The sequence below is a fragment of the Thamnophis elegans genome, chromosome 1 (genome assembly GCF_009769535.1).
Source record: "Thamnophis elegans isolate rThaEle1 chromosome 1, rThaEle1.pri, whole genome shotgun sequence".
Classification (NCBI taxonomy): Eukaryota; Metazoa; Chordata; class Lepidosauria; order Squamata; family Colubridae; genus Thamnophis; species Thamnophis elegans.
Genome location: NC_045541.1, coordinates 14976846 through 15121024, shown reverse-complemented (window position 1 = coordinate 15121024; position 144179 = coordinate 14976846). Strand labels below are relative to the sequence as shown.

Here is a 144179-nt window from a genome sequence, read left to right as displayed (position 1 = left end):
GATAAAAGTGTAATGAAAACCTATATTGGAAGCTAACACATATTTTTACAATGTTGGAGAAATATTTTTTCATTGTCTATTCTTAATAGATTGCTTTATACTGATCAGTTGATTCTTCTTTACTGTTGCATTTTTTTCATTTGTGCACTTGACCTACAAATTGTAGTGAATTACAAAAAAACCTGCAAGTTTTTTTTTAAATGCATGCATTTACTGTCCCTAATATATATGTCCTTCATTATAGCAATAGCAGTTAGACTTATATACCGCTTCATAGGGCTTTCAGCCCTCTCTAAGCGGTTTACAGAGTCAGCATATTGCCCCCAACAATCCGGGTCCTCATTTTACCCACCTCGGAAGGATGGAAGGCTGAGTCAACCCTGAACCGGTGAGATTTGAACAGCCGAACTGCAGAACTGCAGTCAGCTGAAGTAGCCTGCAGTGCTGCATTTAACCACTGCGCCACCTCGGCAGTGGCGCCTCGGCATAATTCACCTTATGAATTATAAACTCATTAATTCTCCAAGTAGTCATATAAAAGGCTTTTTTAAAGAAAAATTTAATAAATAGGGACGCTGTGGCTCAGTGGCTAAGACGTTGAGCTTGTCGATCAGAAAGGCCAGCAGTTCGAATCCCTAGCACTGCATAATGGAATGAGCTCCCATTACTCATCCCAGCTTCTGCTAACAGTTTGAAAGCATGTAAAATGTAAGTAGAAAAAATAGGAATCACCTTTGGTGGGAAAATAACAGCGTTCTGTGCGCCTTCAGTGTTGAGTCATGCTGGCCACATGACCATGGAGACGTCTTTGGACAGCGCTGGTTCTTTGGAGATAAGCACTTCCCCCTAGAGTCAGGAATGGCTAGCACATATGTGCGAGGGGAATCTTTGCCTTTTACCTAACTTAATAAAATACACTTGGGATCATAACTGTGATTTTTATTCATTTTCCAAGCAAATTGACTTTTTGAGGTAATGTTCCAGAACTCCTTTCACTTGAAAATTAAATTATTGGATTTATTTTAATCCAATGTACTTTAAAAATGCAAGTACATATTTAGATATATTCAGTATTATTTTCTTTCTTTGTTGTTATAGCAATAACTATTTTGCCAAAGAAGCAGTTCTCTTCATTTGATGAAAATACTGAAAACTGAGGTTTCTAGAAGTTATCTGAAAAGTGTAATTCCTTTAAAAAAAAAAAAATCAGTAACACAGATTGATCAATAATGACAATCATCATTCTAAATCAAACTCTTGCTTTTCCTTTTTTTTAATAGATGACAAAGTTAAAACCGAACGTGAATTACCCCCATTTTTGCTTGGAACAGATTTCAAATGCCAACATTTTTTGTATGCCCAGGATCAGTATTTCCATCTCCACGGTGGCATTGAATTTGATGTTGGGACGCCTTCAATTGAAGATGTTTCCAAAGAGGTTAAGGTACCAAGCTGTTTTTTTTTTTAAGAATAAAAACTAATGCTAGTTATTCTATCCCAGAGATGGATGAGTGGATGGATGAGAAGAGGGAGAAGGAGAGGGAGAGGAGAGAGAGGGAGGGAGGGGGAAAGGGAGAAGAAGAGAGAATTTCTATCTCAATATTGGGCAGAGGCTAATTTGAGTTCAATTGTAAGGTTAAGTAGTATTTAATCTGAAGGCTCTGCTTCATAAATTGAGAGTTCTGGAAATCAGTTTCATTGGGTATTAATATAAAATCAGCAGCACAGAATACGTTCTGATAATTGACACACTCAGATCCAGATTTCTGTAATGGCTTTCAGCTCTGTAATGAAAACTTAATCAACCAAAATTATCATACATACAATAATTTTTTTGTTAACTGTCTCCTGTTGTTCATTATAATTTCTCTATATATCAGCCTGCCAATTATAATACTATGTGGGATGTTCCTCTGTAGAACAGAGGAAAATATGGGAATGGGTTGCAAAGAAATAGAGGTAAAATATTTACAATAACAGAAAATCTATGGTAAATTTACAAATTTACATTGTAAATCTGCAAATTTACATTGTAAATCCGCAAATTTACATTGTAAATCTGCAAATTTACATTGTAAATTTGTAAATGTCACCAGATATATTTATCATGTTCTTGTTATAGGCTGCCTATGATGAAATGCACACATGTGCAATGCATCATCTTACTCAACTGCTGGATCCAGATGCACCCTACAGAGAACATTATCCTATCCCAGTAATGGATTTTGATGGCAAAAGGTAAAGAGCATGCAGAAATATTCCCATTCATTTAGAAAGTTCACTAGATTAAGTTCAAAGTAGCTGAAACATTTTGAGTCCTTTAGTAATAGCAATAGCACTTAGACTTATATACCGCTTCACAGTGCTTTGCAGCCCTCTCTACGCAGTTTACAGAGTCAGCAGATTGCCCCCAACAATCTGGGTCCTGGTTTTGAAGTTCTAATGGCTGCCCTTCCCTTGGAGGTCATGTGATCACATTTTGGGAGCTCGCAGTCCACATTTACAGTGATTTGCAGCATTCTGCCATCATGAGACTACATTTTACAATGGATCTAGCAAAACCCAGTATTTACTTCTTGTTTTCAGTAAAGGCAGCCCATAGCAAACCATTGGTTTGCTTAACTACTGCAGGGTTCATGTAATAACCATGGTGCTTGCTTAACAACCACCACAAACAAGGTTATAAAATCATGTTGGTCATGTGAGTGATTCAATTTACGACTTATAACCACGATGGTCAGGCTCCATTATGGTTGTAATTTGAAGATGCCGGCAAATAAAAATGCAGAAATTTATTACAAATGCTGACAATCAATCAGAAATGTTAAATGGGAAATAGATTTTCCCATTTCATTCATTCATTCATTCATTCATTCATTCATTCATTCATTCAAACATATATACACACACCAAGCCCCATAGAACAGAGTTCCTCAATCTTTCCGGCATTGTGGACCAGTGCGGGGGGGGGGGGAGAAAGAATGGTTTCATGCAAGTGGCGGGCAAACATGTGTGCCCACGCAACTCCATTTTGCTCACCCACTGTTCACACAAGATGTGATCCCATGTACTCACCCAACACTTTGGGAGGCCTGGTTTTTAACAGCTCATGGCCTGGTAATGTCCTGTGGCCTGAGGGTTGGGGACCACTCCCATAGAATCTCTCTGCAAAGCCATGCTGGTATGGAGTTTGACTAGGAGGTCCAGGTTAAAATTTCTCACAAGCCATAAGATTTACTGATTGACTTTGAATTCTTCTCTCTGAAATTAGTAACAAGAGTTATAATTTATCAAGTTAAAATATATGGGAACCATATATTCTGTCAAGAAAGGGAAGGTGAGATAAATTAAAATATACCGTGTTTCCCCAGAAATAAGACAGGGTCTTATTTTCTTTTGACCCCTGAAATGGTCTTATTTTCAGGGAGATCTTATTATTTTTGAGGTGCAGGAGGCGGCGAACGTGGTCACCTCATGGCTGTGGCTGTGTTGCAATATTTTCCGGGAGGGCTTATTTTCAGGGGAGGGCTTATTTTAGCGTATGTGCTCAAAAGCCCGATTGAGCTTATTATCCGGGGAGGTTATATTTTCAAGGAAACTGGGTAATTGTATTCTAGTATATTTATGTCACCTCTCCCTCACTGGAAGCACTGTATATGAATCAGTTTTCCCTAATTAGCTGCCTTCCAAATAGCTTGGCTTAATTAAAACTCACATCTACAAAGTGAATGCTACAAAGCTGTGATCTAAGAAATCTGCAGGCCACTGGGTTTGGCCAGGTTGATTGGGTTGAATTAATTAAACTGCCATCCAAGTATTGGAGACTGTTAGATTCCCCCCCCCCCCAAGGCCAATTTGCCTGTCAGAGATGAAGTAGAAATAGCTTTATTTAGGACTGATGAATATAGATTATGCTTGATTGAAAGATCACTAGTCATGCATCCTTCCAGAAGCACTGTTAAATACATAGACACAATATGATGCGTAAAAAGATTTGCTTATTAAAGTAATGTGGCTTCTTTTTCAAAACAGATATTACGTAATTGGCATTGAGCTTGAAGCTTTTTATATGCTTTTTAAAAGTCAGTGGTGGGGAGCTATCAATGAAGTGATAAGCACCCTTAAACCAAAAAGGCTTCCATTAAGTGACACGCAAGCAATGGAACAATTCAAGAAAAGATTTGGCTATAGGAAAGCTATTAAATGTAAGGTATGTTTTAAGGATCTGAATATCCTAGAGAACAAGTCTGTGAAAACTTGCATTTATATTCTTATTACTGTGACAATTACCTTAAAACAAATGTATTAATCACCAAAACAAACTCATCTTTATTACTGTTCTTCAAACCCAGTTTCTGTCCCCTTTCTGCTAAAGTTTTTCTTTTCTGTTCCTTGACTTTGTATTTAACCCCCATAATAGAACAGGGCTTCTACACTTCATCAGCTGTGTAATAGCAACAATAATAATCAAAGGGTTGATAATTTTGGTGCATAATTTTCAAAAGCCCAATGCAATTTTGTAAATGACCTTCTGATTGTTGGGTTATTCGTGCTACTTCATTTATATGTTGCAATTTTCAAATGATGAGTGGGCATCCTGGTTTCTTATTGTTTCATTTTCCAGCAGTGTATGCACTGGAGGGCAAACTAAATTAAATTAAATTAATGTGGTCTTGGAAATTAAACTCCCATTTAAAAAAAAGCCCTAATTAGCTTCATTTGGGAATGGAGGCAGATAATTAATAGATGTGCACATATGCTGGAGAAGTATTCAAATCTGCCTTTCTGTGGTGTAATGGCATCTTCCAGTAAAGATAGTTGAAAAGAAAACTACCAGTGGCCAGTTTCATATTCAGAAAATATTTTTTTTCTTGACGACTGGAGGGAGCAGTGTGTGAGATCTGTAGGAAAATTTCTTTCTACATTTATCACAATTCCCTTCCTTATCACTCCCTCCAGCTGCTGTATCACTTTTAGAATGTAAATAATTTCATCAGTTGATAACACATTCCATGAATCCAATTTCAGATCTTGTAAATTTGTTTCCAGCTAGCTACACTGAACTTTTTTTTTTTTTTTGCTGAGACCCTGGCTCAACATTTTTTAAATAAAGATCAAAATTTATATTTTTAGTACAATTCAGCATCACAATTAGATGTTTTTTTTTACTTTATATTGCTTTTAAAAATAATAACAGAAAAGAAAAAGGGAAGAAACAAAATACAGGCACAATTATACTACAAACACATTCTCTATAGTAACATATAAAATGCACTTTAAAAGTGAAAAAAAAACCACAACAGGAAAAAAAAAGAAACAAAGCATATTACTTTATAATGGTTGAATTGAATTGAATTGAATTTATTACATTTGTATGCCGCCCTTTTCCCCAAAGGGGACTCAGGGCGGCTCACAACCCAAGTCAAAGGGGGGGGGGGTACAAATAAGGAATAAAAAGACAAACAAAAACAATACCATAGTTTAAAAGCACACAACAACCATACCATTCGAGGAAGGGACAAGACTCATTAGCCCCAGGCCTGTCGGAAGAGCCAGGTTTTAAGGGCTTTGCGGAAGGCCTGGAGGGTGGTGAGGGTTCGAATCTCCACGGGGAGCTCGTTCCAAAGGGCCGGAGCTGCTTGATTGAGTTGGTTGAATGAGTTGGTTGAATAGTCAGCTAGATGTTTAGAGTGGGTACGTTTTTTAAAATCCATCTAGTTCTTCTCAAGGACCTGAAATAGGCAACTGGTGTTAAAGGTATCATGGCATGAATAGGTAAGCTACTCCAAGTAAAGTTGCCTTTTGCAATTGACAGATGGTGATTTTGTCCATTCCAGTACTGTTCAAGTGGTGTTCCAGTTGTTTTAGGATTGCATCCAAGGCACCTATTAATGTTGATGCTACCTTTCTTTCCTTTTGCCACAGTCATTCGACTTCTATTTGCAGATCTTTGTATTTTGTTATTTTCTCCAGTTTTTCCCCCCCCCCCTCTTCTGCTGTCTTAACATACTTATTATCACAATTATCTTAAAATTACTATTCCCCCACCCCAAGGCTATAGCATCATATGCAACTACTTGAAACCAAGAAGGAATCATAACTGGAAAGGTAATAATATGAGTGACCTTCACTGTTTCCCTTTCTGTGGTTTTAGAGCCTGTCTTTTGGCATGAAATCTGCTGCTGATAGAGGACTGGCTGCCATCTTCCTTACCTTCTGCCGTAGGACCTCCATCAACAGTCTTGCTATTACAGATGATTATGGTTATGCATACATCCATCATGCCGCTATTTACAACCGTGTGGCAATTATAGCTCAGGTGGTTAAATTACATCTAACTATTAATCAAAGGCGTTCTATTCCAGTGAGCCAAGGTAAGAAAGATAAGATAGTGCCAACAAGTTGTGAGTATCAGATTTCTACTCCTTCCCATTTATATGAAACACTAAAAGTCTGAATTTGGAAACCATATAAAACAAACTAGAAATGAATGGAGTGGAATGGAATGGAATGGAATGGAATAGAATAGAATAGAATAGAATAGAATAGAATAGAATAGAATAGAATAGAATAGAATAGAATAGAATAGAATAGAATAGAATAGAATAGAATAGAATAGAATAGAATAGTTGGAAGGGACCTTGGAGGCCTTCTAGTGCAATCTCCTGCTCAGGAAGGAATCCCTATACCATTTCAGACAAATCGTTGTCCAGTCTCTTCTTAAAAACTTCCAGTGTTGGAGCATTTACAACTTCTGAAGGCAAGTTGTTCCACTAATTAATTTTTCTGGCTGTCAGGAAATTTCTTCTTAGTTCTAGGTTGCTTTTCTCCTTTATTAATTTCCATTCTGCAAAGTATTCATTCCTCAGGATGTCATTTGTTTTATTTTCCAAAATGTATGAGATCCTGTTTTGCTCCTTCCATAGGTTTCATAACTTATCAATGTGGGATTCAAGCTCAATATCTGCTCTCAGCATTTGTACTTAACATTCTGTTATCTAATGTTGTTTTTCAATTTTTATCCTAATTAAGCACCCCAAGGTTTGTCAGGATTTGATGAACATAGTTTGTTGAGTAAACTCATTTAAGTTAAGGACTACCGGTAAACCAAAGTCAAAGCACTATGGCCTAGCTGAATATATGAACTGAGCCTTTGTAAACTTTTCTTTAAAAAAAGAAATTAAATTAAAACTGCAAGGCATACACAATAGTCATTTAATCCTCACCTATTAAATCACCCTAAGATTGTCACTCCACAATCTTTAGCTAGTAATGAGTAGGCAATGTTTAGAGTTTATCTTTGTATCTGTGCCAAATCTGTTATTAATTCATTATTTATTAATTGTCATATTGTAAGAGTTTTAACACAAATGATCATATAAAAATGAAGTAGCAATAAGCATATCAACATAATTTGGATTGGTTTTTTTCCAGGAAAACGTTTCCAAAAACCCGATATAAAAAGTGGTATGTTATAAATCTATTATCCTCTTTTTATATTCTATAATCAATACTATTTAGCAGTAGTCAGACAAAGATCTTCCAATAGGTGGAAGCATTGTGGGAAAACATTCATAAATGCAAATTTGATGTTATGTGAAAAATCATTTCAAAAATCAATTTTGCTCAATAACCAGCTGGAGGGGCAAACTAATTTAAAGTGAAACTTGCAGCATTTTGTGAAAGCTCTGAAAACTCTGAATAATTGAGATTATTTTCTTTGTATGTAATATTAAATCAAAATGACATTGTAGCTAAGTGTGATATGTCAATGTAGCTTTTATCATATTACAGCTACAGTAGTAGATAGATAGATAGATAGATAGATAGATAGATAGATAGATAGATAGATGATAGATAGATAGATAGATAGATAGATAGATAGATAGATAGATAGACAGACAGACAGACAGACAGACAGACGATAGACAGACAGACAGACAGACCTTGACTTATGACCGCAGTTGAGCCCCAAATGTCTGTTGCTAAGCAAGACAGTTGCTAAATTGCTCCATTTTACGACCTTCCTTGTCACAGTTGTTAAGTGAATCACTGCTGTTGTTAAGTTAGTAACGTGGTTGTTGAATGAATCAGGCTTCCACGTTGATTTTGCTTGTCAGAAGGTCGCAAAAGGTGATCACACAACTCCAGGACACTGCAGCTGTCTTATGAGCCAGCTACCAATTTTGATTACATGAATTTTGATTACATGAACATGGGGATGGTGCAATATGTGAAAATTGGTCATGTCACTTTGTTCAGGGCCATTATAAATTTGAATGGTCACTAAAAGAGTAAGTCAAGGACTACCTGTACAAATTATAACAGTGACCTGAAAATGAATCTTTTTTATTTTCAGGTCCACCTGCCTTCATAGAAAAGGATATCATGATTGGAGAAAAAAGTTGTAAGTTGTAAATAAGTGCAAGATTAACATTGTACCTATTAAGGATATTTGCAGACACATTTTTCTTACAATTTCCTTATTCAAATACTGACTTTTTTTTTTTACAGAAGATACTGGTAATCATTTCCCATTTGCAATTTTCCTTTGTACTCTTGCAGTTTCTTCCATTGTGTGGAAGTGTATTGTAAGAGGAGAATTGTGGAATAGCAGGATAATGCTTTTTCTTAAATAGCAGTACAGAATGTACCATTGGATATGACATATTGGTAATGATTCCCACGCTTCTGTCCTGTATACACACTGTTAGGTAAGCTCCCCGTTGGGAGAGCGAGTACGTTCAGCAAAGCGTTGTGAGAGTTGTGTTGGAGAACACACAAACCAGCATACAGAGTCACTGCAGTTTAAATAGGCTTTTACTTTCGTGGAAATAGAGGTATCAGAGCCCAAGTCATACACGGATAAGTCAGTCAGTCATCAATGTCTTTCAGTTAAGGGATAATCAAAATAACATAGTCCAGTATCATATAATCAGTTCGGTACACAAATTTTGCTAAAAGTTGCAAAACTTACAATAGCTCACGGCACTCAGATCAGTTCAGCCCAGCATCTAACAAAACAGAGAGCTAACCATCATTCTGGCTCCCTCTTATGGCCGATAGAGGAAAACAGCAACCAATCACTTTACAGTATGATTTAAAGAAACAGGAATAGCATTGTTACATGATTTATATGTTGCCAACCCAACCGTTAGAATTATATTCCTAACACACACTGAGTGTTGTCTTCTCCAGGTCCATAATCTCCTTTTTTGAGATCCAACTTAAAATGAGATATGACTTCTAAGTTTAAAAAATAATAATCATACAATTAGAATATGATAATGAAGTAACTTAAGAGTTTTTTAATTGCATTAAAAATTATCTTAACTGGCACTCTGTGAAAGCTAAGTTAGTTGCACTACATCTGGCTTGGTATCAAATGCAAACAGCTATTTCTCTTGCTTTCACATTTAACTGCCCTTTTTATTCTATTTCAAGAAATCCTAAGTACAATCCTGTTCTGTCCCCCCGCTTCACGGCTCTTTAACAAACGCAGGCAGGCAACTTAAAAGGAAGTCTTTCTTTATCAGTTCTCAGTTCAAACTGGCTTCGAGCCCAGAAATAACATAAATACAAGTCTCCGACAAGAATTCAAAACAAAAACTCTTACAAGCACTGCACGTCTTCCACCGTCTCCACGAATCAGGTTTACATGAAACGCCAATGCACTTATCCAAGTGTAACAAGCATAAATCACGATTAATAATCAAGCAATGTTATACCAAACAAGGAACACACGAAGGAACGTTGACTCCAGCGACTAGGGCGTGGCAGCATCCGTCCTTTTATCTCCAAACTTGCCTCCCACAAGCCCCAGCTGCATACTGAATCTTGATCCCGAAAAACTCACAGCAGACATCTGCTGAGTCACAACAAATCCATTCAAATGAAGCATGTTGATCCTAATCTATTTATTTCAAAGAAAAGAATTTAATAACGTTATGTATTCTCAGCTGTCCCTTTGAAATTATATATAATTAAACATCCTTGACATTGATATTTTGCTTGAGCATATTAAGGTGCTAATCATCCATGCATTTTAACTATAAGATATCAAGCCCTGAGATATGTATGTTGTATGTATCAATAAGATAAAATGGGAAAGGGAAGCCGTAGTACCAGAGCTGCAACCGCTTCTAGTGTCGCTTGAGAACTTCTATTTATACAATACCCAAATGAAAATCATTAAATACGTTTCATGAATTCAAATTCACTCTTTTTAATTAAAATAGGCAGATGGAGGGACCAGAAAGGAATCAACATGGAATGGGGAAAGGTTGAAAACAAATAAATACCACAAGTCTTCTCACTTTGAAATCAAAATTTGTTTTCAACCTCCAGAGGTGGTATTCATTTACCTGCCCTACCGGTTTGCAAATGTGAGGCAAGCGCACGCTCTCTCTCTCGCTTCACTTGTATGTTCCACCATGTCTGCACATCAGCTCCGCCTTCCTCACATGCGCTTTGCCTAAGAAAGTGTCCTAAACGGGATGCCATAGAGCCGGGGCAATTTCCGCTACCAGTTCGGGCGAACCGGTCAGAACCGGCAGAATACCACCTCTGTCTGTCTCCATTCCAAGTTGACTCCATTTTTCTTCTGGTCCCACCCTCTGCCTATTTTTTGGTGTGTCATCCCTAATTTGCCAGTGGAACCCTCAGCTAGAAAAGTCTGCCATAAAGTATTCTTACACTTTTAATCAGACTGTAAAAACACATCCGTTCTAGATTTTCAAATATATATCATTTATATTTGGCCCGCCGTTTGCAGAAAGTTTATTTTTGGTTCTGTTTTGAGTTATTAAATGCTGGAATGCAGTTCGTTTTAGGCTTATCTGTCTGTGTTGGTTTTCTGACATCCAGAGCTGCAGCAATGAACAGCGCACAGATACATAGCTAGCATGTAACCATTTTACTCGATAGAGCTTTTGCTTTCCTTCCTCAAGGCCAGTGGTCACTCTTGCCTCTTGTTGTCTATCAGGTTGGGGACCCACAGCTTTACATCTAGCAGCCCAATGCGGTTCCCTTGAAGCGCTTCATTTCCTTCTGGCCTTAAGAGCAGATTACCAAATACCCGATGACCGAGGATGGTTGCCAATCCATTTTGCTGCCTATTATGACAACGTGTCCTGTATCACAGTCCTTTACCGAAAAGACGCACAGCTGATAGAGGCAGAAACTCAATCTCTGTGAGTAAGCAGAGAGGGGGGGTCCAGGAAGAACGTTGGAAGTGGGGAGACTAGACCAGAGACAGGTTGCTTGGTGGGTTTAGGAAGCTGGTAGAGTTGAGAATGAGGGAGGTGGTTGAGTTTAAGTTTGAGTTTGAGTTTTAATAGATTTGTATGCCGCCCAATCCCGCAGGACTCCGGGCGGCTTACATAAAAACAGTTCAAAAACAAAATACTAAGAAAGTTAAAATACAAAACAACGGATTAAAAAAAGGACACAACATACACTCTATGTTAATGGGGCTGAAGCTCAGTCAGAGATCAGCAGCCCCTGGCCTGCAGGAACAGCCAGGTCTTAACAGACTTTTGGAAGGCCGAGACAGTAGGGAGGGTCCGGATCTCAGGGGGTAGATCGTTCCAAAGGGCTGGGGCAGCTACACAGAAGGCTCTCCCCCGAGGAGCCGCCAAACAACATTGTGTAGTCGACGGCACCCAGAGAAGGCCCACCCTGTGCGATCTTATTGGGCACTGGGAGGTATGTTGCAGGAAGCGGTCACGGAGATATCCAGGTCCTAGGCCATGTAGGGCTTTAAAGGTGATAGCCAGCACCTTGAAGCGTGTTCGGAGACCAATAGGGAGCCAGCGCAGCTCACGGAGGATAGGTGTAACATGGGTGTATCTAGGTACACCCAGTATCACTCGCGCGGCTGTATTCTGGACCAATTGTAGTCTCCGAACACTTTTCAAGGGCAGCCCCATGTAGAGCGTGTTACAGTAGTCGAGTCTTGAGGTGACGAGGGCATGAGTGAGCATTTGGAGTGCCTCCCGGTCGAGATAGGGCCGCAACTGGTACACCAGGCGAACCTGGGCAAAAGCCCCCCTGGCCACAGTTGGAATGATTGGGTTGGTTTTGAACTGCTGTGACCAGAGTGAGAAGACCTGGGGTATTTACTTATTTGGTTGTTTGTTTATTCAATTTCTATAGATATCCAACTCAATGAAGTGACTCTGGGCTGCTACTATATACATTAATTGGATGTGGTTGTCAGCTGTTAGCTGCATTAGGGGTGGGTCCGGCTTTTGCTACTGCCGGTTCGCCCAGGGACGCACTTCGGGCACGCACAGGAGTTTAAAAAATGCTTCTGCGCATGCTCAGAAGCAAAAAACATGATGGCGGCGCCTATGAGCTGCCAGTAGAACCAGTTCGGGGGCGTGGCAGGCTGAGTTACTGCCTACTTGGCCGAACCAATCCAAACCAGTAGGAACCCACCTCTCCCTGCATTGCATTGGCTCTGGAGTAGAGCTTCAGTGGAAAGGCAGCCTGAACAGAGGCTTGGGGAGAGGGTGGAAGCAAGAATTTTGGCAATTGATCCTCAAACATGGAACAACAATTGAAGGCATGATACTAAGGAATCTGGGCAGATAGAGTGAGGCCAGCCAATGAATACATACGCTTATAAAAGTAGTGCTTGATTTCCAGCAGTTAATTTAGTCATCATTCGAAGTTACAAAGGCACTGACTTATGACCGTTTTCACACTTATGACAGTTACAACATCCCCATGGCCACATGATCAAAATTCAGGCGCTGGGCAACTGGTTCATAATTATGAGAGTTGCAATGTCCCACTGAATGTGATCACCTTTTGCGACCTTTCGACAAACAAAGTCAAAGGGGAAGCAAAATTCACTTAACAACTGTGTTACTAACTTAACAATTGTAGTGATTCACTTAATAACAGTGGCGAGAAAGGTTGTAAAGTGGGGCAAAATCCACTTAACTACTGTCTCACTTAACAACAGAAATTTTGGGCTCAATTGCGGTCATAAATCAAGGATTATCTGTATAGGCACAGATCTTCAAATAAGTCAAATAAGGTCGCTCCTGAGTCAAAATTCCCATGCCTTCTTGTGTGCAAATTTTATCTAGCTCGACACCTTGCTGTAATAATAAATTGTAGGAAGATCAGCTGAGGGGAATGTAATGTTATTAGAACAGAAATAGAAATAGAACTTTAAAAAAAAAAAAAAAAAAGGACATGAAATTCTGCTAGCCTCCTTACAGAAATTTTTCTAAGGAGGGTAAAAACCGTAACTCTTGACAAAGATCAGGGGTGTCAAACTCAATATCATTGAGGGCCACATCAGGGTTGTATTTGACCAAGGGAGGGCTGGGTTAGGTGTGGCCAGGGCTGATGTGGACAGCTTGACATTACTCAGGTTGGGGTAACTGTGGTGGCCTGAGCGCTCTGCTGCGATGGCCTCCTGCAATTCTCTGCAAGTAAAACGGAGCTCGGGAGCTCCGTTTCTGCTGGCAGAAGCACTGCGGGCTGGTCCTTTGCTTTTTCCAGGGTGGGCTGGCAGGCCAGATCTAAGTACTCCATTGGACAGATCCAGCCAGCGGGCCTTGAGTTTGACACCTCTGACTAGGATGATACTTGCCTTTGAGTCTTGGTATAGTTCACCTGAAAAGTGAGTCTCATCTGATAGTCTCAGTGTCCTTATTTAGCTCGTAATTATCAATATACTAATGTGCCATGTAAATTTACTTTGTTTACTTGGACTTCCTTTGAGGGTTTTTTAGATAGGTGAAGTACAAGTAGTTCCCCGCTTAATGACTGTAATGGAGCTTGCCTGTGACAGTCCTAAGTCATGATGGTCATGATGGCCGCGCGAGCGATCGTGGGTGCACCTCGGTTCACCCACGTAACACCTATCCTCCGCGAGCTGCACTGGCTGCCTATTGGTCTCCGGATACGCTTCAAGGCGCTAGTCGTCACTTATAAAGCCCTTCATGGTATTGGATCTAGGTACTTGAGAGACCTCCTGCTGCCAATTACCTCCTCTAGACCGATTAGATCCCACAGATTAGGTCTCCTCCGAATTCCATCCGCCGGCCAGTGTCGACTGGCGACTACCCGGAGGAGAGCCTTCTCTGTGGCCGCTCCGACCCTCTGGAACAAACTCCCCATGGAGATTCGAACCCTCACCACCCTCCAGACCTTCCACAAAGCCCTTAAAACCTGGCTATTCCAACAGGCCTGGGGCTAAAAAAGCTTCTACCCCCATCTCGAATGGTATGACTGTTGTGTGTTTTAAATTATGTATTGCTGCGTGTCGTTTTAATTTTTGTCTGTATCCCCCTCCCTTGGTTGAGTTGTGAGCCGCCCTGAGTCCCCTTCGGGGGAAAAGGGCGGCATATAAATAAAATAAACATTCAAACATTCAACAAACATAAAAGCGAGTGACCACATGACCAGACCTGTTTTTACAACCTTTTTTTTGCTGTGGTTGTAAAGTGACTATGGTTGTGAAGCGGAGCCCTTGTTCACTAGGGAACATATTTGTAAACAATCGTTTTCAAACAAAAATGTGGTAGAATGCAGTCACATGACTGGATGACACTGCAAATGGTTGTAAATGCAGGCCAGTTTCCTTCTGCCCAACAAGTGGTCTCGTGACCAGGGGTGGCAGCCATTGGAGCTTTGGAACTGGACCATAAATACCTTTGGGGGGGAGCCCGTCGTAACTTTGAATGATTGCTAAGCGACTCGTCCTATGTCAAGAAATACCTGTACCTGAAATAAAATCCAGTGTATTCCTTTTGATTTGGGTCAAGGCTTTTTTTTTCATATCACAGTATTTTGTTCTTTTTTCTATATATAGATATCATTCCACGCCACTTTTGCTTGCAGCTGTATCTGGAGCACTAGATAGTATCAAGTATTTGTTTTCTCTTAAAGCCGACTGGCTAAAAAAAGACGGTGAAGGAAATAACATAATACATTTGGCTGCACTGAACTTCCACACAGAAGTTTTGAAGCATCTAATTGAGTTAAATAACCCTGCTCTCCCAGTTTGGAAAACTCTTGTTGGTAAGTACCCTATATAGTAATTCTGATTAAATCACTGAAAAGTTTCAGGGTGAGATTAAAAAGATAAAGATTTTCCATGACCCGTTGTGTTGCACTCTAGAAGATGGTGCTCATCTGTGTTTCTTAGCCAAGGCAGCCAGCATTGTCTGAAGACACTTCCATGATTATATGCCCAGCATGACTATAAGACGAGATGCACGAAACACTGTTACTGTCAGCGTTCCAAGTATCATGTAGAATTAAATCAGAATCAAAGGCAAAACGATCCTTAAAGTTCCAATTTAATAAAGCAGACATCTTAGCACATCTGTATTAATCCCAATACTGGAAATGACATCAGAATTCAGATTTGTTTATAATCCAGCCCAGAGTTAGAAAATCTCTGCAATAAGAGAACCGCAGGCCTTGTATTCACCATTAACTTTCCTATTAGACTATAAAGAAAAACACTGTTGTAATCCAGAATTAAGGCAAATGCATGGGGGTTGACCATGTTTTAGTGCAACTGTTAAATGTTAACAAATTATTGTTAAAAATCTTAACAGGCATGCTGAATTGTGAAGCCTATATTAGGAAACTAATGGCAATACAGTGTTTAGAAGTACTTTGTCTTGCCAAAGATCATTACTGGGACTGTATATTGCAGGCAGGTAAGACATCATGTGCATCATTTGTTACTTTTTCTGTTCAAAGTTATTTTAATAATAATGAACATAGTGAAAGAGATCAAGCCTGCTTCTCAACAGTTCCCAACCTCTGGGCCATGGTCAAACACTGGTTCCTCGGCCCACCAGGCACCAGGCTGTGCAAGCAAGCAAAGGCCGATCTGTGCAGCACGTGAAACCATGCCCCTCTGGCCTGCAGAAAAACGGCCCTCTGCATTGAACCAGTTCCTGGCGCCCCAAAGGTTGGGCGTTGTTCTGGTACACTATTTATCTGTAGCCTAACAGTTTGGCTTCCTGAGATGGCTGGCATGACATTGGGTTACCTAAAATTTGTGTCCTAAGGCATGTTAATGTCCATGCTCAAATTCCCTACTAGGAAATGGTTCAGGATTTAATTTTCTCCATTATGACCAAGGATTCATAATCATACACAAAACAGGGCCTATTAGATTGGGTGTTTTCTTTGAATACTAGCAGTGATGTAGAAGAGTGACCCTTTTATCATCTTCCTAGAAAAATTTAATTCCTAGCAGTGGTGGGTTCCGGATCCCGTTGCAACCGGTATGGTTGCAATGGAGCCTGGCGTCCTCCACATAAATGCATGCAGCGCGCGTGCAGCACGAAGCATGCGCATGTGTCTTACCATTCAGCGACACCTCTGCGATGCTCCGTGATGCTCTAGCTGCTTGGCGGAGCATCGCGCAGGCGCTGTACGTGCCGTGCGCAGAAGCACAAAAGAGTTTAAAGATGGGTAAGGAGTGTGGGCAGGTGGGTCCTCAAGAGCACCGTACCGGAACGGTACCCGGTGCTCCAGGCAGGCTCCGGTACACTTGTAACGGGGTGTACTGCCTGCAACCAACCACTGATTCTAGCCTTGGCAGGGATGGACCGGGGGGGAGGGGGGCAAATGTCATTTAAAGTGACCCAGCTAAATTGCCTAAAAGACGTGTTTCTCAAAGCTTTCTGAAAAGATATTCTTCCTTTACCTGGGAAGTCACTTCAGTTGATAGTCTAGCCTCAAGCGTTTCATTTCTGAAGAAAAAAAGGGAAAGGTAATAATTTCACAGCAGCAAACACATCTGCGTAATATTGATTATCTGGATCCATTTCAACTGGGCTCTTTATCTGAGACAGAGGCACTTAGATGAATTTATATTAGGGAAAAGTTTATACAAATATTAACAATATTTCTGGAAATAACTTACCAAAGGGCCTAACTGAAACAATTATCTGAAAAATTGTATATTTGCAAATTTTCAAAACAAAAATAGGCATTTCAAGAAATTGATATCAGTATATACAAATATTAATTTCATTGAAATGGGGGGCTTGGATAAATAAAAAGAAAAGGGGAGAACAGAGAAAATATTGCTTATTGCTTTATTGTGTGCTTTCCCATGGCAAAAGCATAAAAGGCTTTTTATCTTCTTGGTTCAGCGGCAAGGAAGAAAATAGAAAGCAAAGTTTAAGGATTTGCATATTCTATGAGGCTTACCTATCTGCATAAGTTTATATAATGGCTGTCCAAGCCATTTCACGGTCTCACGCAGAACCAAATAGCATCCCACTAAAGTCAGGATTCCTAAAAAAAAAAAAGTGCTGTAACATTCAGGCACCCAGTTTTGAAGCCCATTGTCCATATATATATATTCATTCTGTAGGGGCAATCATTCCTCCTTCAGATTTCACTGTTTGTTTTATTAGTTTTGTATGCCGCCCACTCCCGAAGGACTCCGGGCGGCTTACAATAAAACAGGGAAGGGGATAAATAAGATGATACAACAATTTAAAATACAGCAACATTCACAATTGAAGTTTCCCCCACTGCTTTTCTCAGTTGTTCGGTTCTTAACCAAAGGAATTCACCTTCCTTCTCTGCTACAGTCCCCTAAAGAAGTCAGAACCTTGGAGAGATTCAAGGCATGTTTCATTGCTGTAACTGGTGTGTTGTTTTTGTTCTTGGTGGCAGGTACCATACCCTCATTAATCAGATTGTTGAAGAGCGAAGACATCAAATTGGAGTGCCTCACTCTGGGAGTGTTGAGTAACATCTCCACCCATGAGTCAATTGTCAGAGCCTTTGTAGAAGCTGGAGGCATTCCTGTGTTAATTAAGCTCTTGTCTGTGGAACAACCCGAATTGCTGTCTCGTTGTGCAGTGTTTTTATATGATATTGCCCAGCTGGATAATAATCAAGTCATCATCGCTGAACTGGTAAATCTAATGGGGGGGAGGGAATGTTCACTTTTGCAGTTACCCTTCTTTAAAAAATTAATTAGAATAATAATAAGATGGGTGTGTTTTTCCATGATAAGGAACACGCCTTTTATTATTTAGGACATTATTCCTATTTGTTTGATGTTTAGAAGTATTATAAAGTAGAGGTCTGTCTGAGTGCATTTGGCCGTTTCTAAGTTCTGCTTTGACATTGCAGCCAATGCTTTGACAACTATGACTTCTGTTGTTGTTGACTTCATTTGACAAATCAGGAATATGCCTGTTGACTGTAACCTTTTCTTTCTATACTAGCCTCTGAACCAATGTTGAAATTCAATTTTTTTTATTAATGGTTCTGTGGGTGTGGCTTGGTGGGCATGGCAGGGGAAGGATACTGCAAAATCCCCATTTCCTCCCCACTCCATTCCAGGGGAAGGATACTACAAAATCCCCTCCCCACTCCTGGGGAAAGGATACTGCAAAATCCCCATTCCCTTCCCACTCCTGGGGGAAGGATACTGCAAAATCCCCATTCTCTCCCCACTCCTGGGGGAAAGATATTGTAAAATCTCCATTCCCTCCCCACTCTGGGACCAGCCAGAGGTGGTATTTGCCGGTTCTCCAAATTGCTCAAAATTTCCGCTACGGGTTCTCCTGAACCTGCTGAATTTCACCCCTGCTCTGAACTGAATTTCTGCCCCAATGTTAATTATTGCTGAGATACAATTTGAACTAATTTTAATTGAAGTTAAGGTTACTCTTGATCATTGAGATTCTGCTTGACTTAGGATATGAAATTTTAAAATCAATTTTGGACAACAAAAACACACTTCGTTTTTAAAAATGGGCATGTGCTGAAAAGTGGCCATATGATGAGCTGAAGGAGGAAAGGAGAAGGATCCTCAGAGTTGAAAGTTTGCAATCTTGAAGGTGGATTCTGTTTTGTGAAATACAGTGTATTTAACATGACAGATTGACATGAATCCACAGGTGTTTATTTTTATTATGCTACAGTTCTGATAGAATATTTTGATTGGTAGAGAAAGGAGAGTGGTACTCACTGAATTTTTCCCTTCCTTTCATCCCACCGACCCATCAAGACTAAGGAAGATACCACAAACCGCACTCCTCCCATCCCATATTCCAGGAGATCTCAAGAACTATGGAGAGAATGATAGGAACAATTGCCTTTCCACCCTGTGAAAGATTGAGATTTTTGTTAGATTCAGCCCATTGTATTGTTTAGTTCTTATTCATTCTACTTTTGCCTATGTCCCTTATAATTTTTTTAAATGTAGCATGGAATTCCTGCTCTCATCAATCTGTTGGACAATGACTTACAAGATCTGCTTGTGAATGTCATGAGCTGTATCCGAGTATTATGCAAGAATAATAAACAGAATCAGCTGAAAGTGAAAGAAATGAATGGTATTGAACCACTTGTCCAGTTCTTACGTTCAGATTCAGGTAAAAACAAAAATAGTAAAATTGGCTAATCGGTTTTAAGGGAATGACATAGCTTACTGATCACTTAACTTTCTAGTTCTTTTTACTTCTGGGGTGATGGGACTTCCAGGAGAAGACATCTGTTTCACCAGCAGTATCTATTTTCTAAAAAACAGTAGTTAGACTCAACAATAAAATGCAGTCTTTGAAGTCTCAGTGCAAAGGGGAATAGATACATTTATTAGGAAATTTTTACCTTCTTATTCCTGGTTCTGTCCTTCATTTGTATTACCCATTAAGGAATATCTTGCAGATGTAAAGAAAGATGTTGTACTTGTTTCAAATTAAAATTAAAAATTTTTTTAATAAAAAAAAGGAATATCTTGCTTTACAAGGTCTAGAAAACTGACTTTAATATTTTGAAGGGGGGAACTGTAACATCATTATCTAAGTGCAGCAACAAATCTTTGTCAAGCATTTTAGTGTAAATTTTAGTCAGGAAATAGATATAATAAAGAATAAAATAAGAGGATACACCCTAATATTTTAAAAAATCTAACATCTATAGTTTATGCTTCTTATTTATGTATATTATGGTATTCCATAATTTTTCTATGAACATTGAAAACATATACTCCTGGCACATCAATACCAATATAAAGAGGATAACCTGCTATAGCTTCTTGTTTTAAAATGGGAAGATAACGTGAAGGGTATACAGAAAATGGTTATTTCAAAATCATAGGTATAATAGTGATTACCATTTGGGGATTCATTGATGAATTTGAGGTGATTTATCATTGGTCAGAAAAGTAAAAAAAATCATTCAAAAGGAAGTATTCAATCTGTAAATTGTCGTTACTACTATAAGTAATGAGAGTCCTTAAAAGGTTAAAGCAGATTAAGTCAGACATATCTGGCTTTTATTCCTGTATTTTTTTTCTGCTTAAAGATGTCCTGGTGGCAGTGGCCTCAGCAGTAATTGCAGAAATTTGTCGTGGGAATATGAAAATGCAGAATGCTATTGTGGCGGCAAATGTTATTGATCCTCTAATTCAACTTCTCAGAGGAAGGAAAATCAGTGTCCAGGTTAAAGGAGCAATGGCAATTGAGGCACTCTGTGAAGGGAACGTTATTATCCAGATGAGATTTCTAGCCAAATCTGTGACCACATTCCTCCTGAAGCTCCTCAAGGCAAGTGTTTTGATTTTTTTAGTGGACCCAAGTCATTGTATAAGAGATGATGATGACAGCATACCATCAAGTACTGTCAATTCTTAAAGACTACATAGCTAGACTTTCCCATGGCTAAGGTAAAATTAAAGATTCCCCAACACATGCGTGCTAGTCATTCCTGACTCTAGGGGCGATGCTCATCTCCGTTTCTAAGCTGAAGAGCCAACAACGTCTGAAGGTGTCTCTGTGGTCATGTAACCGGCATGACTAAATGCAAAGCCACATAGAACGTTGTTACCTTCCCACCAAAGGTGGTTCCTATTTTTCTACTTGCTTTTTTTATGTGCTTTCAAACTGCTAGGTTGGCAGAAGCTGGGACAAGTAACAGGAGCTCGCTCTGTTACGCGGTGCTAGGGATTTGAACCACTGAACTGTCGACCTTCTGATTGACAAGCTCAGTGTCTTAGCCACTCAGTCATCACATCCCTCTTCCCATGATTATCTATCCCCTAACCTGGTCCTTCAGGTCTCCCAACAATAACTGAGTTCACCCACCTGGCTGCTGTGGTCCTTTCCTTTCATTTTCCCCATATTAGATACTTCTCCAGAAAGCTGGGCCTTCACATAAATGTTTTAAAGTAGGATCATTTCAGCCTAGTGATTTGTGCCCAAGTGAGATCTGGATTGGTTTATTTGATCGTTCATTGGCTAGTTTTCTTGGCTATCCATGGTACTATCAGGAGTCTTCTTCAACAGCAGAGTTCAAAAGCATCTTTCTATAGAGTAGATATGGTTATGCTCATAAGCTTTCACATATAACTTTCTCATTTTGGGTCAACTTCCAGGCCTTTCACTTGAAGGTGAAAGAACAAGGGGCTGTAACCCTCTGGGCCCTAGCCGGACAAACCCTGAAGCAGCAGAAATTCATGGCAGAACAGATTGGATATAATTTAATTATAGACATGCTTCTATCACCATCTGATAAAATGCAGTGTGTTGGTAAGTCGCTGTTGTTCTGCAATACAGGCACAAACTCATATAGGAGTTCAAAAGTTCTTAAATGTATTTGTTACTTTTGTTGTTTTGGAAGGAGGAGAAGCTGTCATAGCCCTTAGCAAGGACAGTGAAATTCACCAGAACCAAATATGCGAAGGGAATGGAATCGCCCCTTTGGTCCGGCTGTTAAGAAGTGGAAGGATAGCAGAAGGCACCCTCCTTAGTGTGATCAAAGCCTTAGGCACAATGTGTATCGGTCTGTAGTTCCTTTTCTCTTACTCCCCAAAACAATATTAAAGCTTTTGAGTAAGAACCATGAAAGGGCCTAGGAAACAGTAGTCTTAATATTATACAATATTGGACAGGTTTGAGAGCTATTTCCCCCTACATGGCAACCCCCTTCACAAAACAGATGCGTTATCAAAATGGCTGCAATCCTACATCTACATATTTTGTAACTCACAAAGCCAACTATAGCCCAGTTGGGATTTAGTTCATTCTTTTTCTGAATTTCCTGGTATAAGCTTTTGAGGCTATAGTTGGCTTGGTAAGATTTTCTTTTTTTAAAAAAAGTAAGTCTAAAGAAATCATCAGAACAGATGGTATGAAATTATTGCTAGCAACCTATACCGTGTTCCCCTGAAATAAGCGCTTGGCCTTATTTTCAGGGAGGTCTTATTATTTTTGAGGTGCAGGAGACGGCAAGCGTGGTCACCTCATGGCTGCGGCCTTGTTGCAATATTTTCGGGGGAGGGCATATTTTAGCGCATGCGCACAAAAGGGCTTATTATCCGGGAGGTCTTATTTTCAGGGAAACAAAGTATTTAGTCCCAGTTTTTCTAGAAGACTTTATACAAGAATAGACCTTAATACAATCATTTCCAGTGATATCTTTGGAATATACAGGATTGCTTTAAATCAGATTAGTCAGTCCATATATCCTTCTAACTCAGTACAGAATACAGTATTCTGACACTACTGTACTGTAGAGATATCAGCTGCAGACATGTCTTTAATCTGCTACCTGACCCTATTTTTAAACCAGGATATTACTAGGGTCTAATAAGAAAGCTAAAGTGAAACTAGCTTTCTGAGGTAAAATCAATGCAACTGATGGTAATGACATATTAAAACCAGTAGTAAAATAATGGTAAGTTCTAAACATCCTAAAATATTTTTTCATGTCTGGGAATTTAAAAATCTCTTCATCTAGTATTTTAAAACTTTAAAAGTAATCCTAGTTCTATTTCTCACAAGATTATGTTTCCTAATTTGGGGAGTTGTTAGATTTTATTTATTTATCTTCGGGCCAGTTTTGATTCATAACAACTACCTGGGCAAATCCTGCCAATATTTTTGGCATTTTTTTTAGAAGTGGTTTGCCTTTGAACACTTCCTAGGGCTGAGAGGGAGTGACTGCCCCAAAGTAACCCTGCTGGCTTGGTACCTAAAGTGGGGCTAGAACTCCCAGTTTTCCGCTTTCTAGTGCTTTAGCCACTACACCAAATTGGCTCTCATATATTGTTTATACTTGGACAGAAAAACATGCCTCATTTCTGGACTCAAAGGGCTTCACTAAGTTGCTTCATGAGGACTTTCCATTGATTTGAGCTACAGCATTTAGCATATGCTTGCTTAAAAGTAAAGAACAGTTAAGGGGTCATATGTTGCTTTTGCTAACTTTCCTTTCTCTCCCCCCCCCCCCTTCTTTCATTTGTATGGATCTTTTTGCCTGACATCAAACATCTAGGTGAAGCTCATATAAGCAATCCAGTTAGTCAAGAGAATGTAGTGGATGAAGGAGCATTGCCTATACTTGTTCATTTACTTAAAACTCATCCATCCCTTCAGATAAAGGTGGGTTTTAAATGTTTATCATACAGCTCTAAACTAGAGAGTCTTCACTTAGCAACTGCCTCAGATGATGACTGTTCAGTTACAATGGTGATGAAAAAAAATAACTACTTCTCATAAGAACCAAATTGCCGGTTCCAATTGTGGTCACTAAAGTAGGACTAGCTATAGTTCTTGAATAGCTTTAATAGTTTTGCTTCATTGAATAATATAAAAGAAAATACATTTGCAGAATGTTGAAAACTCTAGCTCAGGGGGGTCAAACCTGCGTTGTCACAGCATCGCCATGTGACATATTGTGACTCCCCCCCCCCTTTGCTAAACCGGGCATGGGCGTGACCCGAGCCCGCGAGTTTGACAGCCTTAGCTGCTCTGGCTGCTGATAAAAAGCCTATCACATTAGATAATAGAACTTCAGTCTTAAGACCTTGTATTTGATTTTGCCATAATATCAGTATTAATTAAAATATGGATAATATATTAATATTATTTCAGCGTGCAGGAATGAAGTTAGAGGATGAAATATATATAGCTACCAAAAAAACCCCACCCTAAAATCAAGTGGGCAGTGTCTTAACAACCAGTAGCTGATTTCCTGGGAATAGAAGTGGATAGTCATATCCTAATGACACAATTATCTTGAGAGAGTGTTTCATATAATTAGCTAGCTTTGAAAGCCTAGGATAGATCATGACTATGATCAATCCTGGCCTAGTGGGCCCTCTATTTCACTTCAGCACTAGAATCATAAATCATACTGGCACATATATATACATGCATAAAGAGAAGGAATATTAAAGATTATTAGATCCTGCAGTTTTCCCTATGAACATTAGAATATTCAGTGACATGTATTTGTTATTTGCACAGATAAGGAAGATTTCTACAATATTTATGCCTGGGTATTTTTATTCTATGCATGTACACTTTGTTACAGTACTTAGAACTGTTTGCATGACATTTAGGATAAACAGAACAGGAGAAAAACCGCATAGATTTGGGGATTTGAAAAGAAGAAAACACTTTAAACTCATAAAGATTTTTGCTTTTAATTTTACGTTTTATGATATGCTTCATGCTTATATAGTGTAATTCCTTTTGTTTTTTTCTTCTAAAATGTAATGATATAAAAGGTTGAGAAAAAATGTAGACGTCAGATTCTGATAAGGTTACAGCACCAGACAACTTCTAGATAACCATTACATAGCAGCAAAGATATATAAACTATTTTACTTTTTTTTTTTTTTTTGCTGAGAAAGAGGCTCTTTTCTTTCCTGAAGAAAATATTCTTAGGCACCAAAGGTAGATTTTCTGAAGCCGTAACAATTCTTTTCCACACTTCATAAGTTATTATAATTCAAGTTTTAATTTTTCCAATTCTAATTAATCTTTAGGTTGAAGTTGCATTTTCCTTGGCTTGCATTGTTCTAAAGAATAGCAGTCTGCAGACTGTATTACAAGACAAAGAAGGCTTTAGTTATCGGGATGTCCTTAAGCTTTTTCATGCCCCAGATAAGGTAATGACTTCATTAAAATATTTGGTATACAAATTTTAAAATCAAACAATAAATTAAGTATCTTCAACTCCTAAGGCTGTGGATACATTTGGGATTCTGAGGATGTACAAAAATGGTTGGAGAAAGCTCAGACCACAAAACATGCACTTCTTCTTTTGACAAGGGGCAGAATTGGCCCTTATTGACACTAGTAGATGACATTTTGTGGAAAAGAAACAAAGGAAGTAACACTCTTCTGAGGTTTGTGGATGTCTCAATTATCCTTTTGAATAATTTCCATGAGATCCAGTTTGAAGATACTGTCCTTCTGTGATGCTAGTCGTAGTTGCAAGGGAATTTTCAGAGAGTAATTTTTTTTTATAAATTTTTATTTTTATTACACAGACAACACATACATAAAAAGAACAAAGCAAAACAAAACGACAACAACAAAAGCCTCATGACATACAGCATGTCATTTGGTTATAGGTGTTTTAACATCCATATTCTCGAATAACATTTACCATCACAGATTTTTCATCTAGTATAACTAAATACCTCATTTTCATTGTACAGTATATGTTCAATTACGATTAGTATTATTATTTTTTCCAATAAATCATAGTTCCCTTACATTCTTGATTATCTATTTGATAACAGTATACCCTTATATAATCCCCATGTGAAAGAAAAGATTTTTTTTTACCAACCATTTATATTTATATATCACTATTTTCCATTATACATAATTCCACCAATCAACTATCAGGTATGCTTATGTTCATTGTTATCCTTGTACCTCATACCTTCAAACAGAAATCTTATTCCTTCATTTTTCAGAGAGTAATTTTGAATGACGGTCTTTGGCACCCTGGCAGTTTTACTGCAGGATGCCAAAAGGTACTTACTTATCCCACTTTAATATCTATACAATGCTGCTGTAGTTGGCATCAGGAGCTTGGACATGCAATACTATTAGTATGCTGATAGCACCAAGCTCTACTTATTCAAAACATCTAACAAATGACTGAAAGGAATGATGAGTTCCAAAACAATGTGGTCCAAATCAATGAGGCTGAATTTTCACAAGCTCTCACTCCACAAACTAGTGCTTTCTTACATTTGAATGTGGACTGGGACATACTGGTATCAACAATGAGTATTTCTGGAGATTTCGGTTGTCTTTACACTCTAGTACTGATGATGCTGTGGTATGCCTGTGAGATTTACATCTGGTGGGAAAGGAGTGGCACAAGTCCTGCTGTGTTCTTCCTGTGTGAATGAGGAGGATTTAGTTTTTGCCCCCTCTAGCAATAGATGATAACATGGCTGGATAGCCTCCTTCTCAGTACAGGTAAGATAAGATAAGATACTTTATTTGTATGCCGCCCCTTTCTCTGGGGGGACTCAGGGCGGCTCACAGTTCAGGGGGAGGGGAGGACAAACCAAGTTACATATAAGACAATACATCATTAAAAGCACAACATTCATACTATTCGGGCAGGGTTAAGGTCTAGTAGATGTACCGTCTACTAGATATTAAAATAGGTAATGGCTTGGGCTGACAGCAGTATATAACCTGTTCAGTGAAGTGCGGTGAGTTTTATGGCTGGTGAGGCAGCTTTTTAGACTTGTGGACTTCAACTCCCAGAATTCCACAGCCAGGCATGCTTAGTTCCGATTTAAAGCGACAGCATTTTCCCCCCTTGCAAAATAAGTTTTCCCATTCTTTTTCTTCTCCCTCCCCCTCCTTCCTCCCTCTCTCCCTCCCTCCCCCCTCTCTCAAACAGACACACACACAGAGAGAACTTGGATCCCTCTCTCACTCACTCACTCTCAAACAAACACAAACACAAACACAGAAGTTGGATTGTATATATTTTCCAAAGGCTTGAAAGCAGCTCCTCTGCCATACCCCCCTCCCACTGCTGCCTTCCGATCGGAGCCTTTGATTGCAGGTGAATCATGTTGCCTTTTCAGCGAAGCTGGGCTTATATACTTTTATCCAGCTGTGTGTGTGTGTGTGTGTGTTTGAAAAGGCAACATGGGTTCTGCATGCAATCAAACTTTTTGAATTCCTCCCCCATCCCCACACATGCACTTTTTACAGCTGTTTCAGAGAGGATTTCAACTCTGCCCTCATGAAAGGCCAGAGCTCTGAGTCAGACTGAGCTAGTTGCTCCCAGAGAACTCTAAAAAGTCTCTCAAAATGCCCTCTACAGGAGGCGAGAGAACACGTGCCTCATTTGCATAAGGAATTCTTTGCTTTTTAACCCTTGGTTAACTCTTAAAAGGCGAAAAATTCCTTATGCAAAAGAGGCCTCTAGTTCTCTGGCCTCCTCCTATAGCTAACACTAAGCACTGTTCCAAGTCACCATGACTTAGAATCTGGTAGCAACTACCTTGGCTTTAATTATTTTTAAAAAATTCTTTAAAATTCTTTCCTTTTCCTCATGACTGGTGAGGCCACGCTTCCCCTGCCTCTAGTGACTGCACGTCCCTGAACCTGTTCTAGGGAAATGTTGCACCCTCTGGCATCTTTCCTGAAGGGATACCTGCTTTGTTTTATGTCTTATATATTGATTTATATCTAAATCTCTAACTGAAATATTGTTGTTTGTGTACCTTTGAAATGCGGAGGAGTGGGGTGGGTAAAACTATTCAGAACTTGAATGAGAGAGGCTCCAGTGAGGGCTTTATCTCAGTGGATTAGTTACTAGTTGTAAATGTTTACAGGAAGTAATAGTTTGCTTGGGCCTTGCAGTCAATTAGCAATTGAAAAATGCATTTGATGAATAAAGGCTCCTTGAATATAAAATCTGGGATGCAAATCTCCAAGCAACCATTAGATGGGAATAAAGTGTAAAATTTTCTCTCTCTTCTGAACCTAACAGAACTGATCTCTAGTTTTATAGCACAAGACTTGTAGCCCTGCTATTTTGAAGTAACAATTTATTAGGCAAAATAGAGCAATTAATTGAGATGTGATATTTAGATGACATAATTGATGTGGGAGAATAAATTTAATCCTAGAAAAACCTGTAAATATTGTATACTAGACCCAGAATGAACTTACTGGGTCAATGTTATAACGTCCATATGTCCCACTTTCATGTGAACAAAGAATCTTTGTCACTTAATAATGACATTTGTATGCAGTCTATTAAGTGGTGACAATTAAATATACACATGTAGTGGAAGTAACTATGCACATTTTATATACATGGATCTTCTCTTGCCATTTTAATAACAGATAGCGTTCATTCTGACAGCATCACTTTTTCTTTTTATTAAAGGTTTTTTATTATCTTTTCTTTTTCTCTTCCATCATTTTCTGTGCTATCCTGAGTGTCTTCCCAGATAAAGAACAGAATAACAAAACTTTAAATTAATAGTGTAAAAAAGAAATTAAATCCTTTTAACTCTCCTGGAATTCAAAGTAGATATGGTGGCTTGGTTTGTTTGAAAAAATCCCAATATCTAAATGTGAGCAATGTTTACATGTTACTATTTTCTTGTTGTTTTAAGGATATCCGTTTACGAGCAGGATATGCTATTGCAATTTTTGCTTACAATAATCCTACTCAGCAGGTACTGATTTTAGAGGCTGGACCAATATCAATGCATGTATTTCAACCTCTTCTGGACTCAGGTGTAGAGACAGATAGAGCAATGGCTGCATTTCAGGTACAAAACTAGGTATTGCATTTATAGTTCAGAATTATCTTTGCACAATTATCAATAAGCATGTTGGAAGAATGGAGATGCCACATAGAACTTGAACTTCACTGTTGGGAAGATTCTGTTGCAATCCAAAAAAAGGTAGACTTCCACAATACCTGAATCTGGAAAGATTATGACCAGATTTCCTAAATGCTGTTCTCTGAAAATTTCAAGTGCTTAATTCCCCTCAGTTCCCATAAATCTGGTTAATTACGGGATTGCAACAGAAAGCCTTTCCAAAATAACTTCTTCTAATGGAAGGCTTTCCACAGATTGAGGCAGGCTAAATTGATAGGATGCGTGATGCATTGATCTAGGATGGCTCCTTCTTTTTCAATGGTCTGCTGCAGTATTGGTATTCTATTATCTTCACTACCAGTTCGGTAGTAGGAGCACGCATGCACGCATGCATGCACACATCTGGGCATACACAGAACCTTCTGCGCATGTGCAGAAGGTCCATGATCATGATCCAACAAATGCGCACACAACAAAAGCGCAAGAAAACCGCGATGTCATAAACACGCCCACAACAACGCACCGACAAAACTGCGCTCACAAAAGCACGATTTAAGTTAAGGTAAGGGTTAGGGTTAGGTTCAGGGTTAGGTTCAGGGTTAGGGTTAGGGCTATTAGGTTGTTAGTTGTTTATTGAAGGTGCGCTTTTGTCGGCACGCTGTTGTTGGCGCGCTTCTGCGTGCATTTGTCGGTGCGATTTTGACCTTGCGGTTTTCTCACCGTAGTTTCGTCGGCGCACTTTTGTCGAGCGTGCATATGTCGGTGAACCGTCCATGATGACGTCTGGGTGGGTGGGCAGAGCCTCAAACTGCTGCTACTACCAGTTCTCCCAAACCGGTGCGAATCAGGAGCATACTACCTCTCGTCTGCTGTAGAAAACGAGTAGATATGATGAAAAGCAAGGGCTTTTATATCATTGTACAAATGTTTTGAAAAACAGTCTATAGGGAACCTTTTCTTATGAGTCTCGTTTCTATTTTTTGTTGGTCTGTTAAAATCTTAATTTTTCAGGAAATCTTTGAGGAGTTTGATGGCTGATTCAAACCACTTCAGATATTTCTAGGAGATTAATTAATATTTTGAGAACATTTTCCCTGCTTTGTTCCTCATTCCTGGTTCTTAGGCATTATTGGACACTGAGCCCTTTTACTCAAATTGTAGGCTTTTATCTTGTTATGTGGCAATCTTCTGCAAATCTATATAGAATTAAAATTGACTAAATTATGTGAAATTTAGTGAAAGGTAAATATGTTTAAATTTGAAGCATAATGAATATGGCGATTTTCTAATAAAGTAAAATGAGGTAGTGATGATGATAATATAAAATGCTTTACCCCCAATCTTAATTAATCCAGATTTTTTTTCTCCTACTACTAAGATTTTGCAATTATAAAATTCCCACTAATGTGATTATTTAATATTGTCACTAAAATGATTAGACTATTATACCGTGAAAAATAAGAAATGGAAAAAAAAATGCAAAATTACAGGAAACCAGTTTTATCTGTTGTGTCAAAAAGTATCTTCTATTTCAGATTGTAGTACTAGCAAAAATTATAATTGATGTGGATCAAGTTACTTTGTCTGCAAGAGGAATTTCTACCTTGGTTGACCTACTATGTTCAGAAAAATCATCCACTTTAGTGTTAACAGGTAACTAATGTTGTAAAAGGGGAAATGTATATAAAATACTAAAATACTGTGCAGTATCATTGTTGTGACAAAATATTATTATCTATAATGCGGGGCCTAAGAGTGAAGATTTAATGAAGGAAACAGGGCTAATCTCTGGTGGTGAAATAGTTAGAATGCAATATTGCAGGCTAACTCGGCCAACTGCCAGCAGTTCAATCCTGACCAGTTCAAGGTTGACTGAGCCTTCCATCATTCCAAGGTCGATAAAATGAGGAGCCAGATTGCTGGGGGTAATATGCTGATTCTCTAAACCTCTCAGAGAGGGCTATAAAGCGCTATGAAGTGATATATACAGTACATCTAAGTGCTGCTGCTATTGCTAAAGTGGTATCCTTGAACTGTCTCAGAAGGCTTTATGTGATTGGGTTCATATATACAGAAAAAGGCATCACTCCACACTGACTCTGAAAGAAGTATGAAAGGAAGAAGAAATTAGATCACCATCTAGACCAGTGTTTCTTAAAGTAAGGTTCTGGGAGCCTTGGAGGTTTCCAACATCCTGTCAGGATCCTCAGATCAAAATTATTTGCTAGCCTATATTAAAAAAAATAATAACATATTAAAATCCTTCAAAAATCACGAGAAGCAGTAGCAGCAATGAAGACATCCATTTTAATTTTTAATACAGTATGAGATGAAAAAATTAAGAAACACTCATCTAGTTCATACTAGATGGACTTACTTGGACTTAATCTTCGTAAATGTCAACGTCCACAAGGCAGTGACCGTTGCATTGTGAAGGCCAAAGGCAAAACGTCACGGATTACAGAGTTGTTTATCCGTGTGTTGTCCTGCCATTGGGTTCTCAGCTTGTTTCACGGTTCCGTCGCCACGGGAACCAACACTCCCCATTTATCCGGGCTTGTGACTGGCTATGGTTTCCCATAGGCTGGGTTGTTCATACTAGATAGGTTGTAAATCATGGTATTTTAATGGTCAAGTTATTTTTCTTTTTAAATAATAACCAAAATAGTATCTAACTCTCTCCCTTCTTTTTTTCCCCCCTTTCCCTTTTCAGCCAAAGGATACGATTTGCCATCTTTGGGGTCAAACAGCAATTTCAGGGAAGGGGAGAATTCCTAGGAGTAAAGGGATGGTAGTGGAAGAGATAGATTTATAATATTTCAGGCAGTTAATAAAAAATAGTTAATTGGAATATATTAACAGAATTATAAAAACAAGAAAAATATATTAAAAATAGACAGCCAGTGTTAAAATGCCCGCCTAGAAAACAGGACAGTTAAGTTTTAGTCCTGCCTTAGGCATGAATGCCAACTAGATGAATGATTTTGGGCCAGTCACTCTTTCTCAGTCCAGCCCACCTCATGAGGTGGTTGTTATGGGAAAATAAGATTATGTAAGTTCATTGTCTTGAGTTATTTATAAAAATAATAAAGGGAAGATAAAAAATATAATAAACACAAATTTTGATGTAACAACAATGGTCTGATTAATATTTGCTTCTATTATTTTGAAACAAAGCCTACACATAAATATATGCCCATTTGCTTTGCTGGTGCCTACGTTATGTATATCACTGAAGTAATTATATGGCTGATAATCCACTGAAACATACCTCACAATTTTCTGGCAAATATCCCTGAAATAAGCAAATATCTCAGTCAAGATTTTAGCCAATTTCAATACAATAGCAGAGTTGGAAGGGACCTTGAAGGTCTTCTAGTCCAACCACCTGCCTAGGCAGGAAACCCTATACCATTCCAGACAAATGGCTATTCAATATCTTAAAGACTTCCAGTGTTGGGGCATTCACAACTTCTGGATGCAAGCTGTTCCACTGATTCTAACTGTCAGGAAATTTCTCCTCAGCTCTTAAGTTGCTTCTCTCCTTGATTAGTTTCCACCCATTGTTTCTTGTTTTACCCTCAGGTGCCTTGGGGAATAGTTTGACTCCCTTTTCTTTGTGGCAGCCCCTGAGATATTGGAACACTGCTATCATGTCTCCCCTAGTCCTTCTTTTCATTAAACTAGACATACCCAGTTCCTGCAACTGTTCTTCATATGTTTTAGTCTCCAGTCCCCTAATCATCTTTGTTGCTCTTCTCTGCACTCTTTCTAGAGTCTCCACATCTTTTCTACATCGTGGTGACCAAAACTGAATGCAGTATTATAAGTGTGGCCTTATCAAGACTTTATAAAGTGGTATTAACACTTCACGTGATCTTGATTCTATCCCTCGGTTTATGTAGCCTAGAACTGTGTTGGCTTTTAGGGCAGCTGCTGCACACTGCTGGCTCATATTTAAATGGTTGTCCACTAGGACTCCAAGATCCCTTTCACAGTTACTACTATTGAGGAAGGTACCACCTATACTGTACCTGTGCTTTTCATTTTTCTTGCCTAAATGTAGAACCTTACTGTTTTCACCATTGAATTTCATTTTATTAGATAGTGCCCAATGTTCGTTTGTCAAGGTCCTTCTGTATCTTAAGCCTATCTTCTGGAGTGTTGGCTATTCCTGCCAGCTTGGTGTCATCTGCAAATTTGATGAGTTCCCCATTTATTCCGTCATCCAAATCATTGATGAAGATGTTGAAGAGTATTGGGCCTAAAACAGAGCCTTGGGGTACTCCAGTGCATACTTCCCTTGATGTAGATGCAGTTCCATTGAGGACTACACATTAAGTGCAGTTGGTCAGCCAGTTACGAATCCATCTGCTGGTGATGCTGTCCAACCCACATTCTTCTACTTTATCTAGTAGTAAGTTATGGTCTACCTTATCAAATGCCTTACTGAAGTCCAAATAAACTATATTGACAGCATTCCTCTGGTCCACTAATTTTGTCACTTTGTCAAAGAGTGCAATAAGATTAGTCTGGACAAACCCATGTTGGCTTTTGGCTATTACTTTATTTACTTCTAGGTGTTCGTTGATTCATTGCTTATCTTTCAAAGAATTTTTCCTGGTATTGAGGTCAGGCTGATAGGTCTAAAGTTTCTTGGATCTATTTTTTTTCTTTTTTTGAAGATGGGAACCACATCAGCTCTTTTCCAATCCTCTGGCAGTTCCCCAGTGCTCCAGGATCTCTGAAAGATATAGTTCAGTGGTTCTGAGATCTCATCTGCCAGTTCCTTCAGAACCCTGGGGTGTAATCTGTCCGGTCCTGGTGACTTGAACTCGCCTAAGGTAGACAGGTGCTCACTTACTATTTTCTTCCCTATTTCAATTTGTGTTCCTAATCTGATTTTTTGTGATGCTGTTTTTGATTGGTTGGACTGTTTTATCCCTTTGTGTAAAGACAGATCCAAAAAACGAGTTAAATAGTTCTGCTTTCTCCCTGTTGCTTGTCACCTTCTTCCCACTTTCTCCCAGCAATGGAGCAATTGTTTCCTTAATCCTTTTCTTGTTCTTAACATGTTGGAAGAAGCTTTTTTGTTATTTTTTACTTTTGTGGCAAGCCTTTCTTCATTGTGAGCCTTAGCTTTCCTTACTTCATCTTTACAGGCTCGGGCTATTTGCTGATATTCTACCTTAGTTATGTCCCCCCCTTTCCATTTTTTATACTTAACTTTTTTGTCTTTCAATTTGTCAGAGAGTTCTTTATGCAGCCATGCTGGTTTCTTTTGGGAGCTGTTATTTTTCTTCTTCATTGGTATTGTGCTAGATTGAGCTTTTATAATCTCATTTTTCAAAATTTCCCAAGCTTCTTTAGTTGTTTTCCCCTTGAGGATTCTTATCCATGGAATTCTTCCCAAGCTCTCTCTAAGTTTATTGAAATTAGCTCTCTTAAAATCCAAGACTCTAGTTTGACTTTGTTCTACTACTTGTGTTTGCGTAATGTTGATTCCTTCCTTAATTTCAGTTACGAAGTTTGATTCCTTCATAGACACTGTACACATCTCCCCCTTTAGAAGTGGTTAACTGAATTAAAACATACCTAACTTTTCATCTGACTAAGCATGCCAAAAGAAGAGAAACAAAATTAATGAAAATTGAGCTATAGTATATTAAAAGTCTTGTTTCATTAAAATATTTAAGAAATCACAATTGATTGATACAGAATTTTTCAGATTTTGCAATTCTGGAACTCCATAAAATGATAAATGAATGTGTATAATTTCCATCAGTACTGAGATTAAAGTGGAACAGGAATTAAAAATGCTACTTTTAATCATTTAATGTTAATCTATATCTCACAAGTTCCACAACTGCCCACTAGGGTAATGCAGGCAAAGACAGAAGCAAAACCCAGATCGTATTTTCAGTCTTCCGTTCTATCTGCACTAGGCAAGGTTTTCAAAAAATGAAAATCAAATCCATTTCAAGTGGGCTGTTACCCAATAAATCATCCTGGATCACAGTTTGAGAAACTCTGGCCTGATGCTTTGGAAGTTCTAGTTCAGGGGTTGGCAACTTTAAACACTCAAAGAGCCGCAAAGGTCCTAAACTGAAGCCTCCCGTTCAATTCTGGAGCCGACCGGAAGTCTGGTTCCCTCACTAGTGTCTCCTTCTAGCGCAGCATCCTTTTTCCTCTACCTGTCTTAACCGAAAGCCCTATCAATTGTGGAGTTGATTGGCAACAGGGAGCCGCAGCAGAGGGATGAAAGAGCCACATGCAGCTCCATAGCCGTGGGTTGCTGACTCCCGTTCTAGTTGTACTGAATTGTGTTGGATATAATTTACTTGCACAATTTACAAATATTTATGCTTTCATTCCATTTCCCCTCCTCTAGGAAAATTATTAGCTAGCTTGGCCCACACAAGGGCAGGCATTCCAGAAGCAATCACAAGCTTGGGAACTGTCCAACGTCTTTGCTATCATTTATATGCAAAGGAAGAGGAGGTAGGAATTTAAAATTCTGATAAGTTTTCTCACTGTTCAGTAGAGACCAGAATCTCTCCCTCACACTTGATGTGGAACACCACATCATGTAGTACTGTTGTCTTGTACTGTTGTGTTCATTTCACTCTGAGCTCTTTGCTTTCTTGGACCCGTTAATGGCTCTAGTATCTTTAGACTGTGATTTTCAGATATCAAACTCATCCCGGTCCATCAAAACTGTAATATAGTGCTCACAAACTAGTGGTGGGATTCAAATAATTTAACAACTGGTTCTCTGTCCTAATGACCAGGTGGGAAGGCAGGGCTTAGTGGTCATGTGACCGTGTAGACGTGGCCAACTCAACATCACTCAGGTCGATGAGCACTTTGCCTTAGTTGTTACAATGTAATAAGGGTTAACCGGAGAGGTAGTTTCTGTAAGCAGGGCAATAAAGATTAGGCTAGAAACAACACCAGAATTTTTCCTCCCTGCCTTCGTTACAGGATTAGCCCTGTAAAGCGGAAAAACACCAAAAGAAGATTTCTTCCAACAACCGGTTCTCTGAACCTCTTAGAAAGTTAAGAACCGGTTCTCCCGAATAGGTGCGAACTGGTTGAATCCCACCACTGTCACAAACTCACATACAAAATTGGGCAACAGAGAAAGATATATCCAAATAATGGACAGAAGTGACATATACAGAGTCTGTTGTTTTCTGCAATCCAGGACTTTTATTTTAGTTTTCCTAGTTCCCTTGCTTTGTGCCTTCTGTAAAATAATCTGATTCACTGATCCTTAACAAAATTAATCAATTGCATTTCTACAATGTGGATATCTTTTCTAGGTTCGTTCATCTGTGGCATGTGCTCTTGGCTATCTAACATTTAACCGAACTGCATATCGCCATCTATTGGTACAATGTAGGAATAAGCCCAAGTTATTCAAGAGGCTAATAGTAAATCTAAGCAAAGATGCAAAAATAAATTTGGATTTTGTAAAGGAATTTAGGAGACAGAAAAAAGTTGGGCTCCCATCTCTCAGGTATGAACCGTATTTAAAATTTTAGTGAAATTTCAGAATACTGTGCACATCATTTTATATATAAATATATTAGATATACCGATAGATAGATAGATAGATAGATAGATAGATAGATAGATAGATAGATAGATATAATTTAATCCCCTACCAGCAGTTATAAGGAACAAACAGCCAAGATCCCACACTACTCCTGGAAACACCAAACCTGAAGTAGTCAGCAGCAGCCTGAAGATGACGAATGTGACTTCGTTGAAACGTCGCCATATGAACTTGGTGAAAGACGATTTCTGGCTGGAAGTAGGACTTTATTCCAAAACAAAACCACTTGGATTTCTTGCAAGCATGCTTACCTGAGAGAAGACCATGCTGAATTTTCTGGATTCCACAACATATTTTCCTTTTCTATTTGTTGTGTAGTCCTTTGGGGTTTTATAGCATTTACAGCAATGGATTTTATAGCATTTGATAGCATTTTAAAAATGCTATTTTCATAATTGTCTTAAGTTTATTAGGAAATTGTGGTATTTTTAATTAATTTTAATTAAATGTTATTGAAGTTCAGTTTAATTCACAGTTTAATATACATACCTTACTAAGCACAGAACACTAGAAAGCTTGAGATCTTACATCAGGACTGATGTTAAATATTTCTATAAATACTATGAATGTTTAACATTCATCAACCATGGATTCATAAACTTGCTATCATGTAAATCATTGTCAAATTTAAGAAGAAGAATAGTAAACTAATAAAGCAGACAAGGGTCCTAAAGCCCGCATTTTTATTGAAGCATCACTAGCAGCTGAATTAATTTATAGATAATGGAGAGGTTCGATGAAAGTAAACATATACCAGTTTAGAAACATAGAATGGTTATATTAGGTTTAATTGTTAAACAGGAGGAAAAAATGGTTAATAGAATTCTCAAACTGCATTATTTAAGAATGGTTGCAGATCTTTAGTGTAAGTACTTTACCGAGAGTAAATTATCTGCATCCTAACTTAAAAGTTTTTATTTTCAGCCTGGAGTTAAATGGAGGACCACCTGCTGTCCCTGTACACATAAGAGGTAATTTATGCCTATCTAATAGATATAATGCAGTACACAAATCAAGAAATCAAATTAAATCAAACCTTTATTGTCAATGCACAACATGTTTACAATGAAAGCATTTGATAACCACACATATATGAAAGATTAAATATGCAGCCTAATCCAGATAGATTTGTGCGGAATGGGCTAGGCATATGTAAAACAAAATACATTATCTAATAAAACTTGTGATGTCCGTAGACCCTTCTAAAGTTGCTTTCCATCAAAAATTTCTTATAATTCAAACTGTTGTTCTTGAAGACTCATGAGCTTGGTGGCTGATTTAAACCAGCTTTAAAATGCATACTTGGAAGCCATGGCATGCTGGCTGGGGAATTGGGCTGTGTGTTGCAGCCCAAACATCTTTTAAGTTGCCAAGTCTGATCTAAAAGGATCAGGAGCCGTCCACTCCTATATCCAGGTTCCTTCTATAAAAGTGACCAATACTGTTTCTATTCCATATCTGGGTCTGACAATCTGCTTCCCCAACCACCTTCTCCAGACTTCCCCTCCCCAAAAAGGGAAGTTTGGAAGCCAGGCAGTAATTGTGTAGCGTGACTGGATAAGAGGTGGCCTGACCAGGGCACACATCACCATCATTTTCAAGGTGGCAGAAACCATTCTCCAATGCAGCTACTTATTCCACTTCTAGCTGTTCAAATGAACCAGATGGAGTAAGGATCCAGCCCACAAGTACTCCTACTCCTACTTGCAACATCATTTGGCTGAACAGTCTGAAATATTCTGCAGATAATACTGATAGTAGTAAAAGTGGTGTTTTTGTTTTCTAGAAAAATTTCGAGGTACTGGTGTTAAAGTATACAAAGCGAAGTTTCGTCCGAGGGATTCTCTCTCTTTAATTCCCCAAAATACACATGTAATGGGAAGATTAAAAACTCTAGAGAAACCGCGCACACCAGCATCTGGACACTATCAATTTCCACAAACAACCACCTCTGACCTCATACAAGTTTCAAGACCAAGAATTGTTAATGCTGAGACACTCAAATATGCTTTGTCTGAAGAGAAAATTTGAATGTAAGGTCTATATTGTAGTAGCAGAAAAGATGTTGTTACCGTGCAGTTTCATGCAAATAAAAATATGATTGCATCTATAATGGATTTAATGGATTTATTCCAAATTGGGAAGAAAACAACTGCAAAAAAAATTGATATAGAAGTAAGAAATAAAAACACTGGCAATAAGATATGACTTCATGTGTGAACAGCAACTAATATGAAGAACCAGGGTAAATTAAAAGATATCTTTGTTTCAAATATAGCACCGCAGCAAACAGAGGGGGACATGAATTTTTAATACTGTACATTCACTGATACGCTCTTGAAAACAAGCACTCTGCATGAGGCAAATGGCTGTAAAAGTACAGCTGCAAATCTTGGATAACTTCAAAGATTGGGTGCTGTTTACCTATGAATGTTTTTTTAAAAAAACTTACATAATTGTTTCCTTTGCTCTCCTGTTATTTCTGCTACAGGTAGTCCTCAACTTATGATCACAGTTGAGCCCAAAATGTATGTTGCTAAGCAAGGCAATTATTGAGTTTTGCCCCATTTTACAACACTCCTTGCCACAGTTTATTAAGTGAATCACTGCATTGTTCAGTTAGTAACAGTCGTTAAGTGAATCTGGCTTCCGCATTAACTTTGTTTGTCAAAAGGTCACAAAAGATGATCCTATGAGTCAGTGGTGGGTTTCAAATAATTTAACAACCGGTTCTCTGCCCTAATGACCAGCAGGGTAGGTGGGGCTTGGTGGTCATGTTACAAGGTGGGCATGGCCAACTCAACATCACTCACGTTGATGGGCGCTTCACCTTAGCTGTTACAATGTAATAAGGGTTAACTAGAGAGGCAGCTTCTGTAAGCAGGGCAATAAAGATGAGGCTAGAAACAACACCAGAATGTTTCCTTCCTGCCTTCCTTACAGGATTAGCCCTGCAAAGTGGGGAAAAAACAGAAGATTTCTTCCAACAACTGGTTCTCCGAACTGCTTAGAAAGTTACCAACCGGTTCTCCCGAATAGGTGTGAACTGGTTGAATCCCACCACTGATATGAGTCCAAGGCACTACAAGTGCCATAAATACATGCCAGTTGCCAAGCATCTGAGTTTTGATCATATGACCACAGGGATGCTGCCCCATCATAGGTGTGAAAAATGGCCATAAGTCACTTTTGTCACTGCTGTTGTAACTTTGGTCACTAAACAAAAATGGCTGTAAGTCAAGGATTACCTGTACTCACATCTCCATCTACAGTATTTTCACTCTTCTCACCATTGTAGTTATTCCTTCTTTTTATTCTATTTCATTCCTTTCTCTCCCCCCCCCCACCGCCCCTTACCTTTTAGCTGTTTTTGTTGGAAGAAGAAATACATTGTTTCCCTGAAAATAAGACCTCCCTGGATAATAAGCCCAATCGGGCTTTAGAGCGCATGTGCTAAAATAAGCCCTCCCCACAAAATAAGCCCTTCCTGAAAATACTGCAACAGAGGAGCAGCCATGAGATGACCACGCTTGCTGCCTCCTGCACCTCAAAAATAATAAGACCTCCCCAAAAATAAGGACAAGCGCTTATTTCGGGGGTCAAAAGAAAATAAGACTCTGTCTTATTTGTGCATACATTTGTCAATTTCTGTGTGTTGGAATCATTTTCATCCAAGAGAAACAATATTTATATTGATAGAGATCAATCCATTTGATAAAGAGAGAACCTTATTTTACAAGCAACTAATTATTAGTTACTAATTGAACCAAAGTGACTTTTTTTGTCATGCCTATACACCACAGGTGTCAAACTTGTGTTGACACCGTGATGTGTCACGGTGTTGCCGTGATGTGACATTTTTCCCTTTGCGGAGTGGGGTAGGCATGGCCTATGCGTGACGTATCTGACCAGTTTGATACCCCTGCTCTATACTTTCTGGAAAGTAGCTTATAGCAGTTATATCCACTTTAATACATATATAAACAGATGTAAAGACTGACGTGCTCATTTATATTGGGTGAAAGAGTGAGATATTGAAGATTTATTTCAGCTGAAATTTGCAAAACAAGATTACTTAAGTAAATTACTTACTTACTCCTCCGTCCCCTTCTTTTTTGAGGGTATTATTTTCAATTCGGACCAAATATGCATAACATCCATTCCTTTTATTTCTGCAAATAGTTACCATTAAACCACTGGAGTCCCCATTAAAAACTTTTTGAAAATGACATTCACTTTGTTCCAAATAATTTAAAAATGCCAAACATCATACTGCTAGATTTATTGCTGGCACTTTGATGAAAGCGTCTTTTACTTGTTCTGAGATATCAGTTCCAAGTGGAGCTCTAAATGATAACATAAAACACTATAATTAAACACATAACACAAATTCAAGAATGTAGAGTTAATTATATATTAAAATATTTGCATATATGGCTTCTCTAAAACCCTCCCACATATAATGAAAACTACTATAAAAACAGTAATTTATACAATTGAATAAACCACATTGAAACAATACATACACCTTTCTCTATTTTACAATTTACAGACTCAGTTTACAATTTATGCAAATACCTTTTTGTCATTCAACATACCAACTGGTGCTAGCACTATTTTACCACTGAACACCATTACAACTTTTGATAAAAACATTTCTTTCTCAAATAATAATTATATTATTTTTACCAGTTTCATAAAAGAAATACTTTACAATTTTGAACATTATGTAGGGAAAATAATGTGATTTATTTGTTAGTTTATTAAATCTATCGACCACCCATCTTACCAGAGGGTAAGTCTTTAAAAATCTATCTGATAAGGGAAGAACGTATTCTGTGCCAAATAATTATTAATTATGTATAATAATTGTGCAAAAATAAACTTGGCATTTTTTCCTAATATTACAAGCTTTTTAGATAACATTCAAATGCTCTAGATCAAATATGGAACATTCTATCTAAAGGAAAACCAGAACCTAGACTAAGGAAAGGGATAGCAATTTATGTGTAATCCTGAACAGGCCTTCTCTGTTGGGAAAATAAATTATCTTAGCCTTCCCCAGTCTCATGCTTTGTAGATGTGCAATGGCTAAAGAAATTCTGGAAGTTGAGTTCCAACATAGCTTGGAGATTCCAAGGGGGAATGGTTTGGAGGTACATTTTTAAAGAATGCAATATATACCACCTTTTTAAATCCCATTTTTTTCTAATTTTGAGCAACATATAGACAATAAAGCAGACCAAGAAAAGTTCAATGAAATAATTTACTACTTACTTTGGTTCATATCTGAAATGTTCTACATTATGAAAGATATCTAATCCTGCAGAAAGCTTTTCAATTCCATTCCTATAAACGAAATATTTATGCAAGTACCATAAGTAAAACTATTTCATTTCTCTGTTATCTTACAATGAATACAAAGATTTATCACACTGGCCACAAAAAAAGTATTGGCAGTCTTTAACCATACTGTCTTATTTTCCATTAGATATTATTATTGTTACTGTATTTTTCGGAGTATAAGACAAACCTTTTTTCCTCAAAAAAGAGACTGAAAATCTGGGTGCATCTTATTCATCGAATACAGCATTTTTTGCCTCCTGAAGCCCCACCCCTTCACTAGAATGGCTGTGCATAGCCTTATGGAGGCTTTCAGAGAGTTCCTGGGGCTGGGGAAGGCAGAAATAAGCAAAAAACTGGCCATCCTCCCCCCCCTCCGCCCCCAGCAGCACTCTATAAGCTCCATAAGGCTATGTATGCAATTTTTTTGACAAAAAACAGGTTAATTTTCATGAAAAACGGGCCATGTTTTGCTCGTCTTTTCCCCTCCACCACCCCAGGAGCACTCTGCAAGCCCCCCCCCAGGGCTATTCATGCTTTTTATTGAAAAAAAACGGGGCCATTTTCGTGAAAAACGGGGCATTTTTGGGAGGTTTGCAGAGTGCAAAAACTTTTTTTTTCCCCTTCTGGAAAGCTCTTTAACTGATTGATGAGAATTACATTGATCAAGTTCTGTGCCAGCAGAAACAAACTCTTAGGTGCTGCAGATTGTCAGCGATTTCCTTCTCCAGCACATGGATAAATACACCTGGAAACATCTACCTACTTACCTACCTACTCTCTCACACTCCCTCCCTACCTACTGTATTTCTCCCTCTCTCTCTATTTCTCTCTCTCTCCCTTTATCTACCTACCTACTCTCTCCCCCTATCTACTGTACTTCTCTCTCTATTTCATCTATCTATCCCTCTACCTACCTACACACTCTCTCTCCCTCCCTCCCTACTGTATTTCTCTATCTATCTCTATTTTTCTCTCTCTCTATCCCTTTATCTACCTACCTCCCTACCTACTCTCTCTCCCTACCTTCCTACTGTATTTCTCTCTCTCTATCCCTCTATCTACCTACCTACTCGCTCTCTCCTTATCTACTGTATTTCTCTCTCTTTCTATTTCTCTCTCTCTACCTACCTACCTACCTACACACTCTCTCTCCCTACCTACCTACTGTATTTCTCTATCTATCTCTATTTCTCTCTCTCTATCCCTTTATCTACCTACCTACCTACTCTCTCCCTACCTACGTACTGTATTTCTCTCTCTATTTCTCTCTATCCCTCTACCTACCTACCACCTACCTACCTACCTACCTACCCCCTCTCTCTCTCCCTACCTACCTACTGTATTTCTCTCATTTTCTATCCCTCTCTATCCCTCTATCTATCTACCTACCTTTTTTAAAAATTTGCCTCTTCAAAGCCTTGGTGCGTCTTATACTCCAATGTGTCTTATACTCCGAAAAATACGGTAATCTAATTATTTTGACTATAAGAAGGAACCTGAGGCATCTTTATTGCAATATAAACCTCTGATTTCTTCTCATTTTTTATCACAAAAGGCAAAGACAGCACTCATTTTCTGGAAAACTATGATGCTGGAGAGGCCTTGGTGCATAATGATTTATAGGTATTTACCAATTCCATATAGGAAATGCATCTCAAATATTTAGTTTCAACAGCCTAGCAGTCATTTGCCCTTAAAACCCACCCCAGGGATGCTTCAGGACATGTCTCTCCCTCATTCCAGAATTCCACAATCCCATCATGCACCACACTTACCTTCTGAGGCTCTTTGGATATCATTTTATGGAAGGAGGGCTGGCCATGTGTCCTTAGCCTGCACAGTGGCAATCCAAATGTGGCTGCCATTTTGCCTTGCCCTCTTGTGGCAAAATGGCAGCTGCCAGACAAAATGCTTTACAGGACTTCACAGTGCTGCAGAAGATTTTGACTGCTGCAGAAGCTTTCTGCAGCACTGTTCAGAGCTTGCTAAGGCAGCAAAATGAAGCAGTTTTGTGGGCGGGAAAAGATGGCGGCCACTTTCAGAATCTTACCATGCGGCTGCACAAAGAAGCAAGTTATTCCAGCACTCTGGAAGGCCTTGGAACTCTTCAAAAGGTAATTGAAAGGTGAGTGAGAAGAATGTTTAGTCTGGTATGGTTAGAATTAGGCCTAAGATGGTGGAGGGTGAGAGTGGGAAAACTCCTGTCAGGACCCAAAGAGGGAGAAGTGAAGCATGGACATCTCAAGGGTGTAGGAAGCCTTCGGAGGGCCAGGGCAGGAGGGCCTGGGCCTGTGCTAGGCTTACAACTGTCTCCTCAACCAGAGGGTACCGCACACTCCACTTAACAACCCACATGTTAGTTTAATGATTCATTGAAGAGAGCAGGGATGGGGGGGTTGTTTGGTGAAACATTTCATTACAAGACTGTTATGACATGTGATCATAACGGGCATGTTCCATTACAGTTGTATCTCAAGGACTATCTGTTCCCCAAAGACAGACAGACAGACAGACAGACAGACATACATACATACATACATACATACATACATACATATATTTTTAGAGTCACAACCCCTGGTAAGCCCCAATTATGGGAGGAAGCTAACTGCTTCCATCATCTGACAATCAGCTCATCACAAGAGTCCATCACGACAGAAACCCAACAGCACAGGCTCGATTCCCAGTAAGGGTATGGCTAGCTGATGAGAGCTAAATAGCTTGAAATAGATCTATACTAGTCTCCCTTTATTTATTTATCAGCACAAATAAAACACACACACACACACACACACACACATATATGTAGGTAGGTCTCTAGTTATTCGGGTTTTCTCCCGCGTAAAATGGAGATGTCTTGGCGAGAACACACCTCCACCCAATCAGGACACACCTCCATCCAATCAGGACACAGCCAAGCTCCCACCCAATCAGTTCAAACCCCCACTGGCAGTTAAAAGGAAGAAACAGCCGAGATCTCACATTGCTCCTGGAAGCACCGAGCCTGAAGATGACGAATGAGACTTCGTCGAAACGTCGCCAAGACATCTCCAATTTTATGCGGGAGAAAACCCGAATAACTAGAGACCTACATACTAACACCTGCGAAAACCTCAGAAAACATATGTGTGTGTGTGTGTGTGTGTTTGTATGCGCACGTGTGTGTGTGTGTATGTGTGTGTGTATGTACACGTACACACACACACACACACACACACACAAAAAAGTATATGATGTTGCCCATATAAAAATTGTTATGACTTACAGATATGCTTTGGAAATAAATCATAACATTTTGCAATAATGCATCTCCTTCAAAAGTGAAAAAAAAATTTCCTTACCATGCAATCATAACACCATTGTCAGTGCAAAGCTTTGGAGGTGGACAAACCAATGTGAAATTAGTAGCATCTGCTAGAAGTTGCAGAGATCTACGGACATATTGGTTACTTGCAACACCTCCTGAAACTACCTGAAAACAAAGTTGAAAGAGAAACCCCATAATAGTAAATAGTCTATTAGTGCATGTCTTTCAGAATTATTTATGATAGAGAAAAAAGATAAACTTTTATGCTGTAATGTAAATCCTCATTACCACACGGTTGGTAACTCAGTTGCCACAATACTTATGAAACTCAACAGATATACATTTAAATTGCTGAAATCATATTTTGAAGAATTCAGTGCTGTCACATGAGATTACTCAAGTTCTTGGAGAGACAAGCCTGCTGAACTGCTATGAGATTTGGCAATTATGAAAAAAATCCAGCCATTTATTTATTTACTTAGAAGCATGGATTTTCTGGAGATCTATTCTCCTTTACTCACATTTGGATTACACTACTATTTCTAATCCAGTCCTGTTAAAAGTCCTATAAAATTTCCTTGGAGATCAAGACATTAATATTCTTTTTCTAATTAAAAATTCTTTATTTCGTTTCAAATATGCAGACGTGTCTGAAATTTTTTCTTAAATGAAGAACAATTCTATTGTCAACATACATGATTCCACAGAAGGTAGTTGTTGTGTTTTATTGAGGAGGAATCCAAATGCTCTTCACTTTATGTATTTTAATAATTGTAGTATGGAGCTAAATAATGACAAATGTACTAATTCATCAAACTCCAGGATGGAAATAGCCAAAGCTTCACAAATCAATAATGCTTGGTTCATTGATGATCTCTTCAAATAGCTATAAATCACAATTACATTAGCCTCTTGGAGCAGATAAAAAATTGATGAGCTTTTGCTTTAAACTATCATCTCCCCTGAAAGTCTCAATACAACAACATGGATGATTCTCCATGCTTTCCTTGATACTCTAGCCAGGGCTGGACTGTTTAAAATTCTTTGGATATTAGGATAGGACAGCACAGGACAAGACAGGATAGGATGAGCCACAGTGATGCAGTGGTTAGAGTGCAGTACTACAAGCTACTTCTGCTGCCTGCCGGCTGCCTACAACTTAGCAGTTCATCTCACCAGGCTCAAGGTTGACTCAGCTTTCCACCCTTCCAAGGTGGGTACAATGAGGACCCAGATTATTGGCTGCAATATGCCGCTTAGAGAGGGCTATAAAATACTATAAAGGGGTATATAAGTGCTATTGATGTTTCTATTGCTTTGGGAAGGGTAGGGTAGAATAGGATAGGACAGGACAATCTTTATTGTTGCTTTTTTCTGTGATCACACTGGCACACATTAAAAATGAAATTCTGATGTCTTATTAGGATTTATTGCTTAAATTAAACAATTTTTCCCCAAAAGAGAAATGAAGCCTCTGAAATAAGAACTTTCTAACAGATAATCGGAATTAAGCTCATTTTGTTTTAACACATGGAAAAGAAGTTATTTCTTAAACAAAATCTCTGGAAGATTTTGTTTTTAATATCATAACCAATCTGGTACTTTCTATATTAGGAGGGTTGTTTTTTTTAAAGATACTTGATACCAAAATGAACCTAAAATAGGAATGAAAATTCTCAATCAATATTCCTGTGCAGGCAATAAATGCTGGTGAACAAGGGATGCAGAGCAGTGAGAGCAAGGCTATAATGCCCAGGATGCAATTAAGGAATATCTGCAGCCAAACAGATAGGCAGAGTCTCTCTTCAAACTAATTTCTCCCAACTGTAAGCAGAGTTCAGTCCTGGAATATTTTACCTCCTTCATGATAGCAAATCCTGATCTTACTTGGAGTCTGTTCCTTGGCCAGGAACTATTTTCCACGATCAAGAAGCAGTCAGTCTTACAATCTGAGATAACAAAAGGTGTAACCTTCACACAGAACTTACCAAAGTTTCTTTCCCTGGGGGTATGATTCCTTTCTCTTTGCAGAAGAGAATAGCCCGATGGGTTCGCTCAACAATGTGAACAGTCATGGTATACAGGGCTGCCGCGGCAATGTCCGGAAGACAGGAGAGATGTTGCCCTTCCTGAAGGCCTGCAGGAATTACCATCAGATAAGATCAGTGGCTAAGACGCTGAGCTTATCAATCAGAAGGTCAGCAGTTCAAATCCCTAGCGCTACATAACGGCGTGAGCTCCCGTTACTTGTCCCAGTTTCTGCCAACCTAGCAGTTTGAAAGCATGTAAAAATGCAAGTAGAAAAAATAAGGACCACCTTTGGTGGGAAGGTAACAGTGTTCCGTGCACCTTTGGTGTTTAGTCATGCCGGCCACATGACCATGGAGACATCTTCAGACAGTGCTGCCTCTTTGGCTTTGAAACGAAGATAAGCACTGCCCACTTAGAGTCGGGAACAACCAGCAAATATGTGCGACGGGAACTTTTACCTTTAAGATTTTTTTCAAAGCAGAAGACATGCAGCAAAACACACCAGTGGTGGGTTACGACCAGTACTCCCCAGTACCGGCGTACCACTGCCTGTCGGGAGCACCAGGTACCATTCTGGTACGGTGCTTTGGAGGGCCCCCTGTCCCCCCCGCGTTCTTTACCGGTATTTGAGGTTTTCGGGGCTTCCGCACACGGAGTGTACAGTGCCTGCGCAATGCTCCGTCGAGCAGCTGGAGCGTCGCAGAAGCGTCACCGAGTGTCACAGGTGGTAAGTATGCACGCACACACTGCATGCATTCATGTGGTGGACGCCTGGCTCCGTTGCACTGTACTGGTTGCTGCAACGGGATCCAGAACCCACCACTGAAACCCATACAGTTTGTGCTTCTTTGGGCAAATACCTTCTGCCTTTTCTTCTTTTGAAATCTTTCTAGTGATTTGGCTTCGCAGACCACCAAAAGAGAAGGTGCAATCACGGTATCGCTGCATGGGGATTGTGAATTTGTATCGCAGAATGTCACCCTGCTGAGCCAAGGTTTCTATTGCTCTCCCACCAGTCATGCCAGAGCACTCTGGATGATTATGTAAAGAAAGACTTCTAGCTACCTTAAAAAAAAAGGAAGAGAAAAATATATCTGTTCACAACAGATTCAAGAAATATTTCATTTCAAGTTTACAACATTAATTTTTTAAAGCAATCTTTCTTATTAGCTTATCCAACGTGTAGTTTTGACAAAGTAAGTGATGTGGATTTTCATGTTGCAGCACAAGTGAATATGCTTTATATATAAATGAACTGTGCTGACTTATGTCAATAAAATTAATCATATTTTTTTTAAAAAAAGAAATGGATAGATCTGTGATGGCGAACCTATGGCAAGTCTGTGTTTACTCCTGGGTTATGTCCTAATAGTAGTCATGCAGCAGATACCCTGACAGTGTACCAGCCCTACTCAACTTTTAGATGGTGCCTCAGTATATTACTCAAAAAAAAATCTCATCTTAAAAATGTTGATATGTCAATAATCTATATTAAAATGAATCACCTTGTCAAGCATGTCCCCTGGCGCGATGTCCTTTGTTTGTCCAAGGAGAAGAAAATCTGAAACTCCTTGTGCTACTGCCAGTATACAATGACCCCCCGAGAGTAAAAGGACAAGAAAAGGAAATGGGACGAGATCCGTCAGTCGGACGGTGAGCGCATGTGCTTCCATATGATGGATAGGGATAAAAGGTTTCTGATGCTTCTTCACCAGTTCTAAACTGTATTTCAATCCAATTCCAAGGCACAACGCAAGACCTGGCATCACAGTTGTTGCAACAGCCGAGATATCCTCCATGCTGACGCCACTGGCTGAGACTGCATGTTGTACTACCCTTGCGATATTTTCTTGGTGAAGCTGCTGTGCTACTGGAGGAATAATGCCACCTGTTCTAATTAGAAGTACACATCTGCATGTGAAATCTACAGACCTGGTTTTAATAATTTTATAACATAATCATATTATATACTATATCATCTTAATATATTACTGATAAGAATTTACATGTAATAATATTGAAATTAAATCAACATGTTTTATATGTTGGCATAGAGTGTAGTATTGTAGGCTACTTCTGCTGACTGCCAACTGACTGCAATTTTGCAGTTCAAATCTCCCCAGGCTCAAGGTTGACTCCACCTTCCATCCTTCCGAGGTCGGTAAAAATGAAGACCCAGATTCATTTAATAATAGCGCAGAAGATGGGGGGAAGGGGGGAGGGGGGATATATAGTATGTGTTAGATTTCAATGTAATGCGATTTCACATGTATACTGTTTCTCTTTAATTTCACTGTAAAAATAGGACAAGCTGAATATATTGACATATAGTAGAAATACACCAAAGGGAGGAGTAGCGGGATAGAAGAAAGAGGGGTAGAGAGGGCGGGAGAGAGGATTGGAGGGAGGGTGAGAAGGAAGGGAGGGAGTGGACTGGGAGAGAGGAGTGGTAGAGGGAGAGGGGAAGTAGGGTAGAGGGGAATGATGGAGGGAAGATGGAAAATTGGAGGGGGGCGAAAGAAAGAGGTGTATGGAGGGTTGAAGAGGTATAGTGGGTTTCTATTTTGGGGGGTATTGTTGACAAGAGGAATTGCTGTGTTTATTGTTTAATGTTGTATGGCCCCGGTTATGCACAGTATATATGTGACTGTATGAAAATGAAAAATGGAAAATAAAAACACATTTTACGAGAAAAAAAATAATAATAGTGCAGAAGGGTTGATGTCCTGCCAGTCATGTCCCCCCCGCCCCGTCTTGCCTGATTGTTCTGCAATATTATCTTTACACTACTGACAGATACTGCCAGTACAGGTACTCCTCAACTTACAGCAATTCATTTAGTGACTGTTCAAAGTTGCAACAGCCCAGAGACTTCCTGGGGGCGTGGCCTGTTGCCGAGGAGGGCTCCACCGAGCTCCTCAGAGATCTGGTCTGTATATCTAAATAAGATCATAGATAGCACCCCTTTTTGGCTAAGAAAGGGGCAGGGAGGGTAGCTCCGTAGACTAGGGTCTATTCGTAAGCCACAGCCTTTTTCTTTTTTTGGCTGTGGAAGAGATTAGATCCAGCCGAAGCGGAGCTTTTATCTCCGGCCAGTTCTTCTCAGCTGCCTTTTTTTTTTTTGGCAGCCCCAGACAGGCTAGCCCCCCCCCAGGACAAAACAAAGTTTTTTTCAAGCTAGATTTGATACGGGAGGGTACCACCCCTGTGAGATTTATGCTTTTATTACTATCTTAAATACCAGCACCATTCGTCTTAAAGACTTCTTTGTTTAAATAGACTTCAAAATGGCGATTTCTCTCCGTGGATGATTACTGGATGTACTTAGCCGGGCTTATCTTCCTGCAGACCGCTCCTTAACAAAATAAACTCTTTTTCTTTGGAAATAGAGGGGAGCGAAGCGCTGCTTACTTGTTTATTTATTATGGCACCCAGATCAAAGAAGCGTCTTGCTACAAATGTGTCTAAAGAATTTAAAGAATCTTTTTTGGAAATACAGCCTTTGTCTCCTACGCCCTCTACTGGAGAAGTTTTAACACAGGAATATCTCTTTAAAATCTTTGATGCCTTTAAGCAAGAACTTAAGGAATTTGTATTGCAACTTTATGATGATCTAAAATCTAAAGTTAATCAAATGAAGGCGAATACGTTTGCAGCCGTGTCTGCCCTGTCGGATTACTCTGCTGAAATAGAGAACAAATTGGAAAGTCTGGAGAAAGCTAATTTTGATTTGACTACCAATATTCAAATTTTACAAGAAAAAATTAGAAATAACGAAGAACAGCTTATGATGCTAAATTTTGATAGGAAGGCATTTTCAATAAGAGTCAGAGGATTCCGTGAAAAGGAGCAAGAGAATTTGAAACAGACCTTTGCTGAAGCCTTCAGCCATGCGCTGGGAAGCCCGGGACTTAACTTTGATTGGCAGATTCGGAAAATCTATCGCCAGAACTCATTGATAGCGGAACAGCGACAGCTCCCGAGGGATATAATTATACATTTCTCTACAAAAGAATCTAGAAACGCGATTGTGCAAAAGTTTCATAATAACAGTCTCCGAGTTGATGACCAGGACGTGATTGTCTTCAAAGATATACCTTCCCAGATGTTGAAAGCAAGAAGGGACTACACCTTTTTAACTAAAGAGCTTAGGAGTCAACAGATTCGATACAGATGGGAGGCCCCTGCCGGCATCACGGTTACATTTGAGAATCAAAGATTTCGTCTTAACTCTGTTTCAGAGGCTCAAGATTTCTATTGTAGGATTCTGAAGGCGGGACTTCCTGATGCGCTTGGAAGAGAGGAGAGACAAGCGGAAGGAGAAAGCAAACGGCTGGCCATGCGGCTGCAAGATGGAGGGGGTAGCCCCTCCTCCCTCGGAGAAGCAGAAGAACGCAGATCGAGAATTTAGATACTTCAAAAGACTTCCTAAAGTTGAGGACTGAATGGGGGTTTGAGACCTCTCTCCGGTAGAAAAAGTGGACTAATTTTTATCAGAAGGGAAAGCTGGGTGAAACTACTTTGAGCTAGATTCTAAAGTAACGTTAGCATAAATTTGATAGTGGTTAAAAGAATGCGGAATGATTTATGTTGTTTAAACTTTGTTAGATGGGACTATTTTAAAATAGAAGGTTAACTGACTCCTGCTGAAAGTATTATTTGAATATGATCCATGCTATTTAACTTTTATTTGAAGGGAAAGTTGGTTGTAATAGTTTTGAGTTACATTTCAAATAAACGCTAGTATAAATTTGATAGTGGTAAATATTAGACAAGCAAGAGATGAGGGTAAAATGCATGTGGAATGAACTACGTTATTTGAGGTAAATACCAGACAAGCAAGGGAAGAGGGCAAAATTTATGTTGTTTAAAGCTTATTAGAATAGGAAGCCGCTTGGGATTATCTTAAGATAACTGTAAAAAGAATGCGGAATGATTTATGTTGTTTAAACTTTGTTAGAAGCGACTACCTTAAAATAGAAGGTTAACTGACTCTTGCTGAAAGTATTATTGGAATATGTGGAATGATTTATGCTACAAATCGCTCTGAGTTATATTTTAAACAAATGGTAGTATAAATTTGATAGTGGTAAATATCAGACAAGTGGGGGATGAGGGTAAAATACATGTGGAATGAACTAAGTTATTTAAATCCTATTAGAAGGGGAAGTCGGTTGGAATTATCTTAAGATAGAAATTGATTCCTGTGTAAAGTAATATCTGATCTACGCTGCTTAACTTTACTAAGAAGGGGAAATCTGGTTAGATTATTTTGAATTACTGTTTGAAAAAGGGGTAAAGAAAGATCACTTACGTTGTTTAAATTTTACTAGAAGGGAAAGTTTGATTACTTGTCTGTAAAGTTATATTTGAATATATGGCATGAACCACGTTGCTTAAATCTTATTGGAAGGGATCATGAGGTTTAGGAAGGGAACGGGAGAGCCTACAGAAGGTCGGGGTAAATAGCAAAGAAGTAAGAGATGAGAATAAAATATAGATAGAATGATTTATACTATTTAAGCATAGATAAAGATGGGGGGCTGAGATCAACATAAAGAGTGGTTTCTTTTTTTCTTTTTTCTCTTTTCTCTTTTCTTTTTTTCCTTTTTTTTTTTTCTTTCTCTGCTTTTCTTTTTTTTTTTGATATATTACTTTTATTTTTTAATCCATATGTATACAAGATATTTTAGATAGAAGGTAGTGCCAGGTGTGGGCCCTGGGAAGTCGGGAGGATTAGGGATGGGGATTGTGGGGGGTGGGGTGGGGGGGTGTTAATATAGTTTAAATAAGAACAAGAATGTATTTATATACGGTGGTTCTTTTTTTTATTATTATTATTATTATTATTATTATTTTCCTTGGTTCACTTTACTTTTATCAGATCAAACAATACTCGAATAAAGGCATACACCAAGGAGGGAGGTAGAGGGAAGGAAGAGGGAGGAGTAAGGAAGGAGTAAGGGGAATGTAAGGAGGGTGTCTGGGGAGCAAGGGGAGAAGGAAGGTTTGAGGGGAAAGGGAAGTAGGAGGGGAGTGTTAGAGGGAGAAAGGAAAGTTGGAGGGGGTAGATGGGGTGTATGGAGGATGCAAGGGTTAGGTGGGGTTGTGAATGATGAGTTGTGTTTCCTTTTTATTTGTTCGTTTTATTCCCTTTTTCTTTTTTTTTTCTTTTCTTATAGTAAATACCCTGTATATAAATGATTGCAAATGGAATGTGAAAATTGAATAAAATATTTTATACAAAGTTGCAACAGCCCTGAAGAAAGAGACTTAATGGCCATTTTTCACACTTACGACTGTTGCAACATCTCCATGGTCACATGATTTACATTTGGATGCTTGACAACTGACTCATATTTATGACAGTTTCATTGTCTCGGGGTCATGTGATCCCTTTTTGCGACCTTCTGACAAGCAAAGTCAATGGGGAAACCAGATTCATTTAACAACTGTATTATTAATTTAACAACTGCAGTGATTCACTTAACAAATGTGGCAAGAAAGGTCATTAAAGGGTGCAAAACCCACTTAACTAATTTTTCACTTAGCAATATAAATTTTGGGCTCAATTGTGGTCGTACGTTGAGGACTACCTGTATAGTTTCCCTAACAGCAATGAAACTTGAGATTAATTATCGGTCATTAAGAGAATGGCCTAGAAAACTAGAAAAAGGATGATAGCAACCTAACATAATTTGCTAATATGAACCACAGGCCATTTTCCAGATATCTATGAATGGAGATATAAAACATGATATAAAATAATTCATATTCCATTTATTGGTAAGTTTTAATTTCCTTAACTGTACTTCCTCCTTGCTCCCAAAGGAGGATTCTACAAGCATGTAATGTTCCTTTTCTAAAAAAACAATTTTTACCAGCATAAAATAAAATTTTACAGTTTTTTATTAAGCTTTAATAAAATGTTTTCTCTGGATGCCTTTAGTGGTTCAGTGATTCAAACTCCTAGCTCAAAGCCCTAATTCTAAAGCAAAGTAGGATCAGATTTCCAAAAACAGAAAAAATGCAAAGAATACATAAAAATGGCAATATTTATACAGTGCACACAGTCACCACACAAATAGCAACACAGTTAGGCAAATTATAGCAACTGAAACATATTTTTACCCACAATAAGAATTACTTACTTTAAATGAACATCAGTTTGAGAATGTAATGCTTCTCCTAAAATGCTACCAGTTTCATCTACCACAGCAGCTCCTGTATCATCACAGCTGGTTTCTATTCCCAGAACTATTTTAGTAGAAACAGATTTGCCACCGTGAAAGGAGACCTTTCTTAAATAATTATTCCAAGAACATATAGGAATCTTCCATATTCTTCCCAAACTGGGCGCTGTTAAAGATTTCAGAAAATAAGGACCCCTGGAAAGAAACTGTATAGAAATGAATTTTAGAACAATATCTACTAAAATCTGTTTCCTACACATTTTAAACTGAGGTGTGTTTCATGCTGATGAAATCGCGAAGCAGTTCTTTTGTTTTTGGTTTAAAGGGAAGCTGTGACTGATATACAACAACAGGTATAAATAACATACACATAGCATGCTAAATGTTTTGAATGAACTTAGAACTAAGATACATATGGAACCTTGCCAGATAGCCTCTTATAAACAAAGTCAACAGGGGAAGCTGGAGTCATTTAACAACCATGTGATTTATTTAACAACCGCAGTGATTTGCTTAACAGCTGTGACAAAAATCTTGTAAAATAGGTCAAAACTCACTTAATTAGCTTGCTTAACAACATAAAGTTTGGGCTCACTTATGATTGTAAGTAAAAAACTACCTGTAATCCAATCATTAAATAGAAATCAAGATATCTTCCTTCAAAATTGTGGAACATTTTCCTGTCATTTAGCAATAGCAATAGCAGTTAGACTTATATACCGCTTCATAGGGCTTTCAGCCCTCTCTAAGCGGTTTACAGAGTCAGCATATTGCCCCCACAGTCTGGGTCCTCATTTCACCCACCTCGGAAGGATGGAAGGCTGAGTCAACCTTGAGCCGGTGAGATTTGAACTGCCGAACTGCACCTAGCAGTCAGTTGAAGTGGCCTGCAGTACTGCACTCTAATCACTGCGCCACCTCGGCTCCTTATTTCCTTGCACTCAGAAGTGTACTAATCTGTTATTGGAATATAATTCTTCCTACTAGTAAATACAGTAAATATAGGTTGCTATTGCTAGTGTTGCAAAAAATGGAATTGAATATCTAGGGCCCTTATTGTTACAGCAACAAATAATATAACACAAAATCCATACAAACTTGGCCCATTTTGTAAACCTTACATTTGGAATGAATTCTGTAAAAAAAATTTAGAAATGGGTTGGCTGCCCTTCATGAAGTGCAGCCTATACATAAAACCTGACATCCATATGGAAAATATTGCTATCTACATCCATATGGAAAATATTGCTATCTGCAATAAGATGTAAAAACTAAGCATTGAAATCAGCTGAATAAGGTAAACATTTAAAAATAACTGAGAATATTCCATATACAGTGTTATTTACCTGTGTCAAAGCCATGGTTTTCGAATAGGCTTTATGAATTCACATGTTGCATTTCAGAGTCTCCTAAGATAGGCAAAATTTGAAATAAGAAATCTGCATAAAATAGTATTTCTCACGCGCTTTCCCATAAAAGTGAATTAAATAGCTTAATTCCATATTTTTCATTTTTGCAACAGTGCCTGAAAATCCAAAGACAGCTGCAGGTAATTTGGGTTCAGTTACAATCAATGGTGACTTCCATTACACTATTATTGAATTATTGCATATATTATCTTTATGCTTTTAAGATAGTCATGTAAAAATTATGCCTACAGAATTGGATTTTGACACATTGCAAATTCAACAAGGGGGGATTTCAGCAGTAGACCAGCAACTGAATTGTGCTGATTCTGTATTTGAAATCAGCACCTATTTAACGGTCTCAATCAGGGCCGGATTTAGATGAAAAGAGGCCCTAGGCTATTCCACTTATGAGGCCCTTTCACCTCCCATTTTTAAGTTTGTAAATTACATGAGAGACAATAAAATACATCATTACTGTGATATATATCAATATATATCAATATATATAGCTGGCCTCCCGACAGAGGGCGGCTCTGCTCTGCGGCAAAGGCAGCGAGGCCAGCCGCCTCCCCTGCTGCGCTCAGCTGCCCGGCTCGGCCCCCTCGCCCTCACCTGCCTGCCCACTGGTGGGCTCCGCGTCGACGGGGTGACTACTGGGAGTGGCCGCGCCTCTTGCCCGACCGCCGGTGCCGGGAACGTGGGCGGGCTCCCCAACTGCCGCAGCGCTGGAACGATCTTAACCAATACATTTTTATGTTTGTTTATTAGTCATATGCGTAGAATTTCTCCTTATTTTCGGTTCAGTGTTTTAGTGTTCACTGTTTTTAGAATAGTGTAATTTTAATTTTGCTAACAATTTGAATGTAGGCCCCTCTTGATCTTGAAGCCCTAGGCTGAAGCCTAGTTAGCCTATAGGGAAATCCGGCCCTGGTCTCAATATATGTTTTTGACATTCAATGTCCCGAAATATAGTTTTTAAAAAGGCCATACAACCTCCCCCACCTTGATATCCACAATAGGTGCATATGTCTACATAATTTAGATTTCAAGCACCACCCAATTCATATGTCTATGGAGGTTCTCAGTCATCCAGCCAGGTCATGGTTATCCCAGAAGGTGTTTTTTTTTTTCAAAAGGCAACTGGATTTTCTTTGTTTTGCTTGAAGACATTATAGAACTGAAGAAACTTCTTGGATGAGAAGCAAAATGTCTTCAAGTAAAACAAAGCAAGTCCACTTGCCTTTTGAAAAAGCACCTTTGGGACACCCAATTTATAGATTTCCAAAACAAATAAATAAAACCCTTTAATATTCCTTTTAAAATATATCCTAATCCCAAAGCACATTTTGGCTTAACATGTTGTTCAAATCCATCTTATTTTGTTTTTGTTCCATATGACCACACTACTACACAGAAATCCCAGGGCACGTTAATTTTAATTATTAGAAATAACAAATGCATGATTTTTTTAAATCAATATTGTTTTTTTTTTACAACTGTTTCCCACTAAAGCCAGGTTTCAATTATAATGAACATAAAAACTACAAGATTAGTATTTATAAACACAGTATTAGAATTGAATGTGAATACAGGAATTACTGTATATACTCGAGTATAAGCCTAGTTTTTCAGCCCACTTTTTGGGCTGAAAAAAGCCGCCTCGGCTTATACTCGAGTCAGTGAAAAATTTGCCTGAAATGGAGGAGAAAAAGGGGCGGGGCCATGCCGCTGGGTGACACTCGTGAATGGCCCAGTGCCCCTGTGAGTTTCCCCTCCCTCTGTGTCAGTTTGCCGCGCAGCGCGCACCGCACCATCCCCCCTCCTCACGTTCTAATGTAATGCAGGGCTGTCTTACGATTCCCCTTCCTCCCCCTCCTGCCGCTCTGCAACGATGTCCCACCTCCTCCTTGTTATGGCAAGCAGCCACATAGCGATGTCCCACCTCCTCTGGTACAGTGATCCAATGATAGGAATCACTGTGCCGTGTGTCATAGGAGGCGGGACATCGCTCCCGCGGCTGCACGGGACATCATCATCACAGCGGGACATCAGCATCATGAGGTGAGTGAAGTATTTCATTGAATACACCGCTAGTTTACTGTTTTTCTTTGAAATAAATATTCAAAAACATTATTGGTATCTATTTTTATTTTTGAAATTTACCGGTAGCTGCTGCATTTCCCACCCTAGGCTTATACTCGAGTCAATAACTTTTCCAGTTTTTTGTGGTAAAATTAGGTGCCTCGGCTTATATTCGGGTCGGCCTATACTCGAGTATATACGGTATCCATGCTAGAAATATTATATCTTTTTCTTCATGACAGGAATACAATGGTTTTAATGAGTATGAGCAAACTCTGAGCAATCTTAGCATAGGCTTCCTGTAACCACTAGTTTTAAACAAGGTAATTAGATCATAATCTCATTATTAAATTGTTTTAATGTATATATGTTACTTTTTTCTTTTAAAAACCACTGAATTTCTATTTCTATGAGTGTACACCAGGGGTATCAAACTCGCATCGTTACTTGTCGTCACATGATGTATTGCAACTTTTCCCCCTTCGCTAAAACGTGGGTGGACATGGCCAGTGCATGATGTATCCAGCCCATGGGCTGTGAGTTTGCCACTCCTGGTGTACACTATTATCTATATGACAACAGCATTTTCCAACAGAGCCTTCTTAACCTGATAGTCTCCAAATGAATTGGACAACCAATGACAATTTGTATGAAAATCAGTTTTGATATTTTTCAAGATGATGTCTTCTGCACGGAAACAGAATGGGAACCAGAAGTACGTGTGCTAGAAAATCAAGGTTTAATTTATAGCATAAAACCGCCACTAGACCAATTAGATCCCACAGACTAGGCCTCCTCCGAATTCCATCAGCCGGCCAGTGTCGACTGGCGACTACCCGGAGGAGAGCCTTCTCTGTGGCTGCTCCGACCCTCTGGAACGAACTCCCCGTGGAGATCCGTACCCTCACCACCCTCCAGGCCTTCCGCATAGCCCTTAAAACCTGGCTGTTCCGACAGGCCTGGGGCTAAAGACTCGCTGCCCCACTTCGAATGGTATGATTGTTGTACTTTTAACTATGTATGGTTGTTATGTTTTTTGTTACCCTGTTTGTATTTCCCCTCCCTTTTTGAGTTGTGAGCCGCCCTGAGTCCCTTCAGAGAAAAGGGCGGCATACAAATAAATTAAACCTAAACCTAAACCTAAAACTGAGATACGTGTAAATAAAAGGCTACCACACCAAGAGGAAAAAAGGGATTAGGATAATGTATTCAACTAATGCAATTTTTAAAACATATATTGTTAATTGTCCTTTTTGTTTGTATTTTTTTCAAGTGACAAATGAACTTCAAAGAGCTACTTTCTGTGAGTCATACTGTTTACTCTAAATATGGTACATGGAACAAAAAGTAAGATGTGGAAGAAGGGAGAAAAACAAACCAGCTTCATGGGTTTTTAAATTTTATTTATATCCCAAACAAAACAAAACAAAACATAATGCTACTTTCCCCCTGTAATGGTGAGCAAGCAGGTTCTTAAAACATTTATCTATTTGCCCTTGCAAGCCTGAAAAATAATCATAAGTGCAGAAAAAAAGAATAGACTGATAATATATAATAAATATACTAAGCAATGCTTCACAGTTTCTAATGCCCCCCAAAACATTATAAAGAACTCCTTTTTTCTGATTTCAATGATTCAAATTAATGTAAATTTAACTGGAGAGCTAGTGGTTAAGGCACCAGGCTAGAAAACAGGAGTCTTATGAGTTCTAATTCTGCCTTACACATGAAATTTGGATGGGTAGTTTTGGGCCACTCATGCTCTCTCTCAGCCCAACTCATCTCACAAGGTTCTTCTGGGAGAAATAGGAGGCAGAAGGAGTATTATGTATACTTGCTGCCTTAGTTACTTATAAAGTAATGTCAGAATTAAGGGACCTCTATAACTGTCTAGTTTGGCTCTGCAACCAAACAAGACAGACACAGACTTCAGAGGATAATTAGAACTGCAGAAAAAACAATTGCTAACAACCTGCCTCCCATCAAGGATTTGTATACTGCAAGAGTCAAAAAGAGGGCTGTGAAAATATCTACAGACCCCTCACATCCTGGACATAAATTGTTTCAACTTCTACCCTCAAAAGGACGCTATAGGGCACTGCACACTATAACAACTAGACACAAGGACAATCCCCCCCCCCCGAATGCCATCACTGTTAAACAACTAATTCCCACAACACTGTCAAACTATTTACTAAGACTGTATTACTATTATTCTTCTCATCCTTCCTATTACCTTTCTCTTTCCTATCTCTTTCCACTTATGACTATAACCATGTTGCTTGTTATCTTTAAAATTTATATTGTTTCATTTGTTTCCCCGTGTAATTTGGTTACTTATCAGTAACCTATGACTATCACTAAGTGTTGTATCTTTTTTTATTATTATTATTTTATTTTATTTTATTTCAAAACAAACACAACACATAAAATCTTCCTTTTTTACATACTGTAGAAAGTGTATCATCAGTTAGTTTCAAAAGACTTTCGTGCATCTCTTCCACAGTCATCAAGCATAATTCATATTAACTGAAGTATTTTAACTCAGATATTTATACATATTACCATCATTATACCTCCATTTAACTACAATTGTTTGTTATCCCTCCTTCCTTCCCTCCTTCCTTCTTTCCTTCCCTTTCTTTTCTCCTTCTCTCCTTCATTTCCCCTTCCTTCCCTCCTTCCTTCTCTCCTACATTCCCTCCTTCCTTCTCTCCTTTCTTCTCTCCTTCCTTCCCTCCTTCCTTCCCTCCTTGCTTCCCTCCCTCCTACCCCCTTTCTTCTCTTTCTTCTCTCCTTCCTTCCTTCCTCCTCTCCTTTCCCTTCTCTCCTTGTTGTATCTTATGATTCTTGATGAATGTACTCTATTTTATTTTTCTTTATGTACACTTGAGAACATATGCACCAAAGACAAATTCCTTGTGGGCCCAATCACACTTGGCCAACAACGAATTCAATCCAATTCTATCTCAAGATACGTGTACGTGGGAAGCAGTACATGAAATTAGCATGATACTGGGTAGAGAATGCGCTCAAGCAGCTGTTATTTAAGAAGCGCGGAAAGAACGCTGCCTCGGGAACGCCTCCATCCCTCCCCAAGGAACATCCGAGATGGGATTATTTGGCATCATATTAAAACAAACTTTAAAAAGGCAGGGTTGTATCGCACCTAGATAGGAAGCACATGCTAGAGCAGTGTTTCTCAACCTTGGCAACTTGAAGATGCCTGGACTTCAACTCCCAGAATTCCCCAGCCAGCATTCGCTGGCTGGGGAATTCTGGGAGTTGAAGTCCAGACATCTTCAAGTTGCCAAGGTTGAGAAACACTGTGCTAGAGTGCAGTGCGGATTCTCCAGCACGTGGTTCATGGATTTCAACCTACATTCAGGTTAGCTTCTTGCTTCCCGGAGGCGTTCTACGGAATAAGCTTGCATTAGCAAGAGGGGCATCCCTAGCCATCAAAAGCACTTGCTCCGTTTCCGAAGTCTTTCTCGGCCGAACGCCCTCCTCCACCTCCACCCCGTGCCCGCCGCATATCACCTCACCCTTGGGGCATCCGCTCATTGTACAGCCTCCACGGAAGAAATTGTTTTTCCCCTTCGGTCCCGGCCATGTGCGGGGATGTGGCGGGGGGGGGGGGATGGCCCGAGCTTCGGAAGAGCCATGGTCACGTGAGGGACGACGGCCAATCGAATTACAAAGCAAGCCATGGAACCCTTCCTCCTCCCCCCCCCCCCAACCTCTCAGCTTCAGAAGAGGTGGCAAGGGTAAAGAGGGTGGTTCAGAGTGGCAAACACCCTACATTTCCGGTTTGGTGAACGTAGACCGCTTGCATTTCATAGGACGCTTGCTTTGAGAAGGGGAAGAGGGCATAGTAAAATTGACGATTACCTTTGATGGGATTAGATACGTCTTTCCGAACGAAGCCGTAACAAAACAAAACAAAAATATGGGCAGTGATGGAGAGTTTCCACGCATAGTCGCTTTCGACGCGTAATTGTAGGCGACGCTTGCGTGTTTTGTTTTGTTTTGAATGGCCGGGGAGCCAAGATACAAAAAGTAGATGGATTGTGGATGCCATAACTTCGATTTCCACTTCCACTCTGTAGTGGTCTGTGATCTGCTATCGTAATGTTTTCAACAATAAGGGCCAGCTGGGTTGGTGTACATGCAGCATCAGGCTGCTGCTGTCTTATAGCTATCTTCACATGTGGACCAATGCCATACAGATCCATGTTTTCTCCAATTGACATGGTTTTTTTTTATTTATTTATGTGATTTAATTTTAATTTAATTTTCACTAAGCCATTACGTGTGCTGAGTTTCTGTAACATGCTAGGGCAAAATGAGCTTGATTGGTTTATGATGCATTGTGTTATCCAAACTGATTAGAATCTCCAGCACCTTCATATTATATTAAACTGGTCTGTTTTAATAAGTGACAACCAGTTGGGTTGATAGAGGTAAGGTTTATAACAGGATTTATAAACCATAAAGCTGCCCCATGGTTTCTTTCCACAGAACCATTAAGTGCTCCAAATGAGCACTGCTATGAAAACATCGAGCATATAAACCTATCCAGTTAGATTTTGAATCCTTAGGTTAAAAAGTAAAGGTTCCCCTCGCATATATATGCTAGTCGTTTCCGACTCTAGTGGGTGACGCTCATTTCCATTTCAAAACCTAAGAGCCAGCACTGTCCAAAGATGTTAGTCATGTGGTCGACATGGTTCCACCACAAATCCGCGAAGCCCTTATCCGCGGAGACATAAGCACGAAGACTAATTCGCGCCGTTCGAAGCGCTAAGGAAAAACGTGACCCTACCGCGATGACATAATCGCGGAGGGCAAATCCGCGCATTCCCAAGCACTCAGCATCCTAAACCTAACCCCAAACCTAACCCTAAACCTAACCCCTAAATCTAATCCTAACCCTTACCTTACTTTAAATACGCTTTCTGCCGCTGCGCTGTTTTAAAGCGCCCTTCTGTCGCCGCACTGTTGTCGCGGCAGTGATGACATCGCGGCTTTAGTGACGCAATTTATCATCGCTATTTTAATGAGCGCGGTTTTGTCATGCCACGGGTCGACATGACTAAACACCGAAGGCGCATGGAATGCTGTTACCTTCCCACCAAAGGTGGTTCATATTTTTCTACTTGCATTTTTAAATGCTTTCGAACTGCTAGGTTGGCAGAAGCTGGGACAAGTAACGGGAGCTCACTCCGTTACATGGCTCTAGGGATTCGAACTGCCGAACTGATCAACAAGCTCAGCATCTTAGCCACTGAGCTACTGCATCCCCTTTGAAATCCTTACATTCTCTTATATACAAAAGTTCCTCTATGACGTTCTCCTTGTAGAAAGTCTTGAATTGGCAAAATAAATCTTGATTCCATCCTAGCAATTAATTCACACCTACAGTTATTGGCGCTACAAGGTGTTTATCTAGACAAGTAAAGATAAAAGCTACAATGCACCCCAAGTTGTGTTGATCTGAGCATAGTTTTCTAAATGTGGAAAAGCATATCAAATATCAAAGAATATCAAATTGTCATAGATAATCAAGACAAGGTTGGTCTTTTGATGGTGCTGGCCAGCCTGCAGTATTCCAAGTTAAATTCATAACTTCAGTCACTGAATGAAGCTAAATGACCAGTTTTAAGTTGATGATCTGTACCCTTAATATGTATCTAATTGCTTTTTATTAACCAAATGCAATCATTAGAAAGCCATTCATGTTTTATTCAAAATATTACAATTTAATTCTGTTGATGTCTACCAGCTATACACGAAACTATTTTAGAATTGTTGTCCTTTTTTGTCCACTCTTGTGCTAAAATCTGATGTACAAATTGTTTTTTCTGCTGCAGATATAATTGATAGATATTATAGAGATAGCCCTCAACCTACGGCCATAACTGAAACTTCTGTCACTAAGTGATGCAGATATTAAGTAATTTCACATTCAATTTTTTGACTTCTTCGCTGCAGTCAAGCAAATCTGGTATCCCTTATAGACTTGGCTCGCCAGAAGCATTCATCAGAAATTATGATAGCAATAGCAATAGCAGTTAGACTTATATACCGCTTCATAGGGCTTTCAGCCCGCTCTAAGCCGTTTACAGAGTCAGCATATCGCCCCCACAGTCTGGGTCCTCATTTCACCCACCTTGGAAGGATGGAAGGCTGAGTCAACCCTGAGCCGGTGAGATTTGAACCGCTGAACTGCAGATAACAGTCAGCTGAAGTGGCTGCAGTACAGCACTCTAACCACTGCGCCACCTCGGCTCTTCTTAATCACATGATCACATTACACCAAGATATGCTAGTAGCCAAGTACTTGAATTTTGATTACATGACTCTGGGGACACCGACTGGACTTCGAAGCAAATTTATCTATGGAATTATTAAGAAGTTAACCAGAAAATATGGGAAATTATTCAAAACAATGATTCCTTTAATTCAAGAAAGGACTTTATAGTAAAACATCTAAATCTTATACTGTATGATGATTTACCATGTTATTACTGGTTAAGAGCTATGAGCCTGGACATGTTTCAGTTATAGGTAAAATAATGGTCTAAAGCAGTGGTAGTCAACCTGGTCCCTACCGCCCACTAGTGGGCGTTCCAGCTTTCATGGTGGGCGGTAGGGGTTTGCTGTAACTCTTGCTTTATAAATTTTATAAAGTAAAGTTACTTCCCTACTTTACAAATCACCATTACTGTGGAACCGGTGGGCGGTTAGAAAATTTTACTACTAACAGAGATACAAAAGTGAGTGGTAGGTATAAAAAGGTTGACTACCCCTGGTCTAAAGCAATGGTCCCCAAACTTTCTGGCTTGGCTGCTCGGGGGGGACGGGACGGGACAGGGGAGGTCCTTGTGAATGGCACATGGATACACACAAGCATGTGCAGCTCCATTTGTGTGACTGGTGGACAAATGAATGATGGGACCTTTGCGCTCAAACGCAAGAGTGCTGCCACTCACACAAGGTTTGTGTGCAAGGGCAAGTGGCTACTACTCATGCAAGGGGAGCTTTGTGTGCATGTCTGCCACTTGTGTGGCCTGGTTCTGAACAAGCCACAGCCCGTACAGGAGTTGGGGACCCCCGGCTTAAAGAACAGAATTCTCGTAGCACGCTTGATAAAAATGTTCTATTAGTAGGATGTATCAATGGGGTAAAAAAGAACACAAGGCCCTATGTAACATACTAGAACCTTTTTTGGCTCACGTGCCATAATGGGGGGAAGGCAGGGGGGTTGTGCGCAGGCATGCTGCACCCATAATGCAACCCATTACCTCCAGTGCACATGCGCGCATAAGAGGTGCTCCCCCCAATTTTTTGCATGCTTTTTTCGCCCTCCCTAGGCTCCTATAGGAGCCTGGGGAGGGCGAAAACAGCCCCCCCGCCCCCCGGAAGCTTCAGGGACCTTCAAGTCACTTCTGGTTTGCTCATAGGGCGGTTTAAGGCCTTCCGGAGGCTTCAAGGACTTTCTCTGAAGCCTCCGGATGACTAAAAAGGACCCGACGAGCAAACCGGAAGTCACTCGCGTGCCCTGACAAATGGCTCTGCGTGCCACCTGTGGCACACGTGCCATAGGTTCGCCATCCCCTAAGCACTAAGTCACGGGTGTCAAATCCCCTATGCACTAAGTCACGGGTGTCAAATCCGTAGCATCATGTTGCCATCACATAACATTATGCGATGTTCTTCCCTTCTTGGAGCTGGCATGGGCGTGGGCTCCATGTGACGCATCCAGCCTGCGGGCCGCCAATTTGACACCCCTGCACTAGGCACTGTAGTCCTAATGAACATCTTCAACAATATCTGGAGAACTGTATTTTCCACTCTGCTATGGATTCCATGATAATTTTAGTGCTTTGGTATTGCAAGTCATCCAAAAATAAGTAGACCTTCTGTGGAGTTATATTATAAACAGCTATGTAATAATCCAATCACCCCAAGTGCTAAATTTGAGTTAGCAGAATTCAGTTTTTACTGAGCAAGTATTTCATTATTCAGAGCTTGGAACAAAAATAAATGGGAGGCAAGGAACTGTATTTCAGATACATAGCTCCTGTAAGAGGCAAGCATGATTAGATGTACTTCTTACATGCTGAATAACCTGCTTTAATATCTCATTGAATAAAATGATCAATTCATCGTTCAATTTTAAAATAAATTCAATTTTTTTTTCAGGACAAGTTATTTTAATTGGAGTAAAGCATAGAAATCAGGTACTACCATAGACAGGGGGATCGGACCTACCACATCAATGTCTTATGTAACTATTGAAAAGGCTTCTTACTCAGTTCTGCATACAATTAATAAAATACAATTCCTACATTATCACTAATTCTATTTACAGAGTTTAACAGCAATTTGTACAGTGCTGTTACCACAGTGAACTATACTTACAGTGACTCATACATATGATCAGTTCAAAGTCATTCCGTTTATTATTATTATAAAACATGAATATTTTAAAAAGATATTTTTTCAAGAAGCAAGATCAGGGAGAAACTGTAATTACCTGAAAGAAGCCAGTTCTTACTTGGAGGGCATAATCACCACTGCACTAACTTCAAGAGTCTTTGTGGGCAGAGAAGCAGCTAAGCAGAACTACTACTGGTTAGTTTGATCATGTTCAATAACCCATTATTTTTCTGCTGTCAACATTAGGCAAGATTGAACATTTCCGAAACTAGGATCTTAAAAAGGCTCCAAAATTTACAATGCTAGATATAAAACACAACTCTGTATTGAATTCCTACTAAGTTCCTTCTGATGCAGTGATTGGATTGTGCATGCTTTGAAAACAATCCAGAAAAAGCCTTAGCAGACCTCAGTCAAGCACAGTATTTCTCCATAATCTGTGAAAGCTGTCCAGCCTTCTATATCTTTCCCCCATGGATCACTTTATACGTCACATTAAATTTAATAAGCGGATTTCCTAAAACAGAGGCAATTTCTTTTAGTCTTGCTTTCGAATATTCAGGTTGCTGTAAAATGAAGAGTGAAGTGCTGCATTTCTACGAGGCCCAAAGCACTTCTTCCAAATCTTCTTCAAATCTGCTCCACAATGAGAACAAGTTATGCTCTGCTTGATGTTTGAAATTCTTGTCACGTAAAACTTGTGTTCAGAATTACCTTTCCTAGAATTTTCCTAACATATTAACAGTTCTCATTGTGAACTAATACATCAGAGATTCCAGTTTATTTAGTAGCTTCTGCTAGTTTCTGACATTAGGAATTTTCTTTTGTATTTATGAGGCAAGTTTTTTTTCAGATAGTGTGGAATGAGAATAATCACCTACTGGAAAACAAGTTGTATGATACCGATCAATTTAATTGTTTATAAAACCCCCTGAAAAGTTGACATGCCGTTCCCCAGAGTTCAAAGATCTCATACTGGAAAAGTCACTCTTGATTAAAAGTCTCATGGATAGATAAGGCATGGAAATCACAATAACTCATTAACTTTATATCACCTCAAGCTGGGTAGAAAATCGTGCCCTAAAAGTAGCTAAATGACCCCAAATGATAACTGATTGAAGTCTGTAAAACAAAGAATTGCGCTATTTCCTCCCCTCTATTCCTCCCTTATTGTTGCTGACTTGTAAAAGATTACAACTATGAGTCAATACAATGTTTCGTATCCCTTTTCACTTCTCTTGTTACTTCAGCCTATTTCCAGTCCACACTGTTTACCTTAGGAGAGCTAGGCCTGCCCAGCTATTTACAAAAACCTGTGCTCCAAAGATGCGTCTTTAAGATCAGAAGATCTTCTGATGGTCTCTGATTCTCCTGTAAAGAACAGCATCTTTGCACTAGAGTCTTCAAAGATATGTGAAACTTATCTAATAATACATAGTACAGGCTGTTCCTTCGGTCAAGGACTAGGATCAAAACAGGCCTTATTTTGATCAGAACGCTCACACTCTCCATCTCCTGCTTAATATTTGTTGATTCCAAAGATCCTAACTCCATGCAGCTGTGGCAGTTTAGGAATAAGCACACTCAAGAGAGAAGAGGTGTTCAGAATGAAATGTGTTGGGTCATATTTGGTGTAGAAGCTTGCCAAGAAATACCTGCATTGAAAAGAAAAGAAGAAACAGAATGAATAAAAAGTTAAAATGTAAAGAAGAGCAAAATATGTTATTTTGAAATGAAGAAAAACATTTTTATTTAAGTAATACTTAATAAGTAATAATTTCATCTCTGATTAGGAATAACCTTGCTTATGATACCGGTAGTCTTCGATTTACAACCATTCAGTGACTGTTCAATGTTACAACAGCACTGAAAAAAGTGATTTATGCCTGTTTTTCACACTTATAACCATTACCGCATCCTCAAGGTCACATGATTAAAATTTGGATGGTGGGCAACTGGTTCATATTTATGACGGTTGTTGCAATGTCTCGGGAGTGATGCGATCTCCTTTTGTGACCTTCTGACAAGCAAAGTCAATGGGGAAGCAAGATTCACTTAATAACCATCTTACTATCTTAACAATAGCAATAGCAGTTAGACTTATATACCGCTTCATAGGGCTTTCAGCCCTCTCTAAGCGGTTTACAGAGTCAGCATATCGCCCCCACAGTCTGGGTCCTCATTTCACCCACCTCGGGAGGATGGAAGGCTGAGTCAACCTTGAGCCGGTGAGATTAGAACCGCTGAACTGCAGATAACAGTCAGCTGAAGTGGCCTGCAGTACTGCACAGTGATTCATTTAACAACTGTGGCAGGAAAGGTCATAGAATTCAGAAAAACCTATTTAACAACTGTCTCACTTAGCAACACAAATTTTGGGCTCAACTGTGGTTGTAAGTTGAGGACTACCTGCACTTAGTTGCTTGTATTAGAACAAGGATGACTCAATTTGCCCATTTTGGTGGTAAGGTATTTTGAGGCATGTACAAAAAATGAGAAAAGTGTTGTTTTCAAACCCAATCAAACCGCTAAACTCCAGTGGCTCTGCCAAAGTTTGGTAAAATCAATCAAAATATGGAATGTTTTGGATTGCACCAGGCAGAACAAATGTTGAAGTGCTGAGGCACTGAGGTGTGTCACAACTCTTTCTTCTGCAGCTCTTAATATGACAAATCCTTTCACCTCACCTGTTCCATTTTCTTAGTACCTTTCCTTTATTCTCTCTTTAGTAGCTGCCAATTATCCCTTGATTTTTCACTTCTGTCCCTTATCTAAGCTTTGGATATCTTTGGCTCACTTCCCCCACCCAGCAGAAAGCTATGTTCATGAGATACTAGGGCTGTATAGTCTATATATGTTCTATGAAAGAAGCAAAAGAGTTCAGACTTTCTGTTTTAATTGCAGCATTGAAATGTACTTGGAGAAAACAGGTTGGTAATGGACTCCTAGATATTTTATGCAGTGAACTGCAAGAGATCCACTGTGGACTGAGTAGTATAAAAATAAAACAAAATAAATAACCTGGTGCAGTTTTGGAGTACAGATTTCAACTTTAAGAATATTTTACTAATAATCTTATGCTTATCCCAACAGAAAAATTATTTCATGAGAATAACTATAGCCAACAACCAGGCTATTTCACCATGCAAGCATTCTCATATTTACAGCCGTATAGGTTTGATAGTAACAGACTTTAGGACAGTGTTTCTCAACCTTGGCAACTTGAAGATGTTTGGACTTCAACTCCCAGAATTCCCCAGCCAGCGAATGCTGGCTGAGGAATTCTGGGAGTTGAAGTCCAGACATCTTCAAGTTGCCAAGGTTGAGAAACACTGCTTTAGGATATAGAGAAAAATGTAAAACAAAAAGATCTGGACATGATTTGTTTCTAGGACACTGACTCGATTGCAGCCAGCAAAGATGGCAGGTTAATATCTTAGCATTAAATCTTTGATAGTGCGGGAGTGTACTGTCTTACTTTGGTATTTAAAAATAATATAACAAATATAACATATTTACAGGCAAGAATCTATGTGCAGCCTAAGAGATGGGATGACTGAAAACAGTATCCAACAACAACACTATTAAGCTGTTCTTTAATATGATTTTCCAGAAAGTCATACTGGGACAATTTATTTGAAAATAGCATAATAACTAAGGAACCTTAGCTGAAAGATATCTATACAATATCTGGAATGTTGCAAAATTATTATTTTTTAAAGCACTGATTTGAGATATGTAACATTGATTATCTATTTATATTAAGTTTTATTTAATTGGAGAAATCTTATTTGTATAATAATGAAAGGTTAGGCGGTGGCAATTGGATTCAACAGACAACTGCAAACTATTTTTGAAATGTCACATTTGTTTTGAATGAATGCCAGTTAAAAAAAACCCTACTTATTTCAATTCTGCAATATAAAGTACTTCTCTGTACATCTCTGCAAATTATTGTGCATGAAGCTGACACTTCCATTATAAAAATTCCAAAGTACTGTTTACAGAAACATATTTTTCTTCCTTTTAAAAGCATACCAATTCAGAGATACATGAATAATAGAACGTATTGATTCTAAATAATTTGCAGGGTTTAGATACTGATTCGCTCACTGCAATATTAATGCCACACCAAATAAAAGATTTGTTTTAAATCTGCAGAGTGCTAGAACAGTCAGTGTAGAATTTTTAAAACTTACAAAATTATCGGAGAGATTGTGAAGAATTTTCGTGAAGATGTAAACTGTACGCCATAATCCAGCTGTTCCCAGTGTGTCAGCAATCTTGCTTTACCTTGGTCAGGCGTTTCAAAAGGTGTTCCTTTTACTGCATGCAAAAATACATACATTCCCTGCAAAGGCAAAACAAACCCATCCAAAACAAAAGCCAAAGTTAGCTATGCTTCATTATTAACTACACATGAAATCAGAGTGAAGGATCTGAAACATTAAGCACCAGACTTTTAAAATATGTTCTGTGATTTGTCATTAAATTAATAAATATTTGAACAAGAATACTAAGATAAAGTTGCCCACAGAAAGATTAATCCAATTAGGCATTTTATTCTGGCCCAGATTTGAGTTATTTCTACTCCACCCTAGCAACTTGTTTCAGTAAAGCCAGACAATAACTCTACACAATCCTATGAAGCCAATGGTTCTTATTTTTGATTTCATAAGACTAACATCCTAATCCTATTTTAATCCAAAACAGGTGATTTGGTCAAAACTCATGCTTTAATCACCAGGAAAGTTTCTACTGATAACTGAGAGTGGAAATCAGATTAGCTTTCTATTCCTTTAATTTTATTTCTTAATATTAAGAAATAAAAATATGTGAACTTGTACATCTTTTTTCTTAAAATATATAGAGAGAACAGTTTGCAAACTCAATCTGTGACAAAAAAAAGTTGAAGTATAGAAACTGATTTCACAATCAAATGTAGAGACAATGGGGCATTACAGGTAGTTTAAACTTTAAGAGATATGCTTCTCCCCTCACTTTAAAACAATTGCCAATAATTCAACGAAGCATCATTTGTGTACCATTGGTCCAATGCCAGAGAAATATGATTAAATATATGCTTAAGTATATGGTGCATGTTTGTGCCAAGTTTCATACACTAATTCAGGATGGAAAGCTTAAGGCTTTCTAGATGCAACAGGATTGCAACAGATGAATATCCTTTCACATGGACTTTAATTCTGATATTAGTATTATGACTACATAACATTAGTATTATGACTACTGGGAACTGTAGATAAACAACATCCTAATCCTATTTTAATCCAAAACAGGTGATTTGGTCAAAACTCATGCTTTAATCACCAGGAAAGTTTCTACTGATAACTGAGAGTGGAAATCTGATTAACTTTCTATTCCTATAATTTTATTTCTTAAATTTACATCCCACCTTTAATTTTGCCTAACACAAAGTACACTCCTTTCTCCTGTTTTCTTATAACAGCTGTGTAAGGTAGCTTTGAGCTGAGAAAGTGTCCCTGGCCCAAGTCACCTTATTTCAGGTGGACTGAAATTCAAACCTGGTTTCTAGCCCAGTACCTTAGCCACTACACCAAAGTGGGTCTCTTGTAATTAGAAGATAACAGTGTAATATTAGGTACGGGTTGTCCTCTACTTACAACCTTTCATTTAGTGACCATTTGAAGCTACAACAGCACTGAAAAAAGTGATTTATGACTGTTTTTCACACTTACAACCACTGCAGACCCTCTCAGTTACCTGATCAAAATTCAGATGCTTGGCAACTGGTTCGTATTTATGACGGTTGCAGTGTCCTGGGATCGTGTGATCATCTTTTGTGACCTTCTGACAAGCACAATCAATGGGGAAGCCAGATTCACTTTACAACTGTCTTACTAATTTAATGACTGCAGTGATTCACTTAACAACTGTGTCAAAAAGGTCATAAAATGGGGCAAACCTTACTTAACTGTCTCGTTTAAGAATGGAAATTCTGGGCTCAATTGTGGACATAATTTGAGGACTATCTGTACAGCTCAGGATTGAACTGTGGAGTTCTTGGTGCTCTGTGAGCTGACTTGTTTGCTTGCAGATGTTTCACTACCCAAACTATATAAGAATCACTTGGTTGAGTTGGGCGCCTATAGAAATTGAATGAATAAAATAAATAAATATCATCAAGTGCTGCCTGTTTATATAGAATAGCTTGTCCTGCCAGTTTTTAGTGGTGTGGTTTCCTCCATAGCAGTTCCTTAATTATTATTTCCCCTACTGACTTTTCTGGTGTTGATCTCTAGCTGTGTACTGGCTGCTGGATGGAATGTGCTCTAGTTTGTTTTTTTTTGTTCTATTGTTTCTTTTGAATGCAATCCATTCTAATAATTATGATTGCATACCTTTAAAATGATAATTATAACAAAAGAAAGCAAAGATAAGACCAATATTAATAGGTGTCTGGGCTGCAATTCCAAAACATTCCATTTGACTACCATCAGCATTGACAAAATCAACATCAGTCAATTGCAAATGGCAGCTTTAACTGGAACAGCTTACTTCCTACAACAATTATCTTTAGTACCATCAAACCACATCTGCCTACCCCAGGTCCTTCCCAGTCCTTGGGAAAATGCCAAATCCAATACAACCAACCATTCAATTGTAGAATTATCATAGCATAATGATTATTATAATTGGGAACCACCCAGAGTTGCTTAAGATGGACAGATATATGCATTCGGCAGTTTAGGATGCTCACCAAATTATGAATAATATTGGTTAAGGTCCAAGCCACTGGAACACTGAAGAAAGGAATGCTGAGCAAGACAATATGAAGCAAACCAACTCCAAGAGCATACGTGAGCCACATTCCTCGACTGCTCATGACCCTCGTGTTGGGATTGACTTCGCTGTGAGCAACCCCAACATTCATCTTTTTTGCTTTAATTCTGAAAAGTAATATTAAGAAAGAAAATGTGCATCGTAAGGTATGCTTTCCCGAGTTAGTCACACCACTGTCAGACTGGGAGAGGTCATCAACTACCGCATAAGAATAACTCAGCATCCTACCTATTAACAGTACCAAGTATTTGAAATGTTGTGTTCCAGCAACATTAGTCACTGTAAGACAATTTGAAACAATTAACTTTTTTTTTAAAAAAAGATCTAAAGCAGCGTCCAACTGCTTATCAGCCTGAAGGCTAATAACAAAGCCCCATAAGATCATATACAGCTAGTAACGAAGCCCCATGCGATCATATACTTTTAACATTATTATGTCATTTATATTATGTATTTTATATGCAGCCCATGACAATTCCCCTTCACTCAATGAGGCCTAGGCAAGCCAAAAGTTTGGACACCCATAATCTAAACAGCAATAAAAAAAATATCAGTCAAAAAATTAATACAAATTACGTTTATATAATTGCAATCAATACAATCTCATTTTTTATATCCTTCCACAGAATAAAGAATTTTCCATTTACTTATTTTTTTCTATACTAGAGGAATTTGTTCAAGTTTTTTTTTAAAAAAAGAAACACAATCAATTCTTATTCAGGAATACTTATAACTGGGTTCACAGATCACTAAAAAGCAATTAACAAATCCTAAACATCAATCTGAAAATAGAGAGACTGCTTATTTTAAATCAGCTTAATGGAAAGTTATTTACAGAAAATTTTATGGGTAGAAAGTATCATCTTACATGCCAATAACAATTGCTAGATCTGTTATCTATTGCAGAAGGGGAGGGAAAGAGCTGTTCCCCAAAATTGTATATGAAAAGTTACATCAGCTTTGACCAACTAATTGCAAATCAACCCAGATATTTTCATACCTTAACATGTATTACATTTTCTTACCTGTCTCCTGCCCACCATCTCTCTTACATACACTTAGATTGAATACATTGGCACTTAAGATGCCATTGCCTGTTTTATTTGAAAATAGTATTTCTTTTATCATTCTGGTTACAAGCAGATAACTTGTTAAGGAATACTCTTTGACTTCTGAAGGCAACATACCAGTAAGTCCTATCTCTGTGTAGTCACACACCCACATATCCATCCTACTGGACCAATTTAGAATGTTTTAACATGAGCATCCAATACAAAGGAAAATCATATTTTAAAGGAATATAATGCACAAGGCAAACAAGAATAACACACAAATCACATAACCACATACACAAGATTTACACTAAAATTCACCCTACAATTATTTGAAAATTAGTCATGTTCGGTAATTCAGTCACTGTAAGATCAGCACAATCTGTGCACAATTAGAGACCTAAAATATGTATGTATGTTCAGAATTTAAATAGAGATGTACGTTATACAATCAAGGATAAGCTAAAATAAGTGAACAGGAAATATCCTTCATCTTTAATTAATTTAGGTGTATCACTTGACCTTAATTTTCTAAGCAGTATATATAAGTATATATATTTATTATTTGGATGCAATCTACACAGCTCTCCCAACAGGTTTTTTTTTAATCCGCGTTAAAATTAAGATGGAATTTGACCTTTAGTCCATTGAATATACTAAATCAGAAAGCAGCTCTTTCATTGCGCCGCTGGTTAGAAACCGGGAAAGGTTTAACAACTAAACAAAAGACCTCTGTGGCTTTCCACATCCGACCGAGTCAGAAATTAAAATTAGCAGATGTCCTCAGATGGTCCACGTACACTTTTTTGCACTTCCTGCACAATCCAGCACCACAAGGCATATATATATAATTACACACACACACACACACACACACACACACATACATATACACACACACCTTTTTCAGAAGACGCCAAGCAGGCGCAATTGGGCAAAACCAAGCGTAAATCATGCTTTTAAAAACCTGATAGCAATGGTGCTTCCTTATTTATTGGTGGTGGCATTATTATTATTATTATTATTATATTATATTATTTTATATTATTATTATATTATTATTATTATTATCATCATCATCATCATCGCAACAACAAAATTGTATCACAGCGGCCAGTTGTTTCCCCGGATTTGGCATTGATTACTAGTCGGGCCCCACCATTATTATTATCATTATCATTATCATTATTATTGCTGCTTCGGGGCGAGCAGAAAGCAGAGAGGCCCGACTGTCTGCGCGTCAAGGGTGCCGAGCTACGGCATTGTTTCCCCATCCAAGCGCAACCGCTTTGTCTTCAGCTGGTCCCTGCGCTGCAAACACGCCGCCCGCCGCCCGCCACGCACACCAGTTGCACTAGCCCAGGAACCCGGCCGTAGCCCACCTTTGCCCAGAAAGAAACCCCCACGCCTCCCGCCTCCCGTTGTTTTTTTTTCCTACTGCACCTTTTCGCTAACCGGAGAAACAATCCGGCGCCGAGCCGCCCGCTTCCCAAACCTTCTCTGGCTTCTTCCGAAGTAAAAGCAAAAGGGAGGGAGGAGGCGTTTGGGCCACTGGTTAGCCCCGCCCCTTCTCTATCAGGCGCGCACGCAGCGGGGAAAGCCGGGGCCCGGAGGTACCGAAGGAGGCGGAAGAAGAGAGGGGAAGGGAGTCGTTTGACCGCTCCGGAGGAGGAAACACAGTAGGGCTTTCGGGCGGTCCTTTTGTATTTTTGGCAAAGCTTTATTTTCAGGCCTCGCTCCCTCTTCGTGGGTGCCCCGGTGCGATAGGCCTGGGGAGGTCACGTGGCTTAGGCGAGCCTTCCCCCCCCCCCCAAGCCAGAGCTAGGCACAAGAACACCGCCCACCCCCGAGACTGAATTCTTTCTCTTTCTTTCTTTCTTTCTTTCTTTCTTTCTTTCTTTCTTTCTTTCTTTCTTTCTTTCTTTCTTTCTTTCTTTCTTTCTTTCTTTCTTTCTTTCTTTCTTCCTTCCTTCCTTCTCTCCTCCCTCTCTCCCTCCCTCCCTCCCTCCCTCCCTCTCTCTCCAGTTTGCTGGGTGCAAGCCGTATGTATTTTATACCCGTTGCTTGAATTTGCTTTTTTTTCTTGAATGGCTTGCCTGGCTTCTTTGGCCTTGGGCGAGTTACAGACCGGGAATGCATTGCTGCGATGTGGTGGAATAGATGGTGGGCAGAGCTACTTCCAGGTTGCGTTTTGGTTTTGGGGCTAATCCAAAATTCACTGTAAAATCTCAGTTTGGAAGAGGTTGTGGTTTTTAAAAGGAGCGTTAACACAGTTGCTGAACAAAAGCCTAGTAAAAATAGAGGGCTTTGCTGAGCTCTGGGATTTATTTCCATGTATTTCCTACCTATGTTACTCTTATTTGGCAATAACATTGACTTCGTTGTGGTTGTTTAAAGATATTTTGCCTTTTTTAGCATAGTGACTTTAAGCCTGAAAGGCATAAGTAGAGGTGGATGTTACGATTTAGATAGGAAACGCCAGATGTTTCAATTGGACTGAGAAGTTGAAAAGGTATCCCTGAAACATAGAATAGCAAACCATTCCTTTATTATTAGCCAAGAAAACAACATTCTTCTGCATGCCCATGCCTGTTCATTCATTACGAACTGAGTTCTACCTGAACCAGATTTTAGTGTTTCCAGCTATTTATTTTTTTAAATGCTTTTCCAGTTCAGCCAATTAAGGTGATTTAAAAAAGCAAAGAATACTTCAAAGAATATGATAATCTTGTGTTTATCACAACAGAACTATGGCGCAAACAGAAAACTGAAACCAGCCACTATCAACAACAGCGTAGGCCTCAGTTGAGTCCTAAATCAACCATAAATTAAGGTAATTGTTTAAATTTTGGAGCTTGCTTGAAAGTCTGGGATAATTGGATTCTTAAAATATCAGCTGAAGCAACGTTTCAACCCCACCAGAAAAAAAAAGCATGTTTCATATGATACGCAGTTTAGTTTCTTGCACAGATAACTACCCAAATAAGGTTTATAATGCTGGTCTAAGAGAGCAGGAAACTTGCAGTGATTCTACATGGTCCCTTGAGTAGCTTGAAGGTTTATGACAGCACTTTAAATTGAACCACAGAAATAATAGCAATGTAGCAGGTACAATATACAAGTAGTCCTTGACTTGTGACTGCAATTGAGTCCAAAATTCATGTTGCTAAGTGAGACATTTGTTAAGTGAGTTTTGCCCCATTTTACAAGCTTTCTTGCCACAGTTGTTAAGTGAATCATTGCAGTTGTTAGTTAATCTGATTGTTAAGTGAACCCTGGCTTCCCCATTGACTTTGCTTGTCATAACGTTACAAAAGGTGATCGCATGACCATAGAACATAGCAACTGTCATAAATACGAACCAGTTGCCAAGCATCCAAATTTTGATCATGTAAACACGGGGACGTTGCAACGGTTGTGAATGTGAAAAATGATCATAAGTTATTTTTTCAATGCTGTTAAATTTTGAACCGTCACTAAGTGAACTTTTGTAAATCAAGGACTGACCTGTATCTGCTTTTGGTTTCACATTTTACCAGTTTCCAAGCTATTTTTTAAAGGTAGCTCTATCTAGATAGCATATGGCCCAGGCTGAATACCAATACTGTAGATTACCTTAGGATGTGTTTGCACAACAAGCTAAATCATATATGCCAACTACTTAGGGAAATACTTTACTCATAGATGAGAATCTTCTTCGGATCTGCTTCTCAGAAGAGTCACTTGAAAACATTCCTTGAAGACATTATGCTACGCTAGTCAGTGAAGCAGCTGTGCGTTGCACTCAGAAAATACTAGGTCTGGATTAAAGCCTTCAAATCAGTACTTGGATTCAAAGAACATCATAATCCGGCATAAAAACAAAACTGGAAATAATGAGATACTGAGTTTAAGGAAATTGCAGGGTGTGGAGAGATTAGGTTCCTATAATCATCCTTTTCCTCATGAAGCTCTTCCTCCTGCTCTTTCTTTCTGTACATTTGCCCTTATACAACATCTATATCTGTTCCTCCTCTTTGATTGTGGCAAGTTTTGCTGGTCAGCCCAGTCTTGATATTCCCCTCAGCTTCTTCACATAGTTTGTTTGACTGCCAAGGGAGGAAGTCACTCTTCTCATGCACAAGCAGTTTTCTTTACCTTTCTCCATTCTTTCCAGAGCTTGGAGGGGTTCTCGTTTGTAGTGCCTGCATGATGTTTGTTGCAAGCTCTGTACATGAGCAGTGTCTGGAGATCACCAGGAGGGGAATTCAGTTCCTGTGAATGGTTTGTAAATGGGGTAGCTTGTACCATCATCAGCTAGGCAGATTAGTCCAAAGAAGGCCAGCTGCTCCATGTGAACCATGAGCCTAAGTAGGTTGTTCTTAAAATGCTGGACTGTGGTTTAGCATTAAACCTAAGCTTTTGAACAACAGATACTAAAACAATGCATTTACTATACTCTTTAAGAATACTGACGATTTGCAATTTAGCCTTGAATCTGATGACCAGTCTTCGAAACATTCTTCTAAGCCTCTACCATGCTTTCTCTTTAAAAGCTGAAGTAATGCCTTTGAAGATAAGCCATAGGATGTAAGAACATAGCTTTCTTTCTGTAATGAGGAGAGTCTGCAGTTTTCAGACTTCTGAAAGAAAATTTTGACTGTTGTTGCACAATTGTGCTGCTATAATTTACATATAAGTTTTCATTAGATGCTATCTAGACTTTTCTAGACTGCTATCTAGAAAAGTAAATTTCTAATACTGGATTTCAATTACAGAAAGCCAATGAAAAAGTCTAAAATTTGAGTGAATAAGTCTTGATCATCTTCTAAGACGATATATTTCAGATATTTTGCTGCAGTATCCTCCAATCAAGGCTAAACTTACTAACTTCTTTAGTCTGTCTTCATACAACTTAATTTCTAATCCCTGAGCATTCTTGTTGGCTCCATCCATTCCAGTTTCTGGAAATCCTTCTTAAAGTAAACTAAACATAGCTAAAGTTGAGTGTAATGAAAGTAAATGAACTTGCTATAATTCCAAAATTATGCTTTTGTTGATATGGTCTAAACATGTATTTACCTTTATACCTGAAATGTAAAACAAATATAATTACCACCCATATAAGCAATCAACCCTTTAAATAATAATTAAAGTTGTATTTTGATTAAAATACTGCTAAATAGAGTATATCTGCATCTCCATGGATAAAGTGGTCCACAATTATGGAGCATACACAGAAAATAGTCGTGTTCTTGCAAACTGAAGAGATGGAGATGCTACTTAAAGCGAAGCAGTTGTGCATGATCTAGGTGCCACGCCATAAAAGGTTCTCCCAAGTTAAAACCAGCATTTTTATTTCTATGTGGAAGGCCAGGGAACTCATACAAACAATGTTAGATGGCACCAGTGACTCACCTATCAGGTGTCTGCATTCTACACCAACTGAAGCTTTCAGTCATTCTTCAAAGGCAGTTTCAAGTAGAACATATTGAAGTTAATTTTAGAGTTTGTGAGAACATGGGTAACTCCTGGCAGGGTCCCATGTTCCAGGGAGAAATGCAATAAGAAAACCAGCCAAAAGTCAACAGATACCCCAAGTAACCATAGTCTCCACTCTACCTATAGTTGCGGGTTACAAGGATTCCCATCTCCTTCAGGGCAAGTAATTCCCTCCATCGGAGAAGCAAAACATTTGCTGGTTTCTATATAAGCAATATGGATACGTTGCAGAGATTTCAGTCTCAAGTTGTTTCTTCTCATTCACGTCTTTAATCTTACAGAAACCTGGCCAGGGCTTCTGCTTCCCCACCTTTGCCTGGGACAGAGTTGTGTAATTGGATATTACATCATTCCTCACCCTAAATCATTAGGTCATTCTCCAAGTGCTTCCTGTAGATGCTGAATAATGGGGAGGAGGATTGAAAAATTTGCAGCACTCTGTGGACAAAACTGTGTCTTTTTCTCCCAATTCATAAAGAAGGTCAGCAGCAGGACAACATGGTCAAAGATACTGAAAACCAGCATGTTATGTAAAAGGTCCAGGAGGAATAGACTTCCCCACCCAAGTCTTGATGAAGGTCATAGTCACCAGTGTATTTTCATCTATAACTCAGACCTGAATCCTGACTAAAAGAACCTACATAAACCATGTTAAGGAATGCTGCAGTTGCAGTCTTGCCATTTAGCAGCCTTACTACAATGAGAATGTTGGAAACCAGGTGAAAGTTTCTAAATTGGCTAAAATCCAAGGAGGGCTCTTCAGGAGGATGCTCACCACTGTCTCTGGTGAGCAGGAGCAGTGGCCTCCTTTTTCTCAAAGGGATGCTGACCACCTCCTACATTCAGCCCCTCTCATACAGACACGTGCTTGCAGAAACAGCCAGGGAGGATACAGGTGTAAACTACATGTAGCAGAAGTCCTATCCACTTTCTCAGAATGAAGAATCTGAAATGAGCCCGAGATAACATGGCAAGATGCTGTACCAGGTACATCAAACTGCTCATATAAATTCCAGATGTGAAAGGTTTCATCGGCAAAATGCACCAAATTATTGATCAGTAATTTGACATAGCACTATGCTTTTATCTTCAACTCTGTACAGAAGAGAACAATTAAAAAAAGACAGTATCATACTCTCTTAAATTGTGATTTTATCTTTTTTAGAAAACCAGTTCCTGAAAGCCAAAACATGAAACAACTACCAGCGGAAACTATTCGACTTCTTTCTAGTTCACAGGTCATTGTATCAGTTGTCAGTGTGGTTAAAGAACTGGTAGAGAATTCTTTGGACGCTAATGCAACCAGTATCGATGTTAAGTTGGTAAGTTTTTTTAAGACTAAAATTGGGATGAAAGTATGGGTGAGAAGACCATATTTTCTTAGAAAGTAAAACTGACTAAAAATGTGAGTAGCTCTCACCAGTTCTGTTTTCACTGGCAGGGGCACCGCGGGCTGATTCTTTACTGTTTCCAGAGCAGCCCCGCAGGCCAGATCTAAGCAACCCGCAGGCCAGATGTGGCCCTGGGCCAGTGGTGGGTTCCAGATCCCAGTGCAACTGGTATGGTGCAACGGGGCCGGGCATCCACCACATGAATGCGTGCAGCACACACACACAGCACACACATGCTTACTTACCACCGGCGACACTCCAGCTGCTCAGCGGAGTGTCGCACAGGCGCTGTACGCTCCGTGCGCATGCACGGAAATCCCGAACATCACAAACACAGGTAAAGAACACGGGCGGGTGGGCCCTCCAGAGCACCGTACCAGAACACCGTACCAGAACAGTACCTGGTGCTCCCAGCAGGCACCGGTCGCCTGTACCGGGGCGTACTGGTCGTATTCCACCGGATACGCCTTGAGTTTGACACTTCTGACCTAGCAGTTTTGGGCCTTGAGTTTGACACTTTTGACCTAGCAGTTTTGCAAATACTAGTTTTAACAAATATAATCTTGATTTTAAAGCATATAATTATATAGGGCTTGCTATTGATGTTTCATTTTAAAGAGTACATAATCATAGTGTGGGATTATTGGTACTCTTTGATCTTGGTTGTTTTCTTGCAAACATTTCATCCCCAAACTAGGTAACAGCAACCTATTTTTTTTTTCATCCTTTTTGGCTTTTTGATTATCTCTTTTGAATGGTAAGTAGATGTTTACCTTTATGTGCCTTTTGATGGCTGATTTGACCAAGTGCCACATTTTCAGGAATTCTCTAGCGGTTTTGGACTTGGCTTGGTCTAGAATGCTCACAGTTTCCCGGTTGAAACAATGGTAAAGTCTTATCTACATATTGTGAAATTTAAGGAGTTTTCATCATGTCTTCTGACTTATAGTTGGTGTTCATGGATGTGCTCTGGTGGTCTTCTGCTTGTTTGTCCTACGTAATGGCTATTATAGTTCTTGCACTGTTTATTGTAGATGATTCCTGGTTTTTGTTCTGTCATTTGGTTTATCAGGGATGTTGTGGAGGGCTTTAGTTGGTTTGTATGCTACAATGATGTCATATGGTTGTAATAGTCTGTTGGTAATTTCTGAGATATTGATAGTTTCATGTTTCCATTCTAGTTTATTCTTTTTTTTTATTATGACAAAGGTTCCATTTACATATCAGATCCATACTTTGGGTTATATGTGGAAAAGTGCTATACAGATTTGGTTTCTACTTGCTATTTCAGTAGCGGTCAGATTTTTATAGGGTGGGATTGCTAGCCTTACACCTCCTCCTTTAGCTGGGCTTGGGACTGGCAATGGCAGCTGCTGAGCTACTCAATCCACCTAGTGCATACCGCAGGCACTAGGTCCCGGATGGCGAACCTATGGTACGAGTGCCACAGGTGGCAAGCAGAGCCATTGCCCTGTCACTTGGCCAGTGTGTATGTGCGCGCTAGCCAGCTGAGTTCAGCCTTTTTTAAAACCATTTTTCGCCCTCCCCAGGCTCCAGAGGCTTTATAGGAGCCTGGGGAGAGCAAAAAGAGCCCCCCCCCCCCCGCCCACCTGGAGGCCCTCCAGAGGCTTCAGGAGCTTCCCTGAAGCCTCCGAAGCACAAAAAAACAGCCCTATGAGCAAACCAGAAGTTCGGGAACGGACTTCCGGTTTGCTCGTAGGGTCAGTTTAAGCCCTCCCCAGGTTCCTAGGTCACTGAAGCCTCCGGGGGGCGGGGGGCTGTTTTCACTCTCTCCAGGTTCCTATAAAGCCTCTGGAGCCTGGGGAGGGCGAAAATAGCATGAAAAAAATGGGGGAGCACCGCGCATGCACACTGGGGGGTCGCGCATTGCATTATTGGTGCGGCACAACCACCCTGTGCTCCCCCCCCCCATTTATGGCACACAAGCCAAAAAAGGTTTGCCATCGCTGCACTAGATTTTTCTTCTTCATTGGAAGAAGCTTGCTGCCCTGTGGGCTTCACACAAAAAGAATCGATGGTGATGGTGATATATGGATTGTAGAAGTCAATCCCTGTTGTGAATCATGAAAGCAGTGACCCCATGGGTGATTTGTTGGCATATTTGTCCATCTCACTGAAAGTATGTAGTCAAGCAGAGTTGATGAAGTTCATGGTTTGGGGATTTCAATCTTGGTGAATTTATTTAGGTCGGGTGTGCTGTTTAACTAGTGCTCCATGGATTCTTTTGTTAATTCCAAATCTCTGAATAGGAAGAGTACTGTGAAATCATGGTTTCATCTTCATCTATCAGGTTATTGATTCTTTGGAGACACTCTAGTGGGAGTTGATGGAGTATTTGCCTCCCTCTGTGAGAAGCCCAAACTATTTTGTGAATTTAGTAGTATTATAGGTTGGGGGTTCTGGTAACAATACAATAGGGCAGAGAAGTACATGTGGCTTCTGTGTTTTGTGTTTTGAGGCGTCCATAGAAGCACAGAAGGACAGGTCCACTGCTTTTCATCAACCACTGTTCTCATTTTGTGATTTCCTCTTTTTGGGTAAGTCACTGAGAGTTCTCTTGATCTGGTTGTCCAGTTTCTTTGTTGGATTTGAGTTGATTCTATTCTCATCTTCTGATCTACAACAGTCTTATGCTGTCTTAGATCTCTATGGAACATCCTGTGGTTTTAAATTCCTTCTAAATCTCTGTAGAATTATAATGTATTATTAGCATCATCTGTGTTGTAATTGAGGCTTTTCTGTAGAACATTCTGTTCTATGGCAGATAGAGGGAAGCTGGACACGTCTCAACTACTACAGCCCAACCAACATAAGCTGTTATAAAGATAACACTACCATGTATCAAAAATATCTCAACAGACTATTACAACCACATGGCGTAACCATAGTATACAAACCAACTAAAGCACTCCACAACATCCTAAGTAAACATCAACCTCAGAGATAAGCAACACATACATCTGATGGTAACATCTGATATTACCTAATTTTGTAATGAAACATCTACAAGAAAACATGACCCAGTTTGAAATGTCTGCAAGAAAACAACCAAGCTCAGAGAGTACCAAGGATCACACAGTTCAACCCTTAGCTGCAAATATTGTCTTCTGTTGGTAATAATAATATGGTTAAATATTACTTTTAAGATAGAAAAATGAACTGCATTCATTGTTTATACTTTTGACTTAGAAGGTTGTTTTTAATATCTGGGAATAGCTATTTAATCAAAAATGACAGAGAGTAGCTTTAACTGAAAATATTTGTTCAATATGTTTCTACATGACATACAGAAACATTAAATTTTTAGGACTTGCCTACAATCCAAGAATGCACATTGAAAGTCACAAACTTAGCCGAGATGGCTAAAATATCGGCATATCTTAAAGATCACTCAAATGAGAGATATAAACGAGACTGGAAAAAATGGATTGACTATATACAAAATAAATACGGGACCAAGAAATTCCAGTTAGCCTATGCTTAAGATCAAAAATGATTTAAATTGTTTAAAGTTGGTTCAGCAAGAAGAAGCTAAGGTCAATGTAGAGATGTCATTAATTTCTTTATTTCTTTTTTCTCAATAGATTTTAGACTGTATTAGTTAAAAATCCATACCGTGTACGGGTTCTGGGAAGTCGGGGGGGAAGGAGGAGGGGGGTTGGGGGGGGTGGAGGGAGGGAGGGAGGGGCATACAAAAAAATTGTACTTCAATGTTTTAATGATTGACGAATGATGAAATATTTGTGTTTTTTAAAAGAAATAAAACCTTTTAAAAAGAAATAAAAAAATAAATAAAATACAGAAAAAAACAAAAAAAAATTTTTAGGACTTGCTTCACTTAAATATAGTAGAACCTCTAGTCACGGCCTTAATTCATTCCATAACTTTGGTCGCAACCCGATTTGGTTGTGACCCAAACCTAATTTTGGAAATTTGGTGCTTACAAAAGAAAAATGGTGCAGAAGGGCAAATCAACCACAGGAAAAAAATTGTGAATTTTCTGGTCGGAACCCAATTTGGTCGTGGTCAGAAGGGTTTGTGACCAGAGATTCTATTGTACTCTTAATTGAAGACTTTTGTAATTGCAAAAGAAAAAAAGAGATTGATTTCAGAGGGAGATATCAAATTTTAGAAATATTTTACAATATTCATTTCCCCCAACCTGACTTAACAGTACTAAATGGTGGTAGTCCTTTTCTTTAAAAATGTTGCATACAACGATAGAATGATGATAATTGTAATTTGAAAAGAAGTCATTTACAGTTCACTTTACCTCTAGAAGGATGGTACAGGATTGAGTGGAATTAGCCCTTCCAGGTTTCCTCTCACGATAACAACTTGTGAAGTAGGTTGTCGTGAGAGAAGTCATAAAAGGTCCAATGATTTTTCAGAAAACATTCTGGAGTTGAACCTAAATTTGCTCAATTCTAATTCAGGACCTCGAGCTATATTGGAATGAAGTCTGAGACTCCATCTTTCTGAAAGATATGAGTGCTGTCAGTTGTCTTTTTATCTAGTTATTTATAAGGCAGCTATTTCCATGAACTTCATAAGGATTTAGAGTCTAAATATAGGTAAAGGGAGTAGATCCTTCCAAAAAGAGCAACAAAGGAAATGCTTACGTATTTATTAATTAATTTAAAAATACCCATCTTCTCATCTTACTTGTGTGTATGTGGTAAATAAAATTAGGTATTTACACATGAGATTGATTTGCGGTATGAACACTGATTTAGAATACAAATGAAAGTAAGAAAATATAGATTTTGGACTTCTAGTGACAAACAGGTTTACTATGTTACTTGTTCGTTTTTCATTTTGAACAATATGTACAACTAGGTTAAATTTGTATAGCATATTTAGTCGCCGGTAATTCAGAGTAAAGAGGATTTTTGAAAGTTTTATAACCTTAACAATCTTTAAGGATATACTGTGAGCTGATAGTTTCTATTTCTGTTTGCAGTCATGGATGAGGGGTGCAGGACAAACATTTAATTGATTTAGGGATTGTAGTCTGTCAAGCAGAAATTGCATTTGAGATTCAAATTAATTTCAATAAACATAGCATCATTTAGGTGTGAGTATAATAGCAATAGCAGTAGCAGTTCGACTTATATACCGCTTCATAGGGCTTTCAGCCCTCTCTAAGCGGTTTACAGAGTCAGCATATCGCCCCCACAGTCTGGGTCCTCATTTCACCCACCTCGGAAGGATGGAAGGCTGAGTCAACCTTGAGCCGGTGAGATTTGAACCGCCGAACTGCTGTTAGCAGTCAGCTGAAGTGGCTTGCAGTACTGCACTCTAACCACTGTGCCACCTCGGCTCTAAAGTATAATGTATACAAATTAAAGAGTTCCATGGTCAGGTATTTGAATAAACTACATGTGTGCAATTTTTGTGTCTGAAGTAGACAGGTGCTTTTGTTCACCCATGGGCATCTTCATTGTACTTTTAACAATTCCTTAAAGGAGGCACACCTTTTCCTACATTCACATAATAACCACATCAGCCCTCAAAGTAGTTTTTTGAGTGAAGGAAGTGGCAATAGTGCAGGAAGATAGGATCTGCCATTACCACCTTCATAATGACTCTTGACAAACACAGTGTGGGTGTCCATGCTTACCTTCGCCCACTTTGGATCCAAATGCAGCATTATTCTAGAAATAAGCAGTTGTATGCTTATTTACATACAGTAATTCTGTATCGTTTTCTTAAATAACTTCAAACAAGTTATTGAATATGCCATTCCTCAAGAATTCTGTCCACTATTTTAAAAAGATTAAAGCATGATCCCACATATTTTACATGCAGGGTTTTTCTATCTTAAGACGGTACGGGTTCAAGCCATTGACTCTCTGATATTCCAAAGTTGCCTATGTTGGGAAATTGACATAAATTACTTGATTAATAAATATTGATGATAAGAGTTTCAGATTCAGAAAACCGAATTGACCCTTATTAATTGGTAATTGCACTTTCTGTAAAGGTGTTCTTGGAATCAAACAGCTCCATAAAATGTTCTCTGTCGCTTGAAACTAATGTTTTCTTTATGTAGGAGAACTATGGTTTTGAAAAGATTGAGGTACGAGATAATGGTGATGGGATTAAGGCAATTGATGTTCCTGTGATGGCAATGAAGCACTACACATCAAAAATAAGTTCTTCTGAGGACCTTGAAAGTTTGAGCACGTATGGTTTTCGTGGTGAAGCTCTGGGCTCCATTTGTAGCATATCACAGGTAAAAGGCTAATATAGTTATCGGCTTTTGTGTCTGTTTTGTAACCCAGATGCTATAGTTCTGAAAAATGAAACATTAACCCATTTGATTTTAAGGTATCCAAAATACAGATAGTCTATTGGGAGAATGTATCTGCTGGGGTTTGCATGTACAGTCCCACTTCTTTCTAAGTACGGTGTCTGTAGAGGCTGTTCAAAAATGACAAGATAATAGTCATAGCCCTGCCCTCAAAGTCGACACATGTATGAAAAGGAGGAACCTTGAGCACACACATTTCCATCTCAGCTGTTTTAACTCCAGTTATTGATGCCATTCTCCTAACCTTTTTTGGGGGGGGAGGGGAGGAGATGTGAATTTATGAAGAAGATACAGGGTTTGCCCAGTGGTTAAGCAGAAATCCTGCCAGAAGGCACTGCTGAATTCTGACTGCAGTGATCAGATGCTAATTGAGAAAATATGAATAAAAAACACACAGCTTATCTCCCATATTTTTTCAGTTATTTTCTAAGTAGGCTATCTGAAATTCAAGGAGGAACAAAATCCCAATACACACAATATACTGGACCTTCCTTCCTTCCTTCCTTCCTTCCTTCCTTCCTTCCTTTTTTCTTATCCATTTTTCTACAGCATGTTTTTTTTTGGGGGGGGGGGTTTACTTTGATAAATGCTTGCCAAAACAAAAGCAGTTTGCACATAGCTACTGCATGAGTCTTGCTGAACCTTGAAATAGCAGCTCTGTTCAGACCAATTATGCCCTACCTGCATTTTCATTTTAAAAAAATTCAGCAAAGAACAGAAAGGAACAATCTTTGTTAAGTCAAAAAAAAAAAGTACAATATTTGAAGGGGGAGTGGGACAAAAAGAGATAAAAGTCATCAGCAAACGGCAAACAAATCAACACACAAAGAGGCCAGAATAATAATATCAGTAAATAGCAACTGCATCATGAAGTGCATCAACAGGGAATATGATCATAGGCAAAGTGCATTTGTGCCAATGTTTTAACAAACCAAATGAGATCAACATAAAAAAATTTATTACTCCCTCCACTCTTAAAATTCCACACACAATAGGATTGGCATCAGCAGAGTCTAGTAAACAGCAAAGCTGTTTAGCAAGCTAAACACAACATAGAAAGTTGGCTTTTGAAATAAATACAGAGGCTGTAGCTAAGCCATGTACTCAAGTATCCAACCATACTTTTTTTTTGAAAATACACACTTTTTAAAGGTGTATTTTAGGTCTATTTGGACAGGCTGTGAATGCTCTTTTGTATGTCAGATTTTCAGAGTAGTTTTCATTGTTGCAATTCCCTTCCTTTTTAAAGGCATTCTCAAATTTGAGATGAACAAAACACAATACAGTGCACAAAAATGGAATTGTATATCTAAGTATGACAAGGCAAACATAAAAATGCTTTTTATATTTACAATCTGTATAACCATCTCGCAACACATTTGTATATAAACTGAAGCACAGTACAGTTCCAAACGGAAGAGGAATATTAAAAGATCTTTATTCAGAGGCAGAAAACTGTATTTCTTATAAGATAAATAGTGATTGCTGGCTCTCTAAGTTGGTATTTAGAAGCATATTGCTTCTGCTCCTAGAAGACTCATAAAACAATTAGATCTTGTGTGGGATTTGAGGATTACTTGACTTGAAACATCAAAGTATTATTTTCTCCTAAAGATCAAGAGACGCTGTGTCAAAGTCCTTTCCAGGTTATTTACAGAAGATGTATCTGTCAAGAATTCTCTGAATAATTTTTACATTTCTAGGAACAATCGTTGATTATCATGATATTGTAAGCTGCAAAGACTTGATGAGATTTGGGGAGCGTACAAGTTTAATAAATAATAATTATCTTCATCATGGTTTGTGTGAATTACATAGGTAATAGAATGTACATATATCTTTTCCTAATTGTTTACTTGACATTAGATTCTTCATTGTTAGGTTTCTGTTACAACAAGGACAGCTGCTGATGATTTTAGCACCCAGTACAATTTTGATGGAAGTGGTCATATAATTTCTCAGAAGCCATCTCATCTTGGAACAGGTATGGCTTTTAGTCCCTCTTATCTTTAGAGTATTACTTCTGGGACATGAATTTTCTGCTTCAGATAATAGAACAGTTGGATAACATTTTAAAATTTGAACTTATAATTAAAATTGTGATTTTTCAAAATAACTAGTTGAGTCAGACATGAAAAATTAAAACACACACCCAATTGAGATTTTACTTATGAAGTGTATTCATATACATTCAATATGTATAACTCTTCATAAAATATAAAATTCTAGACATGAGGGATTCTGCAATGAAAATTTCAGAAGGAAAACTACAGCAAAGGACCAGGTGTGCCCTTGAAGTTGTGTAAAAGAGGAAAGCAAGTTCTGATTGTTTCAGTGACTTAGTCTCAGATAACAAAAATACAATACAATACAATAGCAGAGTTGGAAGGGACCTTGGAGGTCTTCTAATCCAACCCCCTGCCTGGGCAGGAAACCCTATACCGTTTCAGACAAAAGGAAACCCTATACCGTTTCAGACAAAAAATAATTATTTTAAGTAGGAATCAAAATTGTAGAGTTGAAAGAGATCTCAAGGCTGATTGTTCAGTATTCATGCTTTCATGATCCATTAAAATGTTATCTGACTATTTCTTCTTATGTTTTCAGTTCTCTGAATAAAACAAGTAGAATCAACTTTTTCTAACTTTTTATTACCAAGAAATACCACAAAGTTCAAAATAGAATAAAATAGAATAGAATAGAATAGAATTCTTTATTGGCCAAGTGTGATTGGACACAAAAGGGATTTGTCTTTGGTGCATATGCTCTCAGTATACATAAAAAGACAAGATACATTCATCAAGAATCATAAGGTACAACACTTAATGATAGTCATAGGGTACAAATAAGCAATCAGAAAACAATCAATATCAATATAAATTGTAAGGATACAAGCAACAAAGTTACTGTCCTGCAGTCATAAGTGGGAGGAGATGAAGGGATAGGAACGATAAGAAGACTAATAGTAATTCAGCCTTAGTGAATAGTTTGACAGTGGTGAGGGAATTATTTGTTTAGCACAGTGATGATGTTCGGGGAAAAACTGTTTTTGTGTCTAGTTGTCTTGGTGTTCAGTGTTCTAAAGCATTGTTTACATTCTAGAACCACTGCATTTCTTGAGGGGTTTCACTTTAGTTAGGGAAAAATCTCAGAATTTATGGCATCAAAGTGATGAAAAGGGTCAGTCTTCTTTGAAATTTTAATAACTTGTAGATTGCAAAATTTGAGAATCTCTGCTTATTTGCATTGTTATTGCTTGTGTTTTTTTAACTTTGCTGATGTAATATAGCTTTTAGCAATAGCACTTAGATTTGTATGTTGCTTCATAGTGTGTTACAGAGTCAGCACATTGCCCTCACCAACCTGGGTCCTCATTTTACTGACCTTGGAAGGTTTGAGCCCGTCAGGATCAAACTTCTGACAGTGAGCAGAATTAGCCTGTGCAATACTGCATTCTAATCACTTCAGTACCATGGTTGTTTTTGATATACCTTGACTACAACTATTTAGATGTTTCTCAATTTCAAGAGCTAAAAGGACAAATTATTGTCAGAACTGATTGATGCAGCCAAGGTCAAAGTCTGTAGATGCTGTCATTAAAGGTACTTATCACACAGTTTAAAGGAATAAAAGGATAGATTAATAGAATTGAAAGAGCGTCTCTGTAAGTTAATTTTCATTGCTTTTCTTCTCCCTTGCTCTTCTTGGTAGGGACAACTGTAACAGTTCAAAAGCTGTTCAAGAATCTGCCTGTAAGAAAACAGTTTTATTCTACAGATAAGAAATGTAAGGAAGAAATAAAAAAGGCTCAGAAGCTGTTGATGGCCTATGGCATTATAAAACCAGAACTGAGGATAATGTTTACGCATAATAAGGTAATAAATTTATTAAATTGCTGCTTCTCATAATCAAAATCTGCTTTTGCTTTTCAATAAAGAACCCTGGCGCAATCTCTGCATGGTTATCTCATAGACAAGAGTGACATTTATTGGGCAGATGAAATTTAAAAAAATCATGTTCCTACTCTTGCAAAAAAATACTTATTTTTTATATGTTTATGTATGTTTAGTTTTTGAACATTTTAGATAATATTCTTTAATGAAAAAGAAATATGATCCTGGAAAGAACATTGTTCATGTACGGTTACTAAGAGCTAAAGCAATTTTAGGGCTAAATAAATCCAATTCACAATTGTTTAGAAATATTTGCTGCAATGGAAAGTTACCTCCCTGTCCCCCATCAAATTGTTTATTAATCTTCAGATGATTTGTTCATGGCCCAAGTTGGTTTCGTGTAGTTCCATGGCATTGAGATGATACTGCAGAAAAAAATTACGCCTCTGAACACAGTTAAAGGAAAAAAGGACAAATATTTCTTTACATTATTGGTATAACTTTTACCGTTGACTCAAGTTAGGGTCAAAATATAAGAGGTATTCATAGCCTTCAGGGTCAACTGGGTAGAAACTTAAAGTTCTTGAATATCTAAGCTAAAACATAGATTGCACATTTAGGCAGCAATTTTAGGAAGTGTGTAACATACGCTATCAGGCAACTCTTGGTCATCTTGTTTTTCTTTTCCCCCACCTCCCCGTGAATTTCTTGAAATGGGTCCAGACAATATAATCTTATTTTTGTAGCCATTTCTTCTATTTTCACCAATGCATTCTTTTTTTTAAAAAAATAAATGGCTTCAGTTAAGGAGGAAATAAAATGTTTCTTGCCAATGTTGTAGGAGCAACCTAAGAATAGCGAGAAGGTAATTTTGGAATACCAGTATTTGAACAAACCATTGAGAATTGTAGTGTAATGAAATTGGATATATTTTCACAGGTGATGAATAATCAGATCTGAGCAAAAGATCAAACTATTTTAATTTAGATTCAGTACTAACAAGTTGCAAAGTTGTTGATTTCAGCCTGTTGCCTTTTTTTTTCATTGTTAATATGGTTATTGAAAGCATAGTTTTAAAACTTTAACACAAGAGGTCGCTCATTAGCTATGGCACTAATTGGAACAAAACAAAATAAATACCCAGGAAAGACTTTTAATTAACAAATTCATTTAAGTATTATGGTTAGCTTTTGCATTCCATGATTTTTACTACCATCATTTTGTACAGATACAATAAACTGATCTGAATAAAATATACAGGGTTTGAATATGTAAGAGCCCATTTAGATTGCTCTTTACATTTTATTTTTCTTTTATTCTCCTATTCAGGTTTATATATTTGTATATGCTTTTTTCTTCCAAAGTTTGGAGGAAATTGTCGTAGCTTTTCATGTTTTTCTTTATTAAGTGACACATACATGAGTGCATCTATACATTTATGGGTCACAAGGCTCAGTGGCTAAGATGCTGAGCTTGTCGATCTGAAAGGTTGACAGTTCGGCAGTTCGAATCCCTAGCGCCACGTAACGGAGTGAGCTCCCGTTACTTATCCCAGCTTCTGCCAACCTAGCAATAAAAATGCAGGTAGAAAAATAGGGACCACCTTTGGTGTTTAGTCATGCTGGCCACATGACCACGGAGACGTCTTCAGACAGCGCTGGCTCTTCGGCTTTGAAACGGAGATGAGCACCGTCCCCTATAGTCAGGAATGACTAGCACATATGTGCAAGGGGATCCTTAACCTTTACCTATACATTTATAGCATAGAAGATTACAAGATATAGATCTTATTAGATAAGATATAGAATATTATAAAAGGTTGAAATTAGGCATTTAAATAAATAATTAGAGTAGTATGAATGTTAGAGATCATGGACAACCTTTAAATGTTTTTTGAAATTGGTATGTTAGAAGTTTATATTGGTATAATGATGGAAGTCTGTAGTTGCAATATAGGACTCGTGGAAATCTGTTAGTATGTGTACATTCTAATCCTGAATCCATATTCTTTATGTAGAAAGTGAAATAGTGAAATATTGGAATTGGAAATGAAAGGGAATAATGTTAGACAAAATATTACAGTTATGTTTCTGAATCTGAAATTGTATTATAAGTGTCAAGCACCAAGGGAAATCAGGAGATCCAGGCAGTTCAGATGGATATAAAGATTTATTGAAAGATTAAGCTGTCTACTCGAATCTAAACTAATGATCAAAGAAAGCAATTTGGCAGTAGATAAGGAATTCAAGGTGGGCTGGACTTAGATCTCTTGTGGTCATGAAGGGACTCATGACTGATGACGCAATTGGCTGTTATCTCCTACATCAAGCCTTTGGATGTTTGAAACTTTGAATTAAGTTTACTCTTCGAATGTTATTGTAAACTCTTTCATCGTGTGTCACAAAAGCCAAAAGCCAAGAGCCAAGGTGGCGCAGTGGTTAAATGCAGCACTGCAGGCTACTGCTAGATCAGCAGGTCAGCGGTTCAAATCTCACCGGCTCAGGGTTCACTCAGCCTTCCATCCTTCCAAGGTGGGTAAAATGAGGACCCAGATTGTTGGGGGCAATATGCTGACTCTCTGTAAACCGCTTAGAGAGGCCTGAAAGGCCTATGAAGCGGTATATAAGTCTACTGCTATTGCTATCCAAAGTTTTACATGCTATGAACATATCTCTCAATTTCTGATATACAGGCATGTATGTAGCCACAGAATTATCATGAACAAAACTGAGGAACTGGTGTAATATAGGGATAGGTAATAAGTTACTATTGCAGAAGTACAAAAGTATTTAGGGAAAATTATGAAATTATGCTGGGGCAACTCATTGGACATTATACATTATATAATTACCGTATTTTTTGCACTATAAGACACAAAAAAGTGGGTGGATTGTATGTGCGTCTTATAGAGCGAATATAGCAGCAGAGGGGTGGGGGGTTGGTGCAACGGCGGCATTCGCCTTTGTCACCACCAGGGAACGCTGGAGTCTTTGCTGCCAAACAGTTGATCGGCGGTTGAATCGGTCTCCTGGAATACTGCCAATCAGCTGTTCTAGGAGGTGGCGATTAGCGGCAGCAATCCCCGCCGCCTAGAACAGCTGATCAGGGTATTCCGGGAGGCTGATCCAACCACCAATCAATTGCTCAACAGCAAAGGTTGCAGCATTTCCCGCTGGCGGCAGCTGGGCTCAGTTGACCAGTGGTGGGTGCAATTGAGGGGAGCCCTGACAAGCCACTTGCTGGGGCTGCGATAATGTGCTGAAGCTGACCAGGCTGTTTGCTGTTTGCTGCAAGGATGCTAGCCAGATGAATACTGGATGGATGCTGGGAGGCAGAGGCAGATTTTGTTCTTGTTCTTCTTCTATGTGTGTCTGATGGTTGGGTGCGTCTTATAGTGTGAAAAATACGGTATACATATGTATACCGTATTTGCATAGCCAATTGACAACAACAAAATGGAAAAATAGTTGAGCTTGGAAATGGAATAGATGGGACATAATGTTGAATGGGACATAGCTGATTAGGTAAAAAGTGGAGACAAGTGCAGTGAAATAAAGAACCAGCGAGTAGACTGACTCTCTGTAATTCCTCTCTGGACAAGCTGCTTTTCAGCTATTAGGAACATTTGTATTGACAGACGCATGAGTTCCCTTCATCCTTTAGTGAAAGAAATTTTAAATGTAAGTATAAAGGTTTTTTTTAAAGAAACAAAAGAAGAATAAGAAAAAACCTTTATTTTTAGTTTGTATTTTTATCATTGTAATTTTTAATGAAATTACCAATAAAAAAATATAGCTGACTATTTAATATAATCAGTCACCCTTAGGGACTTGGGTAGTCATCTAAATCTCCTAAGTAAATAAACAAATAGTGAATAGAGCAACTTTACTTTTGCATATAATGCTTTCATTACATGGTACATCAAGTGGTAAATTAATTTATGACATATTAACATATATTTATCCTCTTGGAATCTCATCAGATATGTAGCGTCCTATAGAAATTTGGCTGATGCGTTTATGGCACTGTCATTGTTTCTAGAGATATATGTGGACTTAACAATAAATATGTATTTTCTGTAAACATGTTAAGAACATTGTATTGCTAATAAAACCAGAATATACATAAAAGTTACTATTCCCTGTAATTGGAAACTGGAGAAATATAGTTGTTGTCATTGGTTGATTCCAGAAATCACGTATGTTCTCTTGTGGCTAGTCTCTTTCTCTAAGATTTATTGAAATAATGCATAACCTTGGTGTAATCACAATTGGTAGGAATTTTTCCTTCATTCTAGTGCTGTGATGGTGAACCAATTGGAATGCGTGTCACAGGTGACATGCGGAGCCATTTGTCAGGGCATGCGAGGCTTGCCCTGTCAGCTGACTTCCTGTTTGCTCGTAGGGCTGGTTTTAGCCCTCCAGAGTGTTCAGGAGCCCTCAGGAGGCTTCCCTGAAGGCTCCAGAGGGCAAAAAAACAATCGTATGAGCAAACTGGAATCTGGGTTGCTCGTAGGGACGGTTTTAGCCTTCGGGAGCCTTCAGGGAAGCCACCTGGAGATCCCTGAAGGCTCCGGAGAGCTAAAACCAGCCCTATAAGCAACCCAGAAGTCACTTCCGGTTTGCTCATAGTGTTGTTTTTTGCCATCCGGAGCCTTCAGAGAAGCCTCCTGACGGCTCCTGAACGCTCCGGAGGGCTAAAACCGGCCCTATGAGCAACCCAGAAATGACTTCCAGTTTGCTCGTAGGATCGTTTTTTGCCCTCCAGAGCCTTCAGGGAAGCCGGCTGGAGGCCCCTGAAGGCTCTGAAGGGCTAAAACCGGCCCTATGAGCAAACCAGAAGTCCATTTCTGAACTTCCGGTTTGCCCATAGGGCTGGTTTTTCACACTCTAGAGGCTTCAGGGAAGCTCCTGAAGCCTCCAGGGGGGCGGGAGGGCTGTTTTAGCCATCTCCAGGCTCCTATAAAGCGTCTGGAGCCTGGAGAGGGCAAAAAAAGCACGCCAAAAATGTGGGGGAATGCTGGTCGTGTGCGCATGCGCACAGTCGTGAGCAAAGCATGGGTGTGGCATGCCCGCCCATTACCCCCTGCGCTTCCCCTGCTTTTGGCACGCGAGCCAAAAAAGGTTCGCCATCACTGCTCTAGTGCATTACGAACGGTTAAGAACTCAAGGATACTCAAAAAGTCACTAGATTGATATTATTCCATAACTTCACCCCTATTCCTGTTCATTTCATTTCTGAAAACTTTTTAAAGCACTCTGTGTGCTTTTATACCCTCCCCCTTTTTCCCCATAGATCAAGACTGTCAAACTCACGGCCCAAGGGCCAGATGCTTCATGTGCTGGCCACACCCAGTTTACTGACGGGGGGAAAGTCCCGATATGTCATGTGACGCTGCTGTGACACCGTGAGTTTGACACCTCTGCCATAGATTGACAAACTAACAAAATGCCTCTTGGCTTGCTTTCTTAGTAATATTCTTGATATTTTCATATTATTTTATCATATCACATTATAACCTGGAAACCTGGGATAATTATATATATTTTTCTACAGAATGTTTTGTTTTGTGTTAAATAATGATTTGTTGAACAGACAACCCTTGAACTATTGCTATTTTGACTTCCTAGATTAGGTTGTGTGTCATCTTTTTGTGAAGGTTTATCCTGCCAAGACATTCTTTGAATACTGATAATGTTGATACTCCTGCCAGTGTGGTTGTGTTAGAAAGAGGTATTTTTCCTTTTTCATCATCATGTTCCTTGAAAGCAAACTGAATAATATAATGATCACAGGAAGGTCATTTCTTACATTTTTATTATGGATTTTTTTAGGTTTCTGTAATTGTAAGTAGAAAGGATTGGGAGTATTAGATGTTTATTTCTTGCCTGTTAATGAATGTAAAAAAAAATCCTACTATATTTTCACTACCTGGAAATCTTAGCTGCTTTTTGCTCTATGAAGGAGGGGACGTCTAGGAATCTGACTTCCCATTTGAGTTTGGGAGAAACAGCTTCAAATCCTTTGCCACTTTAAATATTTCAAATTAGTTAAAATTACTAGAAACCGATAGCAAGGTTGATTGGGTGATACAAGAATTGTTGCTTATATCTACAAGTTGCTTATATTTTGTAAGTGTGAAGCAAATTAGGATTAATGTTGGCTTAATTCAGTCCATTCCAAAATGGAAGGTTATTTGTACAACTGAGTTGTCATACTTTTTTCCTTTTAAAATGATATACTGTATTTTCTGGAGTATAAGACGCACCTTTTTTCCTCTAAAAAGAGGAAAAAGGCTGAAAATCTGGGTGCGTCTTATACATCAAATACAACATTTTTTTGCCTCCCGAAGCCCCTGCCCCCTTCACCAAAATGGAGCACTCTGCAAGCCCCCCTAAGGCTATTCATGCCTTTTATTTGAAAAAACTGGGCCCATTTTTGCGAAAAACAGGCCCGTTTTTGCGAAAAACGGGCTGTTATGGGGAGGTTTGCAGAGTGCAAAACCTTTTGGAAAGCTGTTTAGTTAGAGTGGTTGATGAGTTTTAGGTGCTACAGGTTGTCAGCGATTTCCTTCTCTAGCACATGGATAAATACACCTGGAAACATCTACCTATCTACCTACTCTCTCTACTGTATTTATCTCTCTCTATTTCTATCTCTCTTTATTCCTTTACCTACCTACCTACCTAGTATATTTTTCTCTCTCTCTCTCTCTCCTTTCCTCCCTCTATCTACTTATATACTTACCTACCTACTCTCTCTCCCCCTACCTATCTACTGTATTTCTCTCTCCCTATTTTTCTCTCTATCCCTCTACCTACCAACCTACCTACTCTCTCTCTCTCTCCCTACCTATCTACTGTATTTCTCTCTATCTCTCTCTATTTCCCTCTATCCCTCTACCTACCTACCTATCTACACTTTACCTACCTACCTATCTACCTACTGTATTTCTCTCTTTCTCTCTCTCCCTCTCTCTCCCTCTATCTACCTACCTACTTTTTTAAATTTGCCTCTTCAAAACCTAAATGCATCTTATACTCCGAAAAATACGGTAACAATTTGAGATGGCAGCTTGTGGCTAACTATAACAACTGGATTTCTCATGTCATATAGATATGTTAACGCAGGACGGAAATACCAGGATTTTACTTGCTTTCCACAAAGCCCTACTAAAATTGTTAATGGGAATGTTTTGCATTAAAAAAAATGAGAGGACATATCTATGTGAAAAAGGAAAGAAGAAGCTTGTTTACTAGCATAGAAAAATCTAATTGATTAGTAAGTATATGTGGATAAGATGGACACCTGTCTACTAGGAAATGACTGAGACCAACTCATCTTACTGTCTCCCAGCTGTTAAATATTTAATGTAACAACACCACTCCCCAACAGGTTGAATGTGAAGTGTTGACCTAAAGGTGACATTTTTGTATCCTATTACCAGTTCCTTCACTCATCTTGTTTCTCATCCATCACATTTTTTCAAATGGCAGTATAGCATTTACAGCAGAAAATTATATTAGCTGCTTGCACATGTAGTAGGTTCAATGTAAAATGTGAAAATGTGTTTCTTCAGGTCTTGCGGGGCATATCAATTATTTTAAAATCCTGGGGGAAAGAGCAAAGGTCTTTGTCAAATACCATGAGAAAGAAATTTGTAGGCTTTTTTATTTTTGTATTTGCCTACTCATGTGTTTAGTTACATAAATATTAGGTGCTGAGCATTATACTGGGATAGCAGTCAATTTTTCTTTTTCACATAGAAAAAGACAAGAGAAAATATTCCTGTCTCTTTGTTATTTCCTTGCTGGCTCTGATCAAGAATGGCCATTTGAATTTGAATTCCATTTGTATCATATACAAATCATCTTGGAGACATCTTCTGTAGGACACAAGACACAATACCTGCCTTTTTTTAGTCTTAACTGGTAGATGGGTGCAAAGAGAGAGAGATGATGCCTAGAGGCAGAAGCTTTGAGAGTGATGAGTGGTATGGTCTGTCACCTTCCTTCCCTCAGTCAAAATGCTAGATTGGCTATCTGGAAAGGGACAGCATGCAGGCCAACATATTTCCTAATAGTTTGCCAGGAAACTCCAAGTGAAGTGACAGAATTGCTTAGAGCATAGACTATTAGAAGACAAAGATTGTATATGGTCAGAGGGACATGTTATGTTATATATCACTACCCAAAATTACCTTATATGGGAGATGTGCATACAGTTTACATACATACATACATGCATGCATGCATGCATACATACTATGGTAATGAGAACTACAGAGTGGTTATTCTACTGTGTGTTTTGCATCTCCCACAGACCCATTAGATCTCACAGGGTTGGCCTCCTCCGGGTGCCATCTACCAGCCAATGCCATCTGGCTATTACCCGGGGGAGGGCCTTCTCTGTGGCAGCTCCGGCCCTCTGGAATGAACTCCCCGCAGGGATTCGGACCCTCACCTCTCTCCAGGGCTTCCGAAAAGCCATCAAAACCTGGCTTTGCCGGCAGGCCTGGGGGTGATGAGTTCCCTCCCCTCTCGACATGTATGGTTGTGCGACTGTTGCCTATTTTTATTATTTGTATTTCATTTTTATGTTCCCCTTTTCCCCCTTTTGAATTGTTCGCCATCCTGAGTCCTCCCGGAGAAGGGCGGCATACAAATAATAAAATTCTATTCTATTCTATTCTATCTACATATTATCATTCAGCACCATGCTGTTCAAGGTTACCCAGAATGTTTTCAGGAAGAATAAGTGGAATGGTTCTTCTGCACACTGCTGTAACATATTTGTGAGATTCCATGTGAATAAATCACTTGTTTTTAGCTCAAAAGTGGATGTCACTTGGATAGAATATAGTGAGTGGTTTGGGGGAAAATATTGCAATATTGCATCTGAAAATGTTTTCAATTTGTGGAATCCAAGGAAATGAGTAGGATTTTTTGTAATATTAGTTCTACTTTTTGGGGTGGGGGTGGGGTGGATCCATGTTCTGCTTGGCTCCTTCTGGTAACTAAGCAGTTGGATATATAGTACAGGAAAAGTGCCTCTTTACAAGAAGAAATGGTATCATTGCCCTTGATGGAAGCAATAATGTATCTACTCCTTTATTTTTTGTTCTCTATATATACATTCACATAATTATTATTCCTTTTTTTACATTCATAATTCTAATACATTTGTCATTCCATTTATAGAATTGTAATATTCCATTTGGATGGTTTTGTTTACCATCCCTTGCCTATTTTGACACCACCTTTTTCTGCTTTCCTTTTCTCTCTCCCTCCCTTCTCTACTTCCTTCCTTCCTCCTTTCCCTTTCTTCTTCCCTTACCTCTCCCTCCTCCTCTCTTCCTCTTCCCCTTCCTACTTTCTCTCCTTCTCCCTTCCATGTTCTTCTCCTCCTCTCTATCTTCCTTCCTTCCTCTTCCTCTCATCTCCTCTCTTCCTTTCTCTCCCTCTCTCCTTCTCTACTTTCTTCTTTCCTCCTTTCCCTTCCTCCTTCCCTTACCTCTCCCCTACTCCTCTCTACCCCTTCCCCTTCCTACCCTCTCTCCTTCTCCTTTCCATCTTCCTCTCCTCACCTCTCTCTTCCTTCTCTTCTTTTCATCTCATTTCCCCTCCTCCTCTCTATTGTTGCAGGTGTCTCTTCCAGATCTTAATTTATATTTTCTTGGGGTGATATTTCCACAAACCCAAAAATCTTTGTATATCATTTATTGTTTTTTTTCTAAAAAAAGAAAAGAAAAAGAATATTTTTCTGTTTTTTGGTCAGACAAAGATAGACAATACATAACACATAGAACCTTCTTCAATCACGTACAGCATGTTGTTTGGTTGTAAAGTTTTTGTGCATCACTTCCATAGTCTTCACTTTCAAATGTATGTAAAATCACAAATTGTCAACTCATTTCAAACAAATTCTCATATCATCAATCCAGTATATTATATAAAAAATATTATAATTATTAAACATTCATTTGACTATAAATTGCTTTTACATCCTTTTGTATGAAATATCCTAAATTTGAAGTAAAACTATATAATAGTGTTCCATTAAATCCTCCTAAAATTATCCAATAGCATTTCATCTTTCTAACATATTCTAAATAAAAATTGGTTATATTTAATAACAAATACTGTTAAATCTCCTCTCATAGTCCTCATTTGCAATTTGTATAAAATTTCATATCCTCAAACTAGTTCCTATATATATATATATATATTATTATCATTATTACTCATTTATATGGCTATATACTACTCTAAATTTAACTAAGTTTGACTTAATTTTTATTGTAAACTTTCACTACATCAACCTGTGTCTTTCCAGTAGTAGTGCAGTTTTATATCTCGTGTCATTTGTGGAATTAATATTCTGGTTGTTTCTTAGTAGGTCTTTTATGGACTTCTTTTCACAGCTTGTTGCTCATTGTATATCTTATGATCACTCGAAACCCTCCATCTGTTCCTTTCATCAACTTATCTTTGGTTATCACCGATGTTTCAGTCAAGATTTTTCTCCTTACTTCCATCAAATTTTCTATTTTTTCTTCTTCTGTACTTTGAGGTCTGAGGTAGAGTTCCACTCCACCTATCTCCCCTTTCCATAATCCCCTCTTACTATTTCCAACCACGCTCAGTATGCTGTCAGTATCAACAATTTTCTTATGTCTTTGTTACTTTTTTCCTTCAATTTCTGGAACTCTGTCCTCAATTTTCTTCCTTTGATAAATGTCTTCAATTTTTCCATCTCTTTTTGCTGTTCTTTGTTCTGCCTCATCCATTCTCATCTCAATTTTCTCTACTATAATTAGACTACTAATATTTTATGAATTTTAAACATAATCATTTGCAATATTAATGTTTCTTTTTCATGTTGTGCCATCCTTCCAGCTTATAAACACTGCCAATATAGCATTCAAGACTTTTATTGTATTCCAAACAAATTCATTATAGTCTTTCAGGTCAAAGCTTTATCTTCACTGCAGTCCAGCTTCTAATAGAAACTCCAAAAGAGCACCTGTGTAAACAATCCATGCCCTTTCCACGTGCTCTTTACACTATCACTCTCAATAAACAAACTGAAAGGCTTTGAATTGTAACTCCGATGATCAAAGAGAAGAAAGAAAAAACAATGGCAGTGTTACTTTTTTTTACAGCCCTCTTTAAATAGCAGACTTACGGAGAAAAATTCTTAATAAAAAAAAACCAATCCAATCAAACTTTGTAAAGAAACAACAAAAAAAAAAGAAATTTTCAATCCACCAGTATATATAGAAAAAATAAAGAAGAAAAAGTAGAAGAAAAACTGAGCCTTCCAATTTAAAAAATAGAAAACATTTGCAGAACTTCCATTCATAAAAAGAGAAATTAAAAAAGCATAACACACTTAAGTCTAATGTAGCTTAATTTTGCCACTTGTTTTCTTTTGTCTTCAATCTTAATTTAGTTTTAATTTTCTTTGGGTAGTCTCTTTTCTAATAATAAAATTTCCTCACCAAACCGACACACTTTCTCTTCCATTTTCTTTCTGTTCCGGAGCTGTCCCAACTTCAGCAGCTTCAGGGCTGGGTTTCTGTAATCGGAAAAAGAGCTTCTCCTGGGTCAATCAGGGACTTTGCTGTGCCCCTGAGATCAGCAGGACGTACTCTTCTCTATCACCATCTCTTCAGGACAGTTTAGGTCCAAAAGGACCATCCAGTGGCAAAAATATCGACTGCGATCTTGGAGCTCCAAGATAGCACGTCGTATCATCGCGACATCAGCTCACACTCTCTCCTAAAGTTATTTCTGAATTCAACCATGTTAGATAACTTTTTCCTGTCCCCAGGCTGCCCTTTTTTGGAATGCAGTGGGGCATAGAGAGTCCTAGATGAAGCAGAGTATCTTAATTCCTCCCAATTCAGTTCAGTCCTGATAGATTTCCAAATAGTGTTAAATATCATCAGCCATGATATCCTTCTGGACAGGGGTGGGATTGAGCCACTTCAGACTGCTTCAAACAAACCGGTACCTCGGATGATCAGCTGTGGAGCGAACCGGTTTGCTCCGACGATCAGGTGCCCCCCCGCCCCCGCTCTGTGCTTTATTTACCTATATCCTCTCAGTGATTCGCATGGCAGAGCAGATTGCCACACCTCAGTTGTGTTACTCCCCAAAAGTAACATAGAAGGTAAGTTTTGTTAAAACTGTGTACACACGCGAACCACGCGATCACCAAACCAGTTTTTAAACTGGAAGGATCCCACCACTGCTTCTGGACTGTTACAAGAAGTGAGTGTGCTCTTTATGGTGTTTCTGAGTAGAGAGTTTTAATCTATAGTTACAGGACAGGAATAGTGGTGGTTGTTCCCATATAAGGTATCTCAAGGTTTACTATCTATATTATTTTAACATCTATATGAAACTGCTAGAAATCTTCTTCCATTGATTTTGGATGAAGCATCATCTTTTATGTTGATAATATCTAGTTATACCCTGTCACTTCATGCCAGCAATAATATAGTGGAGGTCCTTACTCAATATATGGAAGCTATATGAAACTGGGTGAGATGAGAATAAACAAACAACTTTTTACAGAAGAGACCTGCAATTTATATTTTCTGGGTCTCATTCTTTTTTCATGACAATGTTGTTTACTCTGCTTCCCCTGCTATGGAAAAGAGAAGTCTTAATTTTTAGTAGGATGTGATTGGCTTTTGCTTAACTTTGCTAGAATTATTCATACAGTGGCTCAGCAGTCTGCACTCCTTCGGACTTTGGATCTCTAGTGGTCTCTTTCATTAGCCATCTCATCTGTCCAAATCTTTTCTGTCATCTGCTTCTCCAGAATACCTCCCCTTTCAAAAGAAGGGTTCAGATGAGCAAGGAGAAATCTGAGTCTGCCAGTCCTGGCAGAATCTGTTCTTAGCACTGACAGTGGGAAAATCCAGTAGGAAAATTAATTTTCAAATCCTGCAGACAAGAAGGATTTATTATTGTCCCAATTGATAGCATTCTGTGCTGTGATTTGAGATTTGTAACACAAGGTATGCTAAGAAGCAACTTTTTTAAAAAAAAAATGTGGCTTGTTAATTGAGGACACTGAATTCATCTTAGGAATTTACAAGTACTTTGCAGTGCTTCTATGGATCCAAACAACTCCTGATGATAGTATTATTTTTCATTAGGCATTAGCTTTCAGTGGTGCACATGGTCCCATCTGTTTTCAAAATTTTAACAGAAGTTTCTAAAATTAGTACTTTTAAACAGGTATGTCTACCTGGCAGTCTGTGGATTAGATCTGGCCTCTTAAGCAATCTATCTGGACTAGAAGTGACTTTCTTACATTTAAAAAAATGTGAGATATTTTGACTCTGAAGTACATTGCAAGTTGAGTTGGGTTAGGATTAAAACCTTAATGGCTATGTTCTACTTAGTGCCAAGGAAAAAAAATTAAGAACCTGTTCAGGGAATCAGAATTGTACAATATGAATATACCCATTAAATATGATCCATTTTTGTGTCAACGGTGAGGAAAACCAGGATGCTTAGGCATCCTTTCTGTTTCATCCAAGCTAGGAACTATGATTAGTAGTCTCCCCCAACAAACTAGTTTCATAAACCAGCTGTCAATTCTGATGAACTAAATTAGGATTTATATTTTAGCATGATACACATATGTTGTTAATATCTATTGGATTCTCTATTGAAGTATTCACTGGGCCGCCTTTGAAACAAAATGAATGCAGAAAATAGCTTCTTTTCTGAAATACTTAAGTTTTAGAGGGTCAAGGAATATACTGAACATTTGATGAACTAGGCTCTATATTCCAATAATAAAAGTGGGTGGCCTGTCATAATCTTAATTAAATTTCATTTTAATATGGTTGGGGGCCCATTTGTGTTGAAAGCGAGCACTGAAGCACTGCATGTCCTGCTACTACCCCCTACCCACATGTTGACTCTGGGTTTTGTGTTTGGGATGCAGGACACACACAATAGCAATAGCAGTTAGACTTATATACCGCTTCATAGGGCTTTCAACCCTCTCTAAGCGGTTTACAGAGTCAGCATATTGCCCCCAACAACAATCCGGGTCCTCATTTTACCCACCTCGGAAGGATGGAAGGCTGAGTCAACCCTGAGCCGGTGAGATTTGAACAGCCGAACTGCAGAACTGCAGTCAGCTGAAGTAGCCTGCAGTGCTGCATTTAACCACTGTGCCACCTCAGCTCAAGTAAAGGAAGCAGGAGGCCATTGTTAAGGAGTAATGAAATATCTGGAGGATTGGGGTGGGTTATTACATCTAAGTGGTGATGGACAGGGGACATTTAAATAAGAGCCAGAGGATGGGTTCTACCTGGGGAAGATGCCCCCGATTCTTAATACCAGTGACTGTTCTGGTCCACTTTGTAAACTCTCAGTTCTTATAATCTTCAATGAAACTGAGAGAAGGGAAGATATATTTGGCTAGCTTTCATTAAACCTAAGATGGACTGTATGTAATAGTATATTTTGATAGCGTACTTTTGCAGTGTCATCATACTGCCTAGAGTCAGATTCATTCTTGGCTCATCATGATCCCCAGATTTATATGACCTAGAAAATACAGGGGTGTGTGACAATGTATTTATAGCATAATCTTCAGAATATAATCAAGGCTATAAATCAAACAGTTCAGGAAACCTGTTGTGAGATAGAATGAAAGATCATAAATGTACTGTAGTACTTTACCAAAAACTGAAGTACTTTATTAAAAATTCAATAAGACTATGAATCTTAATTGGAAATGGTATCAATCTAGGATTAAAAAGTAAATATAAGTGCCTAGGACATTAACTGCATTTGTTTTGTATTTAGCAGGTTGCCATGCTTCACAGTTGGCCTGCTTGCCTTTCCTCATTGTGAATTGCATCACATGCATCCTAATTTACATGCAGTCTAGATGATTAAACTAAATTTAATGAAATGTTTAATTATTAAGAATTTTAATCCAGGATTATTTTTATCCCAAACAATTGTTTCCATTGTTACAAGATTGCAGGACTTTATTATTTTCTTTCTGCCATAATTATATTACATCTTAATTTTAAAGTGTCTCGATCGTCTATCCTTAATTAATTAAAGATGCATTGATCACATTATATGTAAGAGATTTTGCATATTCAGGAATCTTACTGCTATTCAGTTTGATTTAGTAGGTGTTCTCTGGTACAGAAGGAAAATCCAGAGATTCTGAAAACCATCCATTTATTCATTCATTGTTCTAAAATTGATGTCAGCTCTTAACAACTACATAGATTTTCTTCAATCTGATTCTTCAGATTTTCCATAGTTGCACCCATTGATGCTGTAATGAAGTCCATCTACCTTGCTGGTAATTATCCTCTTCTGATTCAATTTCCTACCACTTACATCACTGTAGGTTTCTTCGAAAAAATTATCTTCGCATAATGTGTTCAAAGTGTGCTAATTTGAGGCTTGAATGAGAATTTGGAATTGATTTATTTGACAATCCACTTGAGAGTTTTGATTATCCATAGTATTCTCAAGAAACATTCCCAGCATCTAAATGATTTCTATCCTCTTCTTCGGAGTCAAACTTGCACATCCATAATGTCTTGGGAAAACCATTGCTTTCATGATCCTGATCTCGGCATTTGAATGTCTTTTCCAAGGCCTTAATGGCTATTCCATCAAGTGTTAATCTGCAGAGTATTTCTTAAGTGCTGGTTCCTTTCTGTTAATATTTAATCCTAAAAGGAAGAATCCAGATACTACAACTTCTGTCAATTCTAAAACTGGTTTATGGGCCTGTTGTGTTCTTTATATTTAATGTTAATCCATTTTTTCACTGTATTCCTTAACTTTCATTACTAAAGCTTGCAAATCATTTGCATTTTCAACTATTACAATAGTGTCATCAGTATAGCATTGGTTATTGATATTTGATATGGTTATTTTTCCTCCAAAAACCATATTCATCTTCTTTTAATCCAAATTCCCCCAGTATGTATTCTGCATATAGATTGAATAAGAGAAGAGATTCTTAATCCTTTCTGACCTGAATCCAGTCTGTTTTTCTGGGTTCTGCTCTATTGTGGCTTTTTTGATTTATGTATAGGTTACGAAGGACAACACTGAGATGCTCCGGCTTTCTCATTTTTTCTAAGGACGTTCCATAGTATGACATGATCAACATAATCAAAGACTTTTTGATATCAACATAATCAAAGGCTTTTCGATATGAAGCACACATTGACATATTTTTGTATTCTTTGACTTTCTCAGTTGTGCAGCATGCATTGACAATTATATCTTTTCTTCCTTGCTCTTTTTAAAGTCAGTTTGAACATATGCCATCCCCTTTTCCATGTAAGGCTCTAATTCGATGATTTGAAGCCTTTGTGTGTGAAATTATGACTATTGTATATTAGTTTGCTCACTCTGTCTCCCAAGTCTCTCTTTTCTGCATTGGAATATTGATTTACTTCTTCCACTCCCTTGGAGACTCTGTCATTCTCCAGATTTGTTATAATAGCTTGGTTAGATCTTTTACTGAAAGTTTTCTATTGCTTGCCATATTTCTATCAATTTTCCATGATTTTCTGTAGCTTTCTTTCTTGATAATGATCTGCGTGCTAGTTTAACTTCAGTCATAGACAGATTCAATAGTCCCTATAGATTGGAAAGTAGATATATTGGATTTATATTGGATTTGTATGTATTTACTATTACTGCTGTACTATTTCAAAGGTGTTAGAATTGGGAATTTCTGAGCATGAAAAAAAGTAAATGTTTCTTCTGTATATGATAATTATTTACTGTTAATGAATTATTACTAGTGAATTCATGGGTTGCCAACAATCTACGCAGCAATTACTTAACTTGGTTAACTATCTTATGTAAATTTCATTCAGATTTGTACAAAAATTGCCAAATACCACTTTCTTTTTCTTTATTTCCATATAATGATTACAATAAATGCATGAAGTGAAGTAAAATTGAAAGCAGTGTATATGCTTCTGCTAATTTTGAATGTTTTATTATTTTACTTTTTTGGAAAATACTTTTATAAAAATAATGAAATATATTTACAATAAATCTGAACAATGGTTTTTTTGCCTATTGTAACTTGAATGCCGTGCTTTAAACAAATAGAGTAAACTGTGTCTATTTTATGCATTGTAAACCTGGTTTAATATGAACTGAACATATGAATTTATTAATAAGGTATAATTTGGTATAATTTTTTTTTTGCTGGACTGTTATACTAAAATTTATCTCAGTTTGAAAATGACTAGGGTTCTATACTAATTCAAGTACTAGAATTAGGTGAGATTTCTCTCTGCATATATTTTGCCCTGCATGCATTACTAACATTCAACTGTTGGATTTCCAATTGTAAAATTACTGTTTTGTAATGAATGTATTGAAGTAATAAATGTATTGACTAACTTCTTCCTCAAGTCATACTTATGGTATTTGTGAATCAAAAAGCCAATATCATTGTAGATGTTTTTAAGGGTTATACAATTGTGTATTTGTAGATGTCCCAGTTGTTAAAAATCTGTCACTAGATAACAAAATAGGTAAGGAACCCTAGACAGACAGCCCAGTTGCTACACAATATAAACCAAAGGACCAACAGCATATGTTGTACTCAAAAGAAAGTGCATGCGTTTAGGAACAGAATGTTAAAAACCCAGGACAAGTGTGCCATTCCATATTTGTGAGTAGATCTTGTACACACACACACACACACGCTGGTCTTGTTGTATTCGGGTCTTTTCCCATGTAAGACTGAGATTGTCTTGGCAATGTTTCAACGAGGTCTCACTCCCCATCTTCAGGCTGGTGTTTTCGGCTTCGTATTTGTGTGAGTCGAAAACACCAGCCTGAAGATGGCGAGTGAGGCCGAAACGTTGCCAAGACAATCTCAATCTTACATGGGAAAAGACCCAAATACAAGAAGACCAGCATACCTACACCTGTGAAAATCTATGAAAACAAATACACACACACACACACACACATATATGTATATTCATTCAATTTAATGTTATAAATTTGGCTTTCAGACAACCATATGGCAGAAGAACAGGGTACTAGATCATAAAATGGCTTTCATGGAAGTAGTCGGACCTGCTATTATGAAGAACATGGTACCTTTTCAGCAGCACCGTGAAGATCTGGAGTTAAGTTTCTAAGCCTTTACATAAATTACTTATTCCCAGTATTATTTCAATTTAATATTAATCATTTGTTGTCATTTGAGTTGTCTTTGAGTAATGGTTTGACAATAACATAAACATTAAAACATCCATATTTCAATAATACTAATACAAAAATCCCCCAGAGAATGTGCCATGTTTCCCTGAAAATAAGACCGGGTCTTATTTTCTTTAACTGCTGAATTAAGCGGGGTGGTCTTATTATTTTTGAGGTGCAGGACTGTGGTCACCTCATGGCTGCTGCTGTGTTGCAATATTTTTGGGGAGGGTTTATTATCTGGGGAGGTCTTATTTTGGGGAAAACAGGGTAGCAGAATAATCCCAAGGATCAACTGTCTTTATTTTTTCTCTGTGTCACTGCTGTGCTATATTATTTTTAAGTTCTTAAATTGCTTTAATCTGAGTCATCTGAAGGAATGCTTTCTAATTATGATCGTCCCCCATCCCCTAGAGATAATTGAAGTTGCAGTGGGTTTATTTCTCAGTAAATCAGCCTTTTACTTTTTAAATTATTTTACTTCTATATTTGCATAGAATGTAGAATAACAGAGTTGGAAGGGATTTTGGAGGTCTTCTAGTCCAACCTCTTGCCTACGACCCATGCCCATCCTATACCATTCCGGACTTTCTTTGGATTTGATGGGAGGGATATATATGTTCTCACTTCTGGTGATAATCTGTTGATTATCTCTTCCAGGATCTTCCCAGATATTGATGTCAGGGTTATTGATTATAGTTGCAATGGACTTATTTATCAGCAACTCAACCTTCTTTTTTTTTAAAAAATGTACTTTTATTAAGAATTTGCTTACAATAGTAAAATCTAGTACAAGCTAAACTTTTAAAAAGAGAAGAAAATAGAATAAAAGGTGCAAAAAAAAGAATGAAAGAGATAGAGTGAGGAGGAAAAAAAGTAAGATACAATTTAGAAAAGAAATATATACAAAAGTGATTTCTAAACTTCATTACAAGTATAACAAATTTAGTGACTCTTCATCCCCTCTAATATTACAAATAACCTTTTCCTCCTATATCCCATCTCTTATCTATAAACAAATCCACAAAGCGTCCTCTTCAGTACTGGTGTCAGGAGAACGTCCATAAAGGTTTGCCAGAAGTAACAATATATAAACCAAATTTATATTACTTTCTCTTAACTTCTCAGAGTCTTAATCTTTAGTTCATTCAAATATTGTCAGCTATGATAACCATTCCAGAACTTTCTTTCCTGTAAGTTCTTTAACATAATTGGATAATGAGTATATGTATGTATTTATTCTTAATACTGAATAAAATACTTATTTTGTTGTCGCTGCTGTTTAAAAAGGAAACTACAAAGGAAGTGAGCCAAAACAAATTCAATGTTAGATAAATAACAGATCAAATAAACTAAAGTTAGCATAGATGGATTAGGTCTCTTCAAAGTCCCTTCCAACCGTTTGATTCTGTGTTCTATAAGTAATAATGGAAAAGTAAAATATTACATGGGAAATTATTGAAAAAACTGTATTTACCTATTTATTTATATACCAATATTTACCAATTTATCACATGTACCAAAATGACTTGATTTTTGTTAAAGGTTCTATGTGATTCAGTTAACGGTCATTTTGTGATATATTCATTATCATTATAGATATCTTTCAATGGCTTTGTTCCAAAGCCTGATTCAGATAGAGGTTTGACAGGTCATTCGAACTCAGAAAGAAGTTACATTTTTATAAACAGCCGACCAGTGTATCAAAAAGAAATTCTCAAGGTATTGCCTTTTCAATTATATTTCTACAATTTGCAAAACATTGTTTGAATTAAATAGTAGCTTTAGCAGACTTGAACTCAAGTTTTAACTTTGTACTTTAGAATGCAAACCTATATCACAAGTTGTTTCTAAATTCCCTTCAGTTTTAGAATTTTATTCCACTGTAGCATGGGATAGAGATGACAGTTCTTAATTGTTGAAATTAATTACCTAGGTCTCCTCCTCTTTAACCTAAGATAATATTAAAAGTTCCCATATTAACTCTGATTTTTTTTTTAAAAAAAATCCTGTTCCTCAGTAATTATTAATGGGCAGTAATTTGCCTTTTTAACATGGGGAAATACTGCATCAGCATGCATTTAGAACATACCAGATGAAATAGTATTACATTCTTGTAGCATGTCACTTTATCAGCAACAAAGTTCCAAAGTTGCGTCAATTTTATGTAGTTGTAACCTAATAAAACTGCTATTTCTTTCCTCAACATAGTTATGTGATTATAATTCTTTCTATATATACTTAAAGATATAAATAAACAGTATAATATAGAATCCAGTGTCATAGAAGCAAAATTTGCTATAGCACTTTGTAAGATCCTCTGGAGCAGTTTTAGACAGGAAAGGTTACCATAGAGAAAAGAAATATTCCCTACACAGTTTCTTTGATGAAAAGTAATCCATTAGATTCTAGCAATAATTTGGTATTGTGTTTAATTTAAAGTTTAAAATATTGAGTAATTTTATTCTTTTTTATGAATATTTTAGCTTGTTCAACAGTACTATAGCATATTACACAAGGATTTTAATCGTTTGTTCCCGATATTCTTTCTCAACATTACTATTCCTCCATCTGCTGTGGATGTCAATTTACTACCAGATAAATCTCAAGTATTAGTACATAATAAGGTAGAATCTTTAAGTCTTTTTCTTTTTCATAATATGCAATTTGATACTAGAGATTTTACTATGATGAGGCAGTAAAATAATTGTTTCTGACTGTGTTCTTTTAATATTGCTTGGAATTTTAAGAGCAAAATTCTTGTGGCCTGATATAATGTTCTGCAACAATAAAAAATATATATTTTTATTGAATTACTTCTTTTATTTTTTAGGAATCTATCTGTCTTGCTATTGAAGAGAGTTTGATATCATTATATGGACCATTAAATAGCTCTGTGTCTAATGAAATAAATGCAACCAACAATACCTCAAAAGATATTAATGAAACCGAACAAGAAGTTATAAGCAAATCTTGTACAAGACTAAATCCACTTGCTAGTACTTCACAATATTCACTTAGTAATGACATACAAAATGCAAATATACAGGAAAACAGATTAGTTGGCAATCAAAGAACGTATAATCATTATTCTCATGATACGTCTATTGAAATTGAAATACCTGATAATGAAATAGTTGAATACGATCAATTTCAGAATGGCCAACCAAATAATGTACTTTGTCAAGATGGACAGAATAAGAAAATAGTTAATCTAGATATTCAGTGTGAAAGTAGCATGGAGAGTGATTCAAGAAATTACAGTGTTCAAGAAGAAAAAGAAGGAGCCCAAAACTCTGCAGATTCATCTGAAATCACTGCTGATAAATGGAGTCTGGGGAATGCATTTAAAAATTCCAGGGCAGAAAATCTGGAACCTGTTCAGATTTTAATTCCAAATATGGATGAAGTAAGAACTCAAAAGAAAAAGAGTGGCTTAGCAAAACTCCAAGAAGAAAGTAACAATCAAGTCGTTAAAAAAACAAATGTGATAAAGGCTAAAATGGGTCAGATTACCGCCTATGACTTAATTAGCAATAAGGTTATCAGGAAATCCATGTCAGCATTCGAACTTTTCGTTCAAGACTATTCTTCTGAGTCACTGAGTGAAATTACCAAATTAAACTCAGAAAACCTACTGCTGAAAATGGAAGCAGTGTGGAACTCATTGAATGAGGAAGAAAAAAAGAAGTAAGACTGTTGAACTTAATTCTGTAATAAATCTTGTCAGTTGTTGGATTTATAGATATAAATCCAACAACTAAAAAAATACTTTCTTTGAGTTTGGTAAGATGTGTTTTTGATAAGTGTGGCTTCAATTACAATTCAATTTAATACCTTTGTTTTATGACTAGTCAACATTTAAGAAGGAAGTAAACTTCATGGTTTTCTGGATCTAACTCTCCCAAAGTGCTAGTAAGAGATAATGTTTGAGGAAAAGTTATTTTGTGCATGTGATAAAATATGCATCCAGAAATTTGCAAATGAACTAATGCATGCAAAAGAATTTTTCCCTTTTTGCCCTACTTCATTTCTGCGTTTATGTAAAATGCAGATAGTCGCAACTTAAGATCAAATTTAGAGACATTTTGTCCCAATTTTGTCCCATTTTATGACCCTTCTTGCCACAGTTGTTAAATGAATCACTGCAGTTTATGTCAATAACCTGGTTGTTAAGTGGATGTGGCTTCCCCACTGAGTTTGCTTGTCAGAAGGTTGCAAAAGATGATTACATGACAACCGCAACCGTCATAAATATGAACCAGTTGCCAAGCATTTGAATTTTGATCATATAATCATGGGGCTGTTACGAAGGCCATAACTTTAAAAAATGGTCACAAGTCTCATTTTTCAGTGTCATTGTAACTTTGAAAGTCACTAAATAAACTGTTGAAAGTCGAGAACTACAACAGTTTTCTGTATATGGAGGAGGAGGGATCCATTTTGTTTTTGGTTCTCTTCACTCCTTGTGGGAAATGTTGGCTAAATCCATTATTACTGAACGCAATGCTGATACATATATTTTTTATTTTTGACAGAAATAAATGAATCCAAATAATTGAACTGTAGCTATAATATAGTCTCCATATTTGTATTAAAAAGATATTGTTATTGAAAATACAATGACTCAATGAGACCTAAAGCTATTAAAATCAAGCAGGAAAATTGTTTTTCATAATGAAAAACAACACATTATGTATTTGTTATAGTTTGTTCTAACACAATCATATATTCTGTTCTTTCTTGTGAAAGATATGAGGAAAAAGCTGAAAAAGATCTGGAACGATACAACAGGCAAAGCAGAAAAGCTACGTGTCAGAATGTACAAACATCAGTGAAGGAGAGAGAAAAAAGACACAAGATCAAACTAAAAGACTGCTTAAATAATCAGCAAAAATTGGACACACTTTTTAACTCGCAAGTAAGAAAGAAGCATGATGATTACCAAGCAATAAAAACTGTACAACTGCCTTTCTCCATGGATGCATTCAAACAAAAGCTTCAAAGGCTTGAACATAAAAAGGCAGATCAAGAGGAATCTTGCTTAATTCGCCTTCCGAATTTTCCTGATGCATGGATACTTGCCTCTGAGGAAAAAATAGAGATGCTAAATCCTTACAGAATAGAAGAAGCTCTTCTCTTCAAAAAGCTAATTGAAAATCATAAGCTTCCTATAGAGAAATTGGACACTCCTATTTCATTAACTGAGAGGTAAGGTGAAAATGACATTCTAGAAGTATGTCTATCTTAAGTAAACAGGAAAGCATAGGTTTTGATTTGTATTTTTATTTTCTAAATTTGTATTCATGATAAAATGAAATAAGTAAACAAGCCAAAATAGAACCATTTAGTAATGTAATGTATTTTGGATTATAAAATTCAAAAAAGTTAGGTGTATAGAACAGTCATAAATAGTTAGTACAATAACAGTCCTTATAAGGCATTTACTATTAGAAGTTTGTATTTAAAAAAAATATTTATTATATTTATATGGCAGTTCAGGAAATGCATATCTTATTTAAATACTGATTAGGATTCTAGATAAACTGGATGGTTTGATTTTCATAAGATTTTAGATTAATTACCCTTAACAGTAGAAATGGAACAGGGCTACATACAGGAGCTATTTTCATGCCATTACATTTATTTGTTGTTAGATTTCAAATGATTCTGTTGCTTCTCTAAAATGCTTAAAGCAATTCTCCCCCTCCCTCCCCCCAAAAAAGATGAATGGCATGAAAAGTTTAGAAACCACAATATTTTTTGGTCATCCTCTGGAATGTTTGTTCAAGCCATGACATATCTACATCCTTGCATTGTAAAGATCAGACCTTGATAGGGAATTTAAGGACCTTCTAAACATAAACTTAATTATCATTTCATTGATTGGAAAGTCTGATTCTAATCTCCCCTTCAATTGCACTGATAATCCTAAAAATTGAAATGCTTTTGCCACACACAATTATGTAGCTTTGGATTAATTGGGGTCTCTAGTCTTAAAATCTTTTAGAAAATTCAAAAGAATTCTCAAATTTTTAAGCAGCATTGTGTATGGTGTTACTATCTGTAGTTAGGACAGGAACAGAGCCCCATTACAGGTAGTTCTCGACTTATGACCAGAATTGAGCCCAAAGTTTATGTTGCTAGGTGAGACGTTTGTTAAGTGAGTTTTGGCCCATTTTACAACCTTTACGGCATCGTTAGGAAACTTGATACTTTTTTTACCACAGTTGTGGCAAAGTGAATCACTGCAGTTGTTAAGGCAGTATCATGGTTGTTAAGTAAATCTGGCTTCCCCATTGATTTTGTTTGTCAGATTTAAATGTCAGAAGGTCACAAATGGTTTATTCAACACCATGGAACATGGAGTTGCTCTCCTAAAAAGAATCTCGGTCAGGATTTTCTGGCAGTTTCATTTAGCTGTTGTAGCACAACATCCCCCTGACCTTTGAATCCAGCACATTTTCACAAGCGAATACTTTCTCATCCTTGGATTTTTTGGGGAGTAGCTCTATTTGAGGCAGATTCAAAAGTGCCAGAGGACGGGAAGGCAACTCACTAAACATCAAGGATTGTGAGGTTAACTGCAAGATGTAATAAACCCACCATTTCTTTATATTTATTTCAATCTACTGTTGTAGCAGCTGTGATTCCCACCTCAGTAGCTAAGTATACCTTTGCAAAAGTCACATTTTACACTGTAGATTGTTCCATTGATTCTTAGAAGGCTTCATTCACCCTAAGGAAAATACTTCAAGTCTTCAGAGAGGCTAACACCACTAGCATGTACTATTATGCCAACCTTTGGCAGCAACAACAGGATTAAAAAGGCCCTGGATGCATTCCCCTGACTTAACCCAAGGTCTAATGCTGACTAGTAGTGCCAAGTCAGGGAGAAGACCTATCTTTGTTCGCTAACAGATCATGTTCTGTGAGATAGTGGTAGTATGAGATGGGAGTACGTGTTCTTTTATTGGGGGTCTCTATAAATCACATTCAGCAAGTGATAGAAAAATCTTTTGACTGATGCCTTTCTTTCCTCGGTGCCAAGCTGAAAGGGCACGACTTCAATCCTTTCATCGTCTGCTCTAGCAAAAATGTGACATTCCCAGAGTTTGTTTAGATTTGTTCTTTCATTTGTAGTTTTACCTTTTATATTCAATTTTTTTTTTGTTCTCTTCGTTTAGTATGATTTTGTTGGAGTCAACAGAAATTGCCTGAATTTTCTTGAATCTCACTTTCCATATAAGCCTAAATTGAGGTAGCAAACTTTCATCTTCTAATATCATTCTGTATTTGCTATGTTTGGGTGAAAGCCTTCTTATTAATATAGCCTCCCACTGTCAGGCCTTTATCAAACAAGTTAGGAAGTACAGATTCTCAAGCTCACAGATGTCTTCCTAGGAACGGACTTTAGCTGCAGGCTCAAGGATAAATTATAGCCAAGTCATTTTCAGTCTCTAAATCTTGGGTCCCTACATTGTCAGTCAGACGAAAGAAAGGCTTAAGCTGATTCTCCAACCAAGCATCTTGGAGCCATTGAAAAAGCCACAGCTTTTACATATCTGGGGTAATATAACCTACCAGGTCTTAGCTGCTAAGTTTTTTGTGAGTTTGATAAAACCATGAAGAACTGGTCAGCCCCACTGCCTCTAGAGCTGACAATTTTGATTTTTCTTTAATCAGGAGACTTGCCTACAGCTTGCAGCCTTCTCTTTTTGACTTCTAAACAAACTATTGGTTAGTTTCTTTCCTTGTTTTGCTTTCTCTGGTTTTAGATATTGTTGTAATTATTGTAAAATTGTGTTCAATGCTTCTGTACTCCGCTAAATGATATCTGCTAAATAGGGGTTTCATTATAAGGTAGTCCTCAACATATGACCACAATTGGAATAGAAACTTCGGTTGCTTAGCTGTGTGGTTGTTGAATTGCACCTGATTTTATAACCCTTTTATCACAGTCATTAAATGAATCACACATTGGTTAAAAAAATCAAGCTTCTCTCATTGACTTTGGTTGTTTGAATCCTTGAGTAGATTGCAAATTGTGATCATATGACCCAGGGACACTTCAACTGTCATAAATACATGCCAGTTGCCAAGTACCTGAATTTTAATATATGATTATGCGGAACACTGAGGATTGTTAAGTGCAACAATTAGTCATAAATCCGTTGTTTTAGTACTGTCATAATTTTGTTAAACAATTGGCTGTAAGTCGAGGACTGCCTGTAATAGACTTTTTGTAACATTTCATTCAAAGAATATAAGCTAACTGCAAATATTTGTAAAAATAGAAAACAATGTGATACAATCCTTAACACATACTACCCCTTTGGAATACTTTTTAAAATTCTTTTTTAAGAATGCTATCTTATGTATATTTTTTATTGTAGCCTTTTTAGTGACACTCATTATATGGAAGTGCTTTGCAGTATGTCTAGAGAAAGTGCAAGATTTGATGGATCATCTTATTTGTTGGATCCCAGGCTTGTAGCAAATGGATTTAAGATAAGGATAATACCAGGTATCTATCTTGGTTTCTTACTTTAGTCCTTAGTATATTTTTTTTACATAATACAACAGGAGATTTTATTTGAAATTAGATTTTAAAATGATAGTCTATAAGAATTACATGGAAAAGGATGTTACACTGGACATACAAAGGAAACTGAAATGAAGATAATTTCTTGTATTTTAGAGGTGATAAATTACTAAGAATTTGTTATATTTGTGATGAAAGTGTGCTGCATATTACCTTCTTTCTTTAAGATTACCATAGCACTGCCTGAGAATCATTTAACAAGTGATTTAATCTTTGAATTTTAAATCATGTTTTATTAACAAATTTAAGCCTTTTCAATTTCTGCTAAAATTTACAATAACAAGAAATTTAAAATCATCATAGCAATACATGCATGTGGATTAAGTTTTGCAAAACTTTACTTTAAAACTAGTTAAAGAAAAATTGCTTTGTCTTGTTCTAAGGTATTGTGCAAATTTAAGTGTGTTTGTAGCATAATCACATGTTTGGGACTGCTGTTAAGGGCATTGCCTGGCAGTATACCTATTTCAATATACAAATCAGAATAATATGTAAACTATATCCAGTTATTCCATGTATCATATATTTGTTTTACTGTAAGGTACTTCAGCTGTGGAAAGTGAGCTGGAAATAGAAGGAATGACCAGCTGTCTGCCATATTATGGTATATCAGATTTGAAGGAAATTCTAAGTGCTGTGATAAATAATAATGCACAAGAAGTCTATGAATGCAGACCTCTTAAAGTGGTAAACTATTTGGAGGTAAGAATGTTGTATTCTCAAAAGATTGTTCCACATCTTAATGCTTAACTATAAGATATTGCTCCCTGTGGGGTAAAAGCAGTAATTAAATTGAAATAACTATATAAATAATATAACTGTATTTTAAAACTTATAGCTTCTACAATGGAGGCAATGTAAGAAACACAAAGCAGGGTCTCATTTCTTGGATTTGTGTTTGGAGTTAGGACAGAGTCAATTTGATTGTATTTATTTGTGAAAATTTGTCTTGTCCCTGTGTGTAATTAGGCAAAGAAAGATAATAGTGTAATAGAAGATCACCACTTGCCAAATTTCTCTGTACTATAAGAATGTATTGGAAATACATTATGACCATCACTTAGTATACATATTCTTCATTCCACAGGGAGAAGCAGTCAGATTATCTCGAAAACTGCCTTTATATTTATCAGAAGATGATGTACAGAATACCATAAACAGAATGAGGAAGCAACTTGGAACCCAACATAACAGCTGTGTCCATGGTCGTCCATTTACTCATTTCTTAACAAAAATACCACCGAGTAACTAGAAAGGAATGTAAAATACTGTTCAAAACCATATTTCACCCTTTTACATATATTATACTATGGACATTTATATTTTTAAAATTAATATTTGGCTATATTTACTGTATTAGAATTTGGTTTGAATTTCATGTGAAGATTATATTGAAAATAACCTGTACTTCTTTCTGCATATGAATATTCCAAGTTCATATCAGCTGGACGTACATATTTAACGCTGCGTACTTTTATTTATAGATAACCTTGTAAAAAATAACAGGAGAAACTGTTAACTATAATATGCATTTCTACATCATAAGCATTGTTCACAAAATGGATAAAGATATAATTTTATATTTTTCTTGTTTGCCATACTTTTTGATATAAAATGCAATCAATGTATTTTTTTATCTTTTTGTAAGATACTCCTGAATAAAATATGTGTAAAAACAGATTTTGGACATAATTATCTTTGTTTGGTAACATCATAATGGCATAGTAGTTTCATAATCCAATTGTTTCAAAAGGACTAGCAGAACATTTCATGAAAACCAAGGTCAGTACAAATTAGCAGGATGTGTGAACCAGGGTTTCGGCTACTGTGCAGCAGCATTTTTAGTGTGTTCCTGGTGATTCCCCAAGACCGTCTCAAGGCTCTCTGAAATCAAAATTATTCCCCAATTAATATCTGACAAAAGGTATTTGCAAAAATTTAAAACAATCCACTCTTCTCATTATTTTTTAAGCAATAGCTTTTTTTCATAATATCTATGTATGTATGTATGTATGTGTATGTATGTGTATGTGTATGTATATGTATGTGTGTATGTATATATATATATATAGATAGATAGATAGATAGATAGATAGATAGATAGATAGATAGAGAGAGAGAGAGAGTTTAATATATTTTGCACAATTCAATATTCTACAAGTGAATCAACTTTATATATTGATAAATATATTTCATACAAATAAGCTCTTTTGCAGGTCCCCTCTAATTTTTAAAAGTGAAAGGAATTCTGCCAGCAAAAAGTTTTAAGAAATGCTGAACAAGCGTAATCTATTTCTGTAATGTGCATGTTAATCTGTCAGATACATGGCAACAATAAGCCTCAGTGAAACTAGGTCTACTTAGGGACCAATTAACCACACACAGCTGCTATTCTAAGTGTAAAATAGACTTATTTGCTACTGAGTTACCAGAAGTTGGAAATTTATCCAAGGGAAACCTTCATAGGTTCATGTAGAAAAGGTGGACTAACTAGCCTGCCAATTCACACCGAGGAGAAAGCTGTTTCATGGAACAATTCATTTAGAAAAAGTGTTTTAAAAAAGAGGGACGTGTGCAGTAATGGGATTCAGCCAGTTCGCACCACTTGAGAACCGGTTGTTAACTTTCTGAGCAGTTTGGTGAACTGGTAGTTGGAAGAAATGAAAGAGAACCGGTTGTTAAATTATTTGAATCCCACCACTGGTTGTGTGCATCCATCCTGTCAAATTTCCGCAGCTAGACAAGGCATCCCATTTTCCCTCCCATCTGCAACCAGAGGTTTCTTGCCTTGCAGGCATTCAGGAAGGAAAGTTGGAGAAAATTCCAATGAAAAAGAACCAAAGATGAATCCACCTTTTAGCCTTTTTCTTGCCCAGAAGGTTGTAAGAATCAGTTTGGGGTTAGTGGTTAAGGTGTTGATCTAGAAAGCAGGAGACCATGAGTTCAAATCCTACCTTAGGCATAAAAGCCCAGCTGGGTGTCTTTGGGCCAGTCTCCCCTCTCAGCCCAACTCACCTCATAAGGTGTTTGTTATGGGGAAAATAGGACGAGGAAGGAGTCTTAGGTATGAAGGCAAATATATGTGCCCCACCATAATAATGTGAGATTGTATTAGTTTTAAATTAGTATTAAGGTACTGCCTTGAGTTATGTATAAAAATAATTATAGTGGGAAAGAAAAAAATGCATTGGTGCCTACCTGTGAAACTAATTCAGTGGTGGGTTTCAAAAATTGTTCGAATTGACTCTGTGGGTGTGGCCTCCTTTGTGGGAGTGGCTTGCTGCCCATGTGACTGGATATGAAGATGCCGATGACACTTGTCAGAACCACCTTAAATTACCTCACACACAGCACTGGCATGCATAAGAATATGATGTAAACCTGTTTTTTAAAAGGCATCTTTGGTTTGCGCTAAAACAACTTCAACACACACAATGTTCTGATTGCACCACAAATGCAGTAGCCATCCTTACCTTTCACAGAGGCACTGAGTTTTATAAATATGAGCATGATAGTGTAGAATAATCATATCCAAGGACCAGTGGTGGGTTTCAAAAATTTTTGGAACCTCTTCTGTAGGTGTGGCCTGCTTTCCGGGTCCACTGGTGGAACCTCTTCTAACCGGTCTGGTAGATTTGACGAACCGGTTCTACCGAATAGGTGCGAACTGGTAGGAACTCACCTCTGAACTAATTGCATTTGACCTAGACCAGACACATTAGTAGCCAAGAGATAGTTTACCAGCCTTGAAGTAGTAACTGTCAGGATGGAATAAAATAAGTTTACCTCAGATCTGGGCGGGAAGATCTCCCAAATTAATTTCCACCTTTATTATAGTCCCCCAAGATTTAAGGAGTGGGATGGGGTTTGGTCAGGCCAGAGAAAGTAGCTATTGTTTCAATTAAAGACCCTTAATAATCCAGGTCTAGGGTTGAATGAGCTCTGAAAAAAACACATTTTAAAACTGCCAAATATTCCAGGAGTCAGTATCAGACTATCTCGAAGCAGACAGTATAGCTAAGCCAATTACATGTGTAAACTCGGCTTGGGTGGTTAATTTGTGGTTAGGTTTTTGCCCCATGAGTTTTGGGCTAACATAGTCTGTGAATGCAGGTTAGTTTCTTTTTATGCTGCAGAGCAATGATTTCTGAAGGTTGACTCCAGTCACAGTGGTGTTTAAACTGGATGTAACAACCCTAAAGGGTCGATGGAGCAGTTTGAAATTGCTTGTTTCTGAATTGAGGATCCTGTTTGGGACTGTTGCTTCCTGCTGAGGCGCTTGTGTAAACAAATGAATAAAGAAATAAGATAAACACCAAGGAGTTTTGTTTTTTTCCTTAGGAGAAACATCCCAATGTTGGAGATAGGAAAAGGAGTACAAATTTACAATGGCACTGGAAAAAAAAATTAGGACCATTTTCCACACTTAAGCATCCCCACAATCACATGATCAAAATTCAAATGCTTGGCAACTGACTCATTTATTATGACAGTTATAGTGCCCTGGGGTCATGTGATCGCCTTTTGCAACTTCTGACAAGCAAAGTCAGTAGGGAAGCCAGATTCACTTAACAGGGTTACTAACTTAACAAGTACAGTGATTCACGGTGGCAACGGTGTCAAGAAAAGTCGTAAACTGGGGCAAAGCGTGGTTAACAACTGTCTCACTTAGCCACATTAATTTTGGGCTCAGTTGTAGCTGTAAGCTGAAGACTTATCTATAACTGGTTCAAACCGTTTAAGAACCACTACCCCTATATGTTGTGGCCTAGCAGGAGCCGTTGGAGCTGCCACCAGACTCCGACAGCGAGGGGCCCTATGAGTCGGCTTTGGAGGATGGGGAGGACAGGGTTCTGACTCCGAGCAGGGCACAGAGAGGCTGGTTAGCCACCAGGAGGCACCTAAGCCTTGGACCACTGGGGAGGAGACAAGGGAGTGTGATCCAGACGTCAGCAGTGAGTTGTTCCTGGATGCCCGGCACCAGAGAGCTAATAGGCGTAAGGAAAAATTACACAGTTACAGGAGGTAATTGCACTCAGCTGGTGGTAATTAGGCTCCTCTCCAGACTATAAAAGGAATGCTTGTGCACACACCCCTTTTGCAGAAGTCAACACATTAACTAATGTTGGATGAACAGTATTGTGAGTTTGGCAGGCTGGATTGCTGCCAGGGCTTATCTGTGCCAGTTTGTTGCCAAGGAACTGTCTGTCTGTGAATAAATTCCGTAAAGTATATTTGGCTTGGAGTGTTTTGGTGTGGGACGAGGGGGGTCAGAACACTATATTTCTGAGTTTGGGCTGCGTTGACTCAGGCTTGTGAAAATAAAAAGTTTTGCAAGAGGAGAACCATTGGTACCTCATCCCTTCCTTAATTGGGGATCAATAGACCAGACATACTAGTAGCCCAGAGACTTTACCAGCCTTGTAGTATTAGTAATGACTTAAAAGTCAGGATGGAATGAAAGAAGCTTACCTCAAACCTGAACCAGGGATTCAAATGAAAGTCCTGTTTTTTCATTCCCTACATCTGGAATTCATAACAGCTGGCCGTTTTTTTCACTCTCGTCACAGTCACTCAGAGTTTGTGATTCAATTCGCATATTACAACCTACCAAAATAACAGTTGGAAGGGACTTTGAGGGTTTAGTAGTCCAATCCCCTGCTCAAATAGGAAATCTTACACCATTTAAAATAAATGGTTGTCCAGTCTCAAAAACCTTCAATGTCAGAGCATCCACAACTAGGGGCAAGTTGTTCCACTGATTAAGTGTTTTATAATGATGGATTAACTATGGCTGAGCCTTATAGACTGTATTAACCTGTACAATAAGCTGTGGTGTGAGTTGTTTGGCTTTTGTTTGTTTAAATCACTTCTACAGCCACCCTTTCAATTACTTTTGGTCAATCACGTTCTACTGCAATTGTAAACCACTGCTGAGTATTTGTTTTTAATTTTTTTAATTACCATTAAATTATCATTTTTAATTACAGGGCAGCCATATTGAAAGCAGGTTAATGCCTTGATTCCCTATGTATAAAATTGAAGTCACTGAGGTAAATTAAATGATCACGTCTAAGAATAAATATTTATAAATATCACTCTGAAAAGGACTTTTCTTTAATCTTAACATTACAGCAGACGGTGCCTGATATCATTCTATACCAGTTCTTTATAATGAGCCTATAATTGGTAAATGTAATTAGTATTTATAATAACTTCAAAACTATTTTACTATTTTTTTTTCTTTTATTTCAAGAGTTGCAACCAATGCACTTAGTGTTTAAAAATATTGAGCAGACATGGTTGGAAGAGACATCGAACACTTTTTTCAAATAAATATACAATTTCAACCATGATTGTCGTATTAATAGCTTAACTAATGTAGAGATATGTTACTGTTAGGAAACTGATACTACTACTTTATAATTATCATGGTTTTCTGCAGTGAATCTGATATACAACAGTTGGCAGGGAAATACTGCTCAGTTGTGTGACTGAAGACTTTATAGACTACATCTGAAACAATTAGTTCAGCATAGGGCTACCATATCTGGAAAAAATACTATCACTATCATTTTATGCATCTCTTTGCTGCCATCTAGGGACTGCCCAGATTTCTACTGTCAAAATATGGTAACATTAGCTCAGCAAGTATACATTACAAAAATAAAACCTCAAATTAAACTTATTGACTATAGCTTGTGGACAGTAGGATCTATTTTAAAAAGCAATTTCTTTTTTAAAATCCCTGTTTTGTTTTGTATACTTTAAGGATGAATAATATACATTCATAATAATGACAATTACATTTAAAATATTTCAAAGTGTTTATATACTTTTTGAAACTCTTCTATACTCTTTATAGAAGAAACTGAATTAGGGTTTTGTAAGGGCTCAGATAAAGTTTTCACACCTGTTCAAAGCCGTTATTTCTGTTATTAATAAACAGATGCAAAAATAATGAAAGGTCTTAAGATATAGGTTCACAATAAATTTTGTCAAAAAGGGGGTTTAAATATGACATACCGCTAATGCATAAATACAGAATTGATATCATTTTGAGGTATATTTTAATAAATAAATCAGTGATAATATGGTTTTGGTTATGGAATTGCTTCATAGGGTAATGTGTGAAAGATGCATTTGTCTTTTTAACAGACCAGACCTTTATGTTTCAAATCACAAATTGTTAAATAAGTATATTTACATAAAAATGGTTAATATATATACAAAGCAAAATAGAAGTGTGTGTGGCTCTAATTTTTGTAGTATAGGAAATTGTAGCTAGCCTGAATAAAGTGGCTAATGGAAAGTAGAAAATCTCTCCTAAACGGATGTTTTATCTCTTCAAAAAAAATTTGTTTGTTTGTTTTTCCAGCTGAACAACAAGATCTTGAATTTAATTTAAACAGTTGAAGTACTGACAGAGAAACAGTTACATGGCTCCAACAAATGGGGAAAAGATTTTAATCTTATTCAGTGGAAAAATGCCAGAAGATATCTGACAGCGGAAGGACTGGGGCATATCTGTAACTAAGAGGTAGCCTGGGTATCCACTTTCTTCCACCCCACCCCCATAATTTTAAAAAGGTCTGCCTCCATGAAGTAAACTTTGTAGTAGTAGAAGGCTTCTATTCCCATTCATCCTGTTAAGATTTATGATAATGTATGCAAATTGACTTTGTTGTAAAGTCTTTGGAAAGTGATAACTTGGAAAACTTGGCTGGTACAATGGTATACAGATACTGAGAACCTACAACTCTGAGATGAGAGGCTTTGGCAAGAGGTAAATTAAAATAAAAAGAGAAGAGAGAGAGAGAGCAATTCAAAGCAGGAATTACGAAGTACAAGCAGTGTTTTTTTCCCTAGATCTATCTGGATTAAGTATAAATGGAATGAAATGTCAAGATGAAAAAAGCTTGACCTTAGTGGCTATTGAATATTTTTTGTTTGTTTTCTAAGCTGTGGATAACTGTGGACCTATGTTGGTATAGTTGACAAAGGAATATTGACATCAATCGTGCAATAGGCTTTAAAAATAACAAAGATCCATTCTGATTGTTGATATGACATTTACTTGCTTTCAAAATATAACACAATAATAGGCATTCCACATAGCATATATTTCAATGCTGCTGCTGTTCTAGTTCTGGGAAAGAGTAATAACTTGATGTTAAAAGGAACTAATTGTAGACTCTGCATAAATGGCATGGCATATACGTATCTTTGTGGCTAAGAAAAATAATTTCAATTATGTCTGTCGAGATTCTAAGTCATCCAGCCATGGTTGTCCCAAAGGTTATTTTTTAAGAGGCAACTGGACTTTCTTGTTTTTATTTGAAGATGTTTCGCTTCTCATCCAAGAAGCTTCTTGTATGGGAAGCAAAACATCTTCAAAGAAAAACAAGAAAGTCCAGTTGCTTCTTTAAAAACACCTTTGGGATCATTTCAATTATGATCACATTCTCTTCATGGTAAGAAAAAGTGACAGATTATAAAGAGAAAAGAGGAATAATTTGTTTTAAAACATGATTTAGCATAGATATACTATGAGCAAGATTGTTGCAGTCCCTAAATAAATTAGAGGTGGAAAATAGAAGATCATTTTGTTTCTTACTCAGATGGGCTTCCTGTTGTTAAAATGATTGCCTACAATTAGAATCGCATTTCTGTCAACATTCTCTTATTGTAAGCAATGGGAATGAACACCATTAATGAAAGATCATTCAGTTCCCCTTGTCACATTGTTATTTATTCAGTCAAGGGGAAGTTCGTTCACAGGTTGTATAAACAAAGAACAAGATTAAAATAGTGCTTCTTGGACCAAATCAAATTCAGACAACTGCCTACATACCTTACAGATATTCAATGTGAATATGTGGAGACACAATCCTTTGTTTTAATATTGCATGGTTCCATTTGCATGGGGCTTATGTGTGTACTTACTACTATCAGCAGCCTGAATCAGACCATTGCAGTATGAATGTATCTATATATCAGATGTGATTCCCCCCCCCAATTTTATTCTGCAGAAGTAAACGTTAATGTGCGAACATGTATTTTGAAAAAAATGTATGTGAGCAAACAGTACACTGAAAGTCTAGTGATGAGGATGAAGCTAATAACTTTGAATCTTTCTACACATAATCTAAATTCAGACTGAACATTCATAATTATAAGGCTTGTATCTTGTAATTTTCATGCCAATGAATGGGAACCATAGGATTTTATACTCACTTGTGGGAGGAAATCTTACTTGTATTTCCTACCCTTGTCATTAATGACTGTTATATTCTTATATGGGAATATACAGCATGGGGAAAACTATAGCAGAATGGGGAAATTTTTTTAAAAAATGGCAAGGCTGTTGTGAGCCAGTGGTTGTGTCTTTCTGTTCCTATTATGCAATCTCTGGCTCCAAACTAATTGCTTTATGTGCTTAATTATATAACTGACATTCTGATTATCATATTGTGATAATATTTTAATTTCTAATATATAAAATACAATACAATGCCTATTATTTTGTAACTGAACACAACACATTCTTGATATAAGCCTTTAAGGAAATACTATGAATCAAATTAAGACAATATTAATGTATTATGAAATATGCATAAGTCAGTAAACATTTTTTATCTATGAAAGTGAGCCTATTCATTTTAATTATGTTATTGGCAGATACATAGTATTTTAACTAGTGTTGTTAATGAAATGTCATGCAACTATGAACCATTATTAAGTCATCACTTAGAACAGAATAGAAGCACAGTAGTTGGATATTGTAACTTACGTAGGAGATTATTTCCGGAAATACTGGAACGAACAAACATAACAGCTGCACTGTTACAATATTGTTCTCAAGCCAAGATGAGTTTGTTAATTCATGCCTACAAGTATTCAGTAATATATTCACTGAGTTTCTGAAGCATCCATTTAAGTTAAGCAAATGTCATTACATTTTTCAAATGAAGTACATATAACCATCGTGCAAACCTTATTTTTCTCTTAGCATTCATGTAAACCTCTAAGTTAAACAGTGAGTGAAGATAACTTATAGATAGATAAGATTTTCTAGTACCCCTGTTAACCAAACCAAGCTGTGTATGTACAACATACTTAAAGAAATTAACCTGGGGAGTGAACCATTACAAATGCATTGTTTTTCATCAGGGAAAGTGGCAGGGTCTGCAGTAAACCCTTTGTTTTAATTTGTGCCTGTTTTATATATATATATAAAACATAATATAACATAATATATAACATAATATATATAATATAAAATATTTGTATCAGGAAAAGCACCAGCAATTGCAGAAAACTTCATAAAGATTTATTTATCCATGAGAAATGGAGAGATTCAATGGACAAAAAGCTACCAAACAAATAACTCAAAAGTCAGCTTCTAGCTATGACTTCCTTCCATCAATTTCTAAGACACTTGAACTTACATTGAGTTGGATCCAAAGTTGCTATAGGAGAACAGAGAGGCTCAAAACATCTCTTCAATCTGCAAGTGTATATTCCAGAGATTCTCTTGGGTTTCAAGGAAGACTTGCTGGCTATTCCTTCTCTCCTTCATACATGCAGGAAAAGCATTATTGGCATGATTTTCCCAATCATATTTTGTCATTTAGGAATTAATTCCCAACTCATTTTACAGGTAAAACATATGATGCAACTCAGAAACTCCAGAAATTATCCAGATATTTCATATACACACACGTTTATATGTTACTTTTGGCTCATGTAGTACAGCAGGAAATACCAAACATAAGTATAATAATTTAGTATTTTTACGGATTAAAGCCTGAATGAAAACAAAATCTTCACATTTTTACTTAAAGGATAAAAAACAAAGGTTTAATTATGTGTCCATAAATGATAAAATGGAATGAGTGTATAATTCAAAATAATGTAAGATGAGGAAGCATAACTCTGATAATGGGTGTGGCATTCCAGTAATCCAGTTTGGAATGGCCATATTATGAGTGTTAGTAATGATATCAATTTTATCTGACAAAGACACAGGAAGTACAAAATGAAAAGGTTTTAACTTTTTAGAATACTGTATTTTGAATACTGTTTAGAATAGGACATATTCCTAACTTGGAACTATTTACCAGAACCCAATTTAATACACATTAATTTGAACTCATCCAATCATTTGCTGTGCTGTTCAGCCAGATACCAATCAAGAGTATTCACTTTTTCTTGGCATTATGTGTAAAGATGAAAACTATAAAACAAATGTACAGTGCCATTTTTATTAAGTTGCTTTCTGAGTATCTAGTCTTTCAGCTGTAGATTAAAAAAATCAGAGCAACTATTTTGGCATAGGATAGATTGTTGTAAGGAAGATTTAATAGCTTCATGTGTCCTATTTATAAACAGAAGTCACTTAGAGTTCAATGGATATATTTAGGATCAGCATTTGTGCATAGTGTTACCACTAAATAAAGTAATACTAGAGCAACTTACTAAAAATGTAAAAAAAAAATCAAAATTGTCACACAAATAAATGGATATAATTTGAAGTCAGAGTTGCTTATTTAAAAGAAGAAATAGAATATTTTGCAAAGGTCTTACTTGCCTCTGAATATTTTATTATTCTGATATAGTATACAAAAATCAAATTATCAATTTCCAGTGATAATTTGCCTGAAAGTTTTAAATGTATGTAATATATCATCAGAAGATTGCAGGAAAAATTCATTGCATGATTTCTAATGTAATTTCTGACATAATTATTTCACAACATTGGTAGTACCTAAAGAAAATACTAATACTACAATTTGACATATTTATAGCCTACCATAGAATAAAGTAAAATCATGGCAATCTTTTGGATTTCTCTGTCATATGGATGACTATTATAATCAGTTAATTATTACTAACCATTTTGAAATGATATCTGTTCCAAAAAATAGGGTAAAACTACTCTTATTTCTATTTTATTTCCTTTTAAAGTTTTCCCATTTAAAAATGGTTTGCAGGTAGTTCTCAGTTTACATACATCCATTCATTCAGCAACTATACAAAGCTGAAAAATGAATATGCAACCAATTCTCTAAGCTGTGACCTTGCAAATAGCCTAATGACCATAGCTAGATTCAGGGATGTGCAGGCAGGGAGGCAGGGGAGGCAGAGCCTCACCACTGTCATCATGAAAAGAAAAAAAATGTAAAAGGAAAAAGGCAAGAGCTGAGGTCAGGCTGAGCTAGTTGCTGCCAGAGTCACCATGGATGACTCTGCTTAGTGCTTAACTGTTTAAAAAAGCTTCTAAAAAAGCGCCCTCTATAGGAGGAGGCAGGAGAATGATGTGCCTCATCTAGTCTGACTTGAACAGAGTTAAGCAAGGGTTAAAAGCCTAAAAATTCCTGATGTAGGTGAGGCATGTCGTTCTCCTGCCTCCTCCTGTAGAGGGCACTTTTTTTGAAAGAGGCAGAAATCACCCCAAAATAGCTTAAAGCAACTTTAAGGAATACTGGATTGAAAAATAATGGTGTGCTCTTTAATTATATATCAGGATTTTATAATGTTCTCCTAGCACCATACTTCCTTTAGCTGCCAATGTATGACAACAGTATTAGAGCAAAATTTATATGTACTTCCTAGTTTGGGGAGTTTTTAGCTTGTTTAACTATTGACAAAATACAGCACTGATAACATATGATTCACAGGCAGTTAACCCCAGCTGTACATAAAGCATTGCTTGGAATGTGTTGAGAGATTTTTAAATAGTTGAATGGTGATTGTTTTAGTTCTTTCTAAATAAACATTAACATGTTAAAGTTGGCCTGATAAAGTTTTGGAGTGTGGGAGATGCCTTTAATTAAGCCTTGATTCCTGGCGACTGTCTGGACAAATCCCTGCTGTATTTTTGCCAATGTTTTTCAAACGGAGTTTGCCATTCCCTGCTTCCCAGGGCTGACAGAGAGTGACTGGCCCAAAGTCACCCACCTGGCTTTGTGCTTAAGGTGGGATTAGAGCTCACAATCTCCCAATTTATAGCCTGTTTGTTTTAACCACTGTATCAAACTGGCTCACTGGTAAATTTAGGGGAAGAATTTTAGTATTTTACTTTAAAAAAAAATTTTTTAGCAATTTTGTTTTTAATATCCTACTTTTAATATCTATCCATACTTACTGTGCTATTACAGTAAAGTACTGAAATTCTAAAATAAATTATTATGTAAATTTATAGAGAGATGAAATTTTGTGTATATAAATGTATATATAGGTCAGTCCTATCAGGTAGAGCAGCTTAAGAAACAAATAATGTGCAATTTGAACCCATTTGTATTAGAACAGCTATTGTTGCTTTTTGATTGTGTTACTTTTTCTCCCTCTTTTATCTTCATAAGAATTGGGGAGTGGTGGTGGGAAAACCACTAAGGCTATTTATTTTCACAAATTACTGTCTTGGTCTGAGCTCAAGTTTTATTTATCTGATTATTGCCTTGGTGGCCAATCTTTTTTCTGCCTTCAAGGCCATACTCTTTATCCACTACAGTATAAGTATAATCATATATTTGTCAGTTAGAAATAAGAATATAATGGGAGACAAATAATGGAATGAAATGTAAGAAACCAAGAAGAACAAAATGAAATTATACATTAATATGAAAATTATGACACCTTCCTGCATAAAGCATTGGCAACTGAGATAAATTCTGCAATTGTCCCAGAGACAGCAAGAAACAAATGATATTGTCCTCAAGGCAAAAGGGAACTTCTGGTGGCCAATTAAAGTTTAAGGATGGATTATAAATCACTGTACACAGGGCACTGAAGGAGCTCATGGGCTAGGCGCTCAATTTCCTCCCAACCAAAGAATCAAGTTCAATTTGCAAAATAAATATTACAATACTAGCTGGATACCCGTGCTTCACAACAAAACTATGTGATTGGCCTATTCAGGAGAAAGTTGGTCCACAATCCATTGGCTCAGTGGTAGTCTGTAATTGAAACACATAAGGGAATATCGCTCCTGCCACCTTGAGTTCGGAAGTAGTTCCATAGATAGAAGGTGTACACATTTTGGTGAAGTACCAATGTTTAATACTGTAAGGAGCCCCAGACCACTCGTGAGTGAAGGAGTGGAATGTCTGCCAGTTGCAACTGAGGTAACAGAATGTGAAGCAACTGGCAGTTGGAACAGAGTTCTTTTCAGGTGGGGAGGGGGGTAGAACTCCTTAGCATCAGAGTGGGTTAATTACTATATAAGAAATATTAATGATCTGATGGTCATTTTGAAAAATCCTTTCTTAGTGAGCATCTAAAAGTCAAGAGGAACATACGTGCCAAATTTCAAGTTTGTAGGCTTTACAGTTCTGGACATTTTGTGATGAGTGAGTGGTACTTGTCTTTTATACATATATATAGATTCTCTCTTCCCTCCAATAATGCATAGGCAAGTCTTTAAAGCAGGCTAAAGAGAAAGCTCTCCAGTATACCGGCAAATAATGATTAATAAATAGTTTGCTGGCATGGAAAGTCTCCTGGTTATATACTGCCAGTTACAGTGGCCTGAAATGCCCTATTCTACCTGAAGCGCTATACCAAACATCCACTGTCAGGTAACAATTCTTGCTTTAGAAAACCCAAGGCTAGAAGGCAAATTAGTTGGAAAACCACACTGGCATAAGCCACCCTGGATTCTAACTTTTTAAGAAGATGGAGAATTATAAAAAAGAATCATACCAGTCAAGGGATTACTGGAAAAATGAAGATTAAGTCAAAAACAGCCCTTTCTGAGTAGTATGCTTCTTCAAGTACTGCTGCTTTGAAATATTTAATTGAGTAATTTACTGATGAGGTAGCATCTTCCAAAAAAAGCAGATTTATCTACTCCTAAGGGAAGGAACTTTAATAGGTTTTAAGTAGGCACTCTCTTTATCCATATTTAAACTTTTCTCATCCATATTGCTTCCTATCCATTGATTCTTTCCTTTGGGGTCTTGCCCTTTGTAAAGGGGAAAGCTCTGGAAAATTCTACAATTTGGAGATGATAAAAAGTACATATTTAAAAAGTTAAGCATTGCTTTCAATGTTTTTTTTTTAATTTAAAATCATACTCAACTTGTATTTTATTTTTTTCAAAAAATACTTGTATTACATTGTATGTTCAAGGTAATCTTTGACTTATGACCAGAATAGGGACTGAAATTTAGTTGCCAAGCAATATAATCATTAAATGAATCATCACATCACCTGACTAATTTTATTATCATTTTTACTATGTTTCTTAAATAAATTACATGGTTACTAAACAAATTAAGCCCCACCCACCCACCCCCGGATTTTACTTGTTGGAAACTGGTTGGAAAGTCACAGATTGATCAGTAACTGCAGGTTGATGCAAAATCATAAATGTGAACCTGTTGCCAAGCACCCAAATTGTGATCATGTGACTGCGGGGATTTTTAGCACCATCATAACTTTGAACTGCAATTAAATGCATGGTCATAAGTTGAAGACTGTCTGTATTTGTATTTGTATCTATTTATCAATATTTATCATATTGAATTACCAAATAGAAAATTTATATTGAATGCTTCTAAGTATCCACTAGAAACTATGGAAAAATGAGGTTTTTTAAACTATAATCAGGTTTTTTATTTAGGAAAACTATATGAATAATGTCAGTGGTTTCCAAATTAATATATACATGCAATTTAGTAATTACCATAAATATAGATAGGAAAAAGAATTTACTATAGATGTAAATTTAACAGATATATTATTATTATTATTTTTGATTTGGGGCAAAATGCTAATCTAGTCTTCCCTTATAAACCTGTAATATTTAATAAACGTTTAAAAAACATCTTCATTCAGTCTCTTAATATCTAATCCAGGAATTTTTTATAAGGTACAGAAGATATTCCAGTTTTTGCTTCACTGAAATATGTTTTCTAGATAGCATACTTTCTTACTCCAAACAAACAGTTTTAGAAGAAAAATAAAAGGGCTAGTAAGTTGGCATCCACATTCTCAGATACTAATGTCTCCCTAGACAAACAATCCTTGAATTTTGTTGAAAGAAACTATTTCTGCACATATATAATTTTGTTGTAGTTTTGTTTGGGAATACTATACTACTGTACTATGGTAAATGAAATAAATGTATGTTGAGCTAAATGCCAATGATCAGTTTTCTTCTAATTTTTTTCATATATTATGACGAACAACTAATTTTTGTTGTATTTGATTTTATGGACTTAATAATTTAATTTGATTCTGAACTGTATATGGAATTATATTTTGCCCTGTACAGATGAAGAATTTAACAAAATATTTTCATATCCTCTTTATTTTATTTGTATCATCTCTTCCTTTATCAGTTCTATTTGGTTCCTATTTAGCCCCTTTAACTCATGCTCTAACTTATTAAACCATATATGGCAATTATTTGATGGAGGGGAAAACCATACATTTTCTAAATTCATATAGAAGTTAACAATAATTACATAATATTTTAGATATTAGACTCTCATATTAGTTGTATATTTGCAAATTTTTAAAAATTAATTCTTGGCCTTTTATAATAATATTGTATGCAAATACTTAAGCAAGTAAAATGTTCATTAGTGAAGGTCAGAATGTTTGCTGATTAAATAGAAATCTCAGTGGCATTTAAGGCTAGTATAATGAGTCATGCATCTGGAGAGTAAGGAAGTGTTTAAAACAAAATAGCAACCAATTCCAATATTTAATCTAATTTATATGATAAATTGTCCATGGACCTGACTTTTTGTACATCCTCTTTGTGTATGTAATATTGTGCTTTCCTTTCCTAATGAAAAGACATGAAACCTCTTTTAGGGAGTAGCTTCTATTTATCTACTACTGTTAGCACAACACAAAATATCCAATATTGTACCTTATACTTGCTATTGAACAGTCTTTCAACATAAAGGCATGAGATAACAAATAAATCTGCAATTTTTGTATTGTAATCCTTGTAGACCTTAATACTTTTTGCATAATGCAGAAAAGAACAAAAGACTATCCTGGTGACAGACAGTTGGTGAAATGAGGCCGCAGATTGTTGGGGGCAATATGCTGACTCTTTACACCACTTAGAGAGGGCTATAAAGCACTGTGAAGCGCTATATGTCTAAGTGCTATTGGTATTGTTGGATAGAAGTCTCTATAAGAAGTAAACTAAATGGTATAGGAACTTGTGAATTCTTCCATGCCATTCTTTCATAAGTCAAAGCCAAACATTATATATTAGAGCTTCTATAGGCTTGGATGTAAAACCAAGATCCAAGGCTGTTAAAATTCCTATGGGATCCATCATAGTATAAAATGTTAATCTGGCTAAATTCCAAAAGGGATTATTGCATTCTTCCTACCTAAATTCTCCTTGCAATTTCAATTAGTTATGGTATTTTCTTACGTCCTTTTCTATATAGGGTGGCACTATATACTGTGAAGCAGTTGTTGTATTTCATTCCAGAAGCAGTTGAATTTCAGTAACTGATTAAATGATCATTGTGCATAATCTGTAGATACTATTGAATAAAAAAGAATTTTGAAACCATTCAACTGTAAATTCCTTATATTTTCATGTCAGAGCTCAAGATGGTGATGATCAAGTTCAGCATAAGCATATATACCAACAGAATGGAAACTATTTCATGCATCCAGTATTCTAAAACACCACATGCTAATTGGAATAAGAAGTCATGCACCATAAATGGAAAATTGTAAGTGCATCTGGACAAGAATAGGGATATGTTTATTTTGGCAGCATTTGGCTTCTACAGTTTTTACACTTTTCTCTAACCAAATGTCTGTAACCAGGTATTGCTTTAGGTAGCAAATCAAAAATTTCCAGAATCAGGTGTTGCTTCAGGTAGCATATATAAATCCTAAAGGTGTTAATGATGATAATAAAGAAAAGCAATTCCATTGCAAAGCATGATATCAAGTGACCATGTTGACTTACAATGGCAGTTGTTGCAGTCCAAATTGCTACTGTTTAGGAAATCCCGTATTGTCACATGATCACCATTCGCAACCTCTTTCTGCTTCCCCACTAACTTTTCTTGTTGGAAGGCAGCAGTGAAAGTTGTGAATGGTGATCACGTGATTCTGCAATGTTGCAATCATCAAAATTGGGAGCTAGATGCCAAGTGTCTGAATCATGATCATGTGACTTTGGGGAAGCTGCAATAGTCACATCTATGATGAACTATCATAAGTCCCCTTGTTAGTTCCATAGTAACTTTGAACGGTGGCTGAAGGAGTGGTTGCTGAATGAGGACTATCTGTAACAGAATGGAAAGAGATTTGCCTGAAAACACATATAGAGTTTTTCAATTTTCAATTATAAATAAATATTGGTATTAATACATTCTGTTCTAATATAGTATTCCAAACAAACAAAACTTTATTCACAAGCAGATACATACATACATACATACATACATACATACATACATACATACATACATACATACATACATATATACATACATTCTAAAATATCGAAATGTTTGTTTGTTTAGTATTCTTTAATTTCATCTGCAGTCCTTTCTTTTTCCTTCCATTCTATCCCTTTACAGTATTATCAATTTAGGATAATTCATTTTATATTTATAACTGTTATTGTATGCTATCTATCTTGATGTAAGCCATTCAGAGTTGTCTGAAGCATGACATGGATGGCAAATAAATTTAATTAATAAATAACCTACTGGCTGTAACAACTGAACATAAAAAGTATTGAATCTTCTCTGGTGTTCGGGAACGCTTTATAATTTCATTAGAGGCAAAAATGCCTATTCCTCATAAATTATTCAAGGACATGATGATGTTTAGTGGAAAGTTAGAAGGCCTATATTTTCTTCAGTTTTTTTTAAATTGACTTAATAATTCCTTTCAGCCTAGGTTAATTAGGGCCAGTATTCTGCCCATCTGTGCTGTAAGATTATATTATTTTTAAATTTTAAAGATAAAAATAATATGGTTTGGGCTAGAATACTTTTATTTCTCTTATATAAATGATTCTCCTCCATGTGTTTTATAGCATTGTGGAATTAATATCCCAGAGATGCAAGCAGAAGCTGTTCTGTGGATCAGGAAACTTTGTAATTTAGGGTTTTTTAAAAAATTTGTGGGCCTTGTTTTTTATTGATTCAGTATTCTGAATCAGTATTTAGGTAATTATTAAAAAGATTTGTGTAGGCTTATATAGGAATAATTCAGTTCATATCAAGAGTATGGCTTTTTCAAAGCACAGTGAATTTTTTTTTCTACTGGTATCAAATATATTTTCTATAAAGGATAACATGACCATTCTTCTTATTTTACTTGTCTGTAAAATCAGTACAATAAATTAATAGAAGTTTTATTACTGAACACATTTATCCTTGTCTAAAATTGTTAAAATAATAGATCTGTCGTTCTTTTCTACAATATAATTGCTCTTTTTAAACTACCATTTTAAACTTTTAAAAGAAATAATCCCTATTGGGAACAAGGATATTTGCGTCCAAATAAATATATGTAGGGTATTAATAATAATAATCTTTCTTGTTCTTATTGTTCTAATGATACTTTAGAGGATTTATACATGTATATATTTTTTTCTTTTCTCTACAAAGACAGTTTCCAATTTCTTTTATTCAGAATTCTGATGTTTCTGGATCTGTGAACTTCCATAAGATGGAATGCTTAAGATGAAGCATTATCAATCATTATATGGGCTTGAGATGTGGAAAATGTTCAGATTTATTGCCACAAACAAGTATTACAAGAAGCAGGTATATTTGATTAGAATAATAAATATTGATATTGAAATCGTAAATGTTTTAGGAACTTATCAAGACCTGGCAACCAAAGGGCAAGGTAGTTCAAAGGCATGTGGTTTTGAAATTGGGTTCTGAACAAAATGTTGGTTGTTGCCTGACACTATTGGTAATTGAATAAATGAATAAATAAATTAAATGTTTCCTCTCCTCAAATGAGGCGATCTAGTAGGGGGTATAATAGTTGTCAGCTATCATGAGAAGTAAAGTTTGTAGGAACTGTCTGTTAGAAAACAGGAAGAAATAGGTTACTCTGGGCTAGGTTAATCTGTGTTGTCATTATTTGTGACTTCCTAAAACAATGCAGGACTGTGGGAATGTTCATCTTCACTGGAACTCTATAGTCAATTTATTATTACAGTACTTGCAGAAGTTTCAAAGGGTTATACATTTCCAGCCTTTGCCATTTTACATGTAATCTGATTTCTGGATAAAACAGTCCACAAAAATCATAAATATAATAGGAAAAATATGAAAGCTAGGGATTCTGCACTACTATCAATTTAAATTGTGTAAGTAAAGAAAAACAAATGTTATTGATGAAAGAGAATAATTTATAGGAATAAGGCATATTTTTTCTTTTATGCCACAATATTATAAATATCAACTGTCAGACCATATATTCTTTTTGTCCTTGTTAATAATTGCTTGAGTTCTATCTTGATTTTTTTTCTTCACTGTAAAATGTTAGACTAATTTTTTTTACTCAATTAGAACTGAGATTTGGAATTTATGTAGCATTATTTCTAATTCATTTATACTGAAAAATTTTAAACAAGTGAGACTTCCTGTTTTTCTGTTCAGAACTGAATTATCTAATTAAATACTTCAAATTCCCTGAATAATATAATACAAGCATTTGTCGGAATTCTGGCTCAATTGTGTATTCAGCTGGGATTTCATCTATGCTGAACAAGAAGGATTAAATTGTAACTGGAAACCGTTGACGTGGATCAGCTATGATATCTATAATGCAGGTTTTTATTCCCTTCATAAACAGAACTACATCAATTCTTCCATATTAAGTATTCTGGTATTAATGCAGTAAAACTTGATCACACATACTTATAAATCCTGTTGTATGCAGCTATCCTAATTCTTTGGAAATATTTCCTGGTTACGGAAATCTTCCCATAACAACTATTCTCCAATTTGATTTTACAGTTATGGTTTGTATTATTTTAATCATTCCCAAATTCATCATCATCATATCTTATTTAATCTTATCCTTAGCTTTCAGCCTGATTCCAAATCTAACAGTTGCATCTGAACCTAGTCAGCCACTGAATTAGTGTTTATTCATTCACCAATCAGTAATTAGCCATTTCTTTTAAAGTGTAAGCTTAAAGCCCTTCCATTGTAACTGAATGGCAATCATTAGAAGGAGATTTTATCATGGAATATTTGGCTTAATCCACTGAGAAAGTATAAACTAAAAGACAACATATCTATATTGACAAACTGTACTTGATGTGACTCATAATGAAAATTAAGAAATGTTACTAATAAACAGGATATCAACACAAATGCCAATACACCTTAGCAAAACTTTGAAGGGCTGCTTTGATTCAAGTAGGCTATAATTAAATCACCCCATCACTCAGCAGATTCATAAATCACCTGCATAGCATTGGTGTAAGCGGATCCTGCATGCGGGAATACGAGAAAAAGGAGGAAGAGGAGGAGGAGGAGGAGGAGGAGGAGGAGGAGGAGGAGGAGGAGGAGGAGAAGAAGAAGAAGAAGAAGAAGAAGAAGAAGAAGAAGAAGAAGAAGAAGAAGAAGAAGAAGAAGAAGAAGAAGAAGAATCAGGTGGTTGTGAAGCACTCTATTGTTTTATTTTTTTCCTTCTGGGGATATTATAGACATTATATAATGATGTAACTTCTATAAATGTGACGATTTCCCAGGAATATTTAGCTGTGGCAGTCTCTTTCCCTATGGTCTGGTATCTCACTGTGCTAACCTGTTTCAACTATCTAACTTGAAGGGTATCTTGCCAACAAGCCATCATTCTGACATATCCAACTCAGAAGAGGTCAAACATCTCAGCTCAGAAGTTCATCAAAGTCACTGATACAGGGCCACTCCCAAGAAGAGTAAGCTGCCTAACTGATGCCAACAGTCTACATTCTGCAGAAGATCCAGTGATAGAGACAGAAAAATACAACCCGACACTCAGAGAGACTCCCACAAATGCATGTCCTGGGTACTCTGCAGGTCTGGTATCTCCAAAAAGTGAAAAGAAATGTGAGAGCTTTTAAAAGGTTTTGAGAGTTTTTAACTTTTAAGGTAGACTAGGATATTTTCTGCATGGGTTCCTTCTGCATTACTTAGAGGCTGATGTGCTATGTATTTCTCATCTTGCTATTTCCCCTTAAAAGGGGAAATCTTTTAAGATAAGGTGCTGAGGCAGCTGCAGGCATTCTGATACTTTCCCATTAATATCCTACTGATATATTTTTTAAAAATATAATCTTGAACAATTCAAATTGAATTAATTATGCCATCAAATCTTGAAGCATAAACTCAACTGGAAACATACTCTCGCTTCATATCTCAAATCAAATCAGGCCTGAATCATATAACTCCAGAAGGTGAGGGTTGATAACAGTGGTGGGTTTCAAAAATTGTTCGAACCTACTCTGTGGGTGTGGCCTCCCTTGTGGGAGTGGCTTGCCACTCATGTGACCAGATGGGAGTGGCTTGCCACCCATGTGACCGGATATGAAGATGCCGACGACACTTGTCAGAACCACCTTAAATGACCTCACACACAGCACTGGCATGCATAAGAATATGATGTGAACTTGTTTTTTAAAAGGCATCTTTGGTTTGCGTTAAAACAACTTCAACACACGCAATGTTCTGATTACACCACAAACGCAGTAGTCATCCTTACCTTTCACAGAGGCACTGAGTTTTATAAATATGAGCATGATAGTGTAGAATAATCATATCCAAGGACCAGGGATGGGTTTCAAAAAACTTTGGAACCTCTTCTGTAGGTGTGGCCTGCTTTCCGGGTCCACTAGTGGAACCTCTTCTAACTGTTCGGTAGATTTGACGAACCGGTTCTACCGAATAGGTGCGAACTGGTAGGAACCCACCTCTGGTTGATAATGATAAAAGTGAATGCATTTGAATTATGAATTCAGATATCCACAGAAGATATTCAATAATATTTTTTTTTACAGATCTAGAGATGCCATGGTAGGAAGTGACTCTGACATGAATATGTTCTGCAGCAAAAGTAGGGTGAAGGTAAATATGAATAATAGCTAAACACTTATAAACAGGTGCTGTGCATGTCGTCTTCCCTGGAGACTTGCCACTGTTATGTGATAGCCTCAGCTTTTGTACAGCTGGGATAGTAGTGATACCAAATGCACATCACTCTGCCAAAGGCACATAAATGAATATGTTTTAGTAAAGTCACATTAGAGGAATGTATCACTATTCAACAATCAATAGCACAGAATTATCATGTTTTCCTGAAAGTGCTTCATGGAAAATAATAATAGTTTTCTTTTTCCAAATGTATTTCTCATACCATTCTCAGAACCTTACAAATACCATAATTTATAGGTGATAGCCACATGCAGAAGATCTCCTCAAACCCAAGTAAATTATATGTATCCTTATAATTTAAGATTAATGTATACTATTGTTGGAACTTTGTTGACATCTAGTGATTATCTGGATTTTTGTATTAGAAGTTTGGATGCCTTTATAGATAGCCTGCTTTTTCTTTTTAGCAATTAAGAATTGGGGTTTATGCATATAGATAATGTTGTGTGTTCATCACATATTTTTTCACTGTTTTTATGTGTCACACATATGAATTATACTTCACAAAGCATTTTAGAACTTTTTACAAGTAACCTTGTCCATTACCATTATGTTTTCCATAATCTTAAGGCAACCCTGTTAATTTTTCAGGGTGTATTTTCAAGATGTATTTTCAGACTGAATTTTGTTACTGTGTTTGTTTATCTTTTATGATGTTTTAAACTTTTGTTCTTCATCATTTTTCCTTGTTTGTTAAAAATATGTAAGAAAGGGTTATGGATATAACCCTTTCTAACATATCTACCCCTCATATAAGAATCATTTTGTACATATGTTAAGTGAAGGAATAAATTACTCTTCTAAGATGGACATATATTGAACACCTTACTAGCTGGATAGCAAATATTTTTATTCAATGAAATCATGATGAATGAGAAAGTATAAATTTAAGAGTATAACGTTTTAAAGAGAGTATTCTTAAAGTTGAAGCATCTATGGAATATGCATAAATATAAACTTTATTTAGAAAATAACATAATGTCAGGAAAGCCATTCTTCTCTATAACTAAGAAGTATTGCACCAATATCTGTAAAGAAATTGAAAATGTAACACACATTTTTGGTGGGAAGGTAACAGCGTTCCGTGTGCCTTCAGCATTTAGTCATGCTGGCCACGTGACCACGGAGACATCTTCAGCGCTGGCTCTTTGGCTTTGAAATGGAGATGGCACTGCCCCCTAGAGTCAGGAACAACTAGCACATATGTGCAAGGGGAATCTTTACCTTTACCACTAAAAGATGAAGTTTGATAAGTACTCCAGTCATTACCAATTCAGAAAGCTATAGCAACCAATGCAATACCCAATGAAATATGGCAAGCAACAAAGGAAGAATCAGTTAAGGTTCTAATCAAGCTATTCCAGCAAATCAAGAATGACACAGTATCTAACAGATTTAAAAAATGTCAACCTACATTCCAATATCAAGAACAGATTTAACAGAGTGTGCAAACTATGATAGTATAATCTTAATTTGATGTACTACCAAAGTAACATTTAGGATCATCCAACCCAAATTAGACTCCCATATAGAAAATAGATTCCAGGTGTTCAAAGACGTTTTAAAAAAGGCTCTGGAATAGGAAGCAATCCAGTTTCTCAGTAATTTTAGCAACTTCTGTAAGGGTATAATACCCTCCATGAGTCCCTGGTAAATAATTCCCTTCAATATTTGTGATAAGAGCTAATGAGATAAGAGATAATGTGGAGTTCTTTCGAAGTATAATCCATTCCAAATCAGATATATTTTAAATTTTATGTCTATAATTCTTTGAGACAAAATAATCCCAGTTATTACCAGATATTATATATTTTGGACATTAGCCTTTTAGAGGACTCTGGATGTTCTGACAAAATATTTTCAAAGGCTACTAGTAATCACAATTTTATGGATTATATTTTTTTAACAAAAAGACTTATTTCATTAATTAGTAGTCAGACAAGGTTCAATGCCAATTTTTGTTTTACAATACCTTTTGGCATTACTTGATTATTTATAAAATAATCTCTTAAACTGGTTTTGCTGTCTCCACAGATTGCTAGATAGCCCTGCTACATTATTTATGGGAAAGAACTGTAACCTATGATTGGTATTAATGAGGAGGGGTGGAATTAATGCTCCCCTAGTAATTCCAAACCTCAAATAAGTCAAAAAACCTATTGATTCTTTATTTATTCATATTATATCTCTTGCTTTCAGAAAGGGTATCAATTCTGGTTTTTGATTTACCAGCCACTTAGTCTCTATTGGCATTCACTTTCTGTATTTTGAATCCCCCCCCCAAAATACTAATTGTTTGTGTTAGAATTATGTATAATCTAAGTGTATATTCAATAAGCCCTATTTCCATTTTTGTAATTTCAAAAATAGGATTTTTAAAAATTATTTGATTTTTTTTCTGTTAAACATAGATATGACCACTTTTGAAAAAATCTTGCCAAAAATACTGTCCATGCAGTTGACAGGACTCAAGACTTACCAGGCTCAATTTAACATGCTTGTATTTGTTTAGAAAGACTTAAACAGTTACCACCCAAGTATTTAAAGATCTTTCAGTATTTTCCAATCCAAACCATGTTATTTTTTTCAGCTCACAATATAGGAGATAGGACTATGTGTGGAAAACTGTGTTTTGTCAATGTTGTTTGTTCATCTTGTTTTAAAGATGGAAAGTCCCAAACCTAAGAAGCCCATATAAATTTTGTTCTAATGCTGTTTTCAAATGTTAGCAAGAAAATGAGTTAGAAACCCTCTGTCAGGCCTGCAGTTATATCCCTTTTAGGATCTTTGGCCTGCCACACTCTCTATTTTTTTACTATGCTGTTTTCATTAGTGTAGTAGTTGGGAGGGGGGAATAGAAAAGAGTAGAATTGTGGAATGTGTTGTTGTCATTCTTTTCTAGAAGCCCAAGGTCATCTTTTGACTCAGCACCTCTGCATCTGACTGGAACTAGATGGGTGGAAATGCCAGCGTGGCTGAAGAAGATTGGACCATGTGATGGATTTATGGGTGTGGGAATAAGATCACGAATTTTCAACTGGGTGGAATCCCAGAAAGTTTTCAGAATTGGGATTTTCCACAGTTCCTTGCCAACATG

The 144179-nt window shown here is 37.4% G+C and overlaps 4 protein-coding genes across 9 annotated transcripts in view; 2 read left to right on the top strand and 2 right to left on the bottom strand.

The window, feature by feature from the left end:
* Positions 1-38404, top strand: part of ANKAR (ankyrin and armadillo repeat containing) — a 44338-nt gene extending 5934 nt beyond the window's left edge. Inside the window, 22 exon segments of the mRNA XM_032220673.1 lie at positions 1281-1444; positions 2123-2238; positions 4033-4210; positions 6155-6401; positions 6485-6495; positions 7525-7555; positions 10985-11192; positions 14837-15045; positions 15591-15695; positions 17680-17924; positions 19226-19394; positions 20326-20567; positions 21395-21548; positions 21640-21801; positions 23296-23402; positions 24794-24916; positions 28424-28582; positions 30172-30289; positions 35028-35137; positions 35962-36158; positions 37182-37228; positions 38044-38404. Of these exon segments, the coding sequence (XP_032076564.1) occupies positions 1281-1444; positions 2123-2238; positions 4033-4210; positions 6155-6401; positions 6485-6495; positions 7525-7555; positions 10985-11192; positions 14837-15045; positions 15591-15695; positions 17680-17924; positions 19226-19394; positions 20326-20567; positions 21395-21548; positions 21640-21801; positions 23296-23402; positions 24794-24916; positions 28424-28582; positions 30172-30289; positions 35028-35137; positions 35962-36158; positions 37182-37228; positions 38044-38288 (3347 nt within the window). The 3' untranslated portion in view covers positions 38289-38404.
* A 2000-nt stretch (positions 38405-40404) lies between these two features.
* On the bottom strand, positions 40405-61256 carry OSGEPL1 (O-sialoglycoprotein endopeptidase like 1). 3 transcript variants are annotated; one of them, XM_032229436.1, is made up of 9 exons: positions 61171-61256; positions 55481-55543; positions 54093-54340; positions 48447-48834; positions 47802-48006; positions 46899-47047; positions 44945-45075; positions 41535-41606; positions 40405-40603 (listed from the first exon to the last, which is right to left on the bottom strand). In XM_032229436.1, exons 2-9 carry the CDS (start codon positions 55493-55495, stop codon positions 40525-40527), a joined length of 1287 nt encoding a protein of 428 aa, XP_032085327.1. In that variant the 5' UTR covers positions 55496-55543; positions 61171-61256; the 3' UTR covers positions 40405-40524. The 3 variants fall into 3 exon arrangements, with proteins under 3 accessions (XP_032085327.1, XP_032085335.1, XP_032085343.1); XM_032229444.1 differs by lacking the exon at positions 61171-61256 and adding an exon at positions 56156-56196; XM_032229452.1 differs by lacking the exons at positions 55481-55543; positions 61171-61256 and having other exon boundaries at positions 48447-48811; positions 54093-54177.
* A 4814-nt stretch (positions 61257-66070) lies between these two features.
* Positions 66071-75470, bottom strand: ORMDL1 (ORMDL sphingolipid biosynthesis regulator 1). The gene is made up of 4 exons (XM_032211536.1): positions 75388-75470; positions 72810-72999; positions 70270-70421; positions 66071-67725 (listed from the first exon to the last, which is right to left on the bottom strand). Exons 2-4 carry the CDS (start codon positions 72981-72983, stop codon positions 67590-67592), a joined length of 462 nt encoding a protein of 153 aa, XP_032067427.1. The 5' UTR covers positions 72984-72999; positions 75388-75470; the 3' UTR covers positions 66071-67589.
* A 65-nt stretch (positions 75471-75535) lies between these two features.
* On the top strand, positions 75536-119588 carry PMS1 (PMS1 homolog 1, mismatch repair system component). 4 transcript variants are annotated; one of them, XM_032211515.1, is made up of 14 exons: positions 75536-75623; positions 76691-76777; positions 80591-80747; positions 86893-87075; positions 89035-89137; positions 90865-91028; positions 109114-109230; positions 110903-111025; positions 111790-111930; positions 112137-112993; positions 114056-114514; positions 117700-117830; positions 118450-118610; positions 118996-119588. In XM_032211515.1, the coding sequence occupies exons 3-14, from the start codon at positions 80616-80618 to the stop codon at positions 119158-119160; spliced, it is 2736 nt and encodes a 911-aa protein (XP_032067406.1). In that variant the 5' UTR covers positions 75536-75623; positions 76691-76777; positions 80591-80615; the 3' UTR covers positions 119161-119588. The 4 variants fall into 4 exon arrangements, with proteins under 4 accessions (XP_032067406.1, XP_032067398.1, XP_032067390.1 ...); XM_032211507.1 differs by lacking the exon at positions 75536-75623 and adding an exon at positions 75912-76107; XM_032211499.1 differs by lacking the exon at positions 75536-75623 and adding an exon at positions 75912-76127.
* Positions 119589-144179: the final 24591 nt, after the last annotated feature.

What these genes read in the sequence shown, in the direction of transcription:
- OSGEPL1 (XM_032229436.1), bottom strand. An exon ending in CCCCAGGGAAAGAAACTTTG is followed by an intron (nt 45,076 to 46,898) that starts GTAAGTTCTGTG and finishes CTTTGTTTTCAG; the next exon opens with GTAGTTTCAGGAGGTGTTGC. An exon ending in CATTTCAGATATGAACCAAA is followed by an intron (nt 40,604 to 41,534) that starts GTAAGTAGTAAA and finishes GTTATCATTTAG; the next exon opens with AGCTCCACTTGGAACTGATA.
- ORMDL1 (XM_032211536.1), bottom strand. Translation starts at nt 72,983, where the DNA reads ATGAATGTTGGGGTTGCTCACAGCGAAGTCAATCCCAACACGAGGGTC. An exon ending in CCAATATTATTCATAATTTG is followed by an intron (nt 70,422 to 72,809) that starts GTGAGCATCCTA and finishes TTGCCTTTGCAG; the next exon opens with GGAATGTATGTATTTTTGCA. An exon ending in ACAATCTCTCCGATAATTTT is followed by an intron (nt 67,726 to 70,269) that starts GTAAGTTTTAAA and finishes TTTTCAATGCAG; the next exon opens with GTATTTCTTGGCAAGCTTCT.
- PMS1 (XM_032211515.1), top strand. Translation starts at nt 80,616, where the DNA reads ATGAAACAACTACCAGCGGAAACTATTCGACTTCTTTCTAGTTCACAG. An exon ending in AATGAGGAAGAAAAAAAGAA is followed by an intron (nt 112,994 to 114,055) that starts GTAAGACTGTTG and finishes TTCTTGTGAAAG; the next exon opens with ATATGAGGAAAAAGCTGAAA. An exon ending in TAAGATAAGGATAATACCAG is followed by an intron (nt 117,831 to 118,449) that starts GTATCTATCTTG and finishes TTTTACTGTAAG; the next exon opens with GTACTTCAGCTGTGGAAAGT.